This window comes from Bacillus rossius, chromosome 11 (genome assembly GCF_032445375.1).
Source record: "Bacillus rossius redtenbacheri isolate Brsri chromosome 11, Brsri_v3, whole genome shotgun sequence".
NCBI classification, from domain to species: domain Eukaryota; kingdom Metazoa; phylum Arthropoda; class Insecta; order Phasmatodea; family Bacillidae; genus Bacillus; species Bacillus rossius.
The window spans coordinates 21,964,890-22,109,068 of record NC_086338.1 but is presented as its reverse complement, the minus strand read 5'-3'; the positions used below and the strand labels follow the sequence as shown (position 1 = coordinate 22,109,068).

Here is a 144,179-nt window from a genome sequence, read left to right as displayed (position 1 = left end):
AACGAATAGCGGAGTCCCTGTGATTAGGGTGGTTTGCAGTCTATCCTGCGACAAAACTAAAGACTCGAAAAGTTATGCAATCACGTCAGTGAGCGACGTACGCGTAAAGTCTCAATGCGTGGCAAGATAGTCACTTAAAACACACGTTACCAATTACACTTAAGCATGAAGAAAGTTACAATATGAAAGTTATTCAATCTTTCACAAGATTCTCGACGATAACAATTAATTGGCTACTGGAGCCTAAAACTGCGTGCCAATATTACGCGGTCCTTAAACTGGACATGGCCTTACGTATTACGTTAAAACAAAATCCCTAACGGGAATTAAATATTAAGTTAAGTGTCGCACGAAGTATCGTGCGACGTAAGTGGGGTCGGCGCCGAGCTAAATGAAAGGTTTGTAGAAACTTACACTATTGCTGAAATGTTGAAGAGAAACTAGAAGTGCTGGCCCGACGTTCGCGGAGCGTCCGACCCCTGGGAGCCCGAGTTCGAGACTGAGCGCGAGACCGCCCGGCGGCCTCGCGCCTAAACGCGTGGAACGCGGGAAAACCGACCCGACCAGTTTTGGACTTAGAAACAAATTACACAACATATGCTTATAAGACAATTAGACATAATTACCCTTACATGAACCCTTCTTTTAAATTGTTATTAATTTGGTTGTTTTAATTACAAAATAATCAAGTGTTTAATTAGGCGCATTGCCACACCCGGCCGGGCGCTGTCGTCGTCGCGGCGTTCGTTGCGGTGCACTTTCTTACACTTTGTGAAGATCGCGCTCGGGCGTGTTCGTCGCACTTCGGAGCCAGTGTTGCTGTGGCATAACGACCTTTGCGGACCAGAGGGAGCACCGGCGGTTGGCGTCAGGCGTTCCCAGGACGAAGACGATCAACGATAGGCATTCCCAGGACGAAGATGGTCATCTAGAGGCGTTTCCAGGACTAAGTTTGAAACAACGAAAGGCGTTCCCAGGACGAAGACTACTCGTTAATACTAGGCGTTCCCAGGACGAAGGTACAAGACAGCGAATGGTCGTGCCAAGGATGAAGATGCAGAAGATTCATTGCTGAGGTCCTGGCCGAAAGAAGGCAAACCTAGTAACGCATAGTTCGTTACCACGGAACTATAATAACAGGTCTGTTATAAAATGATGAATGAATGTCACCACATTTATTAGCTTGCAAAACTGACAATCGGGAATAATTAATATCACTTGAAATCCCTTACTAAATCTTTTCACATTACCAGGTTGTTAAAGTTAGAGACAACTTGAGTTAAAATTCACAAAATCGTTGTATACCAGCTAATCCAAGGTTTTACGAACTTGTCCACGACATACCCAACTCTACCCCTGAATTAGTCCGGACAATAATAAATATATTTTAATTAATGGTGTGTATTACAAATTAATTAAAATAGAAGTAATTGCAATGATTATTCATTATTTCAACTTCTTAGAAGTTGTGGCGCCCACAAATTAAAATAAATGATTCGTTCTTTTGTTCTTATCATATAAATACACCAGAACGAGTCTAAGTACTTTCGAGTCTTATCAAATTAAATATATTTATTATAAATAATAAAGAATTTGATAGTTAAGGCCCGTTTAGTACGTAAGGTATTAAAAAAATTACAAGGTGCTGGTTTCATGGTGAACCCCGAGAAAGTTGTTTGGGCCCGTAAACAGGTTAAGTTCCTGGGGTTACTGGTATCGGAAGGAAGTGTCATGATGGACCCTGAAAAGATTGGTCCCATTGAAAATTTCCCAAGGCCAAAAAATATAAAGGGCGTCATGCGTTTCATTGGTATGCTCGGTTACTTCTCAATGTTCATCCCGGATTATACTACTAAATGTGCTCTGCTAAATGCCTTGAAGAAGAAGGACGTGCCTTTTAAGTGGGGTGTGGATCAGGAGCATGCATTGAGAGAATTGAAGTACACCATATCTCATCCTCCAGTGTTGAATCTCCGAGATTTCAATAAATGGTTTGTGCTTCACGTTGATGCCAGTAGTTTGACGGTCGGTGCTGTTCTTTTACAAGGGGACGAAGGGGAAAAAAGACATGTGGCTTTCGCCAGTCGTACCCTCAGTCGACAAGAACAGATGTATGGAGTTTATGAGAAAAAAGCATTGGCTTGTGTGTTTGGAGTAGAGCATTTTGCCAGTTACCTAGAAAATTCTGAATTTGATCTTATGACGGACAACCAGGCATTCACGTGGCTTTTCTCGCATCCCAGACAACTAGGGAAGCTGGGAAGATGGATCATGCGCTTAACACGCTTTCGATTCAATATTGTGCATGTAAAGGGAAAAGATAATTGCGTTGCCGACGCTTTGTCACGGATGTTTGATTCCGAGGAGTTTGCACAGGAAGTCAACAAAGTTGAAGGTACTGAAGGTCAAGAAGTGGGCGAAGTTGGGGAGCAGGAAGGCGAGGAAGGATGTGCGATTATCCATCTTATCCCGGAAGCTTTCACTGACATTAGAGAATGGCAGAGTAAGGATGTATAAGCGAAGGAGATCATAGACCGAATTCAGGCTGGAAATTGCAAGGATATTGTCATGGTCAAGGATGTCGTAAATCATGTCAATTGGAAGGGAAACAAGCGAGTATGGGTGCCCGAGACCAGGAACATGATTCTATGTTATTTTCACAATTCAGCTGTAGGTGGACACATGGGTTGTGCCAAAACAGAAGCGAAGATTCATAAAGAATTTTTCTGGGACAGTTTATGTGAGGACGTCAAAGAGTATATGAGGAAGTGCATGGAGTGTCAGCTCACGAAACAGCCATTAAATTCTAAAGTAGGGATGTATGCGGTGCAGACGCCGAAAAGAATATGGGAGAGTATATGTAGACATATTTGGTCCTTTACCACGATCCAGTAAAGGCAATAGTTGTATTCTCATTTTGGTTGATAGGTTTTCCAGATTTGTGGTGTTGTTGCCATTGCGTGACATGAAGGCAATTTCCATCAGTAATAAACTTGAGAATGAGATGTGCAAATTGTTCGGGAGTCCTGAACTAATTATTTCAGACAATGTCACTTATTTTACGTCTTGTATGATTAAGAACATGGCTTTCCGGTGGGGCATTAAGCAAAATTATACTAGCCCATATTATCCATGCCCAAATCTCGTGGAGCGAGTCAATAAGTCGGTGAAGGTCGCTATGACTATTTTTCATCGTGGAAATCAGAGGAGCTGGGACTCTGAGATTCCGTCCTTGAATGTTGAATTAAATTCTGTTCCGCATAGTGTGACTGGGAAATCCCCAAGTGTGGTCATGTTTGGAAGGGAATTACCCCACCCCCTTCTTAGTTTGTGAGGAATCCCTCCTGGTTGTTTGGAAGTTCAGGAAAAGAACTCGAAGAAATTTGGAGTGAAACACGACAATCTTTGGAAAAGGCGCACTGCATTGTGGCTCGTAAATATAACAGAGGTAGGTCTGAAACTGACATTGTCCCAGGTGATTTGGTAGTTTGCAGGAAGGTTAGTCTAAGCAAGAAAGTTGATTACATTTCCAGCAAATTGTGTGCGGCTTATGATGGACCTTATCGAGTACTCCTATCTCACTCCTGTGATTGTAAATCTGAGAGATCCTGAGACGGGACGAGTTATCAAGAAGGCACACTTGTCAACAGTAAAGAAGTTTGTTGCTCCTTAGTAGATTTTCGTTGTTCTTGGTGTTTATCTTTGTGAGTCTTTTTTCTTTGGGGGTTTGCGGGTGCTCCTTGTTTCTTCCTTTGATACTCCTTTGTTTCTGCCGGGGGCAGGTTTAGGGGGGGTGGCTGTGACACACTTTCAAAGTGTCCCTCCTCTCTTTCCTTTTTTTCTCTCTGTGTTTTTGTTTGTTGACGTGTGGGTGTGCACGGTTCATAAACGCGTTGCCTTTTCTGTGTGCGAACGTCGGTGTTTGTTGTGGTTCCTTCCTGGTAGCGCAGCATGGCGGGGACTTTGGAAGTTCCTGAGTAGTTGCGGTTTTTTCTCGCGCTGCTGTTGGGTTGGCAACTGTGTGGTCAGCTGTGCGAGAAGTGGTTTCTCTGGTGACTTTGGGAAGAAGTGGTAAGTCTTGTCGCTTCGGCCGCTGTGGTGTTACGGGGGAGAGGTGTTTGTGGGATAGTCGGACGAGGTGGGTGAGCGAGATGAGACTGGCCGGTGGAAAAATTTGGGTAGCGGCAGCGAAGTCCACGAAGCCAGGGAAAAAATGGGTTTGCTGTAGAACATTTGTTGTAGAGGACTGATCTACGAGAATCTACATGGAAATTTGTTTATGGAGTCCGAGATTATGTAGTTTTTTTTTAAATACTATAACATGGATCTACGTAGTACGTTTAGCTAACGTTAAGTGTTGGTAATGCAAGAAAATAGGTCTGAGTTGCAGTGTGCCAGTTAATGGGTCTACAAGTTGACGCCTTCTGCCTTCTGCCAAGGTGATGTTGAGGGTGTGGAGTTGCTTCTGGGCGCCAACTAGCAATAATAGCTACGTGCTAGTGCGTAGCCGAGACTCTTGACTCAGGGCGTGATGTCGCCACGTGGCCGGCAGGCAGTAAGGGTCGTTCCGTCAGAGTTACCCCCGGCTGTTTTAGCCACCAGGGACGCTATACTAAGGGCGTGGTAACAAATACGCGGGGCTCGATTCAAAGTGGTTTATTGTCAGGCACGCTATACATGCGCTGCGTCGTGCATGACCCGCTTACTGGGAGCCGCGCTCTACAGGACACGTTTCTGATGTGCTGAAAACTCACCCAATTCCGGGAGAGATGGCAAGTGTGGAGGTCAAGAAGCTCCGCGGGCGACTCGCGACTAGTCTCCTTGGAGGGCGGTGATTAACTGGCGATGGCTGTGACGTCCGCACGACTCCCCAGCCTCGCTCCCGCGAAAACGTGTCGTGTGCAAAAGTAATCCCGGGCCATGCAGGCCGCCTGATCGTGCTAAAGTCCAGAATTACAATTAATATTTAAGCATAGTCATTACTTAATTAATATTGTTTTTTAGAGTGCTGAATGTTAATTTCAAAGTCCAGGTAATCAGGTCACCTAACAGTACCCCCTTGGTCGACTTTCGCGCGGGCGACAGTCGATTAGGCAGGGCAGCTTACGTTCGAGGCATTGCACCACCCTGCACCCAGGTGCGTTCACGTCGCACACGCTCGGGGCGAGGCGGCGATGCGCCATAGCGGTCTGTGCGGATTCGAGGAGCACTAATGTTTGGCGTCAAATGCCCCCCTTTTCCTGAGGCCGCTATGGTCATCGACGCCCCGATCACACGCATTGCCTCGTTGCACTGAGGCCAACACTGTCTTGGGGGATTGGTCCCGGGGCTGCTGTGTTTTGGGCGAACGGGGGAAGCAGAGACATGACACTGAGGCGGGGTACGTCGGGGTGTGGTTTCCGGTCTACTGGTGGTCGTAGTGGGCGCCAAATGAACTCCCTGAGGTGCCCTGGATTTTGGCGGACCCGGGTGGACTGTCGTGGTCCCTCGGCACTAATGTTCCCCCCTCCCACTCCGGGAGCTGTCTGGTCACCACCCTCCCCCTTGCCGGGGGGAGCAATGGGTACCTCTTGGCTGCTGCCCTCGCAGCATCCTCTCGTCGGCGCCCTGCGCGCTCGGTGGGACTGCCTGACCTCAGGCTGGTCGGGGGGGGGGGGGTAAAATACCTCGGGGCATGGCTGAGGGGTCATGGTAGTTGGCCTGCTGGGGCATTCGCCCCCTGGGTCCAACCGGTCAATTAGACGCCCAAGTCTCCTTAGCTCGCTCCTCGCACTTCGGCTAAGATGGCGGGAAGTCGTGACAGGTGACATGGTCGGTGATGTGGGGCGTGTGACTGGTGATGCGAACGGTGACATCGGTGATGGTGCGTCAGCTCTGATGGTGGGTCGGCACACGTCCTGCGTGTCGGCGGGTGAGGTGATGGGTGGTGGTGTGGCTGGTGGCATGGCTGGTGGCGTAGGATGGAGAGCTGGTGATGGGGGTGGTGATGTCGGTGATGTGGCGTCCATGGTGGTGGGTTGGTGGTAGGGTGATTGGCCGACTGGTGACGTGGCATGTGAGGCTGGTGCGCTTGGGGTGGGGGCCCTTGGGCACTCCCTACCCTCAGAGGGATCCTCGGCAGTGGAAACGAGGCGCAGGTCGTCCCTGTGGATTTTTGTGGCCCTACCATTTGGGAGTCTGATGAGGTATGTGGTGGGGCCTAGGCGTCGCAAGACCTCCCGGGGGGCTGCCCACTTGGGGCTCAGCCCCGCGCAGCAGTTCTTTCTGCCGGACGACAGATGGTGACACCGGGCATAGACCATCTGCCCTGGCTCCAGTGGTGTTGGGAGAGTGGCTGACTGCGGGGTTCGGGTGGCCAGGAACTGGGCTTGGTGCCGTCGTGCTACTTCCCTTAGGTCAATGGCTGGTGGGCGGGTGACTGCCCCTGCTGCCTCAGCGACCCGCAGCTCGCCCGGTAGGGCGAGGTTCTGACCGTGGATCAGTTCCGCGGGGGAATGGCCGGTAACGGCATTGACTCGCCAGCGCAGGCAGTAGAGCAACTTGGGCAGGTGTACATCCCATTTCGAGTGATCATCCCCCAGGCGGAGGCGCAACTGAACTTTGATGTCCTGGTTGCGTCGCTCCGTCGGGTTCGCCCTCGGGTGATACGTCGGGGTAGTGTGATGCTCAACTCCCCAGCGTCGGCAGTCTGCCGCCCAACGTCTCCCTGTGAACTGGGTACCATTGTCTGTTAGTAGCGTCTTTGGGTACCCATAGCGAGGGAACACCTCGCTGTCCAGGAGGGCCACTATAGTCCCTGCGCGTGCGTTGGACACGGCGAACGCCTCTGACCATCGCGTGAACACGTCGGTGGTCACAACGAGGAAGCGCTTTCCCCGGGTTGTGCGGGGGTAGGGCCCCATGACGTCGAGGGCCACAGTATGGAAGGGCTCCTCTGGTCGTCGGGGGCGCTGCTGTTCTACCCCGTCCGCACGGCGCGCCTTGCGTTGCTGACACTGTTGGCAGCTGCGCACATGCACGCGGACATCCCGCGCTACCCCTGACCTGTGGAACAGCTTTCGGAGTGCATGTTGGGTCTGTTCAGCCCCTGGGTGGCCGGCCAGATCATGGTCGTGAAAAAATTGAAGGACCCCTTGCCTCGCCGCAGGGGGCACATGGATCTGCCAGCTGTCCATATCACCTGGGGCCCGATTTTGCAAAACCCCGTCCAGACTACGCTGATGGGGCTGAACCCCTTCCCCACACGCGGCCAGGTCGCGCTGCGTGTCGGGGTCGTTGACCTGGGCCTGCCTCACATGCTCCATTAGGGCGAGTAGGGTGGCTGGTGTGTCTGCCTGGGTGGTAGGGTTCGCCCGCTGGATGGCGTAGAGGGCCGCTGGTGCGGGTGCCGTGGTGCTGCTGGCTGGTGGGTGAGGAGGTGGCAGGAGTTTCTCCCAGCCCTGGGGGTCCTGGAAGACAGTAGTGGGGTCAGGGTGACGGGACAGCTCGTCTGCCAGCTGGTTCTCCCGCCCAGGGATATGTTCGACGCGGAATGCAAAGCCCTAGAGCAGTGGTTCCCAACCAGTGGTCCGCGGACCATCAGTGGTCCGCGAGAGCTAAAATATGGTCCGTGAAAGATTTCATACTTTGAATGAACGCGCGTCGGTGAACAAAAGCAAGCGCGGCGCGCAGGCGACCGGGGGAAGGACAAGCAACTGACTAAACATTATGGCGCAAGCCGGTCAGGCAATTGTACGTTTTCTTTTGTTTTGCTCAGCAGTGTTGTGTTAGTGATTCTGTTTAGATGTTTAGTGGGTCAACATCTGTAACTCCTCAAAATTCTTATGGATATTTTGATAAAATATGAACAGGGTAAGTAGGCTTTTTTCTCTGTTAAACGTTTTTAATAAAAACATGCAATTACAAAACAGAATGTGGACGTTAGTTTACGTATGATTCTTGTGTTTGTGTATTACAAATGTTCAAAACAGTTGGGTACAGTTATTTGAAAACCTAATTATATATAAAATAAAGCGATATGAAATTAAAAATTAAGATAGTAAAAGAACACTGGCCTCCCAAATTAAAAAGTGGAGCCAGCCACAAAAATCCTTTAAAAAATGCTATCATAAAATTTTTGAATTGTTATTATGCTGTTTTAGGTTTTTCATAATGAAATAAAAACACCGTTAACTCTTTTAATGCCAAAGTCGGATAAATCGCCTTTTCTGTGTCGTGCGAAAAATTGGAGGATCGAAAAATCGGCCTGAATATTTTTTTCTTTCAACGACGCACGCTAATCCATTAAAAATAATATAACTTTTTCACGAGAACTTTAAAATAAAAGAAATAAAAATGCATTAGGAATATGTTTTATTTAATCTTAAAAAATGACAAAGAATAATTTATTTATAAGATGTAAAAAATTTATACTTTCATACTTAGGTAAAGGTAAAAAAATTATTAAAGGTAGAAAGTAAGTAAAGGTAAAAAGTTACTAAAGGTAAAAAGTTATTAATATTTAACTCCAGATATGTAATTAATTTAAAAATGACTTGGCACTTATAGTATAACCATCATAGAATTAGACAATTTGAGGCTGTCACCAAGAGGGTTAAGGGAAATTTAAGGTTCCTACCAAGACCCTTGTTTTTAACGATTATACATTATTTTTTAAATTGTGTAGTAAAGATTTAAGTTTGTAAAAATTTTTTAGCGAGGTTAGAATTTTTTGGAAGCCAGTTTATATTTATTTATTTATTTAATGATATATTTTATGAATTATGAAAAAAATTTAGCTATATTATTTTTTATTCTTTTACTTGGCATAAAACATAATATAAGCATAACAGTGTACGTAAATTCTATTGCATTTTGGTTTTGTTTTCAGAAAATGCCGCCTAAGAAAAAATATGATAATAGTTAGGCCTACATTAAATTTGGATTTACATCAATAGAAAGTAATGGAGGAATAAAACCACAATGTGTTATATGCGCAACTGTTCTCGCGAACGAAGCCTTGAAGCCAGCGAAATTAAAACGTCACCTAGAAACGATTCAACAAATTTTTCTGACTGACCACCAGAGTTCTTTCAAGGAAAATTGGAGAATTTAAAAAAAAAAAAAAGAAAGAAACCTGAGCCTAGTGGTAAAAGATATGCATCATCTGAAAAAAACATTAATAGCATCGTTTGAGATATCGAAATTAATAAAGCACAATCAAAAAAGCCTCACACATAGGAGACACTCTTGTGAAACCTTGTTTGATCAAAGCCGTCGAAGAAGTTTTAGGGTTAGAAGAAAAAAAAGAAGAAAAATATATATACCTTTGTCGAACAACACGGTGAAATCTAGAATTGAACTCATGTCAAATGATATCGAAGAGCAACTTGTTTCGAGAATTAATATGTTGCCATGCTTCGCTTTGCAGTGCGATGGATCCACTGACATTTCTAGTTGTGTTCAGTTACTTGTTTTTGTCCGCTTTTTGGACGACAACGTAATCAAAGAAGAACTGTTGTTTTCTCAGGAACTGGAAATGACATCAAGAGGTATCGACGTCGTGAATATAACTAGTCGGTTTCTGTACGGATGGTGCTCCTGCGATGTTAGGATCACATTCCGGTCTAAAAAAGTTAATCAAACAGAGGAATCCGTCAACATTAACATCGCATTGTATCCTTCATTGCCAGGCGTTAGCTTTCCAAGACTCTTCCTAAATGCCTTAATGATACAATGAAATTGGCCATAAAAGTAGAAAATGTCATTAAAAGCAGTGCCTTAATGAAACGCCTTTTTTAAAAAAACTGTGCACTGAAATGGACTCCAACCATGAGAACCTCCTCTTTCACACAGAGGTTCGTTGGTTGTCGAAAGGCAATATGCTGCAAAGATTATACGAGCTGAGAGGAGAGATTGAGTTGTTTCTAGGTGAGAATAAAATGGAAGACTTACTAGTACAGTTTTCTGATTTGTCATCCCAGATGCATTTGGCATATCTTGTGGATATTTTTACACACTTAAATAAGTTTAACTTGCAAATGCAAGGTTCAGGAAACAGACAATTAGAAGGTGTTGCAAATATTTTTAATTTTGAAGATAAACTTTGTGCTTTTATTTGCAAACATAAGTTATGGATTAGTCAAGTTGGCGAGAGCAATTAGATTGCGTTTGCAACATTGAAGGCACTCCTTGACGACAAAAAGTATGTCATGTTTAGGGAAAGCATACAAAAAAACAGCAAATGTCATTTGCAAATGTTAGTTGATGAATTCAACAGTTACTTCCCAGAATATAACAATACAGAAGCTAATGTGGACCAAAAACTGATACGCAACCCTTTTGGCACTAACGCTAGAGAAGTTGCAGAAGAAATCCAAGAATAACTTATTGAATTACAAAATGACAGGAACTGTGAGGACGCTTTTGAATCTGATTCTTTGGAGACGTTTTGGTATAAGAAAGAAATTTCATATACTAAAATTCGATAAATTGCTTTGCGCTCTCTTATGCTTTTCTCAACAACTTATTAATGCGAACAAGCATTTTCTGCATACTGATCATTAAATAAAAATCCAGGAATCGACTGAAAGTAAGTGATGATATGCGTGTAGCTTTGAGCAAAAATATTACCCCAAAAATTCAAGATCTTGTTCAGAAGATGCGAGCTCAAAAATCTCATTGATACAAATTGAATTGTGTACTAAAAATATATTTTTTCAATCATAACACTGTTAATAAATGTTTATTTTGGTTTTTTAGATTGCTTATGTTAAACGTTTGGATTAACATTGAACGATTAGACTTAAAATTTATTTTTAGATTGATACAGATTATTTTTTAACCTTGTGGTCCCTGCTAATAATAATGAAATTAAAGTGGTCCCTGATCAAAAAAAGGTTGGGAACCATTGCCCTAGAGCATGAGCGCCCAGCGGGTAAATTTGGACTTCCGCCCCTGGGCGGAGTCCAGCCACCGCAGACACTGGCTATCAGTGCGCAGGGTGAACGGCCTCCCCTCGAGGTGGTGCCGATAGCGCCCTAGGGCCCACACCACCGCAAGGCACTCCTGCTCGTTTGCATGATAGCGGCGTTCTGCAGGGCCAAACTTGGCGCTGGCATACTCGGCCACTCGCCGCTCCCCGTCCCCCCCTTCCTGGTAGAGCACCGCCCCCATGCCCTCTTGGCTGGCGTCCATCTGGACGAAGATGGGTTCGTCTGGGTCCAGGCGTGATAGGGTGTGGCACTCTCTGAATCGCTGCTTCACCGCGGTCAGGGCCTGCTCGGCGGCGGTCGTCCACCGGAACTTTGACATGGGCGATAGGAGGTCGGTCATGGGTGCGGTGATAGTGGCGAAATGGGGTATGAACGACCGCAACCAGTTGAGCAGCCCCATCAGTTTCTGGAGCTGCTTCCTGGTGCGGGGTGCCTGTTTGCTGTCGATGAGGTCGAGCTGGGCGGGAATGGGCCGGCATCCCTCGGCGCTGACAATATGCCCCAAGAATTCCAGCTCCGCGGCACCGATGTGACACTTGGGCGGCGAGCACGTGAGTCCGTGTGTGGCGAGCCGTTTGAGGACCAGCGCGAGATGGTGGGCATGGTCCTCCCACGTCCGTGACCAGATGATCACGTCGTCCAGGTACGCGGTGGCAAACTCATCGATGTACCCGTCCAGGACGCGGACCATCATGGTCTGGAACGTCGCGGGGGCGTCCATCAGCCCGAACAGCATCGCACAGAACTGGAAGCGCCGCCCATCAGGGGCCGTGAACGCTGTCTTGGGGCGGTCCTCGGGACGTACTGGGACTTGCCAGTACCCCGACTTGAGGTCGAGAGACGAAAATATGTGGGCGTCCCCCAGCCCGGTGAGTGCCTCAGCGATGTTAATAAGGGGTGGTGGTGCTGGGATGGTGATGTCGTTGACGGGCTTGAAGTTAATGCAAAAACGGAGAGATCCGTCCTTTTTGCTAGCCATGACGATTCGGCAGTTGTATGGGGATTCTGTTGGCTCGATGACGCCATCCTCTAACATCTCTGTGATTTGATCCCTGATAGCAAGCCGCTCACGAGGTCCAAACCCAAAGGGCTTCTCGAAAGGGGGCCGGTGTGGTATGGTTGGTATGCAATGTTCTGTGATAGTGGTGCGGCGCAGTAGGTCCGCGGCGGCAAACACCTGGGGCTGCTGCCCCAAGACCGCATCAAACATGGGCACATGTACAGGGGGTACAGCATGGCGGAGGTCCACCAGGTGGAGGGGCTCGCCCCGCGGTGGTGGGGTCCTGTAGTTGAGTCCATATACCGTCCGTCGGCCCCTGGTCCCCACATGGACCCGCTTCCCCCGGACCTCGACTGTGGCGTCCTCTTGCTCCAACCAGGGCAGCCCCAGGATCAGGTCGTCGCGGAGGTCGTGCACCACTAGGGCACTGGTGCTACTAACAAAATCCCTTACGCCGACCCTTACCTGGGCATGCCCCGTCGTGAACGTGCTGGCCCCAGTGGTGGCCAGCTGGACGATGTCGACCTCCCGAACAAGGTCCGCCTCAGGGATGAGGTGGGCAGCGACGTAGGTATGCGTGGCCGCGGTGTCCACCAGCGCGGTGATGGGCTGGCCGTTCAGCTCCACCGGGATGCGGATCAGCGCCACAGCCTCGGGCCCCACTCGGCCCAGCCTGGGCCGACAACCCTGGGTGGCCCCCGCAGCAGCGTGCAGGGGCGGCGCCGATGCCAGGTGATCGGCGTCGCTCGCCGGCGACCTGGGGCAGGCCGCGAACGGGTGAGGCGGGCCGCCCCCACCCGCACCAGGTGGGTGAGACGGCAGCTGAGTGGCCCCCGCAGCAGCGTGTAGGGGCGGCGCCGACGCCAGGTGATCGGTGTCACTCGCCGGCGACCTGGGGCAGGCCGCGAACGGGTGGGGCGGGCCGCCCCCACCCGCGCCAGGTGGGTGAGACGGCAGCTGAGTGGCCCCCGCAGCTGCGTGCAGGGGCGGCGCCGACGCCAGGTGATCGGCGTCGCTCGCTGGCGACCTGGGGCAGGCCGCGAATGGGTGGGGCAGACTGCCCCCACCCGCGCCAGGTGGGTGAGACAGCAGCTTAGTGGCCCCCGCAGCTGCGTGTAAGAGCGACGCCGACGCCAGGTGATCGGCGTCGCTCGCCGGCGACCTGGGGCAGGCCGCGAACGGGTGAGGCGGGCCGCCCCCACCCACGCCAGGTGGGTGAGACGGCAGCTGAGTGGCCCCCGCAGCTGCGTGCGGGGGCGGCGCCGACGCCAGGTGGACGGCGTCGCTCGCCGGCGACCTGGGGCAGGCCGCGAACATCGCGAACAGTTGAGGCGGGCCGCCCCCACCCGCGCCAGGTGGGTGAGACGGCAGCTGAGTGGCCCCCGCAGCAGCGTGCAGGGGCGGCGCCGACGCCAGGTGGACGGCATCGCTCGCCGGCGACCTGGGGCCGGCCTTGAATGGGTGAGGCGAGCCGCCCCCACCCGCGCCAGGTGGGTGAGACGGCAGCTGAGTGGCTCCCGCAGCAGTGTGCGAGGGCGGCGCCGACGTAAGGTGGACGGCGTCGCTCACCGGCGACCTGGGGCGGGCCGCGAACTTCGCGGACAGGTGAGGCGGGCCCCCTCCAGCTGTGATAGGTGGGCGGGGTGGCGGCTGGGTGGTTCCGCGGCGCCGGGGTGCGTCTCTCGGTGGAGCTGGGCTGTTAATTGGGGGGTGGTGGCCAGCTGCGTCACCGCCCCCTAGACGGAGTTACCCGGGAGCTTCACCTCGCCCCCTCGCGTTCGCCATACTGCTTCGCGGGTCGGGCACACCGTGTGCCATTGGTACTGCTCTGTCGCGCAGTAGCGGCAGCGGGGTGGCCGGCTGTCCTGGGCGCCCTGTGTTCCCCCGCGGTGGTCGTCGCGACGCGTCTGTACCGCGCCATGGTGAGGAGGGCCCGGTAGGGGCATCCCCTCCCCCATCGGGGACGGGTCGGTGGGCCGGTAGTTGCCCTTCGGCGGAGGCGGGCCCGTGTACGGCACTACGGCACGTTCGTCCTCTGCGCGAGCCGCCACCTTGGTGGACGGGGCTGACCGGGGCGTCGCGACGCCCTTGGCGCTGCGAGGTGATTGGAGGTCATGCTCTACGGCTCGTGCTCGTGCGAGAAAAACATCCAGCCCGCGAGTCACCGCTTCGCGCAAGAATGGGCGAAGTTCGGGGGACACTAGCTCCACTATGAAGGGCAGTATGTCGCTAGTTTGACCCCCCGGTGTTAGGCGGCGGTATAGTCTGAGCTTGTTATAAACAAACGTCTCCACCGCCTCCCCGTCCCCTTGTCAACGGCTGAACATCTCACTCCGACATGTGTTCAGGGCTCGGGTGTCATTAAAGCGCGCCTCCAGCTGGCGGGCGAAGTCCTCCCAGTCTGCGTCGTAGCTGCCCACCTGGGCCCACCACTCGCGCGCCTCCCCGCGCAGCTGCGCGCTCACGCGTTCCGCCCTATCTTCCCGCGGTATCAGGTGCCGCACGAGCCTCGCCTCGCAGGCTCGCAAAAACATGCGCGGATCCTCGTGGTTGAGGCCCGCGAACTCTGGGAGGATAATAGGCCCAGTGAGGGGGCGGGACGTGGTGGCTAGCTGACCCCCTGGGTGCCCTCGTGCGCGTCGCTCGCACCCCCCACACAGAAAAAGTCCGTCCCGGAAATTTACGAATTCCAGCGCGTCTGCGCATGCGCGGTGTTTAATTGTTCCGCACTGCTGGCATCTCGCTATCTCGCCTCGGTAACCGGGACAGTCGACAGCGGCGCACTGGGAACCCGCTTGGGTTCTGGGTTGCCCCTCCATCTTGACGCGTACCGTTTCGCAGGTGCAGTACAGGTGGGGGTACTCACCGGTGCTGTGGCTGGTGGTGTGCAGCTTGCCGCACCCGGCGCAATAGCTCTCCATGGTGATGGCTATGTCCGGCCTCTTGTCCATGCGCGATCCGCGGCTGTCCGACCCGAGCGTCGGGATGAAGCGTCGGTGGCGGGCGCGGGCAGATCCGGGGGTGCGCCCCCTTGCGCTTACGACCGAGCGGTCTTCTTGCCCGCACGCACGCGCCTCGCGGTTGTTAACGCGGCCGCGGCTGGTGACGTACTCTGGCGTCTCGGTGATTTTCGGGCGCGCTCGTTTGTCCTCGGCGCGCGATCGGTCGGGGCAGTCCACTCTCTCGCGAGGGGTTTGAGTGAACGATCTCTACGGAGGGGCGGGGAGGGGGGGGAACCGAGGGATGCCGGGGGGAGTGAGCGAACGATCTTAGAGCGGGGGGGGGGGGGGGGGGGTGGTGTGGCCTGAATCACCCGGCGCGTCCCGTTCCGCGGCGCCTGCACGTCTGCGCACGCTTTCTCTCCCCTTTGTGCTGTCCCTACGCGTAACTCTGCCGGTTTTTCTGCGATTCGGATGTCGTTTGCGGCGTTGTTATGTTGCCACACTAGTTGGGCGCCATTTGACGCCTTCTGCCTTCTGCCAAGATGATGTTGAGGGTGTGGAGTTGCTTCTGGGCGCCAACTAGCAATAATAGCTACGTGCTAGTGCGTAGCCGAGACTCTTGACTCAGGGCGTGACGTCGCCACGTGGCCGGCAGGCAGTAAGGGTCGTTCCGTCAGAGTTACCCCCGGCTGTTTTAGCCACCAGGGACGCTATACTAAGGGCGTGGTAACAAATACGCGGGGCTCGATTCAAAGTGGTTTATTGTCAGGCACGCTATACATGCGCTGCGTCGTGCATGACCCACTTACTGGGAGCCGCGCTCTACAGGACACGTTTCTGATGTGCTGAAAACTCACGCAATTCCGGGAGAGATGGCAAGTGCGGAGGTCAAGAAGCTCCGCGGGCGACTCGCGACTAGTCTCCTTGGAGGGCGGTGATTAACTGGCGATGGCTGTGATGTCCGCACGACTCCCCAGCCTCGCTCCCGCGAAAACGTGTCGTGTGCAAAAGTAATCCCGGGCCATGCAGGCCGCCTGATCGCGCTAAAGTCCAGAATTACAATTAATATTTAAGCATAGTCATTACTTAAGTAATATTGTTTTTTAGAGTGCTGAATGTTAATTTCAAAGTCCAGGTAATCAGGTCACCTAACAGTACCCCCTTGGTCGACTTTCGCATGGGCGACAGTCGATTAGGCAGGGCAGCTTACGTTCGAGGCGTTGCACCACCCTGCACCCAGGTGCGTTCACGTCGCACACGCTCGGGGCGAGGCGGCGATGCGCCATAGCGGTCTGTGCGGATTCGAGGAGCACTAATGTTTGGCGTCAAAGTGTACATTCCGTTTTTCTATTACAAGATTACAAGTCCAGTTTCCAGTGAAATTTTTCCAAGAACAGTTTGGTTTATGCTAGGGGCACGGAGAAATCTAATGCACTGATTGAAGAAAAGAAGGGATGTTCTACGTTTGTCTGCAGTCTTCTGACAACAGGACTGTGGCACGCGTAAGGCGAAATCTACAGAGGCATATTTTGTTTTGTTTGTGAGCGGCGGAACGGTAGTGATTTCCGTGCCTGGAGTTGCAAGATAATTCAGTCTTCGAGATGGTGCACATAGTTTATTGTGCAAACAGCAGTAAATTGCGGGTTGCAATTTTAAGGCTGTTCGTCGTTGTAGAGGCTTCTAGAAAACTGTAAAGTGTTGGGCGTCAGATTTTTCTTTTTGCTTGATATGTTCTGAATGTTCAACGTAATTTTTTTGATATTTTTTTTCTAGTTCTGTTAATTAACTTCAGTTTTATGCAGTTGTTAATTGGACGAGATATTCGTTGTTTTTCCCTGTTGGGGAGGTTTCGCTGGGGCGTCAGATAAATATATATTTAATATTATATATATTTAATATTATATATATATATATATTTAATATTATATATATATTTAATATTATATATATTTGTGTAATTTTTTGCCTGATTTTTTTTATTGGAAAATCCTGAGGCTTTTAGGGTACACCACTGTAAATAAGTATCTTATTTAAGCACTTATTAATGTTCTGTCCATTTCATATCACTACATTGCCTGGAAAATTACATCTTGCCATTAATGATGGAAAAACAATTGGAAATCAAGAATCTTTTAGAATGAAAGTTCTTTGGTAGGTTATGGATTTGTAATACAGCTTGTACAAATTTAATAAAATATATTGTGGCCGCCAGGGCCACATTTAACCTTGTAATTTAATTTTGCTTTATTGAGGTTAATGGCTTTTAGTTTTATATAGTTTTATTTTTACGTTTTCATTTTTTATTTGATGTTAATTCATCTCTTTAAATAATGGTTGTGGTAGTTACGTGATATCGATTGTGTTTCGCATGAGTTCCACTTGGTGCGCTCCCGGCAGTTTGGCGATGACGTCACCGATGCGGCCGGCCGGGAGTGGGAGGTATCAGCTGGAAGCGAGGACGATTGGCGGGTCTCGTGGGGAGAACGCAGCATGTGCCGGCGCGGACTGAAGAGCCGGGCGGCAGCGGGCGGTTATGGGCAGGGTCAGCATGGAGACACCACGCAGGACGACAGGGCAAGGGATTGCCCGACGATGCACACTTTGAACAAGGTAAAAAGAAGCGGCCGCATTGAATTTTTCCCTCGTGGTGATAAACTAACTGTTGTGAAGATCGTAATTTGATTTTATGCCCATGCTGAACTTTTCTAGTTTGGACGGAACTTTTGCCCCCTTTTTGTGAGAAGAGGCCCATGTTTTTAATGTCACACATTGGTGAAGTGATGACGTGTTTTTGTTAACGGTCGCCCGTTTGCCCGTTTTGTGGGACACGAAAGTTTATTTTTAAAATAATTCGGCGTTTTGGAAAATTGTAGCAACGTTTTGAGACATTGGCATAATCAGCATATTTTCAATTGGACTTTACTAATTCTAATGACTTTCTGCAGTATTATAGAGTGTATGCGAGGGAGTTTTTCCGCAAGCACGGACTGATGTTAGTGCGTAATTTATTCATTTTTATGGAACAGTATTTCGGCGAGGCATTAGACTCTCTAGTTTATTGAAGGAGGTCAGCGAGCCGGCGGACGTCTAGAATGTTAACATAATGGCAAGCTTGTAGTGACAAATTATTTCAAGGAAGAGAACAATTAATTAGAACTGAGAAATACATTTAATTCATGATTTGTATTAGAACATTTTATGTACAATTTTATATAGAATTTTATATAGATATTTTTTTTATAATTGGTATTAAGGTAGGCCATCTTGCATTTAACTTTTTTTGTGGCCACACCTCACGACCTTCGTTGCGATAATTTAATTATTAGTAAGGCCGTTGTTAATATTTATATAAATATATATATATATATGTTGTCATCATTATTTATATTTTTATAAAATATAATCTGTAATAATTATTTTTGAGAATGGGTTAAGAGACTGCCATTATTATCACTTTTTTTTTGTAACCAAACGTATATTGTTATATATAGTAAATGCTAATTTTTGAAAATTATCTTTTTTTAATAGTAATTACCCAAAGTCTTGCCTTTGACGTCGTCTGGCCGACGACCACCCCAGAGCCCGACCTGCACCCGCCAGTATACGCTCCCGCTAACGGAACACACCCCTGGCCATGGCCCACCCGAGTCAGGCGACCCGAACAGCAATTAAAGACAAAGCCGCGGAAACCTGAGTAGACAAGAGAAGAACCGTACCCATTCCTCCTAAAACATTAAATTGGGATTTTAGCGACAATAAAATCTCTTCCAGACACACCCGTTTGGAGTCTAGCGTAATGAGGTCACGCCTGGCGCGAGAGAGGCCGAGCCTCCCTCGGACGCCATGCCAGTTCGGCAGTTCAGCGCAGCTCACGGGCCGGGGCGGACCTACGTCCCACGGAGAGGCAACATCCTTTGTCTGCATCGAAAGTAACGTCCGGTAAATATAGTCACTAATTAACCAAACCCCTTTTATTGCTTAACCTCTCCGTGAGTACCCGGCCCCTTTTTTCGGTCCAGGACCTAATCCGGCCGCATCAACTTAAGGACACCCCGCACCACACTTGGTCAACGGGGCTGCTCTTCAGCATACGGCACGGGCCGTCTCCCGCAACGTACAGAACTTTATTTAAGGTCACGCGCACGGCGCTGACCACAAACCCGCAAGGGAACTTGGACAAACTTAATTGCGGTGCGTGTTTCACCACAGTGAGCACAACCCCCGCGCCGAGACATTTGCATACGGGATTGGCCGTCTCCAATCGCGCACCCCCTTAATTCAGTGTACTTTGTATCCCGTATTGTGTATTTCTAACTTGCGTTACCCGAGTAACAAGTGCCACGGAACTTGTGCGCACCCCCTTAATTCAGTATATTTTTGTATCCCGTATTGTGTATTTCTAACTTGCGTTACCCGAGTAACGAGTGCCACGGAACTTGTGCGCACCCCCTTAATTCAGTGTATTTTTGTATCCCGTATTGTGTATTTCTAACTTACGTTACCCGAGTAACGAGTGCCACATAACCTGCACGCACCCCTTAATTCAGTGTATTTTGTGTCCCGCCTTTGTGTTACGAAATTACGTTACCTGCGTACCCAGTGAGACGTCTGAGACATAACAGCATCCGAGGCCACGTAACGCGGAACACAGACAATACGGCGCCACGAAATAACAAGTAAAACCCCCCCCGGGGACCTCTGTAGAGTGTTGTATTGTGTACGACCCTCTGAATAAAAGGTACGACACCGCCACCTCAACTCCACGTCTCTTATTTAAAATCATCTCACGCAACACCGCCGCCGGCCCTAGTGGGCCACGCAGGGGCACATACATCCACGACCCCAAATTCACGACTAGAAACGAGCTAGTCTGGCGCCCACCCGGACAACACAGATCAAGAACCGCCTTTTCCCACTAGGAGCCACACCGGGACTCGAGCCCGAGACCCCGGACGACGGCATTTGGCGCCCACTGCATGGGGCAGAAAATAACGTGAAAATTTTTTTTTCTCACTTCTGGACATTTTCGAAATAAATTCACCAACAGGCGACAGCGGAGACACGAAACGGCCATTTTGGACACAGGAAGGGTCGAAGGCCAGACAGACCGGCGCGACGAGGCGAGCGGACAAAGGACACTCCAACCACCCCACCCCCGCACGTCATCACGGCGAGGCAAGCAACGGAGCGACGTCACCACCCCCACTCCGCACGGACCGTTTTCGCTTCCTCTTTGTGCGGCTGTCCGGGCCCGTACCCCCACCTCGTCACCCCGCTTCACGCTCTCCGCTTCGGGCAACCATCCTGATACCCCCACTCCGCGCGGACCGTTTTCGCCTCCTCTTTGTGCGGCTGTCCGGGCACCTGCCCGCCGCCGATCTCAAACCCGCGCGCTACAACACGCGCCCAGACTACAAACAGCCCGTCACAGACGGCGAACTTGGACGTACAACATACAACTCAACAAGCAGGCACCACCTACAGACCTCGTGAGCACGCGTTGCCTATTACCAAGGGAAATAGACCTATTGACGGGATCACTGCCGTGGTACAGGACATGCCAATGCGCGAACACCCTGGACAACGTCACTGAGCAGACCTGGGCAAGCCCTGGAGCGAGACGTTACTCGGCGAGCCGCACACCCAATTACCGTGGTCATGGGCACCGCTTAAGACGGAGGCACAAGCTAACGTCACACTGGGAGGCATACTACCGACTATGGGCCTCACGAGTGCGCGGACCAATCCGGCACCCAAATACATCCCACCACCAAGCGCAATCACCGGACCAAACACGGGGATGCATACACGCAACCCGTGTTACACAGGGAAGTTAGCACTACCCGAGTTCAGCGGAATAGGGCACGAAGTACCCAGAGACTTCCTAACACACTGCGAGGTCAGACTGGCACAGTCCGGAATACCGACCGATGAGTGGTCGGGGCGAGCGAGCGAACAGCTGAAGGGGACCGCCCGCCAATGGTGGAACACCTGGGGACGCTTCGGCATGCCCTGGGAGGAGTTTGCCATGTCGTTCAACCGCCGATTTGACTCGGAACACGCATTGGTCCAATGCACGACACAGTTCTATGGCGAACGCCAACGCGACGGCGAACCCGTCGAGCAGTTTCTGGCCAAGAAAATGCAGCTGTTCAATCGAGTAGCACCCGGCGCCGCGCCAGCCACCGCGCTCGCAACCATTACCACCCTCCTACACAATGAACTGCAACCGTTCATGCGGTGTTACCGCGCAGAGGAAGTGGAGGACTACGTCCGACAAGCCATAGACACGGAATGGAACATCCGGGGACTGCGACACTACGACCCCCCGAACACCGACCTGGCCAGACGCCCAATGGGTCAGAGAATAGCCAGCGTCCAGAACCGGGAAGCAGGGGGCTACCCACCCGACCGCCCGCGACGAGCCATCGAGGACGCACCACCACCTGGTAGGCCCGATGGGTCATCGACACAGCAGGAACCCCCACTACCGCGATGCCAGTTGGGCTGCCATGCAGGTACCCGCCACTGGCATGTCGACTGCCCACGCCGGCAAACACCACACGTCACCAACACGTCGGGAAACGCCCACCCGGGGGCACGGCGGTAAAACCCGCGCCTCCGAGCAAACCGAGCCAACCCACACCCGCCGCGGAAATAGCCACACCGCAACTAAACCAGCTAGTCCGTCCCCGCGACGGCCTACTCCGCATCCCCGTGGAAGTCAACGGACAACCCACGGCGGCCCTGGTAGACACGGGCGCGAGCCACGTGTTTGTGGCCCCCCACCTGGTACCCCCCGGCGCGCTGCAGCCCCACCAAGCCGAGTTACGGTTAGCAACCAGCACGCAACCGGGAAGGACAGTGGGGCAAGCCGAACTCGAGGTACGCATTCGGGACGACGTCACCACGGTAACCGCCCTAGTGGTAGAGGACTTACACGAAGGGATAGTACTAGGCCAACCATGGTTAGCGAGACAAGATGCGGTGATCGAAATGAAACCCAGACGAGTTTACATTGGCACCCGCGAGCGGCTCACGGTGTACGCCATAGGCACTACCCCCGAGAGTCAGGGGGAGAAGGTAACCTTAGACCAGTTCCGCCACAACGTCCCCCACGAGTACCGAGCAGCAGTGGAACGCGTGTTGGCAGAAAGGCAGGACGTCTTCGCGGTAGCCGACCCACTGAAGCGCACCACCATCACCGAACACCACATCCCGACCACCCACGACAACCCAGTACACGAGGCCCCGAGAGGCTACGGGTTCCGGGAGCAGAGGGCCATCCGGGAGCAAGTGGCGGACATGCTTCGCGACGGGGTAGTCGAACCGTCCAACAGTCATTACAATGCTTGCATCGTATTAGCCCCAAAGAAAGACGGTTCGCTACGCTTCTGCGTCGATTTTCGGCCGCTAAACGCGATCACGATTAGCTCACCCCCACCTCAAATCAGCGTCGACGCCGCCGTAGCCGGACTCGGCCGCGCGAAAGTCTTCAGTACGCTCGACCTGAAGGCTGGGTACTGGCAAGTGCCCATACGGGCGGAAGACAGGGGGAAAACCGCGTTCACGATACCAGACGGGCGGAAGTTTCAATTTCGCGCCATGCCTTTTGGGCTAAAGTGCGCACCGGCCACGTTCCAGGGAATGATGACCCGAGTGTTGGAGGGGTACCTGGGCCGGTTTGCGATCGCGTACCTCGACGACGTGATCGTCTTCTCCGAGACGTGGGAGGACCACGCCAGACACCTGGCGCTGGTCCTAGAACGCTTGGCCACACACCATCTCACGGCCGCACACCACAAGTGTCATATCGGGACCCAGGAGGTCGAATTCCTGGGCCACCTAGTAAGCGCGGCTGGCAACCGACCCAAACCCGTTCACTTGCGCAAGATCGCTGAAGCGGCACCACCGCGGACGAGGAAGCAACTCCAACGGTTTATCGGCCTGGTGAACTGGCTCAGGGGGTACATCCCCGACTTCTCCCGTACCATCGCACCACTGACCGACCTCCTGTCACCACGGGCACGGTACCATTGGGGCGAACCCGCGCAACGCGCCTTCGAAGAAATAAAAGCCGCCTTCACTCGCTGTCACACCCTCACACGAGTAGACCCCGGACGCCGCCTCTACCTTCAGACCGACGCCAGCGCACTCGGTGTGGGCGCGGTGCTTTTTCACACGGACCCGAACGGGGTCCGCGAGGTCATCGACTACGCTAGCGCGAAGCTCGGACCGGCCGAACGCCGGTATCACAGCAACGAGCAAGAGTGCCTAGCCGTAGTCTGGGCCATGAAAAAGTACCGGCCCCACCTGGAGGGGAAGTGCTTCACACTGAGGACGGACAACAGCTGCCTCACCTGGCTGCGTACGATGCAGGGGCGGAAAGGCAAACTCATACGATGGGCGCTATTCCTCCAGTCGTTCGACTTCGACGTCGAGCACGTTCCCGGCACGGAGAACCAGCTCCCCGACTTACTGTCGCGGGAACCCGACGACCGAACAGAGCTGACGGACGAGGACGACTGGGAGGAGATTCTACCCCCGGACACACCACACGGACTTGCATCGCACGACTCGGCATGCGCGCGAATCACGGCCGACGCGGACGGGGACGAAGACCCACCCAACACCGTGGCCGACGTCCAGGACCGGGTACGTCGAGCACAGGAAACGTCAATAGACGCGGCAAGACGCCGCCAGCAAGCGACCGCCGGACACGAGGCGTGGCGCGTGCAAGACGGCCTGATTCAGACTCACACACCCGGACACCAGGAAGACTGGAGGACCTACGTCCCGACGAAAGCCCGAGAAGCGGTCCTTCGGTTCTTCCACGACCACGACCTCGCTGGACACCCGGGGACCGATCAGACACGACGAGAAGTCACCCGGCACTACCACTGGCCCCGCGTCACGTACGACGTACGTACGTACGTGCGCGAATGCGAGGTCTGTCAGGCGAGGAAAGCGAGGCGGCGTGACGGCGAGGAGCAACAGCGACCCAGGGAACCCACCACCGCCTTCCAAACGATAGCCTTAGACGTAATGGGCCCCTACCCCCGCACGCCGCGCTGCAAACGCTTCCTCCTCGTCGTGACGGACCTCTTCACGCGGTGGACGGAGGCGTATCCATGCAGGAACGTGCGCACACCTACCATCATCAGCCTGCTGACCAGGGAATTCCTGTCCCGTTGGGGATACCCCCAGTCGGTGTTGACGGACAACGCCAGTCAGTTCCTGGGGCGACATTGGAAGGGCTGGTGCGACGAACACCAGATCGAGCACCACACGACGCCCGCCTACCACCCGAGAGCGAAACCGACAGAGCGCCGGAACCAGGAACTGAAGGCACAGCTCCGGATCCGGCTGGGGGCAGACCACACGCAGTGGGACCTGCACGTGGCTGACGCCCTCTTCTGTGTACGACGCCGCACCAACGCCGCAACCGGCCGCACACCGGCCGAAATGATACAGGGCCACAACCTGCCCTTACCGGGAGAATGGGCCACACACGGCACTCCACACCCCGACGAGACGACGGAGGAACGCGACCAACGACGGGTGACTCTGCACGACGAGGCAAGACGTAGGCAGGAGAGGTACGCCAACCGGATCACCCCAATCACAGATCATCCTCCACCCGCCGTGCAGGTCGGCGATCAGGTGTTCGCGCGACTACACCCACTTTCAGCCGCACCCCGCAACTATTGCGCGGGCCTGGCCCCGCGCTGGGGCGGGCCATACACGGTACGGCGACGACTAGGCAGGACGACGTACTTAGTCCGCACGGAGGGACGGCGCCTGAAAAAGGTGCACAGGGACGACATCCGGCTCACCGCCCTACCTGGGGAGAGGAACCCAGACGGAGACGCAGGACCCCCCACCCCGGACGAAAACGGACGCCGTACACCGGAGAGCGACGCAGTCCAGGAAGAGGACGACTCGCCAGAAGCGACCCCCGCTAGGAGCCGACCCGAACCGCGCCCATACCGCACCCTGGTGTTCACGAACACCACGTCCAACAGGCCCCGCGACGAATCCGCGGACACGCCCGGGACATCACCCGCAGAGGCCGCGTCAGACGACGAGGCGAGGCCACAAACACGGCGGTGGCGGCGCCCGCCCACGTACCTCGACGATTACGCACTTAGCACGGCCACGGGGGACACAGGGGGCGACCCCGCCCACGACGTGCCAGACGAGCCGGAAGAGGTCCACGAGGACGCACCAGAGACGGCAGTGGTACCCTGGGAGGGGAGCGGGGTGTACGAGAGCCCCCCAACGCAACACTACCCACGGGGCGATGACGAAGAGGCCGTGGAGATCGCCGAGCTGTCGCACAGCATAGGTCAATCCGATGCGTGCAACGACGACGGGCCAACGCCGATCGTCACGCAACCCGGAGAGACCGACCCGGAGATCGCCGCCTCAGCATCAGCTGCCATACCTGAACGGGAACGGACTCCGTACCAGTCCACGAACTGTCAACCGCCGCCGAAGGAGGACCTCCGCGGACCGGGACATCGACTGGGGACAAGCGAACCCGCCAGCGAGCCCGCAGAACGACCCCGACGGGCCCACAGACCCCCAGTTCGCCTGGCCGACTACGACCTGGGAACGAGGCGCAGAGCCTGTCAGCCGCAAGGCCACCTCGACGAGTCGACCCCCGGATGTTCGGCGTGGGACGACCCGGGACAGGTGCTCGGGCCCTACCAACTGCGGCCACCGAGAGCGCCACCCGGGTGGAGCTGTTGCCGGAGCTAGGAGGCGCCACGACGCCGCCCCCGGCACGCCTGCCACGACGGCAACCGGGGCGGCGCGCACGTTGGCCCAGTCGGCCACGTTCACCAGGTCCAGTGCGCTGACCCTATCAGCCGCTGACCCCGCACAGGCGCCGCGACGCCGCCCCCGGCACGCCTGCCACGACGGCAACCGGGGCGGCGCGCACGCTGGCCCTGTCGGCCACGATCACCAGGTCCAGTGCGCTGACCCTATCAGCCGCTGACCCCGCCCAGGCGCCACGACGCCGCCCCCGGCACGCCTGCCACGACGGCAACCGGGGCGGCGCGCACGTTGGCCCAGTCGGCCACGATCACCAGGTCCAGTGCGCTGACCCTATCAGCCGCTGACCCCGCACAGGCGCCGCGACGCCGCCCCCGGCACGCCTGCCACGACGGCAACCGGGGCGGCGCGCACGCTGGCCCTGTCGGCCACGATCACCAGGTCCAGTGCGCTGACCCCGCACAGGCGCCGCGACGCCGCCCCCGGCACGCCTGCCACGACGGCAACCGGGGCGGCGCGCACGCTGGCCCAGTCGGCTACGATCACCAGGTCCAGTACGCGGAGCCAACCAGCTGCTGAGCCGCGAACCACGCCGGGATGGAGCGGCCGGAGCTAGGGGTGGCCCAATGTTAGCGGGACCATAAGCGGCGCAAGGTCGGGCTTCACAGGGGGGGGGGGGGGGGGGCGTTTGACGTCGTCTGGCCGACGACCACCCCAGAGCCCGACCTGCACCCGCCAGTATACGCTCCCGCTAACGGAACACACCCCTGGCCATGGCCCACCCGAGTCAGGCGACCCGAACAGCAATTAAAGACAAAGCCGCGGAAACCTGAGTAGACAAGAGAAGAACCGTACCCATTCCTCCTAAAACATTAAATTGGGATTTTAGCGACAATAAAATCTCTTCCAGACACACCCGTTTGGAGTCTAGCGTAATGAGGTCACGCCTGGCACGAGAGAGGCCGAGCCTCCCTCGGACGCCATGCCAGTTCGGCAGTTCAGCGCAGCTCACGGGCCGGGGCGGACCTACGTCCCACGGAGAGGCAACATCCTTTGTCTGCATCGAAAGTAACGTCCGGTAAATATAGTCACTAATTAACCGAACCCCTTTTATTGCTTAACCTCTCCGTGAGTACCCGGCCCCTTTTTTCGGTCCAGGACCTAATCCGGCCGCATCAACTTAAGGACACCCCGCACCACACTTGGTCAACGGGGCTGCTCTTCAGCATACGGCACGGGCCGTCTCCCGCAACGTACAGAACTTTATTTAAGGTCACGCGCACGGCGCTGACCACAAACCCGCAAGGGAACTTGGACAAACTTAATTGCGGTGCGTGTTTCACCACAGTGAGCACAACCCCCGCGCCGAGACATTTGCATACGGGATTGGCCGTCTCCAATCGCGCACCCCCTTAATTCAGTGTACTTTGTATCCTGTATTGTGTATTTCTAACTTGCGTTACCCGAGTAACGAGTGCCACGGAACTTGTGCGCACCCCCTTAATTCAGTATATTTTTGTATCCCGTATTGTGTATTTCTAACTTACGTCACCCGAGTAACGAGTGTCATGTAACCTGCACGCACCCCTTAATTCAGTGTATTTTGTGTCCCGCCTTTGTGTTACGAAATTACGTTACCTGCGTACCCAGTGAGACGTCTGAGACATAACAGCATCCGAGGCCACGTAACGCGGAACACAGACAATACGGCGCCACGAAATAACAAGTAAAAACCCCCCCGGGGACCTCTGTAGAGTGTTGTATTGTGTACGACCCTCTGAATAAAAGGTACGACACCGCCACCTCAACTCCACGTCTCTTATTTAAAATCATCTCACGCAACACCGCCGCCGGCCCTAGTGGGCCACATACATCCACGACCCCAAATTCACGACTAGAAACGAGCTAGTCTGGCGCCCACCCGGACAACACAGATCAAGAACCGCCTTTTCCCACTAGGAGCCACACCGGGACTCGAGCCCGAGACCCCGGACGACGGCACCTTTATTTGGAATGTTGTTTGCTCTGCTTTGTCTGCTTTAAAGTTTTTTGGCCTGACCCCTGGGCATTGGTATGGGGAATTTTTTATTGTGTAGCCTTTCATACCTTTTCATAAATTTTGGAATTTCCCTTCGCGCCCAGAGTGAGTCGGGGACGCAACCCCTCTTCCAAGTTAGGAGGAAGAAGGGTTTCAATATATAAAATTTGATTCTGAGTTGTGTAGCAACAGGGTGTCTACCGACTCTGGAAAACCTGGAAAAATCAGGGAATATTGTAATCAGGGAAAAATTAGGGAATTTTTTTAAAAAGTCAGGGTATTTTTGTTTGGTAGGTTGCAGTTGGCAATACGTTTTTTGTTTATTGATCAGCTCGCATTGACATAGCATCAAGTGTATCCTCTCCCATTTTTATTTTTGAATGGCAAATAACGAACAGTTCCCACGTTCATTTTCTTTTGTTTACCATTGGATTCGGATGTGGTTAGGTTAGGTTAGGTTAGGTTAGGTTAGGTTAGCTTAGCTCACTTTACAAACTAACCACTGTCAGAAAAATCCTGAAGGGCTGCCCATCCAAGGGGCAACAATTCAGACAACCTTTCAAAAACACCATTGTCAGAAAAATTCTAAGGGCTGCTCTTCAAAGGGGCAACAATTCAGACAACCTTTGAAAAACAACACTGTTAAAGATATCCTGATGGGCTGCCCTTCCAAGGGGCAACAATTCAGGATTATAAAATTACGAAAATAGACACATATTAAGATACTGGAAGGGCTGCCCTTCCAGTCGCTTTACAAACTAACCACTGTCAGAAAAATCCTGAAGGGCTGCCCATCCAAGGGGCAACAATTCAAACTTTCAAAAACACTACTATCAGAAAAATCCTGATGGGTTGCCCTTCCAAGGGACAAGTTTTCAGAATTATTTAAACACTAAAAGAAACTCGTTTTCAGAAATTGGATGGGCTGCCCTTCCAGTCGCTGTACAAACAAACCATTTCCAGAAAAATCCTGAAGGGCTGCCCTTCCAAGGGGCAGCATTTCAGTTGCCCCTTCCTCGCAAGATTCTGAAGCACTGTTCTCGTCTTTTTCTCGAGAAGAAGGGCGCCTTGATCACTTGTGGATGCTCATTCTTAAGGCACATATAGTAGCTGCTAAAACAGGCCTTCTAAAGTTTGTGAGGATGATGTTGGTACTTTCCCATGGAAATGCCTCATGGGAAAGAGGATTTTCAGTGAATTCTAATCTGCTGACTGAAATCTTGCAGGAAGAAACACTGATTGCACAAAGACAAGTGTACGACTTTGTTCAACGTTCTGGAGGTGTAGAGCATGTTGATATCACCAAGTCCATGTTACAGTATGTAAGAAATGCTAGTTGTAGGCATAAGGAAGCCCTGCAAACAAAACAAAAAGAAAAGGAAGCTACAGACATGAAGAAGGCAGAAAAAAGAAGAGTTTAAGAGGAGATCAAGGCATTGCAGTTGAAGAAGGCTCGAGTGTTGGATTTGGCTCATTCTGAAGCAAGTGCAATAGACAAAAAAGTTGAGTCACTGCGAAATTGATGGGAGCTTCCTTTTACCAAAAGTAAGTGTGTGAAATATTTGTAGCAGCATGTTTTATTTGCCATCAATTGAGTCACTTTGGCCACATCTGGAAGAAGGTTAATTTTTTTTTTTACTAATTTAAGTGAGTTGAAATACTTTGAAATCCGTCAATGTAATGTTATGCAGTTTTTTCAGTTACGTGGAATGTCGTAATTTTGTTAAAGAAAACCTGGAAAAATGCAGTTTTAGACCTGGAAAACCTGGAAAAATCAGGGAATTTCATTTACTAGGTCTGGTAGACACACTGTAGCAAATTTTGTAACCAGATTCTGTACTTCGGAAGTAAAGAACACCATGTCTGTTTTTGTTTTATGAAAGTTAGTTGGCACCATGTGTTAAATGTACATTTTTTGATCTATGTGTTGGTATTAGAGCACTCAAGCCATTATGTCTGAATTTCCAAAATATTAAAAAATTTAAAACTTTAAACTACATGTTATCTTGAAATTATTTTTGTTTGATAAAGAAGTTTAAAAATAATGTGTTAAAATTTCATAAAAAAAATTCTGACTACTAGCGAAGAAACCTTAAATATAGTTGGAACAAATTGAAAACTACCTCTCCTGAAAAATTACAATTTTGTGACATTGTGACCTTTACCTCCTTACCTCCTGGGTACAGATTTAAGTTATCTTCTGCTTGAAGAAAGTCAGGAAAATATTCCCAACTACAATTTTTGTCATACAAATTGCCATATGATCACTCACTAGGAGTTTACTATCTGGTTTTCCGCAGCTGGGTGGTGGCATGGATTTAATTGCTTCCATAATCTCATTTTCAAAGTATTTATTTATAAAAACCTATGAGTCAGATTCCTTTTTTGGCCAGATATCATCACCTGCAATTAAATAGTCACTAGCACGACCGATTTAGCATAAATTTTAACACAAAAGAGTAATGGCAACTAAACAATATTTGTTATACACACACATATTTATAAATAAGCAATCACATTCAACTCAACTTAATTTTTTCATCTCAAATGTCTTATTAAAATAAGTATAAGGTTGGAACATTAGTACAAACAACCTTTTTGCACAGTTAAAAAATGTTATTTTTATATTAAAAAAAAGACAGTGATAGTGGAGGAACGGAGTACGATTACAGATTTCAAACACATATTTCATTGTTTCACTAATATTGCAGTAAAAATAAATTTATATCAAAAAGACAGTGATATATTTTGGAAAGCACAGTTATTCTCAAATTAACTTAGTTCCAATTTAAATTCAGATACACACACATTTGGCATAACCAAGTTCTTATGAACTGTAACAGCACTGCAATTCGGCAGCTGACTACATTTCAATTACGAAACTGTACAGAACCTGCACATTAAATACTGTGAGTCTGGATTTATAATCTATTAAAACATTCTAATGTTTGTATCACAAACTCCACAAGTGGTCAGACTGACCTTTCAAAGTTTAAGAAAAAAATAAAAGTTTAAGAAATTTCTTGTGCATGTGCTCTGAGTTGAACATAATATTTTCTCCACATGCCATCTACCATTCCCATTTTTCCTCTTAACTTTATGTACCAATACAAATCTATCTTTGGCATGGTTATGTTACAACTAAAACCAGTGGCCTATTTGCAAACTGCAAGTGTAAGATTTACCAGCAAAATAGTAAGAAACTTGATATCCAATAACATCACTAGAATACTCTATCACATCAAAATTAAGCAAGAATATTTTATGATACATAAAATACATACAAAACAAATAATTTATTAATTAACAAATAAATATGAAGGTTACATCACTATGACAAATGTAAATAAGAAATAGCAAAAGTTACCAAAAATAGTTCATCTATTTATGTATGTCTCAATATAAACATCTGTACCTACAACAGCAAAACAGGATTTTCTATAGGAATATATCAGTGAACAATTATTATATTAAGAACCATTATGATTATTACCATCATTGGTAATAGCCTCACACACAAGTTCACCTGCATAGCTCGTAAACTGAACACTACCTTACAATGGGTGCCTTAGTAGGGCATCATTACAGAACATTTCACAACATATGACTGTAGTGAGAATACATTCATAAAATAAACTAAACATTGTCGACTGTTCGAAACTAAGCACTGGCATGGAATCTACACAAATGCTACATACTTAAAGGGCCCAACCACAACTATATCAATTTCAATGTCGCCATTGGCCCAGTGTTGCTCATTCCTGCCAAACAAGTTAAAGATCTCCTGACACAAAAATATTTGTTTAATTGGACAACATTTTGGCCTCAGAACCTTTGGTCTATCCTACAATGTTGCCTTTTAACATGGTTAGAGCATATCTAAATTAATGTTTTCAAATAAATAATAATTCTACAATATGTTGTCATACAATCATAGACAACAATATTAGGTTATAATTTAAAATTTAATGCATTACTTTTTATACATGTTCTTGGGTCTATAAAAAGTTTTAAAATATGCACATTGGGATGATATTTGTATATGTAACACTATCATAAAAAGGAAAGTGTTAAAATTAAAAAAATATTTACAAATACGTATCTGATATTTTATGAGGATTCTCGCTGCCTTAGGTTGGAAGACATGCAAGCCTAATGAGTTATAACCTTAACACTGAACATGTCCAGAAATAATTGCAAAACATTTTATGAGTTGAAGAAACATAATAGTTAAGCATCTGGATTAGACCAGATTTTACCTATGTGGACAACAAAGAATCACACAAAAATAAACAAATCGCACGGAAATAAAAATCCCAAGAACCCAATAACTTGAATAATTTTTAACTATATTTGCAAACTCTGCAAAAGTATATATTATATGCAAATTAATGCATTAAATAGCTTTATTACTTTCAACAAAATGTATAAGTGCTCAAAATTAATTTTTATTATTTATAAAATTTAATAAATACAGTTTATGAAATAGTATTTCCTCCACAAGTGACAACATAAATGTTCTTTTTTAAAAAGTATCATAACCACACATTTGAATGATTACAAGGTATGATAAACATCCATTAGCAGAATGCAAACCTCATGAACTCGTAGCTAACGATTCTTCAGCGCCCTTGTCAACCTTAACTTCTGAAGGAATAGTGACTTCCAGCGAAGACAGTGTTCCACACAATGAGACTCCAGACAACAAGACTTGCTACAGAAATCTAAGCATCTGTCTCGCCGGAGCCTTCGTCTTCCAGGATTGGCACGATGAGATTGTCCTTGGACATCAAGTTGTACTTGGTGACAAACGAAGTGAACCGCCGACACAGATAAGTTTCATTCTGGTAATGACATAAAGAAAACACGTTAAAAACAGGATCAAATGTATTCCTAAGATGTCATAGTTGTGTGAATAAATATTTAATTTTAATTTTATAAACTTATATTTGCTACAACTTAGAATTTTAATTCTTTGATAAAGTTGCAAGGCTACTATCATTTAACGTACTAATCCATTACTTGTAATTGTTTACACACCCAAGAGAATTCTACTATTGACAGGGCTACAAGGAGGAACAACAGATCAACTACAGACAGCAGTACATATAGACAATTAATAATTAAGTGTTTAAAAATATACAAATTCTGTATGTGTTTATAAAGGTAATTTGTTCAAGCTTTACTATAGTTCAAACCAGGGCTGCCTCTGGTTTCTAACTTAAATCCTGGTCTCAGGCCTAAGAAATCCTAAAAACTTAAAGTCGAAATCCAGTAAAAATTCTAGAAACTTAAACTGAAATCCTGTAAAATCCTTTCAATCTAAATAATATAATCATACACCAAAATTTTAACCAGGAAACTTACCAAAAAAGTATTCGCCTTTGTTACTAAAAGACTGGTAAACTAAAAATAACCGAATTAAAATAGACACATATTTTTAAAGCAAACTCTTGAAACAATATAAAAATATCCATAAAGTTATTTCTACCCAATGAATTGTTTGTGGTCAAGAAGCTGACTTTTTTATGTAATATACGGCAGTTGTGGACTGCTATACTTAGTTGAAATAAATGCTGTCTTTTTACAAAACCAACTCAATCACTTTTTGAGAATTCTTGCTTTCTTTCTCATCTGAATAGTGGGCTTGAATTCACTCCTTTTCTTCCTAGAAGATACTTGCATCAAAGCATTTAGCATTGGTGACTGCAGAGATGGCCGATGTGCTGTTTTGATGAGTTTCAATTGGCTGAGTGCTCTCTCTACAGTCGCATTACTGTGACGGAGAATCAACATTGCCCGTGCCACAACTTGCAGTGTGTTGGAAAATGTGGTTTGCCATTTCTCTCATAATTGGAGACTTTTTGCCCAAAAACATCAACAGGATCTGTAGGCTGAATGTCAAATGCAGATAAATCCACAAGTAAAAAAAAAAAAAAAAAGCAATATACTCAGCATTCAAGGAATCGTGATCATCATTAGAAATAACATTTGAGAATGCTTTGGCCAGATTTTCCACCTTCACCCATTCTCCACACTCTTTCTTGGCTGGGTCGAAAACGTCTATGTTTTGAAGAACATGATCATGTAGTGGCAGAAGGCGATACAGCTCTTTGTTCTCAGTTTCATAAAACTTCTTCCTTATGTTGTTGAAAAATTCCACTTGTTCAGATAAGGACATTTTGTTCTCTGCTAGGAATGTATGAGCTGAATGACCAATGAATAGAGCAGCATCAGGCAGTTGGTTTTATCATTCAAAATTGAGGTCAGATTACTTTTCTGTACAACACCAAAATGAACGAAGCTGGCAATTGTTTGCCGCAGCAGTACACTTATCTCACTGCATATGGTTTTATTGCTGGAACAGTACATTAAACTTGGCAAATTGTGGCAGAACTGCTTGAAGGAAAATAAAGTACAATTTGGCCAAATTTGAATGCAGTGTTGTTCTGATTCGTTGAACACATTCCAAACTGCCATCTTTTGATTCAAAAGAATCAAAATATTCGGTCAAAGCTGGCCACTGCTCAAGTAGACGATTCACACACTGAAGCATAGCCAGCCAACTGGTAAACATGGGTGCCAAATCTTATGTTGGTTTAACTCCAAAATCTGTTGTACATGTCTGTGTTCATCTTGGCATTTTCCAGATGTTTTGAAGAAAGAATAAATATCTCGTGATAAGTGCTTGCATGTATTAGGTAGTTAAGCACATGCATGTGATGCAGCCAGATGTGCAACATGACAGGTGCAATGTAGAAACCATATGTTATATTGCTGTCCTTTTACTCTGGACAGCAATAAATTGAACTCCCCAACAATTGCCTTTGCACCATCTCAAGACATGCTTAGACAGTTCTTCCAAGGCATTCTCTTCTCGAAATGAGCTGCTCACTATATTAAACAGATTTTCACCAGTTGCTTTGCCTTCTATAGCCACCACTTTATAGAACTGTGTTTCTACTTGCTGATCCGTGAAAAATCTTGCCAAGATAATCATGAACTGTTATGTCAGTAGACTCATCAATTAGAAAAGTAAAGAGTGAAGTTCTCATTGTATTCACAATGTCTTCTAATGCCTGCTGAATAATCATACCTGTTTTTGTGTGACCACAATGAAAGTTTTTTGCAATGTCACTGTCTGGGAACATATTTGGCACAAGTTTAGCAAAATTATCACTTAATCTTATTGGCAGGTTGTTTTCACAAAAAAAAATTTGCCGTTGTAATTCAGCATCAATCACACCATTATTTTCTTACAATACAAAACTGGACAGCGAGGAACTCTGTTCTATGCCCCTTTGATTTCTTTTATGACATTCAGTATTTCCGTGACGTCGCAGATCCTTAAGCCCTCCACTGACAATGTTGAGCATAGAATTACACACTGTGCACTTAGCTTGGTAATCGCTGCTCCCTGGCTTTATCCATTCTAGTTGGTTCTAGTTTATATCGCCAAGCCCTATAAATTTTACAAAAGCAATAATCATACATAAATGGATAGTCAACAATAGAACCTCATTTTTACGTACCCAGGATTTACGAATTGCAGTGTTTAACATATCTTTTTTTTTACTTTCACTGTCATTTACCCTATATTACCTTTAAGCGAAAGCATTTCCACAATTTATGTTACAACAGCACTGCATTCAATAGCAAAACATAAGAAAAGTTTAGTCAGAATATTAAAAGTTGAAAGTAAATATTACTGCGTGTGGTTACAGCAGCTTTGCTTGGCATTGTAAACAAACTACTTTTTTTACGTGCCACGGTAATCCATTCTGCCATGAACCATAACGTTGGTGATGTGAACGCAAAAATTAAATTCAGTTTTATATCTCTCCCTTTTAAACAGTTACGTATTATGTATGAAATGAGTTTTAAATGCAGTTTTTACAAAAATAAACAGTGAGTTACTGTGCCCATGTTAAAATAATTTTTCCTGAAAATATGGCATCTTCATGCATGTTCGGCATATTTTGGAAAAGCAGTTGGCAGCACTAAATTTCCAAACATTGCTGTTTTTCTCCACCATTTACAAAAATTTTTTTACGAACAACGAAGTATGTACAGCTATGACAGGAATCCCATCAGAGAAAATCCGGGAATCCATTTGAGGTCCTGAAATCCGTGAAAATGGATAAAATCAGTGAAATCGGCAGACCTGGTTGAAACTTGACTTGAGCACAAATGCCAAGTTATGTCTGCATACCTGCCAACTTGTTAGGAATGCAAGCAGTAAGATTTCCAAACTAACAAATCTATAGCATGAATCAGGAGCGATGTTTAAAATAAGTGATCCGGAAAACACGTGTTTATTTTGCATTGATAACACCAAGTCTCTACCCAAAATACGAATTTTAAATAAAAAATTACTGTAATTTATTAAAACTTCATCATCATGGAGACCTTGAAAGTCACGCAACCTTTCCTTTCTTTTGGAGCTTTTTTCCAAAAAGTACTAAATGTCTACAAGTATTTCTTCCACCCTCACTGGCAAACTTGCAGAAGCCTTTTCTGCAGCCAAATTAATTAAGTGGCACAGATAACCTATGACTACTAAATTTGACTGCTTTTCTTTTAATACAGAAATAACACCATTTTTAACTCCAACCATAACTGCTGCATTATCACAACTAAAACCTACACAATTATGAATTGGCACATTCATACTTTCAAGTTCTGATAGCAATAACTGCCCAATATTTTACCAGTATAAGCACCTTCCAATGAAGGTATGGCCAAAACACAACTAGTTACTAACCTGCAGTCAGGGTTGTAATAAGTTACCACGAGAGGATATAACTTATTACTTGTGTCATTGCTTCCATCAGTAGCTAGTGTATATGGGCCACTTTGCAAGCACTTTACTACTGAAGTACTGTAGTAGTATTGGAAGCCATTTCTTTTACTATTGCTGCAGTTTTAGTGCACCCACAGCTGTACATTTTTGTGATATCAGACCCTGGGAACATTTTTCGAAACAAATGCCCGGCGTGGTCGGCGACGCTGAATGGAAGGTTATGTTCCTCTAAAAAGCTTGTAGAATAACATTCCGCCCTAATCACATCACCATCACTCTTACGGTTCACGGAAAAGAAACTACTGATTTTTTTGTTTTCTTCTGCAAGTTTCACGTTATTTGCATGTTTCAAGCTCCTGACGTGATAGGAAATATCGTGCTTGCCGCCATGGGAAACAATCTCGCAACGACAAACACTACAAAACGCAAAATTAGAGCCTTTTTCACTCTTAGTAATGAAAGAAATAATTCTGAGTAAGATGACCGAAACACCTGTCCATATTGTTTTTTACTACTCATAGCCATTACGAAATCATATTATCTTACTTTTCGTACAAGCGGTAACTTATAAAATATTTACCGCACTCGTACATAAACGGTTAAGTCGTTATCACTCGTCTCCAGCCAACCTGCTGTGTACCAACAAAACTCACAAAAATTACTTTCATGACTCTTCCACACAAAAGATTAGCAAGATCAGTTGCCATCCAGCCTGCTGTGTACCAACGAAACTTACAAAAATTGCTTTCTTTTCGGAACGATTTTTCTCTGACTCCATTATTCTCATATCGCGGACGCCCTGTTGTTAAACAATAACAAATGCTGCTCAAACTGTACATTTATATGGGCACTAAAATATTATACTGCATTTTTTTACAGACAAAAATCGTAAGATGTTACGAATTTCCGTACAATCGTAATATGAATTATTTTCCGTACAAATTACGGGAAAATCGTACAAGTTGGCAGGTATGTGTCTGCCTTCAAAGTCAAAGTTCTGTGCTTTGATTAAACTACCCCCCCCCCCCCCCCCCTTTTTTTTCCCCAAACACACACACATATATAATACATGTATAAAAAACTATTTAATAAACCTAGCAAATTAAAATAGAATTGTCTCTCACCAGAATTTCTTAAAATTTTCAAAAACCTGTAAACTATTTGTAAAGAAATTAATATTGTTGAGGTTCAGAATTTGCCAGGGTTTTTAAAATCAAATTTCGGAACTTTACTGATGGGACTCTGGGCTGGCTTCTCTGTTCACTTGTCGGTGCAAGTGGCGTGAACAAGTAATTGGGGCACGGGGCCGGCGCGGCGCGCTGCTGCCTTGTAGTTTACACATTTAGTTGTAGTTTGTTTGTCCGGCTTCATACCGGTGCAACTACTGGTCGCGGTTACTGGAACACGCTGTCACAAGAGGTCGCAGTCTGGGTAAGAGGTGTAGCCTTCTCAGCTGTCCTGGTTAGTTGTTTGTAAATTTGGCTCCAATAACCAGCATTTGTTATGTTAGGCGTGACGGTCCGCAGGAATTTAAATGCAAGTGAGTGTAATCTCGAAGATCACTCTCGTCAGTGGTCACGAGTTGTTTCGTTCGGGATGTAATCATCTTTAAGCTCACTCAGGGGAAGCAATGCCTCTCGCCTGTGGAAACGAGTCCCCTAGTTTGTGATTTAGTCAGTTTAGGCCCACTGGTCGTGATGATGCCCGACTTGGTAGCGAGTCGGTAGAGTCATAGATTGAAAATGTAAAGTTTATTCGGGTTTTCAAGGGCAGGAAAGGCCCCTATGTTAGTTTTAAAGTGAGGGATTAAGAAATGTTCAGCTTATTTGAAAATGTGAGTACAGAACTATCTTTTCATAGCTGTAATATTAAATTCTGGTTTTTGATATTCTTAAGTTAACGCATTATAAAGGAATAGGTAAGAATTTGGTGAAGCTATCCCTCTCTCTATTTCTTGTATGGTCATTTATTAGTTATTATGTGAGTCACAAATGAGAGATAGTTGTGAATATTAATTGTGATTTTAATCATTACCTGTATAGACTACCTGTTGCTAGATACTGGTTTTGAAAATAAGAAATTTGATAGTAAATGTAAGTTGGTTTTGAATTTAGTGTTAATTTATTTTTAAAAATCTCCTTTACTTCATCTCACACTAGACATCCCGTACGGGATGACAGATCTATTCGTTTCGATCTTAGAATGAAACCTTTTTTATCAAGTTGTACTGTAGGAATAAACCTCTTGTTTGTCTAAGCGAGTATGTCGTCCAAGTTTCAATTGTCCCCCTCCCCCCACCACGAAGTTAAAGAAAAGTCATTACAATTTTCGATTGATTTTGGATTGCTTTCTTTTATTTATTTAATTTTGAACCACCACGTTACAATATTTCTTTAGATCCAAGACTATCCCATATTTGTATGTATAAATATAGTTTTAGGGGATCTCAAACTTAACACGTTAGAGACGACGCCCGAGTATAACTCGGGCAAGGGCAACTGCACTACGGGACGAAGCCCGAGTATAACTCGGGCGAGGCGTAAAAAATCCCTACACATCGCTACACGAGTCAGACCCGGTCGCCGTCTCACCCGACTCGTTTAGGTACCTAATCTGATGAGCTGCTATCTCTTGAGTGTTTTTACAACTGAATGATGTTGGTTGAAAACATGTCACAAGAGCGCACACACATCTCGGAATCGGGTCTGTGTAGCAGTTTTCGTCCCGCGTTTTTCTACCAACTATCTGCCTACATTGTCAAGCGTAAAAAAACCAGGACGTAATTGTTTTTATTACTTATTTATAGAGGTGGGACGATACCACACTTTCGATTCTCGATTTTGTATTGTTTTTTCAGTTCGATACTTTTGATACTTTCAATACTTTCGAAACTCCAAGGAAAAATATTTTCCCATTAAGTAACAATTTTTACAAATAACATAAATTAGTTTTAAACTATATATATTCCCTCTTTATTACAAAAATACAAACTGCAAACCACTTAAAGACTTGAGTATAAAAATCAATATAAAAATGGAAGTGAAATACAAACTATCTTCAAGAGAGTTAGCCCTTCATTTTCCAGTACACTTTTTTTAACCGCAAACAAATGTAAATAAAGATAGCGCTCTCTTAAATAAAATTGCCGCAAACAGTTATAGTTCACGCTGGTGGCGCCAATTTACGTCACTATACGACTGCGGCAATTGAAAACATTCATAATATCGATACAAATCTCTGGTACTTACTATACACGAGAGACGAGACACGTACTTACTCTATGATGTTGACTTTTATTACTAGGCGTGTTATTGTTACTATTGCGATGGATTGCGAGTGGAGTCAATTAATGTGAATTTTAAGTGCTTGATATTTCTACAATTTTTTTTCTTCTTCAAATTTCCTGTGAATTCAATGTCAGAAGTGTTACGTACGAAAAACGTAACTTTTTGAACACGAAACAAAAACAACTTAAACTTACTTCATTGTTTGTTTACTATTGGCAAATTGCAGAAAAGACTTATATAATTATAATTTATTCTGATTTAAGCATATTATCATAATTACGGCTAATAAGCTGTTCTAGTACAGTAGAACCCCTGTCATTAACTTTTCAACGAAGGGCACAATAATGGCATAGGATGCGGGAAAGTGTATGAAAAGGGAATGCCAATAATAATGTTTTTTTCAATCTAGTATACCAGCACAATGTCAGATTAAACTTAAATACATGATGTGTAAATAATTGCATTATATTAATGAAAGATATGAATTCATCTTTATATATACATATAATAAAACCACCAGAAATGTAAAATACAGTTCATAATCACATAAAGCTGACATGAGAAACAGTGGCCTTACATAATGTTATTAAAACGTTTCTTGGAGAGGGGAAAAGTCACCAAGCCTAAATTAGAAATAAAAGAAATTAGGCTATTGTAAAAAGAAAATTAGAAATTTTTTCCTGTTTGTTTACTTTTACAAACAACTTTATGCAACAGAACAATTTTCAAAAAAATTTTGACTTGAGAAAAGTAAAATACAAAACAATCCAATCGTAAGAAAACAATAACAAACAGGTATATTCAGTACAAAGATTAATGAATGCACAAAATATGAGATCCGTGCCTTGGTAAAGCGAGTGCACCATTTTCATAATCATTGCTAGTTTGCGCCACTAGTCTCGCTTGGTGCAGGCCATAGATGCTACTAGCGAAGTGCACAGTCTTTCTGATACTATCCATAATATCTATGGTGCGTAAAGTTATTTTTTTACGTTTGCAAAGGTAAACAATGAACGTTTTTCAAAATAAAAGCATTAAAACGTAGTTTATCAGGAGTAATATAACAAAAAAAAATTGTGAATTTTAGGACTTTTCCGCTTTGTAAAAACGTATGAAACGGGAAATTAATGATTTTATAAGTGTATGTTCCGGGAAAGTAAACCATTGTAAATATAGTACTTTCGGCGGAACCAAAATTAATTGGCGTATGACACGGAAAAATGTATGAAATGGGAACGTATCATCGAGGTTCTACTGTAGTTGTATTTTGTACGATTGCGACTCAAAACTTAATTAATTCAATACAAATGAACAAGCATTCCGGTATCGAAAAAATGTATCGAACTTACTGTTTCGATACTCGATACTTTGCGATACCGTCAAGTATCGAAGGTATCGAGGTATCGAAAATCCCATCACTACTTATTTTTTAAATCGGCGTATATATATTATGTAGCGGAAACTACGTAATATAAATAATAAAAAGAGTGCTGTGAATTTCAATACGTAAATTTCTCTATTTCATCCTACAAATTTAGACATGCGTATGAAGTTTTGAAATGTTTATATAATATTTTTTATAAATTCTGATTGTATGGTATAGGTAGACTATTACCATATACATTGGTTCTATGCAGTTTTATGTGATAATATCCTTATTATTAGTCAATGTGCGGTTTTTATGTAATAATGATTTCATATCTATTATCGTTTTACTAAAACAATGGATACTTCAGATAATAGTGTAAATCAAGACATTGTTGATGAACCTGTCATTGACTCAGAATCAGATGGAGAAGTTGATGATTCTGACCTGGACCCAGACTTTGAAACATCTGATGCAGGTATCTGATTATTATTGCAAGGCTTTTTTGTTTTTTATTTTATAAAAATAGAGCACTTATAAACCGGAATTGTCGAGAAACCTTTTCTGTAAAGCACAAATTTCGGGTGAAAATTGTATTGTTGGCTCGTAGTTGAATGTCATATTTTTAGTAGAAGCTTCCAAAATGTTGTATATAAGGGCAATCAATGCAATTGTGGTCACCGATACGAAACTTTATAAATAAAATACTTTTTGTGCTAATCCCGGCACAAGTACTGTCTGAATGACCTTCATTTACAGGCGACTGACTACGTTTCTTATCACTTCGACCACTGCTGGCTAAGTGTTCTGTATTACTGATAAACCTTTCTACATACACAACTATCACAGTTGAGGACAGTCGTTACCATAACACACAGTACATCGGCACTGTGCACTCGCAACACAAGAGCGACACACACGCACACACTCTGTACTTGAACTATGAGCATTGTTTTCGATGTTGCAGTATGGCTGTCTATAGTGTGTATATTACAATAGGTGGTTTTATGCTCTGTTTTCAGATAATTACCAATGATATTCAGACAAGAAGTTATAATTGGTTCAAATTCATTTGTAAATAAATGTAACATACCACAATTTCTATATTGTACAGCACTGTACTTTATTTTGCTAATCACTGTTGTATACGGTTGAAGATACACAATAGAAGCTGGTATAATTCATTCAGTCGACAAACCAGACAGAAAATTAATAAAATAAATATTTTTGGTAATTTTGTGTGAAGATCATCATTGTACTGTACACAAACACATCGCAAATCTCTTGGACAAGTACAGTTTTGTACAAACAAACTGACACTGGCATCTGTTGTAAAGTAATCGTGCAGTTTATGGCATTATTGAGAACTCGATTTGTGGAAATTCCGGTCTATGGGTGATCTACAGAAAAAAAAAGTCACTTGTACTACCTATATATTTTTTTATTTACTTTCAGCTGATGAAGATGACTCAGATTAACAGATGGCATCTACACCCACACCTAAAAGGCGTAAAAAAGACGAACATTCCAGCCAGCTATACAATACAGTTATTGGTTGGAATACCGAAGACATTATGCCTGATTCGCCTGTCTTTCAAGAAACGACAGGTGTAACAGCACCATTAGATGAATCATCAACACCATTTGATTGTTTTGCTGTTTTCATGCCACTAAAAGTCATGAAGTTGATAAAAACTGAAACAAATCACTATGCTGGGTCAATCATAACTAAATTGAGAAGGCAAAACAAACTGAAACCAAAGTCTCTAGGGAAAGTGGCAGACAGCTAAATTGCAGGATATTTACATGTTCTTTGCCATAATCATACACATGTGTATAGTCAAAAAATCAAAACTTAGCGACTACTGGTCAAAATCTTCCATTCTTCACAACCCCTTTCCGGCATCCATAATGAGCAGAGATCGATTTAAAGCCCTCCTGTCAAACCTGCACATCAGCAACAACGAACAATATATTCCACGCAACCAACCAAATTACGACCCTCTTTTCAAAATACGTCCCTTCTTTGACCATATAAATTCTGCATTTTCAGCTTCTTTTGCACCTTATGGCAATTTGACAGTTTGTGAAGGCATGTGTGGCTTTCGAGGGCGAATACATTTTTGAGTCTACATGAAAAATAAACCTGACAAATATGGCATAAAACTCTTTGTAGTATGTGATGCTTATTCCGGATACGTGTTGAAAATAGAGGTATACTCAGGGAAGGGAGCAGAAGATCCGGGTGTTATGGCGTTACTAAAGAGACTTTTGGAAAACTATGTTGATAAGGGCTTCACTGTGTACATGGACCGCTATTATTCATCACCAGCTGTGTTTGGCAGTAGGGACATGCATGGCAAACAGAAAGGGACTTCCGCAAAGTGCTGTTGTAAAAAGAACAATAAAAAAAGGAGCAGTCATTGCAAGTCGGAGAAATCATTTGCTCTGCCTGAAATGGAGAGACACGAGAGATGTCTTGATGCTGTCAACTTACCATACAGCCTCTACAAGTGATGTTGTTGTTCGTTCTCGGAACGGGCCAGTTACAAAAACAAAACCAGATGTCCTTGATTACAACGTCCACAAAACTGGAGTTGATAGATACGACCAAATGATTGCATATTATCCATTCAAACGGAAGCAGTTGAAATGGTGTTTGTCATGAGTGCAACAAATGCTTTTGTATTGTATCGGGAGACAAGGAATCCTGAACAGCGGAAAAAATGCAGCCTGGTGCAGTTTCTGATGCAGCTGGGAAACGCCTTTGTGAAAGAAGGAAACAAGGAACAACAAATCAGCTGTCAGCCAGGTCCCAGCAAAAACAGACTGAACGGAAGACACTTTCCAGGAAAGATTCCTGCTACAGAAAAAAAGGCAAATCCTACACGTGTTTGCAATGTCTGCACAGATAGAAGCAAGTACCAGACAGGGAAACTTCTTGGTGGTGTCCTGACTGCAGTGTTGCATTGTGTGTGCCAGACTGTTTCAAAGTATACCATACAAATGCTAATTATGTGCAGCTTAGTTTCAGTGAAACATCACAATGGTTTTTGATAATATTTTATCATATTATGTCATCTGTGTTTTACATAAATATTTTTATAAAAGTGTCTGCTACTGCCAAAATGTTTCATTACACACAACATAAAAGCCAATCTTGTGTAAAATGTGACTGCACTTTCTTTTGAACGAAAATTGGACTATTTCAATTTTGATCATTTTACAATTTTCAAAAATGACATTCCATTTTGTAATATTATTAGTGAATATCAAACAATATGACTATGACTGCCAAACTTTAGGTGTATAGTGTAAAGGGATAATTTGTATAGTACGTGTCTAAACATTTATGTACAGAAATAGGTTTATTTGATAGTCATACAAGGCCATTTTAGTAGAAAAATTTCTACGGATTATTGTATAGAACTAGATTTTTTATAGGTTTTTGGTTTTAATTTTGTAAATGTGTCTCATAATTTTAGTGTGACATGATCTAGAGACACATGCAGTCTAAAGGCTAACTTATTGTAAAATGTGTGTATATGTTTCTCGTACAGTCTTGTACAGAAATAATGTTTGTAATATGTTTGGTGTATTTTAGTATTTACAATAGTTCTGCTGTTTGGTTATCAATAGGGACCTCTTATGAAATTATCTAAAGATTATTGCAGTGAAAAGGTCAACTATTGTAAAATGTGACTAACATTTTTAGTGTACAGAAATAAGTTTATTTATATTTTTGGCATGTTTTATCATTTAGGTTACCCACTTCACTTTAGACTACTTTGTGTTACAGTGAGAACATCTCACAACATGAACTAAAGACACAAGTGCACAACATATGTTATATGTGTAATATTAAACAATTTGTATGGTATGTTACACATGTCTACAAATGCTATGGTGTTCCGACAATAGTCTGGTATACATGAGCATGAAGTAAGATAATGTCGTAAATTTTTTTTTTATTTCTAAAAACATGGTTTCTTTCAAATTGTAACATTTTTATTATTTAGAGTAACCAAAAAATGTTTTAATGTATCTAAGTAGAAAAAACTATGAATTTTAATTACGTATATTATAATATCAATTTACTAGAAAAATAAAGATACCAAATATTTTTGAAAATCGTGAAAAATGTGCAGTCCACCTAGTCCAAGTAGGTAATGCCAACCAGTCTCCAATGTGTTAATAACGTATGTTAACAGAGTAATGAATGTCACATAATTTTCATTATAAAATTTTTTTTTCTTAGTATTATTAATTTTTTGAAAACCAGCAGAACCCACGGACCATGAGCAGCGACACAACACGTCTTACCTCGAACTCGTCAAATATTGCTCTGTGGTGATAGTACGCATGCGAGAAGATTCTGTACACTCGCCGGCACACTGACCCCAGCTTGGCCACCGATGATTCCTTGATGCTCACTCTGCATTCAAGCAAACCACTAGGTGAGGACACACTTGGACAGAATAAAGCATCACTACAATTATACAACACCTGCGGTGGCACATCTGCACTCAACAATCCTCACATGCAAGTAACAAATCCACATTACAGTTGGTTGACACTGCAATCAAGCCAAGATGGCCTAAGGCTATGGAAAAACTGCCCAAAAAAATTACAAGAATGTAAGATACAATATCTTTTACGAAACCAGAGATTTACATTAAGCATTTTCATGCCAGGAAATTAAGAACCCCTTCCCCCTGAAACAAGGCTCTTTTTCAGAATTACCCATTGTTTTAATTTCATAAAAATGGTTTTGGGTTTCAGAAACTGTCCCAAAATATATAGTTACATAAGATCATATTTACAACTTCAATAAATTAAAAAAAACTAAATAACTTACTGTTGAATCATTAAGACACGTGGTAGGTACTAAATAAAGCAATACATCAAATCTTTTATCATTTGACATAAACAGGGCAGAAACAACATAATGTGAACAATTCTAGATGTTGTAATAACTAAAGTAAATGAAATCATAGGGAAAGGGCTAAACATACATTAACCTCACTGTAACATGTCTTCACATACCATTAACAATTATTTCTTAGCCTAACTTATAAAATGTTTTAAATGTTGGCCAGATCCGAATACTAGCCTTATTAATCCCTTGGCTAAAGAATCCACTAAAAGTGCATTGCAGTGGACACAGCCTTCTTTGCATTGCTTTCAAATTCTCACAAAATATGCTAATGAATCCCTGTATGAGTCCACTAAACTCGAGATTTCTAGTGACGCGACAATAGCTTCCACTAATGCATCCCTATGTCCATTAACTTCGGAATAGTGTTGTCGCTTCAGAGTTTTGGCATAAGATTTATTAAAAACATAAATATTTCATTTTATATCTCAAATAGATACACAGAAAAAAATTAATATAAGTATTAAAAGAATATTGATTGGTGAATTTAAACTTCGGAATATTTAATGCTCATTCTAAGTATTTTTAATATTTTGGGATTTATTACAAAATTTTGTAATTGAGTTTACCAATGTTCATTGTTTTTTTATGTTTTGCTGAATCCTCGTAGATATCACAACTCAAAATGGCTGCATGCTCATTAGTACGACCAACTGCTTGCTGTAAGATACCATCCATCTTATAAATGCATCCTTTACACTATGGCTGCATTTGCTAAGGGATGTGTGCGCTATGGATGCACCCCTATGTATTCATAAACAGGTTTTAAATGGAAACAAATGAGACAATTGATTAACACACCATTATTTATCACTAGGGACATGCAAATTTCTCATTTGCAATAAAACAAATTTTTACACGAAATTCGTAAGTTTAAGAGAAGTCCTTTAGCTCAGAGCGCATACTCAAACAAGCATTCGAATGTGTTCTATTTTCTCGGAATAAGATCAATGAACTTGAACCAAATTTTTACAGGGAATGTAAAAATATGTATATATGAGATTCTATTTTTGTACTTTTTGATTAGAGATCAATAAATAATAATTAAAACATATTGAATTCACCAAAAAAACAGACGATTTCGTATACATTTTGTGTGCAATTCCTAAAGAGAATTGTAAAATAAAAACCTTGAGTCAAAGCTACATATGTTAGCTACAATTTGATGTAATAATATAATTGTGTCACAGCTTTGGATTTTGTGTAACTAGAACACAACTAAATGCATGTGACGTGTTTTTGCTGGCAAGCTGGCTGCCTTGGGCCGGCCTGTCCGTGTCGCTGGTGTGCGTCATTCTCTCTCGGCTGGAGGGGCGGTAAGGCAGCGTGCCCAGCCACCCGCGTGGAGGGGGAACCGGGAGAAACTAGGGGAAGGGTGAAGGGGGAAACAACCAACCAGTTCTCGTCTTCTCGCACGCAGTTGAGACTTGAGGACACAATTTCTAGATCTGTACCCAAGGCAGAAACATTTATCAGTGATATAAATCGTGAATATGGGGCGACGTAAAGAGTGGAGGAAGGGAAAGAAGACTCGGCTGTTTCTCACATCTAAACGAAGAAAGAGAACAGGTGCTGCACTTCTGAAATACCACAAAAAAAGGTAAATTCTCGTTTATCAATATTGTTCGCTCACGCTTACCGAGTCCTGTAATAATTAAAAACACAAAAAAATTAAACAAATACTCTCATTGGATACTGTTATGACATAGCAACAGTCGCGGGAAATAGATACTTGTTAGCTATAATCGTGTGTAAGTAAAGTTACTAGATTGTTTACTACCATTGATATGTTCTATTTAAACGTGTTGTATTTAGCAAGTTATAAATACGTTTTAAATACAGGTTGTTCCAAGCTTATTACAATAATTACATCAACAGACGACATGTGTACAGTCTCAGCCACCGGTAACTGCTTGGCTTACGCTTGTGTTGGTGTTTTATCTAGTGGCAGGCGTCAGCACGTCCTCCAGCATCTAGCCTGAGTCGTCAGTTATTTCGATACCGCGCGTGAAAATAATATTACACTGTGACAAAATTATTTTGGCAAAGTACATTACTGCCTGCTGAAACGTGTGTCTGGAAGATAGTGATTAAGCGTGTACTGTAACATTGTCTTTTTTTAGATAATCTTCTTTGTATTTTCACTTATGAACATAGTTTTTAGGCGGTAATTCTGAATCACTTGTGCTTCTTTTTTTTGTGACACTCTAGTACGTCGGCGCGCGATAAACCTTGCATGACATCGCCGCCATCATACAACAGCATCTGTTTAGTTTCGGACTCGGGCAAGAATGAACGAATGAGAGTAGAAAATGTATTGGCCTTCACCTTATATAAGTCACAGTATGTGTCTATAACTACAATACCAGTAGGCCTACATAATAAAATAATAAAAAACATTTCTCTTTTGGTAAAAAATTAACGAAGATTCGCAATACAATAGAAGGTTATTCAGAGGAGCCTGAGCCAAGTTGTTTGCAAATTATCTACAGTGAAACCGCATTGCAAACTGGACGGTAAGTTGGAGTTTCTAATATTTATTTATTTATTTGTTTATTTATTTATTTATTTAACAACAAATTTTTTTTCCCCATTTTACAAGAATCCGATATGCATTCTACCTTGTCACTTGTGATATAACAGACAACTAAATGATCTTACCTCTAGTTAGCTTCTGTGTGTCAAACAATACGGCATTAGGAAAGAGTATGTCACTAATGGGAAGTACCGTAGCAATTTTTAGTGGAAGGCCGCAGTAAACGAATATTGTCACGGGATAATCAGAGCCTGGCGTTTCCAGTAGCATGAGGCAGAGACGCTACTTTTTTCCCATGGTTTTTCCACCTCTTGTAAAGGGAATTTCAAGGCCAAACACTTGCGTAGTGTTTACGGACGCGAAATCAACCATAAAGACAGTAAGTAGCCTTATAGAAGTGCGCAGTGCTTCAAAATATCAAACAATTCTTATCAGCTAACAAAACCGTACGCGAGCTATTTAAAAATACAGAATGCCAATCTTGTTAATATTTTTTGATGACAATATCCGCAGTATAGGTTGTAATGTATGTTTGTCTGTAGGTTAGACCCAGTGACTTACACAGTGCTTCAGCCTGTTCCATTACATGGCTTAAAAGTTATTGATAACGTCACACAATTGGATGGCAATTGTGGTGGAGATACTGCTCTGTCAAATGAATCTGCAAATAATCTAACTATACCGACCCAGAAATGGCTTCATAATGAACGTAAGTAAGTATCTCGTCTTTAAGAAAAGTTCAATATTAGTTTCTATATTTGTTGTGGTTTTGCATGATGAAATTGTAGAAAATGCAATAAACTATAGGTACATTTTTAATTAGTATGTCGGCACAAGCATTCAAATAGCTTATCAATGGTGTACCGAGGCGTACATTTGTTGTTATGCACTGCAAACATTTCTGGAAACATTGCAACATAACTTTCTCTTAGTACGTGTAGCAAATCGATCTTTATAAGTAAATTTTAGGTAGATTTCAAAGAAATACTACCTATTGTAGCCGTTCCCATGGTGCGAATTGCGGGATATTTTTATATAGTTTTTCGTTTCATGGTCCATTGACCTCAAATCCATCGTCAACTGAAAAGTATATATATATATATATATATATATAATTACTTAGTAGGTACCATGGGCGTCTCTGACGGGGGGGGGGGGGGGGGGGGGGGACGCGGGGGACAAGTCCCTTCCCTCCAATATTTTCAAGTACAACCAGTAGTTTTATAGTATTTTAAAAATACGTGTGATTACATTATGAAATAATTTAGTAGATCATGTGTCAGCTAATATCTACACACAAAGCATATGATTGAAAAAGTAAGTCATTTTTCCTTCTCTTCTTAGAAATGCGTTCTTCGAAAAAACCCTAACACGTAGGAGAATAACTGCGTATCTCAGGAGTATTATGTTCGACGGGCGGCACTTTGCTATCGTTATCGGTACGTTCCAGTAACATGATCCGACGTCCTTCAATCCTCTCATACACATACACCTACTATGCCCGGCAGATATCTTGGCGTCTGAGCTCCCTAGTCCTGTCTGGCGGGGAGGGGAGGGCGAAGAGGAAGCGATACCCTATTGTCAAGGTCAGCAGCCAGGTTTATACTAACAGAACAGAATACATTCGGCGCGTGACTTCCTACACTACGTAAGTCTGTATCCACGCCCGTGGGGGCCCCAGGGCGGTAAGGCCTTTTGGCTAAGAGTGGTGGGTTACCAAACCAAAAGTGAGAAATCCTATGAATTGTACTTGTATTACATAAGTGTAACTTTGTGTAAATTGCAGTGGTTGTGCTCAAATATTTGTACTCATCTGTCAGGAAAATTAACAGCGAAAACCAGACACAATTTATTTTGGAAAACTAGGTCACTTAGTATGTAAAATAAATTTTTAACTATGCTTCTCAATTCATTGTGTTCTCAAAGTTAATTAAAACAAAAGTCTTACCTGAAAAAGCAAACCTATCTCACAGTAAATGACGCAGGAGCCAGTCTAGCCCTTATCGTTCTCCGGTTTCCGTACCTAAAACGTTCAATTTAGCGCTGGATGTACATTTAAGTAAACATGGAGCTTGTTATGTTATATTTGCTGCTTTAACTTCATGTCAGTCGTTTAGGAAACACCTGACTACCAAAGTTAATGGCATTTAAAAAATGCTGGTGTATGTGTGGCTTTATATTTTAATGCACCTATAATCGATTATTTATTATAAATGTAAATACAATTTGCATTGTACTTCCACTTTAGAATGGATATTATAACCTTCAAAACCTCATATATATTATATGATTTGTTTAATGTAAGTATGAAGTTCTCTTTCCATGATAATTGATTGTATTAGGTGACGAAAAACAAAATTAAGTTAAAATTAGTTACTATTATTACTATTCTTATTACTTTCTCTAGGTACTCCCGTTTTCCCCGTTCTGTCATTTCGTCAACACTTCATACTCATCATTTCTCCACAATAGGCTATCAAGACCTTACTTGTTAATAGCCGCCCAACTCGCACACACCCTAACTGCCCAAATATTTTACTCCACTATACACTACATAACAGTAATGTAGTACAGATATATTTCCATTGTTTATTAAATACTTAAAATATCTGTTTTTTACTGGCGTAGTCTGTGGGTCATGTGGTTGTTCTTTGCTGACTTTACGAATCCTGACTATGGACCGTTCACTCACACCCGTGTACTTCGCTGCTCTTGCCGTCTGTCTCTGTAAAGGCTCGAGCAGACATTTATTTTTCGCTTCATCATCACAAAACTGCATCACGGTTTTTATTATTTCCCGCTCTCCGCTACGTATCACTTTACCGCGCCTCTGCGAGCTTCCACCTTCGCCTTCCATTTTCGGGTATACACTGAAGGGCGATATTTTCCTAACAGCCACTACACGGCTCTCGGCTACGTGTCGCCTGCTTGCTTCTATCTCCGGTCCCGCTGTCCCCACACCCCCGCGCTGAGAGACGCCAAGATAACTGCCAGGCATAGTACACACACATCAATTTACCAGTTCCGAAGCTTCCAACTGTAGGAGTGGTTGTGGTTTTAGTTACTTGCGAATTTAGGCGTTATATATATTAATGAAAACATGGATAAGTTCGTTATTAAAATTAAGAAGCGTAAATGTGAGGAAGAATCAACAAGTACACAATCAAATGAATATGAAAGTAATGTTGAAGTACGAACTTCAGTGCGTGTTCCTGAAAGTGCTGGCTCTAGTGTTACTTTAAATGATGCAGATAAGAATTTGTTTCCAAATCAACCACTTGAACTGCCAGAGAACTTTCCTGTTCAAAACCAGGACGAACCCTGCAGTTTCAGATTTCGTGGTTTAAAGACTTCAAATGGCTAAGTATTGAACAAAACGTAAATAGTATTATTTGTTTCTACTGCAATCGATATTGCCATTTAAAGCCAGACAAAATACTTGTGAAGAAAATGGAGAATTCATTCACAATGGACGGTTTCAAGAATTGGAAGAAAGCTGTGGAAAGATTTCGAGCTCACGAAAAATCTGATTCTCAAAACAAGCTGTTTTAAGTTATCGTCAGTTTAAGTCAGCCTATCAAAATGCAACTGAGTTCTGTTAAACAACAAGAACAGAAAATATCTAAGAATGCCTTCAAAAAATATTGAGCTCTATTATATTTTTTAGGGAGGCAAGGTTTGGCAATAAGGGGCCATGTGTCAGACAGTGGAAACCCACAGTGCTTATTAAATCTGCGATCAGAGGATGTCCCTGATCTGAATGGGCGGATTAACAAACAGAGAGAGAAGTTTACTTCTGGAGAAATTCAGAATGAGATGCTTAGTATGATGGCAAATGAAATTGTTAGGTGTATTTGTAACAGTGTTCGTTCACAAGAACTTACAATATTTTCCGTAATCTGCGACGGTACCCGCGATATAAGTGGTATTGAGCAATTAAGTATTTGCATTCATTGGGTAGACGCGGATCTTGAACCACATGATAGTTTTCTGGGACTTTACAGCACAACAGACACAACAGGTAGAGCTATAGCATCTGCTATATTGGACATATTGACTAGACTAAATCTACCTGTCAGTATGCTCCGGGGACAGACGTATGATGGGGCTGCCAATATGAGCGGTATATATAATGGAGTGCAATCGGTGAGGCGTTTGCCACGCCTTCATTAACTTCACTTTTATTATTTGTTTGTTTGAACGTCCTTTTGATTTGGTATTAATTATATCATATGTTATGATAGATTGTTTGGCACTTGGTTCGTTCTTGCCCTGAAGCTTGTTTAAAACAAAAGCATTACGGACATTCGCGGCGCTGCGCGTGTGTGTGTTTCCGCGAGCCAACACCGCGCTGCGCGCTGAGCCTTATGACGTCATGGTGAGGCGTTAACCTGCGACGGTCTGCGGCTGGCGAGCGGGAGAGACGGTGGTGGCGGCTGGTGGAGTCGACTTCGCCTCGCGGGTGCAGGCGTGTTGCGCCGCTGCAAAAATGGAAAGGCTGTTCCATTCACCTACGCATCGACCAGTGCCCAGCTCGGGTTATCGTCCACCATGCTGCGAGACAAGTAAGCCTCGACGCAACCGTTATTAACAACCAGAGACCGGGTTGGTTTTTCAAGGAAACAATAAGCAGAGAGACTTGAGTGATCATAAACTCAAATTCATATGTTGCTAGCATCTTGAATCGTAATGTGGCGAATTAAACTCTACTCCTTTTTTCTTTTACGCTACGTGAGAAATTACGTAAACGGCAAGCCAGACTTAACACGTTGCTGTGGTGCGGGATGTTAGACTCGCATAATTACGTCATAACTAGAGACCGGTTGGACCAAAATATTGGGAATGTGCCTAAACAACATTTATAGACAATTACGTCATCCAGGATTGTAATCAACGGACCTGTTAGGGAAAACTAATGCTTTCTTAATTTTTGTAAAATTACCTGTAATATGGTGATTGTAATGAGTGATTACATTAGATGTCTTTTTCTTTAATGCGAGATCTAGATCTGCAGATTTGTGTAAATGGTTCTGTATTCAATGTACCAAGCCAATGCCAAGCGGGAAAATTAAATAGTAAACAGGCAGTGATGCTTTCAATTATTATCCAGGTCATTTTTTTTTGCCTAGGGATAGTACTTCTCACTGTATTTAGTTGGTACTCCCTTCTGCGATCTCCGACTTCAAACTCGAGCGCCTTAAGTAAGGCCTCATCGGTAATCAATACAATGCAGCCATTAGCACTATTTGTACATTGTGGTGCTCATTGTGTGAATATGGTGATAAGGGAAAGTTGCGAAGTCTCTGCCTGTTCTAAAAATGCAATGCAATGGGCTCATGAGTTAGTTCTCTTGTTTTCTCACTCATTTAAAGCACAAGGAAGGTTTGTTTCTGTAGTTGAATCTAAATCTGAAGGTCCAATAGGTAATATCAGTAAATTAAAACCGCTCTGCCCTACAAGATGGTTGTATAGAGGTAACCAAATTCGAGAAATTTTAGAAACATTACATGGAATTTCTGAAACCGAAAAGCAGCTTACAAGTGCTCCTGGTCTATTGGCTCACTTCGAATGCGGCACAACCCTATTGGGTCTATTATTAGGGAAGAAAATAATTGACATGTTGGAGTTTCTGAATAAGTCATTTCAAAGTCGGCAATAAACTGTATCAGGATTGATTAAGGCTGTTTAAATTGTTTCAGAAAGTATTCAAAACCTTCGCAACGAAGCAAGGTTTGAGGAAATAATGCAAGGAGCGAATGAAAACAATAGAACAATGTAATTTGATTCCCATTTCAATGCCAAGAATGAAGAGAATACCAAGAAAGTACATAGGTTCGGGAGAATATTGGGTTCCTGAAGATACCAATGTTTATTACAGGAAAGAATATTTTGCCATAATTGATGCAGCTCTGAAAGGTATAGAATCGACATTTGCTCAGGTCGATCTCTTGCGCCTTCGGAAATTAGAAGATACTACATTGTTATCAAGTATGGACGAACAAAACCTTACCAGTCTACTTCGAAATTATTCAGAAATAGATGTCGCATCATTTTCAGTGGAGGTGAAAATGTTTCTACAGAAGTATGGTGTTTCGTGTGTCAGTATTGTTCGTAATATATTACGAAAAATGTCGCCAGAAGTTAGGGCTATGTTTAATAATGTTGAAAACCTAGTGCGCCTCTTGATTGTGGTACCTACTTCTTCATGCGAAGATGAACGGAGTTTTAGCTCCCTACTAAGACTAAAAACATATTTAAGAAACAGCATGACTCAAAAAAAGTTTAAATAATGTTATAATCTGCCACACACACCAAGATTTTCTAGACCTTCTCAACCTGGAAGAGTTAGCAGCAAGATTTATTGCAGCCAGTGACAGTCGCAGGACAATCTTTGGTCCAATCAGCATTTCAAAATAGGTAGTATGTGAAGTGATATACCTATGTTAACACAATTCAGTAGTGCCTGTCAGTACATGTGATACATTTTTGAGTTGATTATTCCTCTAAGTTTGTTATCTGAGTACAGAATTCAATTTATAAAAAGCTACGACATGACTTTACCACAGATAGTCGCATGAACAAAAATATGGTTCAAACTGAAACTTGACAGAAGTAGCATTAAAAAAAATGTTCATGTCCCCATGAAAATTTATTTGTCAGAGACGCCCATGGTAGGTACATTATTAAATTCGTTTAGAAATTCAATGCTGAATGCACTGAGTTGAGGAAAAACATTAAGAATATGATTTCTGTCTGGATTAAAAAAAATAAAATAAAAAATTGATCGGTCATTTTTGAATATTGGTGAACATATAATAGGGTGTTACGTACATAAAGTTTTTAATATGTTCCAGGAGTTATAAAAATTTCCAAATCATTTCCACTTTGAAATCTACCTACGCCTTTAGGCTGTGCCGAAAGGGATTTTTTGACCATATGATGTGATCAGTCTTACTAGTGAGTTTTTGGGCTTACCTTTCATACAGCTACAATTCTATACTTGCTACTAACAATTATGTAAATTTCGTGTCTTCATTTTAAATAATGAATTAAAAATTTTATTTTCACCAATACATTATAAATATAATGGTGGTTTGAAATAAGTATAGGATATATTTTTATTTTATGGGCAGAAACCTATGCAAGCAATACATTTAATTGTGCAAATTTCATTTGTATGGCTACAGTTGCTTTGTGCGAGATATACTACACAGGGTTTCGTATTGTGTTGCCTGTACTTGTTTCAGACTTTTTGGTTGTTCTGAATTGCATACCGCTGCTGCTGAGATGCCATCTACATCAATCAGTCATGATATTGAGGACATGCCTTCAGCATCGATTTATGTTAGAAGTAATAAGATGCCTAAAAATTGTGGCGGAATAATCACACAACAAGATTTGTGCAGTAGTAATGAGATGCCAGCAGCATCAGTTCATTGTAGTAGCAGGATTATTACTGAGAGGACTTCTAATTTACCTTACAATAGCGGTGAGATGCCTGCACTAGTAAGATCTAGCAGGTATGTAATTAGTAGGACTTAACCTGCCTTACATTGATTAGGCTATCATCTCTGGTACAAAGGGAGTAAGTAGTCAGTGATTTTTTTTTCCCCTTTAGCAACAGCGTTACTGAAGGTGAACTGAGTGGAAGAAGAATTGTCGAAATTCGTCATTTGTTTAACTGCATACAAGCTACAGAACATATACCTGCATTTGGCTGTACTTTTAAGGAAATGGAGCTGTTATCAGAACGTAGAAATGGGTTTTACTCAACGTGGATATTTAAGTGTAGAATGTGTTCCACCACTTCAAATATAACTTCGGAAGCTCTGCATGGAGAAGACACCATTCATGTTAACAAAGCAGCTATTCACGGCATTATTGCTATTGGAGGTGGATACACACACTTTGCAGAATTTTCGGCTGCACTTAATATGCCATGCATGGCAAGTAGCACATTCTCTAAACATCAAAGTGAAGTTTCAGAAGGTATTACTAATGCAGCGAAGCAGTGTATGAAAGAAGATGGTCAGAAAGAAAAAGAACTGGCTTTTCAACAAGGAAGAGTCGACAGCGATGGTTACCTAAGTGTACAGTGGTTGCGGATTGCCAGTGGGGAAAGAGATCATATGGAAAGGGATATCAGTCTCTTTCAGGAGGGGTAAGTACTATTTATATTGAAAGTTTAATAATGGAATTTAATTAGTAAAATGTGAAATTGTGAATATTTAAATGTCGTAATATGTTTCCAGGCTACAATTATAGGATTTAACACCAAGGAGGTGTTATTTAGTGCTTCATGTCACAAATTTTGTGTTGTGTGTACAAAGGCCAAGAACAGAAACCAAGAACCGCCAAAACATGACTGTTTCAAAAACTGGAACAAGGCATCAAGCGCCATGGAAGCAGAAATCATTGCTGAAGGGTTCATGCAAAGTGTAGAAATGCATGGCTTGAAATATGATAAATTAATAGGTAATATAATAACTTAAAATGTATTTTAAAATATGTAAAAACCTCAGTGTCAACTGTTATTGTCAATTATAATTACGTTTACAGGTGATGGGGATAGCAGTGTTCACAGAAGGTTACTGGATTTAATGCCTTATGGACCTAACTGCCCAGTAGAGAAAGTCGAATGCAGGAATCACCTCTTGCGGAACTTCTGTACTAAGTTCAACGCAATTACAAAGAACACAACATACCCACCAGGACTTCGTAAAGAACTGAATGCCAGGATAGTTCGTTTGCGAATCGCTGTAACAAAAGCAATCGCATATATCGTAAAAGCCAAGATGTAGAGTATACTCAGAAGTTGAATGGTCTGAAGAATGACATCGAAAATGGACCTTACCACATTTTTGGTGAACACAGGAACTGCGGGGTCAATAGTTATTTTTGTAAACATTCTGAGTTGCATATTGGGGAAGAAAACTGTGTACCAGCTCTTAAAGGGAGTGGCATGTTGATGGACATAAATTTAGCAGTTAAGAGACTGATTACACATGCAGATAGTTTACTACATGATGTGGATAATAATGTTTGTGAACAATTTAACAGTGTGGTTAATAAGTACATAAGTGGTAAACGTGTTTGCTATTCAATGAGGGGTTCATATAAGACAAGGTGTGAAGCTGCTGTGGTGAGTTTCAATTCTAATAAATACCTTCGTACTGTTCACAAAGCATTAACGACAAAAGTCCAGGTAAGTAAATATATAATATTCATACTGCAATTAAATTGCTATATAAAAACATTTTTTTACAGGTGTGTACACAAATAAATTTTTGTCAGGTAACAGTAAAAAAGCTGAAAGAACAGCTAAGCGCAAACTGGACATGAGTAACGAGGCTCCAAGAAAGAAGAGACATGTTGATGAGCCAGATGAACACTAAGGACTGGCAGAAGTTCTGGAGGAAATTGTGACTGATGAAGAAATGACATCAAGAAAAAAAAAATTCACGAATTCTTTGGTGCTCAGTGAACATGATCGCTTAGAGCTTGAAAAGAACACAAGGGACCAATCACAATCGCAGCTATGGCGAAACGAAAGACGAAAACGGCTTACTGCATCAAATTTTGGCTCTGTATGTTTAATGCACGATACAACATCATGCAGATCTAATGTTTTCAACATATTATATAGTCGCATCAATACAGTCCCAATGCAGCATGGCAAAAAAAATGAAAAAGTTGCAAAAACAAAGTTATTTCGGAAAGGTATTTCAGTACAAAATTGTGGCATGTTTGTGGAAAAAAACATTTCGTAATTAGCGGCAAGTCCAGGTAGCGATTACTTAATAGTTAATATTTAATATAAACAATAATGTTATCAGGCTTTTAAACGTTAATTTTAAAACCTTACAATCTTTTATCTTTTCCAGATGGTGTTGATGATTCGACTATTGTTGAGATAAAGTGTCCTATTTCTGCAGAAAGCAGTTTATCTCCAGAAGATGCAATAAAAAATGGAAAGGTAATGAAAATATACATACATTTCCTCTTAACAGTTACCAACAAATATTTATATTTAGGTTTCATGAGATGTGGCTGTTTTAACCTGTTCTCTATTGCAGATAAAATATCTGAAAAAACAAAATGATGAAGTAGTGCTGAAAGAAAACAGTCACTATTACTACCAAGTACAAGGCCAACTACATATCACTGGAAGAAAGAAGTGCATATTCTCCGTCTATACTTCCAATTGGATGACACTTATACCAGTGTACAAGGACGATGCATTCTGGTTAAATAAAATGGAAGTGAAGCTTAAAAGGTGAGTAGATTTTGCTACATATCGGGTATATAATGGTTGCAAAATGCTGACGCCTTATGAAGTAATCATTGCTCTCTGTTTGCTTTATTTTATAGTGGATATCTTAATAAAACGCCCGAATTTCACTAAATTAACTCTAAGTCGTCAAAGGTGGTATATTAATCGATATTCGAATGGAACATAATAAATTAAACTTTAGAAAACTAATGGTGCGCTTGTTCGTAAGCATTTTTTAAACCTCAACGTAATCAGAGGGGTGGTATAAGTGTATCTGTCTGTGGCATGATTCAAGAAAATCTGTTCAGCCGTTTGAAGATAATCAGCTCTTTTCTAGTTGATGAGGGGATGTGAGCAACTTCCACAGGTCTGATCGATTAGGAATTTGGTATCCTGTTACTTCAATGATATTGAAAGAACATGGTAACCTTGACCTGACTCTACAGTATCACCTGGAAATACAACTATTGCCAGAATACGCAGATTTCGACGAGGCAAGGTCTCATGTCGCAATTTCGTGTTTCGTCCTGGATAGTATTAGTGTGAATGTGGGGATAGAGTGTCGATCGTAGCATGTCTACTAGTAATATATAAACTTTAAAAAGCATGAAATAAAAATTATAATGTAATATTGGAAAAACACTCAACACAAGAAAACCCTCTAAAAATTAAATAAAACTTAAATTCAAAATAAAAAAAACCGACAAAAAACACTCTACAAAGTAATAAAATAATATGTATTGACCTATTTATGTTTAAAATAAGTAGTAATAGGTATTTTGATTACAGAGTCGTTGCGTTGGGGAACCGTTAAGAAATTTATTATTTAATTAAGACTTTATTCGATATTATTATTCTTTTGATATTTACCTAAGTTTCATAAGTAGCTTACTTGTACCTATGTAAATTTCATACTTTATAATTTTTAGTTGTATTAAGTTTTGTTTTTATTTTTTTGTTTCATTAGCGGTGCCGAAATACAAATCCCCCCTCAGGCCTACTTCTGCATTCGGAACTTGTATTAAGTTTCATGTAAAGTTTACTGTCGCCTTTATACATATTATTTAATGAATGTAATAAAATATTTTAATGTTCTTTATTAATTACCTTCTGTCGTGCTGGGAACGCATGGTGTAATTAATGTCTGAACCTATTAGTATGCTAAAACATGTAGTGGTATGGTAACAATGTGCTTCAATGTTATTATTAGCTGTGTATATTAATATTATGTAAGAGGGAAAATATATTTCAAAACATAATTAAAGTTGAAATCCTTTTTATACCTGTATATTTTCAGGTTCTATGAGGAATGTTTACTACCCGAAATAGTTGCACCAATGTATGGACGACGTATGCTGAAAACCGACATAAGAGACCCAACATACATCCAGGAAGCAATTGCTTCCAAACAAAAAATTGAAACCTTGAATGAACCCAGCACTTCCACTGGGGCCTAAGCAACTGAATATATATTATTTTGCGCATATTACAGTATTTCTTAGTTAAATTTTGCAATGTATTGCCAACATAATTATGTTTAACTAGCTTAATTTAACTATACATTTAACATTTTGCAACCAAGTGTCTGAAATTAGGAAGGCTAAAGTTATGTATCATAAAGTAATTTATAAAAATGCTATTTCTTATTATTTGTGTGTTTTATTTATATTGTGCAAATATTGATGTGTTTATGTACAAACCTCTGGCTTCCTACATGATCGATGTTATAACTTAATTCCTATTTCAAAAAATTAAATTGGCATATACAGACCAGTGGTTTACAGCTAAGCCATCTCGCATCAGTGGCCGATATACTAGTTTCGCACCATCACAGGTGGTTAAATCTCAAATTACGGAAATGTTAACTTACTTGTAAATAATGAAACACACAGTGTTTAAAATTTTCTTAGAAATCTTTTTTTATGAACAATGTCTATATTATTTACCATTAGTGTATCTATATATGTATTATTGTACTTGTCACTTTTACGATAATTCAGCCAATTTAGTCTCTAAGCTACAATGTCATGTAAGTGATATTCTGCTCACGGCCGAATGCTGCATTGGCTTCATAAACGCTGACCTTGTAGGCGGTCTCCAGGTAAGAACGTTCCTCCACGAGCAGCGCAGCGGAGGGGAAGGACATGGCCAACCCCCTCCCATGTAGCGAGCGCTTGGTCACTGCTACGAGTCCCACCCCCAGCCCAAAGACACGCCCCCTGGATGGCACAAACGCGTGGCGAGGAGCGCTCAACCGCATTCCTGTCCAGCCAAGGACTTCTCTTAACACGAATAACCTGACTTTTACATATTTTCCGATACAGCAAATTTTTTTTACGAAATACAGCTGTTTACCACGAATAACTACACTTTCCCGCTGTTTGGTAACTTAAAAAAAAGTAAATAAACAGCCGTTGTCACCATTGACAACACCATCAACGTAAAGACTACACTCGCCAATGTTTACGTTTTATTATTTATTTGATACGACACGTTCTTGGCGAACTGCACTCGTGCATTAATACGCTCATGTTTCGAAGGCACGTTTACAGAGTCAAAGAGTAATGTACGGCCATTTTGATATTTAATGCGTTACAGCTCTTGTGTCGCAAAACAATTATAAAATTACGCACAACTGTTCATCTTGCATCTACTATGGACTGTGCAAACTGTTTTAATATGTTCTCGTACTGTAAACAAACTTAACAATTACGTTTTCTGTTTAAGAATTATAATTTTCGTTTAAAAATGTTGTATTCAGTGCGGCTATTATATAAAAACTGTAGTTTGTGATATAAAACATCTTCATATTACTTAGCAGAAGTGTGAAAGTGTAAAATATGCCGAAACCTCAAGCAACCACCAATCTTCGTGAGCGCGAATTTTGTGATCGTGGGTTATATGTGAGTGATGAAAGAACATCAATGTGTCGACACTGCAATGTTACTGTCTCGTGGGATAGAAAGGACACCTGCACGAAACATGTGGAAAGTGATAAACACAAGAGGATGGCTGCTAACAATATTGAAAAGAAAAGACAAATGTCTCTCTCACCTGTGTTGCAAACTGCAAAAAAAGAAAACAGATTCAGCAAACGAAATGGGGAAAGACACGGTGGAAGCTTTTGTTAAAGCAAATATACCACTGGAAAAACTTGATGATCCCAACATTCGCAGTCGGATGGACACATGTATTGAAGGAGCGGGCAATTTACCACACTCAAGAACCCTTAGAGAAAAATATGTTCCTGAGCTTGCTAGTTCACTTCTTGAAGAGGTCAAGGCAAAGTTACTAGAAAAGAAGATTGACATTCTTTGCGATGAGACAACAGACAAAATGGGGAGGTGCGTGTTTGTTGTGCTTTTTAGGATTTCGACAGATTCTAGTCCTGAACTTCTTGTTAGTGGTGTTCACTTTCTCTAAACATGGTGGCCACTCACAGTCACCAAAAATATTCCCTGATTTTTCCCTGATTTCCCTGATTAAAAATTCAAAATTTCCCTGATATTTACAATTACAAAAAAACATACTTTTGATGAAATAATATAATATTATATAAAGAGATTACTCACATTTTAGCACCCTGCTGTATTATCTTCATTATATACATACGGAAGTTCGTTAAATAACATAATACATTTTAAATATGTCATTTTACATTATAGCATTCCTTTCAATGACCTGCAGTCTGTGTTTTGTTTTATGTCTCTTCACAAATAACAAATAAAAATTAATTAAAAACACACTAGCATATCTTGTTACAAATTGCAGCAATTTCAAATGCACACTACAGTTTTCATTTATGATAATGATAATGATAAAGCAAACAAGCAAATTGTCAATAAACCAAAATGTTTTCTCCGCAATACATGTATCTCAGGAGCATCCTGTTGGATAAATAAATTTACTTGGTTGAAAACAGGAAGTAAACTGCTAAGAAAATAACAGTAAAGTTTCGTAAGTGGATTCTGCATTAGAGATTTTACATTTTCATACTGTGAAGTTGAAGGCTCTTTCTTTTCAGGATCACGACAAAATAATAGCTTTAGTGCCTCCCATTGTTTCAGCACTCTGTCAACTGAATCTAAGAGAGAGAGCCAACGTGTGCTAACATTTTTCAAGATCTTGTGTGACTTTGCCCCACATACCTCTTGATACACTTTCAGATTATTCTGGCGTTTTGAACTTTTTTCCAAGTAATAGAAAATATTAACCAAAAACGTCTCAATGCTAATTGTTAAATGTGCACTGGCTTTTTTTAGCGGCTAGATAAATGAGGTGACATGAACAGCCTTGCACAACAATAGCGGGATGTTTTTCTTTAACAAATGCTACCACACCTTTGTTTGTGCCAATCATAGTATTGGCATTGTCACATGCAAACGCTACACAATTTTTCCAAGAAATTCCAAAACGTTCAAATTACTTATTCAGCACAGAGAAAATACCATATCATGTGTTGTCTGTACTCTCAACAAGGGATAACAGTACCGTGCAAATTTTACCTTGTGTTTGATTTAAAAATGAAACAACTAATGGATAAATCTTCATTGCATTACAATAGGTACTCCCATCGGTAACTAAAGCAAATGGTCCACTTACTAAAGATTCAAAAATTTCACTTTTAGTTTCACCAGCCATATACTCCACTAAGGCAGATGTTTTTGTTCTCGCACAGCTGTATTTCTGTGCAATTTTTGAGTCCGGAAACATAGCTCTATACAAATTACCCGAATGATCGGCTACTGCTATCGGTAAATTGTGTTCTACCAGAAAACTTGTAAACAATAACTCTGCGTTTGTTACTTTCGTTTCTACAGATGTAGCGAAAAACGACGATATAGATTTATTGCTCGTCACGGCTTTAAAATGTTCTGCATGTTTCTTTGATTAAATATGCCGTCTACAGTCATCCCTTCCACCATGTGCAATCGAAAAGTCACACGTGCATACATTACAAAACGCGTGGCGTTCCAAAACATTTGAAGATGAAAAGCATGGCCATTCTTTTGAATAGTTTGGTCGAACGTTCTGAATAATAACGTTATTTTTTTTTGGCCCCAGATACACATTGTTCTGTCACACGCTTCATTTCTACAACCGGCACTGAAGAACACAATACTATCGAACAACATAAAATGGTTTCACGTCTGTAGACACAACAAAAACACTTTGATGAAAAAAATGGCTTTCAAGAATGTAATTAACACAACACAGGTTAGCCAAAGTACCGTAAAAAAATTATCGTGATGTAAGTAGCTAACAAACGAAAAGTCCGAGAATATGTACTAGTTGTATCGTACAACGGACGTAATACCGTACCATTTCTATTACAAAACACAAGAATTAATCTACTTATTTCGACAGAACATGCGCACATTTATTAGTTCCGTTATCTGCGCAACCACGTGATGTATTCAAACTGCGTTCACGAAACACGCACACCAGAAACGGAATTTTTTTCTGTTACCTAGCAGCACAAAGCCTCGTTTCCGTAATAAACCAGCGATGTTCCGTAATTCTGTGTTAAATCCGTAATAATTACAAAAAATCCGTAATGGTTAGCAGCTCTGCGAAAATATACATGACACAAAAAATTCCCGGTTATTAAAAAAATTCCCTGATAATTCCCGATCAACGTGATTTCCCTGATAAATCCCGGTTTTCCCGGTTTTCCCGGTGAGTGGCCACCCTGTCTAAAGCACCAATGTCACACATTGCATTCGAGCAATTCTGGGTTCACTCAAAACATATGAAGTGAAATATGAAGATGTGAAAAGTATAGCTACTGATTCAGCTAGATATATGACAAAGTGTGTTGAAGGCTTAAAATTGGTAGTTGGGGAAGACCTTCAACATGTGCAATGTTGGGCACACAAGCTAAGTCTTGTTGGCAACATTTGGACTCAGGAGTTGAAAGATCTCAATGAAGTAGTTGTCAAAACAAAGAATGTGTTTCTGAACACGAGGAAGAGGAAAAAATTGTATTCTCAGTTCCTCAGAGAGAATAAAGGTGAAAACTGCCAGTTGTTTCCAATGCCTGTAGTCACAAGGTGGAATTCCTGGTTTGAAAGTGTTTTCTACTTTGCTGACTACTTTCATTTGGTTGTGGAGTTTTGCAAGTTTGCGGTTCCTGTCCTCTTTAAGTAACAGTGAAATAAGTGTAATTCAGTGCCTGGCGGTTGTTGTGAAAGATCATGGAAAGTGTCTTGTTGATTTAATAACGAGGCTAGAAGGCTGGAGCTACCCAAACCCTAATATTTTGCATGGTGAGCTTACCAAGGTGCAGCACAACTTTGAAAACATGAAGCAGTGCATTTTTTTTGACGAAACAAACAAGTTTTGAACTACAATACCACGAAAGCAGCTGCTGTGAAAATAAGTGTAGAGCAAGTGGCTACAAAATCTCTGGTGAAGCTTACCAGCTTGATGGCTACAGATCCAAGCAGACTTGACTTTGAAACACTGACTGTCTTTGATCCAAAAAAATATTTTGATTAGACATGAGCCCTATTTTGCTTGCTAAGATGTGTAATGTTTCTAATCTGAAAGAAATGGACCGCCAGGAGCTGATCACCGGTTTTGGAGAGTTAAAACAGATAGTTGAGAAGCAAATGAAGGAAAGCAGTGTAGATGTAGTGAAGGCACTTCAAGTTGTAAAACTTTCACAACCTGATTTTTCTGACAAGTGCCTGGAAGCAGTGTGGATGTTGTGTGCAAACATTGATTCGGAACGCTTCTTGTCACTATACAATAATGTTCTCACTGATAAGAGAACTAATTTGAAACAAGAAAATTTAGCTACAATGGCCAATTTTTTTCATTTGCAAGTTAAATGTTGTATCAAAGTACAGTAAAACACCATTTTAACGAACTTCATTAGAGCGAACAATTCATTACTACGAACTATGCCTTTGGTCCCGTCAGACATCCATATAACATAACTTAAAAAATTTCACTAGTACGAATTTTCTCGCTCAAATTTTTAAAATATTCTATAAATATTCATTTGAACGAACACTTTTCTGCCCGGCACGGTAAACGACAAACGGATTAAATTGTCACCATTCACCCACAAACTGACATCTTATTTATTTTGATACGCGCCATAGATGACTGCAATGGACTAGTGTTGAAATTAATGCACAAAACTGGTGTAGCGACTAAAGCGCTGCATTGCGATGTTCGCTGACATTACTCTTTGTTCTATGCTCGCACGACGTGTTTAACCGATGCGAAGTTCTACATCATAAAGTATTGCTACACACACATCTCTGGTCGTTTCCTTGTTTATTGTTTGAGAAACGTGGCTATACTACGAGTATAACTTATTTTTACATGTGTCGGGTCCATTTGTTTTTATAGTTTAAAAAACTGTACTACTGAACATGTCTTCTAGGAAATTAACGGCGATTGATGTGAAACTTGAAATGTTAAAAGCAGTAGATAAAGGAAATAAAAAGACTGATGTGTAGGGATGGTGATTTTTCGTTTTCCCAAAATAAATGCGAAATCAAGGTAAAAAATGTAGATTCGTCTTCACTCTACACAATTTATTAACCGATTGTATTTCGTTTCAGTTCAGTATCAAAAGGAACCATTATTTTATGGCGTATTCAGCACAAGTATCTTATTGTCACGTCATTCACAACACTATTGTTCGTAAATATTGAATGAAGAATGGCCATCCGTGCCTCGCGAATGTAAACAAAGCAAAGAAAAACTAGCTGGAAGAATGTCCGTCATCTTGCAGAGTACAAGTTTTTAGGCCACCATATTGCGACATCTCTGCTTTGCTGCGCTAACAATTGTAAGTCCCATTTTCTGGCTGTGTTTCACGTGAAAGCCGCGTTCTTGTGTAGTCTGTGGAAGGTGTGTTTACAAATACGTGCATACTCGTGAATGTGTTGTATACTGTTATTTCTCGTGGTAAAAATGGGACGAAACGTCATTTCCATTCGCGTGATACAAATATTTTAATGTGCAATTTATGTAATCGCCATCTGGAGTGGACAAAAAAAAAAGTACTTGAAAAGCACATTAAATCTGGGGGACATCAGGCTACAAAAAAAAAAGATTCACCGAGAAATCGGATGAAGAAAAAAAGTCGGTAAAACTGCAAACAACGGTTTGTGGCATGATTGAAAACCAAAAGATGGCAAAAATTAAAAAAAAAATTTGAAAAAATTAATTTCAATAACATTATTTGTGCACTCTACATCAACTATGGTCATAAACACGGCTAAAAAATATTTATTGCAATTTTAAGTATTCAATTTATTGCACTCATAAGTGCTAAAAAGTTGTTTGGAAACCTGCCAAGATAGGCTATCTGTGGTTTTGTGCTAGATCTTTATTTCTGTGCTTGTTAATAATTAATATGTGTATTATTTAATGCTTTTTAAAAATATACTTTTCTTCAGTAATGTAAAATGAGAGAATTCGCTAAATCTTGTTTTTAATAATACTACAAAATGCTAAATTTCAAATTTAAAATGCTAAATGTTATTATTTTAAATGCTATAAATCACCATCTCTACTGATGTGGCTAAAACGTTCGGTATCTCCAAATCAACATTATCCACAATTCTCACCCAGCGATCCAGTCTGGAAGACAATAATATCTAAAAAATTTTTCCTAAAATTTAAATTTTATATTTTTGATTTATTACAGCATTTTTGCAAACAGCTTGTCTTGATTCCAAAGGTAGGCTTACTGTTCTGGCAAACAACTTACCTACGTATTTCTGTATTGTACATATACATACTAGTATGTATGTAGTATGTATCTTGATCCCAAAGTATAGCTGTTAAAGTAATTGATGCTTGTACCACTCATATTGGTATTAGATTTTCTACTTTGTTTTTTAACAAGATCGAGTTATGTTAAAAACCCCAAATCTGGCAATCACTGTGATTTCGGTATAAAGAACTTCATTATAACAAACTGCCATAATTTTGGTCCCTTCGTGTTCTTTATAATGAAGCTCTACTGTACTTTGGTTCTGAAATTATTGGATTGACTTAATTTAGAATCTGAGTTCTTAAACTTGTGTCTTTTTAAACTATATTTGTATAATTTTAATTTATAATGTTTCAATTGATGGTGCAATTATAATACAATGTTCTCTTCATATTTCTTACACTTGCAATCTTAAAAATTAAAATAATAAACCCACTTTTAGGTAAAAATAACACCACTTTTCATCACAAAATAAACACACCTTTTGCATGTCTTTATTTATCACATTTGATTGGACATTAACAGAAAACAAAGTTTTTCTCCACTTGAAAAACAAAATGTTTGTGTCTCGTCCCGTATTAAAGAAAAAAATCACATAAATGAATACGTATATGTAAAATGTGTAGCAGCTTCTCCTGTTATCAACAAAGCAAACCTACTTTTACACTACATAACCAAAGATATGAAGATAGAAGATGTATAACTTTGTATCACACATACTGCACGAGCAAGGTATCCTGTTTGTGGCGTCCATAAATAAAAAAAAATATGAAGTTCGAGATAAATTAATTTTCTTTGTTATTGAAATTTGTTTCTTGTGTTTCAGATCTATGATCTTCGGCGTGGCATTTTCAGAAATGGAATCGATCAACTTGCAGAAACCTGTGTTCTCCGCCAAACTTCATATCACCACAAAAATCTCAAAAAATTTAGTAAAAAATTAAAACCAGCCAAATTTTCTTGTTTACTGCAAATTTCGTGCTATATCATATTTTGGGGTCCCTTAATATGGCAAATATACATCTACATTAGTTTCATGAACTAAGTTTTTCAGAAAAGTCTGTACATGATATGTATTGTAATTTTATTTGCCTAATACAGTAAAACCACAGTATAACAAACTTGAAGGGACTGATTTCGGGTGTGTTTGTTATAGTGAGATTTCTTTATAACGAGGTGAATTCAAAACTACAAATGATATGTATACAAAAAAGAAATTAAAAAGAATTGAATGCACGACGCTAAGGGCTGCTTGCAGAGTAAGGTAAGTAAATCCAGGCAAAAACTTTGACCGTTAAATGAAATGGAGAAATACTTTATTTTGCATCAAATTGACAACTGTGCAAGCCTGTATAATTTTTTTTTACTAAGACAAAAATTTTTGCCTCCCTAACCAACACCATAGGCTACAGAATTTTTAATTTTGTGGTAAAATATATTGCATTCTTTTATTTTTTATCGATTATTGTAAAAAAAAAAAATTAATTATAGCACCGAAAAAAGTTAAAATGTGTCCTAATCATCGCACATGGTTTTGTGCATCCATAACCTAATTTGTATGTAAACAAAAGTAATTCATCAAAGCTAACCTCCAAACAATAAAATACTCTAAGTAGAATTTATTTTACCACAATTAGAAAACAACTCTTAAGACTCCTGCGAATTTTAGATAAGTAAAACTTTCACAGAATCTAAAATAAATATCGGCATTCATGACAACAAACGAACAAACGAACGAATGCGTATTTCCACAGAAACAGATGTAACTTCCGTAGGTGGGATTTGTGACAAATTTTCTTGGCAAAGTTCGGAACATTGATTAAACGAAGTAAATTTTTTTTCCCGCTAGTGGTGGTGCAATGTGTTAGCTTTGAAGTGCGTTTCAGTACGTCAATAGTTCTATGGCCAAAGTCAGCCAATATTATAAGATGCGGAAATATTTGTGTTTGTTTACCGAAACGTAATATTAACTAAGCAAATTGCATAAATATGAAAATTGTAAGGAAATTTTTTGAAAATTTTTAATTGTGCTTTCGATGTAGTGGGGGTTTTTGGTGGAAATATGAAAAAATACTTCGTTATTTTGAGGTACAAATACATAGGGTTATATGGTGTTTTGGTGGGACCAAACAACTGATTCGTTATAATGAGGATTTCGTTATAAAGGAGTTTGTTGTAAGAGGTTTTACTGTACATATATATTTAAAGTAAAATATTTTGAGGAACAGTAATAGAATAGTACAGTAAAAGCTCCATTAACGAATATTCTATTTAACGAAAAACCCCATGCAACGAAATAAAATTTTGGTCCCGCTGAACCGCCATAAGATCAATGCTGTTTTAACCTCTAAATACCGAATTTTATTTGTTCCGAAATAGTGAAATTCCCTTTACAACGAACTGCCGCTTTTGAAAAACACGAAAAAATAAACATTTCCTACAAGACATCCACTAATTATTTTGCATTCACTGCTTAAAAATACGTGCGTATAACCTTAAAATAATATGCACCATCGCGGAAGAAAATAAATAAACAAAGCATCATGGATAACAGACGTCGTGTATACATGCCACACTTTGTTCAAAATGGCGGGAACATTTAGCGCTAGTGGCGGAAACCTCTCGTACCATCGCTCTGGCAAAACGAACTAGTATATTTTGCATTTCTATGGTTAAAGATGCGCACACGCAAATATTTTTAACTATGGTGTAGTTAAATTTCCGTTTTTTCAGCTTTCACTGTTGTTTATTTATTTCTACACGTAGTTACGGATATCAATACATTACTACTGTAAAATGAATTCTAATCCTAAAAAGCGGCGACAGATTGACGTTAAAATAAAATTAGAAATGTTAAATGCAGTTGATGAAGTTGGAAAAAAAAGTGATATAGCTAAACGTTTCGACATCCCGGCGTCTACACTTTCGACCATATTATCCAACCGGGAACAGATCGAAAACAACGCTTCTCTGGTAGGGACAAATCGAAAACGTGTGAAAGTATGTAAAAATGATGATTTGGACAAGATACTTTTTGACTGGTTAATAGAGGCTAGGGCATCTAACATCAACGTCTCTGGGTCAATTTTACAAGAAAAGGCATGCCAGGAAGCACTGGGGATGGGAATTGATAATTTCCAAGCATCAAATGGTTGGCCATTAAACAAGTGTATTCTATGTACTTTTTCATGTTTAATTCCTCATATCGTATTAAACAGTCAGAAAGACAGTTCTAGCCATTTATGTGAACCTTTATGATGACTAGAAATATATTGTGCGAAACCTCCATTTAACAAACCCCTTTACAACAAACACAACAAATTTTGGTCCCTTGAGATTTGTTAAATAGAGGTTTCACTGTACAAAGATAAACATAAATAAGCCTAGTAAACTTAAAAGTTACCAGTATTGTATTTTTCAATTTACTACATTTACTCCAATATTTTTCCTCACGTATACAATCTTTCAAATCCTAGATATTTAGTGGGATTCTAGGAGTTGGCCGGCCCATACCTAGCTTTATTATGTATGAAACTTGTCCCCTGATTATCTGATTTTGTAAAGTGTATTTAAAGCGTGTGTCTGATTGGTTGTTATGAATGTCACATGACTGAGTCTTTCTCGGTGACGAAGGACCAGCCATTTTACTAAAGAGAGAGGGGAAAGTGCCAAGAAAGGCTGAAGAAAAGCAGAGAAATAATGAACATGAGTCAAGAAAAGATGGGGAAATGCAGAGGAGACGAAGAAAGACCAAGAAGAGGTGAAGAAAGACCAATAAAAGGTGAAGAAAGAAAGAAAAGAGATGATGAGAACACAAGGAGGCATGAAGATGGTACAAGGAGAAACTAACGGCAGTCCAGACCAGATTCAGAAGAACCAAGAGAGAATGAGGAACAAAGAAGAGATGAAGAAGAGCTGTATGAACAAGTAGCAGCAAGAGAAGAAATAGAGAGGAAAAGGGAAAGAAAAAGCAAACCAATGGAAGGTAATTAGCAATACTCTGGAGCCTGGCCAGATTACAAGGGTCGTATCTACCCCCCCCCCTCCACCCAGCAAAACACGCGTCGTCCTGCCTCTGCACCATTATCTGTCGCTGAGTGACCTTCAGAATTCCGTAGGCCGCCGCGTGAAGTGATGTAAGTGAGTGATGCCTTCTCGATTGATCGGGCTTTGGGTCGGCCCGGGATGACGCGACTCGTCATCAGCCCCTCTCGTCGGTTCGAGAAAGGCACCCCTAGTTCTTCAGCCGCGACGCTGGCCTCTGATGGAGCTCTTGGGGCAGCGAGGGTACCGCGACACAGAGTGGCGAGAGTGCCATGGGTGCGGCGGGAGTTCCGAGCGGATTCTGAGCGAAGGGAAGTGCGACAGTGGCGAAGAGGATGAGAGTGGCGTGATGCAGTGTTTGACTGGGCGACGGAGTTTGGCGACAGAGCTTGACGACGGAGTTCAGCGGCAGGTGACGCATGAGTCCCGCAAAGAGTCCCACAACGTTGAGTGCCGTAAGTGGGGCAAGAGTTCGGTGACGGAGTTTTGGTGACCAAGTCCCGCGACAGTGAGTGCCATGAGGAGTGCGAACTGTGGAACTTGCAAACTTTGAGTAACTTGATAAACATATTTAAGTGTCAGTGATTTGTGTTTAGTGTAAATATTAGTAATCAATAAAGCTGTGTAGTAAAACTTAATTGGGCTATCCCTTACGAACCCCATAGTTTTCCCCTACATCATTAGATCGTAACAATATATAAAGTGCATCTGTGCTATCTAATGATAATTTTAGCAGCAAGAAATTAAGTGGCCACAAAAGATGAATATGCATAATATAAATTCCAAAAGGGCATAACTACAAAAAAGCAAATCTACTCAAAAGACAAAAATATCAACAGTTTTTTGATAAAATTATGAACTTCAACTATATATGCATATTTGAAAAAAAAAAATAAAAAATTGAAAGGGCACAAGTACAAAATTCAAAATATCATTAAAAGATTACCAGTGATGCAAACTTAGATTTCCATAAAAAAGGAAAAATTTTGCAGTTTTTTTTTCCAAAGCTAAACTTTCTGAGATATCAAAAAATTTTTTAGAAATTATGAGCATAGTTATTTGTAAGGTACCACTTTAATGATCCACGTATGTAGCTGTATTTCAAACATTACTATATTGTTACACTTATCCACCTGTCTGTAGAGCTTGGCGATACGCATGTAACTACATGCAGGACAGTGAAGCATGGCCGAGAAGCGGAAGCCAGTCACCTGCTGGGGAAGTACTTGTTGCTGTTGAGCAGGCAGGCAGCTCCGTCCAGGGTGTGGCGTGTGTAGTCGATGGCGGGGCACTCCTTCGGGGTCTTGTGGGCAGCGCACAGGAAGATCCACTGCTCGGTGGCCGTCATCTGGGTGCAAGTCTCCGGGTGGCACTCCCCTTGCAGCCGCACCGCCAGCCCGTTCAGCTCCATGCAGAACTGCCTGCGGGCCGCATCTCCCCTCAACACTTCCCTTCTTTATTGCAATACAACAAGACAAAGTTTCTTTTTCAAAAATCATTACGTTACAACTATGGATGGACCAATTAAATCCTAAAAACCATCAAATCCTTAGTATTTGATGGATTCAATGTTCAAGGAAAAAGATTCTGAAAAAAAAATATTATAGGAAATAAATTAAATTAAAAAATTCAACCCTGATGACATCTGAAGTTTGCTGGGTCAATATTTTATTTTGTGTATACCTATCCTGTTACCATTCCCCAAGATATTGTAATTTTAATATTTTAATTACATATGTAAATAAAATTGCAATATGTATTGATTCTGGAAACTTAGCTTGTGAAATAACCATTTGTTGGGTATATGAGTTGGTCAATAAGTACTGATTGTCTTTTACTACACATGATAAAACATCACACAAACGGCAATGGCTGCGACACATACACAAACTTACTGGATACAGGAAACAAACAATCCCCCTTAAATTGCTTAACAGTAGGTACAAAAAAACTTTCTAATCATAACATTAAAAAAGAAACACACTCAATATAGGAACAAGCAAGCAATAAACAAACTTTGATAATAAACACAAGACATTCATTTAAGGCCTAACACATTCATATACATCATTTAAGACCTTATCACATTGATGAAGTGGTTATGTTTTTTCCTGGTTAGGGAATTTGTCAAGATCTCTGATATCTTGTCATCTGTTGATAAAAATTTAACATCAATAGTTTTGTCTTGGACATGCTCTCTAACAAAATGATGCCTGATATCTAAATGTTTGGATCTTTGGTTGGTTACATTGCTTTTAGCTAGATGTATTGCCCCTTTGCTGTCACAATACACAACGGATGGCTTGCGTTCATGTTCAAGTTGCAGTTAAACGCTGTGCACATGAACATTCTACACCACAAGACTTGCTAAACAGTGAAGCTGAGAGCCACGTATTCAGCTTCGACTGTGCTCAAGTCAACCATTCTTTGCTTCTGACTAGCCCATGAAACCAGTCCGCCCATGAATCTTCACGCTGCAACCAGTAATTGAGTGTCTTTTATTATTGTCACTCACCCCATTCTGCATCGCTGAATCTAAGTAACTCATGGATCCCTTTTTTATCAAAACTAATTTCAAGTCTCTAGTTTATTTTAGGTATTTGAGCACCGTCTTGACAGAGAGCCAATGTAATTTTTGTGGGTGGTTGTTAAATTTACTTAAGCAAATAAAAGCACAAGATATGTATGGGTGAGAAACTTGGGACAGATACAAAAGACTGCTAATAGCTTGCTGATGTGGTACTGAAATACCATAATTCACATTGTCACTATCACGTTCCGTTCAGTTTTACAAAGGGTTCCTAAGGGTGGTCCCGACCTCTATTGGGGTTGAGACGGGGTTGCAGTCCATCATACCAAACTTATCAAGAATGCTGTCTATATAGTTCCTGTGGTCAATGAAGAGTTGTCCATTTTTTTCCCTCCCTGTTAATTTTCATACCTAGACAATTTTCTACCGGACCCAGGTTTTTTATGTCGAATTCTGATTCTTATTTCCTCTATACTTGCCCCTGAATTTGCAGTTCATTCGTGAAGATCATAAGGTCGTCATCATATATGGCACATATGAAGACACCTTTGTTAGTATATTTTCAAAGTAGACACAAGGATATACTTAAGTCCATATAATAGCCTTTTTGAAACGCCCAACCTTGCCAGGTGGCCTTCCCTTGAGCTCTTCTGGAGGTTGCATGTATATGACTTCATCTAACTGGCCATGTAAATAAGCAGTTTTCACATCCATATGAACTATCTCAAGGTCTACCTTTGCTGCCAGTGCAAAGCGGTATCTCAGTGAAGTGTGTTTAAACACCGGTGAGAAGGTTTTCTTATAGTATATACCTAGCTTCAGTCCGCAACCCTTGACACTAGTCTAGCCTTGTATTTAGGTCCCTTAGAGTCCAGATTTTTAATTTTGAACACCCATTTTGATTTCAGACTTTGCACACTTTGCACCATCGTGAAAGTACCTCCCTCATAAGATTCATTACAAACAAATGAAGTTCTTCAATAATTTATTTCCTGCACATTGCAGCATGAGGATTTGTCGAACTTCTCCTGGTGTGAGGGGCTCATTGTTTTCTGCAATGAAGTAAGTCACAAAATCTGGATCGGCAGCTTTAGGCCTTCTTTAACAGTTGAGGACTGGCGGTTTCTTCAAGATCATCATTTCTCGTGAACCACTTGATCATCGTAATCTGCAGCGAAGTCATTGATTTCCCTGTACTGCTTAGATTATGGTGTTTGAGAGATAAGTTGTTCATTATACATCAAGTTTGTGAGGTGGGCTCACCTTCTTTTTAACATTGCTGGCATTTCGTTGAGCATATTTTCCTTTAATAACACAATGTCTCTGCTGATAGTCACTTGTTTAGTAATTGGATTGATGAGGCAATAACCTTTAGTGTTGTGAAAATAACCAATAAACATCAGTTTCTCGGATTTAGGGTCCAATTTTTTTCTCATCTCTCTTGGAATTTTGGCCATGGCTTCACTGAGGTAACTGAGCTTGGGCTTCCTTGAATACCAAGCTTAAAACTGTGTCTTTCCTTCAATGGCTTTCGTCGGGCTCCTGTTGTTGAGGACATAAGTCGCTACTGCTTTGGCCCAATACATTTTTGGCAGTCCTGCATACTGTAATAAGGACCATGCCCTTCCAACAATTTTCCGATTAGCGCGCTCCGCAACCCCGTTCCGCGGTGGTGAAGCTCCGACAGTGCATTGGTGTATAATGCCCTTCATTTTCAGGAAACTGCAGAACTTACTGTTTACCAACTCTATCTCACTATCTGAGTGTAAGATTTTTGTTTTGTGTCCCTTTTGGTTTTTAACAAGTGCACAGTATTCTTTGAACACATCACAGACCTGATCCTTTGACCTCTGGAAACACACATTTGTGTACCGAGAAACACCATCTATGAGGACAAATACCCATACAAACCACAGAGTAAATTAAAACACTGTAGCTGTCAAACATTTGACGTCAATCCAAACAAAATGAAGGTGCGTTAAGATTATCTTTGGTATGCCTTCAAGATGATTAGGCTATATTGCAAATATAAAGTCTTTGGAGGCATTAGACAGAACTATGAAATACCTGCGAAACAATCAAATCCGATTTGGTGGAACAATGATTTTGTTAGCAGGAGATCTTCGTCAAACATTACCAGTGATTCCACGGTCAATGCCAGCGGATGAACACAATTAATATTTAAAGTCTTCCATTTTGTGAAAAAACTTTAAGATACTAAATTTAAGGAAGAGTATGCGTGTTGAATTGCAAAATGATCGCTGTGGAGAAATATTTTCAAAGCAACTCATTGACATTGGTAAAATCCCTGTAGACATATCCTGTCAATTCTTGTCAGTTTACTGAATCAAAAACCAAGCTCATTCATAAGATATTCCCAAACGTCGCTCAAAATTACAGAGATAATTTTATGGTTGAACGAACGAGCTATAGTAGTTGCCAAAAACACGGATGTAAATTAAATAAATTTCAAAATTCAAAATTAAATTGCCGGTGAATTAAGGACATACAAAAGAATTCCTTGTGCAAATAACCAAGATTATGTTGTTAACTGTACCTACATCACGAATTTTTGAACTCGCTGGATTTTCCAGGATTACCGCCTCATAATCTTAGAGTTAAAAGTAGGATCGGTGGTCATAATGTGGCAAAATATTAACAAACCACGTCTTTGAAACGGCACATGGCTAGCAGTGAAAAAATTGCTTAACAAAATGATCGAAGCAACCATTCTAAAGGAAAAATAAAAGCGAGAATGTTTTGTTGATATCTCGTATCCCAATGGTACCAACTGACGTACCATTTTAATTTAAATGACTGCAATTTCAAGTGCTGCTTGCTTTCGCTATGACCATAAATAAATCCCAGGGTCAGTCGTTGAGTGTTTGCGGCGTTAATCCTGAAAACCCATGCTTCTCTCATGGACAGTTGTGTGTTGCCTGCTCCCGCGTTGGAAAACCTTCAGCTTTATTTTTTTACGCGCTAGGTAATCATACAAAAAATATTGTGTACCATAATGCATTAAAATGAAAATATCATCACATTATTACTAAAGTATACAAAACAGAAAACTTATTTTTGTAAATAATCTTTTTTTATGATTGAGACATTAAAAAATAAAGTAAAAACTCTGAAATATGTTATATTTTCTATTGGACTGCAACACGCCAATAACTTTTGACGGAACGAAGTCTGTCGGGACAGCTAGTAATGAATACAATTTTGTTTGTTTGGCCTAAATCTATAAATCATAGCAGATCAGAAATATTTTTTACATGCAAAGGCAAGCATTTGAACTACAGCAAAGCACTGTTAAGTGAATGAGTCACTTTTCAGGTCATAATTATAGATTTACGTTAAAATTTCTCAAACTTCAGAATTTTCAGTGTGTTTATATTCACAAATTGAAAAATCACTGTATTAAGTAATTTTTTTGCATAATTGTCTCCCAAAAGTACATTTTTAACAATTTTGGTCATTAAAAATTAGTAAAATTTAAATTGATTACTGACCTAACACTTTAAAGTTTTAATGCAATTATACTGGCAATTTCATGATATGGTTTTAATTTAGTTGTGAAATTATTTTATAAATAACTATTGTCAGCCTGTCAAAATTCTTTAATTTTTGAGGATTTTGACAGCTAAATGAAATAAATTATCTTGTTATGAAATAAATTAAAACCATACAGCTCCAATGATCAATGAAGTAACCAGTAGCGTTGCCTTTATGCATACATAAAAAGTCTCAGATCAATTATACGTTTCTTTCTTCTTATTTCTACTGCCCAAAATCGTAAATCATGTTACTTTGGCAGTTAACAATGCAAACATTATGCAATATACTTACTTTTCAGTTTGTGAAAGTTAAGCCATTAAAAATTTACACGTTTAAAAGCTTTATTAACGTTACTTTAAAATTATGACTTGAAATGGGATGCACCATTTTAATACTTATTTTTTTTATAGATAATAAATAACTCTGTTAGGTATTGTACTGTTTCCTTATTTTAAATTGTCTTTCTTTTCATGCTGTCGCATACCTTAAAGGTACAAGGTCTTACCACTGACCAGTTTTATTCTTAAAAAACCAAACAACCTGTTTTTATTTTTGGGTTGGGCTAGGTTTTCTTTAAGGTTCAAACCAGGTTTTTACAGGTTTACAACATATTTTTTTATTACATTAGTTATTTTGGTTCTTCACCACATTCAAATGAAAGCCATACATCATTCTGCTTTCTGGCACTCATGTTGAACCAGAAAACTTGTAACATCAAAGAATTGAAGTTCAGTAAATCTGCACATCTGACTGGAACTTGACCACCTAAGGGGGCTGCTCGCAAAATTTTTTTTTCTGTTTTTCTTTATGACATTTATTCATCCTACGGAAAGCATCTAGTGTACCAAATTTGTGATTATTTGGGCATATAATTTTTAGATAATGGCTATCAAAGATTGATTTATTTCTTGGATCCTACAAAACATGAAAACGAAACAATATATTTCGATAAAATTTGGTATTGATAAAATTTGGTAATCTATTGGATAAATTAGTTGAAATTGCTCATAAATTGATACAAAAAAGTGTGCAGGCATGTAATTACATCATTTTTTATTAGACTGTAAAAACTCCATGGTTAAATCTATATCAAAATGGAAATATGCACGAAGTGTGTTCGGATTTCATTTTATTATTTATGTTTCAAATTGTTGGATTGTAATAAAATTACAGCAGATTTGTAGTATCCAAGCAGTGCATGTATTTTTTGCGCCTGACATTCTGAGAATATATCTGACGCAGCCCGCATCACTGCAGGTGCCACAGTGTGTGGTGTTATCGCGTCTGCAGCCCCGGGGGACCGGGCCGTGTCGAGCCGTGCTGTTGCCGCGCTGCCGGCAGGTATGCGAGCCCAGCTTGTTGCCCCCACATTCCAGGGTAGTTTCGCTGACCCACGTATTCCGTGGTTTACAGGTTCGTCAACCACTGTACATAGTCAAAGCACATATGCGACAGCTTGAAAAGAAAGACAATTCAAAATAAGGAAACAGTACAATACTTAACAAAGTTATTTATTTTCTATAAAAAAAATATTAAAAATGTGCATCCCATTTCAAGTCTTAATTTTAAAGTAACGATAATAAATATTTTAAACGTGTAGATTTTTAATGGCTTAACTTTCACAAACTGAAAAGTAAATATATTGCATAATGGTTGCATTGTTAACTGCCAAAGTATCATGATTTACGATTTTGGGCAGTAGAAATAAGAAGGATGAAACGTATAACTGAAATGAAACTTTTTATGTATGCATAACGGCAATGCTACTGGTTACTTCATTGATCATTGGAGCTGTATGGTTTTAATTTATTTTATAACAAGATAATTTATTTCATTTAGCGGTCAAAATCCTCAAAAATTGAAGAATTTTAACAGGCTGACAATAGTTATCTATAAAATAATTTCACAACTAAATTAAAACCATATCATGAAATAGCCAGTATAATTGCATTAAAACTTTAAAGTTTCAGTTCAGTAATCAATTTAAATTCTACTAACGTTTACTGACCAAAATCATTAAAAATGTACTTTTGGGAGACAATTATGCAAAAAAATTACTTAATACAGTGATTTTTCAATTTATGAATATAAACACACTGAAAATTCTGAAGTTTGAGAAATTTTAACGTAAATCTATAATTATGACCTGAAAAGTGACTCATTCACTTAACAGTGCTTCGCTGTATTTCAAATGCTTGCCTTTGCATGTAAAAAATATTTCTGATCTGCTATGATTTATAGATTTAGGCCAAACAAACAAAATTTTATTCATTACTAGCTGTCCCGACAGACTTTGTTCTGTCAAAAGTTATTGGCGTGTTGCAGTCCAATAGAAAATATAACATATATCAGAGTTTTTACTTTATTTTTTAATGTCTCAATCATAAACACCGTTTACTTACAATAATAAGTTTCCTGTATTGTACACTGCTAGACTTTAGTAATAATGTGATAATATTTTCATTTTAATGCTTTATGGTACACAATATTTTTTGTATGATTACCTGGCACATAAACAAATAAAGCTGAAGGTTTTCCAACGCGGGAGCAGGCAACACACAACTGTCCATGAGAGAAGCATGGGTTTTCAAGATTAACGCCGCAAACACTCAACGACTGACCCTGGGATTTATTTATGGCCATAGCGCAAGCCGCACTAGAAATTGCAGTCATTTAAATTTAAATAGTACGTCGTTGGTACCATTGGGATGCGAGGTATCAACACAACATAATCCCTTATATTTTTCCTTTAGAATGGTTGCTTCGATCATTTTGTTAAGCAATTTTTTCACTGCTAGCCATGTGCCGTTTCAAAGACGTGGTTTGTTAATATTTTGCCACATTATGACCACCGATCCTACTTTTAACTCTAAGATTATGAGGCGGTAATCCTGGACAATCCAGCGAGTTCAAAAATTCGTGGTGTAGGTACAGTTAACAACATAATCTTGGTTATTTGCGCAATCAATTGTTTTGTATGTCCTTAATTCACCGGCAATTTCATTTTGAATTTTGAAATTTATTTAATTTACATTAGTGTTTTTGGCAACTACTATAGCTCGTTCATCAACCAAAAATTATCTCTGTAATTTTGAGCGACATTTGGGAACATCTTATCAATGAGCTCGGTTTTTGATTCAGTAAACTGACAAGAATTGACAGGAAATGTAATGCAGCCAGTCAAAACGACTACAGGGATTTTGCCAATGTCAATGAGTTGCTTTGAAAATATTTCTCCACATTGATCATTTTGCAATTTGACACGCATATTCTTCCTTAAATTTAGTATCTTAACATTTTTTCACAAAAATGGAAGACTTGAAATATTGTTCATCCGCTGGCGTTGACCATGGAATCACTGGTAATGTTTGACGAAAATCTCCTGCTAACAAAATCAATGTTCCACTAAATCGGAAATCGGTTTTGATTGTTTCACAGGTAAAAAAAAAAAATGAAAGATTTGCTGTTGGAATTGTTTTTATTCTATTAATGATTTTATGGAAGCAAAACTATGCTAAAAAAGTATTATTATTATGATATGATGTACATTATTTTTTTTACTATTATTTTTGTTTATGTGTATATGATTGTACTTAAATATGTATTCATAATGTTTAATATTCTTGACGAGTCCTATACTACATGTACAATATAATTGTATATTGTTGTGGTCGACTTGGACAATAAACCTACTATACTATACTGTATTTCATAGTTCTGTCTAATGCTTCCAAAGACTTTTTATGTGCAATACAGCTTAATCAACTTGAAGGCATACCAAAGATAATCCTAACGCACCTTTGTTTTGTTTTGATTGACGTCAAATGTTTGTCAGCTACAGTGTTTTAATTTACTCTGTGGTTTGTATGGGAAAACAAAAGTGTTTTTACTATTTTCCTCGCAATTTTACGTTTTTTTTCTCTCTATAAGAACCTTCCTTGTGCCTTAACGAACATACTAAAAAAAACATTAGCCAAATCGTTCGAGCCGTTCTTGAGTTTTACGCTTAGCAACACATTTTCCAATTCATTTTTTATTTATATCGATGTAAACAGTGTAGCAAAATATTTTATAAACATCTGCCAAGTCATTCTGTATGTTAATATTTTTTTGCAATAAAAAGTTTATAGGCAGCCAATACAAAATACTTTTATCATAAAAAATTATTTTTAAGCTCAAAATAATCACTACATATTGTAAATGCCAAAAACCATATTGGGTGTGTCCATGGTAACTCATGTTACCGTTTGACAATTAATTTGAGGTATATTGTGTTATTATTCTCATTCTAACACAAGGAAAATGTTTAAAACTGTAAGAAAACATCCATTTTGTATTTATGAAGAATAGCCTCAATTTTCATGTACTTCTGATTAATATTGCGCTTAATAATAAACCAAATTGTCTAGTAACTCACGTAACATAAAAGGGACATCACATTCTCAAATTATATCTCCGATCTTAATTTTCTGCTAATATAGTCAGTTTAAAAATTAAATGCTATTTATCCTGCCAAATATACAGTTACAAATTTCAATCAGTAAAGTTACAGAATCATATACAACAGCTCAATTGTCAAAATTAAAATGTAAGCATTAACATGTTGGTAACCCACGTTACATTTTGTATACATATCAATTTTGGACTTAAAACTTTAAAGCACAAATAAAACAAACGAAACACTAATTAAAGGTGCTTGTCAATGCATTAGGCCTACTGTATAAATGAGTTAGTAGTGTGTTACTACAACTTATGTAATAAAAATGTCTATTTTTTATTATATCTGTATGTACAGTCTAATCATAAGAAAGAACTACTTTTCTTTAATGTTAATATTATTCTTGAATTTGTAATGCATCCGCTTTCCTCGCATGACAATTTCTGTACAATGTAAAACTTTGACAATTTGATTTTCTTTAACAAAAGTGATGTCTTCTTCATCAATTTTAAAAACTTGCTTGCTGTTGTTGACACTCTTAAGAGACATTATCTTGACATCATACTGCTCATTGATTTCGCTTTGACATATTGCCACATATCGAAACTTAATATGCGAGTTTTTCTCTTCACTGAATTCAACAAGAACAAAAATTCCATTTGTTATTGCAACTTTTGAGATGGAACCCACTGGTTCCACATCATCATCATCATCATCATCAGATGAGTTATCTTCACTGTCATATATAAGGTTATAAACCGGAAAACTCTGTGATTTTTTTTCAGAGTTTGAAGGAAAACTAGAAATTGACTGTGAAATTTTGTTTGTGAGGGCATAGGTCTTCAAGCATTTCTTTTCCCAAATGATGCAACGTGCTTTCGTAATTCCTGGAACAGTGTCAGCCTCCTCAAATATGCTTTTCACGTCCAGTTGCTTATTCAGCGAATCAATTTCATCAACAGACATGTGCAATACAGTGACATTACTAACTTGCTTCGCTAAGCTGCAAAAATCAGAAGCATTATAAATAACACCTTTTCCACTCAACAGTGCCTGTCGAACTTGCCTCTTAACAGATCCTCCAATACCGTCTACCGGTCCCTTACCATGTGATGTTGCAAAATAATTCCACATGATTTTCTTCTTGTGTCTCTTTTCAAGAGGCTTCAAGCTGGCAGCAATAAATTTATTCTTGAATTGAGAACTTGGTCCATCTGACCATTCTCTGATTTCGCTTACTTCTGTGGGAATCTCATCAAATATTCTCGACATGTAGGCAACAATGGTATCTTTTGAATGATTTAAATTATCAGAAACAATAACAATAGGGTGCTGCTTTCCTTCATAGCACAGACTACAAGTGAACAAAGATACTGGTTCCAATGATAACTTTGTATTTCCTGTTGGGCAATACAAGTGTAATTTTCCGAGAAGTCTACCTGTACCAGTGCAATTTTCTTGTCGTGGTGTGGACAGGCAGTCTTAGATCGGTCAATTCGATAACTATTAGTTTGTTCCCTTTTTGTGTATGAATGTTTTAGAAATTCAATACAAATACTGTTGATATATGCTACGAGTGTTTCTGCGCTGTCATCCTCTACAACCTTGCGTAGACCTTCTGGGAGCTCTTTCCAAACATGCCACTTGAATTCTCCTCTAACAGTTTTGCCATACACTTACGGAGCTTATTTTTACAGTCTTCACAATTACTTAGCCAGCAATCTTCTCTGTGAGGTTGACAGAGATATTTATCCCAGAAATTTTGAGTGTACTTGCGAAAGCAAGGAAAAGTAGAATGCAAGGCATTTATAGCCAAAATGAAATTTTCATGGTATTTGCATAAACAAACGTTGTGTGGCAACCTACTGGAATATTTTACATGTTTAGATCGCAGTTCACTAAATTTGCTTTTTTTACCAATTATAGTCTCTCTATTCTCTTTGCAAAACAAAGCATGAGTTTCACGAATTGATGAGAAAAGGTGTCGAGTTTGGAGCTTTTGTTTAGAACCATCACTATGCTTTACTGTTGTTACATCTTTCAGACCAGGGGCTAGTCTACTAATGTCATCACGTTCATAAAACTCAATGACTTTACTAATTGTCTCTGAACTTAAAGCCAATGAATTGGTGTGCTTAGTTTGATTAATATCGTTGATGCCTGGGATGGATACAAAAAATTTTTTTACTACATATGCTTTCTTACGTGGTGATTTTGGTAGTGCCATTTTAGCATGTTTAATGGCTTTTCCCGATGAACATGCACTCTTATACATGACACATGGAGAAGCTTGACTTCTCTGTCTTTCTTTCTTTAAGCATCTATGTCTAGCTACTCTCTCTCTCTTGTTTTCCTTCTTTCTTCCAATCTTATAGCCTCTTGTCTTCTTTTTTTAAGCTTTGAAAGCTGTTGTTTTTCCTTGTCTCTGACTTTCTTCATTTGTTGTCTCTGCTTCTCTTTGTTTTCTTCATACTTCCCCTCTTCTTTTAATTTATGTCGCCGCCTTCTCATCTTTTCTGCCGTACTTAATGCCATGTCTCTGTAAAAAATAATTCTGTAACATAAAATTATGTTTTCAGAACAAATTTGCAACCTACATTAAGCCTACCACAAACCTATATACTTTATTAACGAACAAGACCCATATTAACCTTTATTAATGAATCTAAGATGCCCGTCTTGGCTTTGACATACATATGCTTCTACCGGTCCTGTAATAAAATATTGGAAGGAAACTCTATAGCCAGCAAAAGCGTCATGATATTAAAAACATCATTCTAGGCCTAGGTAAATGGTAACTCACGTTACACAAATGTAAGACTGAAATATTAATTTTGAGGTTATGTAAAAAAATTATTTCAGTCTTGGGGTTACTTGGAACAAATATCTTGCAGTAATTCTGAAAGTTCTTTTATGTCATATAAATATTTATCATTTTAAAATTAAAAATGTTTGTTTCTGGTAACTCACGTTACATTGCATGACCTGATATTGATCAAGCATTAAGAATATATACTAAATTCAAATAAATCAAAATGAAATATTTATTTACACTTACATTTTATCCTAGTTATTTTCTTGTCACATCCAGTTATCTTCCGTCTTTCATAAAAGTAAAGATAAATTCAATTACAGATAAGGTTAATGTATGTTAGTATCACTTCAACAGTACTGTGTACTCACAATCAGCTGTTAATAATACAAGTAAACATTTTTCCCGCCGAAAATATCAAGGCAGCCAACATACTCCCATATATTAGCTCTCTGAAAAACATTAAATTGTATGCATAAAAAATATTTTTGAAAAAATGTTTTATGTCCACTTTCTTGTGGACAGACCCTATTATATTTATAAGTATTTTTACTATTGGCATTATATTTTTGTACAGGTATTGAATTTTAACTATTAAGGCATCTACCATTTTGTTGTTAATATGTTTTTGTATTTAATAGTTTCGTTGGTAGCTAATAAAAACTATTTACTAATTAACTATTTTGAAAAGTCACTTCTTTAAAAACATTTTATCTTTCTAATTATTTCAGTTGATATTCGGGTGGTCTTGTGTGCATTGTATTGAATTTTAACTTCTTAGCAATTAATAATTCGTTTTGTGGGTTATTTCTTTTCTAATTGTTTGGTTTTTGTTGTAGACAATATAAAATAATGTCCAAATTTGATTTCAGAAACCTTTTATTTTTCACTAGTTTTTTTTTGTTGGAAATATGTTTTGTAATACGCTCATTTACTTATTTTTATTTTATGTTTAGTTATAATTATATAATATATCAATTTATTAATGCTATGTTTTAAGTATGATTTAAGACGTTAAATGTAACAATTCAATCTATGCACTATGTGTGGCCTAACGGAACTCCTTTGTCGAGGGATTTCCTGCTGACCTGCGCTCGGGGGCTGTGGAACCACCCCGCTTAACGGTCAGACTGACCGTCTCTTTCTTTGGTACTGGCCAATAAGGAACAGTATTCAAGGCCAAACAAATATTAATTTTAAAACTATTTCTAAATAATTCACCAATTTTTAATCGAATAAGATAAAATATGTTACAGTGCACCAATGTAAATTATACAAAAATTCAAACATATCGCAATAAAACTCTGACCACAAACACGTAATTTGGCTTGGGGGGGGGGGGGGGGGGGCTATGATAGTCGAGGAGCGCTGGTTGGTGGACCGCGAGAGCTCCGGGGGCACCGAACAGGCCTCCTCGAGGGACAATGTGCGAAGAGAGAAAAACGGTAGTCTTGAACTAGCCTCGCAGACAGATTAACGTATCGACCTTCGAAAGGTCCCGGCACAGTTCGATAGTTAAGAAATCTGGGGCCTGTAGCATAAATGCCGGTCCCATGATATTTAATCTGCTAAGGGCACAGTATAGTTGATGATTAAAATATAAGCAAGCCAGATATTGAGATAGAATATCAAACGTATGTAAAACTGAGCCATACAGCCAAGTTACATGAAAGACCATTTAAAATAAAAATTTTTTATTGCACTTGACTTCGCAACCAATCTCGTGTTTTTACCCAGTACTAGCCGGAGCAAAGGCCAGATGGAGTTCGCCATAGGGCAGGTTACAGTTTAGAATGGTACAAGACAGTTAAAGTATTCTAATAGTATTTGCCTAAATAGTTCTTTAAAATGATATATTATACTGTGTGTTTTCTTTTGTACATAAAAGTTTAAAAAAAATTAATTAAACAGTTGACCAGATATGGTAATTTACATTGTGCGTGCTAGTATAGCGGCTGTTAAAAATTTATACCTAAATGAAAATAAATATCTCCCATTGCTTTGTGTGCAGCAGTCGACAAACAGTTTTACAAATTCCTTGTTACATTAATACTTGATTGAGGAAGAACCTTGCTGTTAGTGATCGCCATTTGTAAGAAATTTTCAATTGAGATAATATCAGTGATTTCTGAACAAAAGCATCTGGCAAAATATACAGAATAAAATAAAATATAAACAGCTGTTTGAAGACTTCCATATACTGTATTCTCAATATTAGGGATTTAATATCAAAATGCTTGTTGACATATGTATATTATGAGAATGTATAATGGCCTAATTTAAATAACTCAGATTTGCATTTAGATATGTTTGGCAATTTCCACAAATAATACATGTAATATAACTACAAAACTTTGTACAAATAGGCAACGTAAATAGACACTAAAAACATCTGTAAGAAAAATATACAAATGTTTGGAAATTCCAAAGAAAAACTGGGATTCCAAACAAGTTGGTGATCAACAACATATTTCGAAGATAGGCTTATTTTTTATATTGGTTTTGAACTCCATATATGATAAATAACTGTGTGTTCCCTTCCACATAGTTTTTTTAATGTTAAAGATACTTTATCATAAAAAATTAGTACACATTTCGTACTAAAGGTGACAAGATAAAAAGTTTGAGCCATGCACCATTCCTTATTTAGTAAGTAAACTGTTACGAATGCAATTTAGATCACGTACAATTTCACAGAGAACAGTTTGCGATATCTCTTGAAAATCACCAGTTTTATTGTACATAACAGTGTTATGGTAACAACCCAGTGCTCATAAATTGAGTAAAAAAGAGGTTTGGGATAGAATACACGACCCATGTCGCATGAGAGTGACATCTAAGCGAAATCATTTATTTAGAATATAATTTTGATTGAACACTATGTTTGTATAAGTGTTTATTTTAAAAATACATTACCTAAATCATTGTTTTCTATATAGTCATTTTTAGATTTCCAATTTAATTCATACTATCTGCGTACAAAACAACGGAACACAAAATACATTATCAATTCTATGTACGTATATAAGTATAGGAATATACGTGATAAAACAAAATTACCATACAAATTTTTTGATTTTAACTGTGGTAGGCTATAGGCTGAGATACGGCCACCACAATCGCCGCAGGAAGCCGAGTATACATTCTTGGCAAGGGACGTGCGTTCCTTAGTTCAGGGTTCGCTGACGTCACCTCTCGGCTGTGACACGTCACCCGAGGCTAGCCCGTGGGGTTGACAACACTGTTCGTCGCCCAGCTCGGCTCGGTACGGCCCGGGTGCGACAGAGAGGGCAACTACAGATTGTAACTGCGATAAGACACTGTCCCAGCCACCAGCACCTGTAGAGCAGCCTCCGCTACCTAGCGGTATTCGGGCGACTGCATTAGCCTTCCAGCGCACTTGAAGGGTATTATTCCACAGGAGGAGGATTCCCCATAGAATGGGTACTTCACACAGAATGGGGATTTACAATACAGTCAGTGGCGGCTGGTGCCTTTTGAAAATGGGGGTTCACAGCATTGGGCTCTTTATATAAAGAATCACCGACCCCCCTCCCTTTTAAAGCGGCGGGTCCGGGGGCCTACCCCTGGAAAAAATAGGATTTTAAGGTGTAAAATGATGCCTTTTGGGCATTTTAAATCACATAAACACCAACAATTTTTTCCAAGTTACTGTGGGGAGTGAAGTTTTTACCTACAAAATAGCCTACGGATATGCCGCTCACACTGATAATATAGCAAATGTTAAATTATGCAGTGTGAAGTCTTTTTAAAATAAATACAAATTATTACCATAAAATATAAAGTACACAAAATTCAGATACAGTTTGCTAGCAAGAGTGTTATTCATGTAACCAGTTTTAAATAAGGTCTATAATTTTATCCATTGTTTTGTTGGTAATTATATATAAATAAATATATTGTATTTACAACATCATTACATTTACAATATTTAAGTTAAATACAGCATTGACTTACAAAATTTGAATTACCGATAGTTTATACTTTTCCCTTGAACTTACTTTCCTTAAGCACTAAAATATAATTACAGTAGTACAATAGTAATATAAACATATGGTATTCACAAATTTAATTTAGTTTTTAATGTTTTCCTTTGAGAGAACATCTTTGAGCATCACTATATACATCTTAACTTGAAACGAATCTGAACAATTCACTGTAAAATTAGCTGAACAATTCATTTCGCCTAAAAATGAAGTTGAACAATTTACGAACTCTGGTTTTAACAACATAGGAAAACATTATGTGAGGATATCATTTAGTATATTATTGAAATTGAAATGCTTAAGTGCAGTTATTATAAACTAAATCTATCCTTCTATGTTTTTTAGAAGAAAATAATCCAATGACCATGACAATAAAATTTGGTATTTTGTTTATCATGTTTTTTTCTATTGAAAGCATGGCTAACGCACTGAGTCTGTCTTCACACATTGTACTTCTTAAAAATGTTTTTATCCTCTTCAGGGTTGAGAAACATCGTTCATCAGCTTCAGCTGTAGTCATCGGAACAGTTGAAATAATAAGTAACAATTTGTGTGTTTCCGTAAACGTGGTCTGTAAGTTGTTTTCAAGGACAAACTGCAGAAGACTAGCTGATCTATCCATATCTCGGAAGTCGTGTCGCTTGTAAATTACTGCTAGCTCAGTTTTCAAACAAGCCTTATCTAAGAAAGGATACGTTTTGGTTGTTTGTTCAAGGAGATGAACAGGAAATTTCTTATCATATTCCTGGAAGTTTTCGGAATCAAAAAGGCATACCGCAGAATAATATGTTGTGAAAGAAAACCTCTCCTTTACTTGATTAGTAATCACATCACATACTTCCTTGGCTGCAAAAGTTCTATTTACATGAACATCTTCCACTTTCCTTTTTTTAGAATGCTGCTCTGGCACCGACATTTCAGTTCGCATTCTCACTTTATCCATATTCTCTCTTTCTTTCTCAAATGAAAGTCGAAAACTGTCAACATGTTTCCTGACTTTATCGGCATCGATGCTCCTTTTTGTAGCTGATTAAACAAAATGTCTACGTGTGGCATTATATTGTGAAAAACTTTCAGCAAAAATACAAACACTGGATCATTCAACATGCGCCGAATAGCTCCCGACGACTGGTTGATTGTTGTTGACTGCTTGCATGATGACTCAATTTCGTTCATGCATTCAATCAGTTGTTTTCTGTACTCGTACACCGTGTTAACAGTACGACTCTTAAAATTCCATCTTGTAGAAGAAACACGAGGAATTCTCCTGCCAACAACGCCATCAAGAACAGCAATTCTCTGTGGTGAGTGGCTAAAGAAGTAAGTTATATCACTCAAATTGGAAAAGAATACACGGACTTGTTGGTTTTGGCTTGTAGGTTGTGCCACAATTAAATTCAACTGATGCGCATAACAATGCACGTAATGTGCATATATATAATTTACTTCAATAATGGCCTGAACACCATTGTAATGCCCACTCATTACACTAGCCCCATCATAACTCTGAGATATCAATTTCTCGGGTTTGTCAACAATACTTTCCAAAACAATGCGAATACATTCTGCGATTGACGCAGCATCATGTCCTGGAGGATTTACAAACTGCCAGAATTGTTCTACTGCTTGTCCGTTAGGTAACACATTGCGAAAAACTATAAAATTGAAATAAAGATGATATGTCTGTCGTTTCGTCTGCAATCACTGAAACAAAACTTGCACATGAAATTTCTTTTTTGATGTATTTTCCTTTCCAATGACAAATTAAAAACACCAGTGTTTTTATGTTCGAGACTGTTAACTTACTCAAGGCCATAACAAATAACTTAACTTAGTAGTTAAAACAAACATTTTAAACGTCGCACTAAACGCACTAAAATAAAACAATAACACATGACAAACAGCCGCCGTCATCATCCTCGAAGAGCGAGCAAAAATGGGAGAACAGGACAAGAAAGGTCGCGCCGCGCACAGGATAGCGTTGCGCACGCCTAGACTGTGCTGCTAGGCTGGCTTATGGGGAGCTACCCCCACCACGTCGCTCCGAGCCGAGCGGCGCGCCGTCGCCCGCCTAGCCTCCATCGCACGTGCGATCCCAGCAAGCTGCGCTTACTCTATAGCGGCGGGTTTGGAAAATATTGCTAATGGTTATAAGACCAAATGGGATGCATTTATTTATTATTCGATGTGTATGATATTTAAGTATTACAGTAGGTGCCTATTTAAATGAGGCAAGGGGGTTCACGTGCGAGTGTGCTCTAATGCAATAACCGCCACTGACTACAGTTGTAGATTTTCTACAAAATAGGAATTAACTATTTATTATTTTCATTTATAGAGGAGTAAGTTTCTTAGCTGTGTATGATTTACGTACAACTTATTCAGATAATTTAAATAAGATCTTGATTAATATACAATTTTTTGTACCTGTTAATCACAAGATGCATTCATGACTAAGTTTTATTAGAGTGGAATTAGACCTTAAATTAAGAAAATAAATAATATATACTATTTACAAATACGTTATTTAAAAAAAAACTATGTTTTATTCATAAAAACCAACTGGTTTAAACAAGAGTTTGAAATTAGTGAATCGTGCTTGTGAACACGACCGAGGCGCGGGAGCGCGTGTACGCACCGCAAGTGCTCGTACTTCCAGACGCCCTCGTCCTGGGCGTCGGGCGGAGTCAGGATCAGCTCGATGTTGGCGGGCTCGCGCCGGATCTGCTGCTGGATGTACTGCTGCACGGCCAGCGTGCTGTCCATCTCCTCGAACGGCTCCTCCGGCCAGCGGCTGAAGTCCTGCGCACGCCACGCCCCGCCCACTGGCACCCACCACCCACCATGCTCTCACCGGTCAAAGGGGAGGAAAAAAGTTTTCAATCAATTTCCAAACAAATCGTTGGTATCTAAAAAAATACGGACAAAATAGAAAATTTTCTCGATTTCAGACAAAACTGTTATATTTGTTTGCTCACCTAAAATAGGATTTTATTTCACTCAACACCAAAACTAAATTATTTCATAAACTTTCACAGCCACCTTTTATGTTCCTGATTAGAGAATTTTTAACTTTAATTCAGGAAACGGTTTAGCCGAGACAGTATTCAGATTTACATTAACATTTAACTAATCATTTTTTTCTGGTTTTCCCATGGTTTCCAGACATGTTGCGAAATGGGTGTGACGCCCAATACAAAAACACTATTGAATATTTCAGGGGACACCACACAATATGCTTGTGGTGGCCTGCCGTTCAGCTCCTCCAATATAAATGCTCCGTATCCCTCAACCGCACTGTGACGTTACCACTGTTACGGCCTCGTCCCGGTAGCTTGTATCACGTGAAACTGAGAGAAAGGTACAATCATTAAGTTGATTAATAGTGTAATAATTATTTCTTCAGTACAAAACTAAGAAAGATAATCTAAATTCTCTGAAAATGATCAGGTGAAAGGTCACCAGATTTTAAAAATTACTTAGGTTATCAGTAAATGTTTTCTTGTCCTTGAAAGTTAGCAAAGGACACAAATGTTTCATGTTGACAGTGTTTAACGAAAAAATGCTCTGTGTTCATAAAACTATACACATACATGAACAAGAATTTTAAAAAATTATTAAAGCAAGGAAAATATCGGCAGTAGTCTTACTTACGATTCTATAACTATATTGTTGACGTCTCCAGGATGGCATTGCTAACGTCATTACCACCCGACATTCTTACAGGAGGAAGCATGGGAATATGGGGGTTTTGGCCAGGGAACAATAAACACACTATTTTTCACACATTTCATTGTTTTTTCAGTATCGTAAACTAGACTTTAATCCTTCCCGCTATAGTCTATTTTGTGATACAAATATTTTATTATCAACAAAATGATTTCTGTAGATGTTTAAGGTGGTATCGTGAAATTTAACTCCGCGCTCTATTTATTACAAAAATTCATGATTTTAAAAAATAAAAGTTGCGGAGAAGTCGTAAATATTGAGCAATAAATTACCGGTATCACAAAATAGTCTAGACTACTACTACTAGTCTACTTCCCATTCCAAGAAAATATTCTTTCCAAACGTCTCACTTCCACAAAATGAAATACTGGTACCACAAAATAGACTACACCGGATTGGACTGTAGTCTATATCTCGATACAGAGAAACATTTATCCAAAATTTCTATATATGAAATTCCAGAATCTAAAACCAAACTACACTGGGTGGCTTTTCTTTTTTCATTACAACACCCTTAATCAATAATATACAATGAAATACACAACAAATATTGCATCAACAGTTCTTTCGACGTGACCCACATTTTCCCCCGCTTATCCCATTAGAATGTAACATAACCTACTTACCAAAAGTGTAACTGACTTCAAATGTTACACTATTCCATCATTAGAATTACCTCATTTCTGGATGTATTTAAGTCTCCACTTTTTTACCTTCAAACCACATCCAACATTGTTTAATAACAATTTTCTGGCACTTGTTGCCAACTTCTCTTATAAACTTAGAAATCTTCCATTAATCCTACAATGATTTTTACTCACCTCACGATCACACACATTTAAACCACCACTAACGTCACAAACAAACGACCCTGCTAAAAAACAGTAACCTCCAGTTACACTAACTCAGTAACTTCCGTTACCTACACACTACAATCAAAACATTGCATTCCAGTTCTACCAATTTTTTATTACCTCCAAACACTTTTTCCTATCTCTATGCCCTACTAATATGATATTAATATCCTCTCTGTTTTTCTCAACCAATCAGTAATCTGGTATCATAAACAAGACTTGACCGAAAATATCAAAACCTGAAAAATTGTAATGTTTAGCACCTTGACCAGTCATGGGAAGGGTAAATATGTAGTTTAGCGGTATTTGCGAAAAAAAAATGTTAAAAATCTGAAAATACTTTTATTATATGCTCTTTAAATTCCTATTTTCATCAAAGCCGGTAAAGTACTATAATATTTGTTTTCTTTCATTATTTTGTGGTTTAATCTTATTATATACGTAAATCCCGACATATTACGCTATTGTAACTCAAATTTTGTTTTCAGTTAATTTAATTCTTCGCAACCATGAAATTTAATCTCACTAAACTGACATGTTACATTTCGGTGCATTGTGAAAGCGGCAGACAGATAGTCATTGCGGAACAAGCCTTAAGCCCGGGCTACATTCGCAATAGCACGCAAACAGCACAGACGCACAGAAGTTCAACATACACTGTTAGATATGAGCTGCCACATTGGCAAATAGCACATACACAGAAAAATAGCACAGGATCGGCGCACAGAAAGTTCATTAACTTTTAACTTTTAGGTTATTTTCTGTGCGCGACCCTGGTGGTAGCCTATCAGCAAACAGTTTAAGTACTACTCTAGTGGGCTTATAAAAGAACAATTGTCACGAAAGTATTGGTGCTGTTGACTGAGTAGTTTATTGTTTTCAAACACACGACAATATAAAAATGGAAGGCACATTTGATAGCTTTTTGATAGCTGTAATAGAAAGTAAAAATATTTTGTATAACAGGGGATCTGCAGGATACAAAAATGAAGAAGCTAAATTAAATGCCTGGAAGTCCGTGTATGAATGTGTTAAAGAAGCCGGATTTGAAATAAACAGAGATATATATTTTTGAACGCTTTGTGTTTTGTATGTAAACTTTGAAGTATTTAAAATGTTTGTGGGTTTAACAAAAACGTACCACAATAACAACACACGAATCTAAACAAACATAACATATACAAACGCGGTAAATATGTAGGGTACGGTAACGGTATATGCGAAAAAAAATGCTAAAAATCCGAAAATACTTTTATTCTATGCTCTTTCACTTCCTCTTTTCAAATCAACCGCGGATAAGAAATTCCAAATACTTTAGGAGATATGGAATTTTTTAATTTTGAACATGTAGAGTAACGGTATTTGCGAAAAATAATTCTAAAAATCTGAAATTACTTTTATTATATGCTCTTTCACTTCCTCTTTACATTAAAACCGGCGGAGATAAGAAATTCCAAATACTTTAGGAGATATTGAATTTTTAAATTTTCATCACAATACCTGTGAATTTAGGCGGCCACCATTGTTTCTTTTTTACGAGACGAGTATGATTTTTTTTTTCCGCGACGTAGGTAAACGACTACATTGTTGCTTGTTTAGGAGTATCTATTAAAATCTGAAAATACTTTTATTATAGTTATGTTATGTTAGGTTAGCTACATTAAAACACTTTAAAACACTATGGACGGTTAGTTAGGTTAGTATAGCTACATTAAAATAAACAGAGAAATATAAATATTAATAAATAAACCCGAGGTTGGCCGAAGGTAAATGGTTCGGGTGTAATCGGGAATGGCAGAACTTTATGTGTGTCTTGATTTACCGTTCGTGAATGCCTATTTAATTAAAATGGTCGATTAGGTCAGGTCAGTTACATTATTAATACATTCAAACTAAGCAGACATTAAAAATAATATAAATTAATTTTAATGGTTGTTTAGTTTTAAAGTATTTATAATGTAGCTGACCTGACCTAACAAACCGGGACAAAGGATGAACGGTAGGAACTCACGTAATTTTTTTTTTACTTATTACTTGCGCAACAAATAAAACATTAAAATTTGAAACGTTAAAAACTCACATACGTTAGAGGCGGGTACAATTCCTTTGCCATTAGTAGAAAATGATGTAGTCGTTCTACCTACGTCGCGAAAATAAAAAAATCATAAACGTAAACAAGCAACAATGGTCGGTATTGTGATGGAAAATAAAAATTCGATATCTCCTAAAGTATTTGGAATTTCTTATCTCCGCCGGGTTTATTGAAAAGAGGAAGTGAAAGAGCATAGAATAATAGTATTTTAGCATTTTTAGCATTTTTTTTCACATATACCGCGACTCTACATATTTACCACAAACGCCACTTATGCCGACTTCAATGACCAAAATTGTTAACGGAAGTTATACATTCAAAAAGGTTTTTGAATGCTTCCGGTATTCTTTTGTGTTGTGTTGTGCGTGAATGTAGCATCAAGCTGTGCTATATCTGTGCGTGTGTGCTACCTGTGTGCTGTTTGCGTGCTATTGCGAATGTAGCCCGGCCTTTACTGAGTATCAGATAAATTAGTACACGGCCCGAGACCCCAAGTGTTTTTTAACAGGAATACAGGCAGTCTTCGTGAACACTGCCGTTTAAGATTTTATGGGCATAAGATAGGCGAAGAAAAAATGTGATGTACACTATATTTAATCAAGAAAGAAGCAGTCGTAGTGCTAGATGTAAACAAAACTCACGAGAAAAACTAAACATTCAATGACGCAACCACTCGAGAGACCTACGTTCTCTAAGAATCGCAAACGCCAAAATTATAAAAGAAACCTTTTCCCACTAAACATTATAAAACTTTAAAAAATCTGTATTTAAAATTCATAAACCTGCCTTCGCTTTAGTTCCCGGCCGATTTCTTCTCAAAATAGTAGCACCATCGGCCATCTTCATGTTTGCGAATATTGAGGTTAAGTAATTTGTGACTTAAGTTGCCAGGGCAGGAAACTTGAATGTAAAACAGTGGAGGACTACAACATAAATCATTGGAACAGTTTACAACAAGAATATAGGAGTTTAAATTAAAGTTATAAGTTGTCTTAATCCTGAAATGGTAATTTTACAAGATTAATTCTTTATTTCAATTCAGAGTTAACAAGTGAAACAAAAAAAGATTTATTATTTTTACAAGTTTTTTATAGGTGGCCTGTTTCAAAACAAACGAGAAAAAATAAGCTGAATATATGAAATCTTTGGTCAATAGTCTACAAAAAAAGTTTATATGTCGAAAATGCTACACCTGTACCCTAATCAAATTTCTAGTGCATGATAGGACACTACAAGTATATTATTTATATGGAACCGATTTTGGTATCCTATCTACTGTCGTTCTGTTGCTAAAATTACACACAAGCTCAGAGTTCATTTTTTTCGTTTATTTCGTCTAGTTGGCTGAATTACATTGGTGCCTTTAACTCATATATATTGAATTGTATGATCATAGGGGGACATACCAAGCATGTTTGTGTGCCAAATGAAACATTAAGTTAGTGAAACTATCATGGCATGTCGTAGTCCCGGATATCACCCCCGTGATGCTGGTTGCATCTTATTCTCAGGAGGGGTTCAGGCCTTGTGGCGGGGGAAATTATCACTATCCGTACTACAATAATGGTTCGACAGTTTGAATGCAAGTATTTATTGGGCCCTTCACACAATCAATTTACATGGGCGATCCACGGCACAACACCCGCCCCTCCGCGGAGTGAGGCTCGGCTGCACGTGTTTGGGGTGGCAGGTGTTAGATTTATTATATTTACTGTCGGATACAAAGAATTTCCACATACACTTCCTAACACAACACACCAGCATAACCAACTGTTCCATAAAAAAACGTCAACAGTATATACAGCTTTACCAAAGATAATTCCACATCTTAACACTCCCTCTCAATTACAAGTCTTATCTATTCAGTAGTGAATGACTATAAAACGGACTTGTAATTGGATTATGTATTATTTATCTTCAAGCACAGTTTGTTCCTAACCTCACAGAACTTGGTTGGTCTCAGTGGCTTGGTAAACATATCTGCAATATTTGAATTCGAAACTACATACACAACATTCAAAACCTTCTTAGCAACAATGTACTTAATGAAATGAAATTTGATGTCAATATGTTGACGTCGACCCAAGTGTCTCCTCGGCTCCCTCAGGCCGTTATGCCTCGTCAACGTCCTCCCTGTGTGTCCCCAGTGGAGTGCGACGGCCAGGGACGCACCCGCGTGCGCCCTAGCATGCCAGTGAGGGTTATGTCTGTGTATATATATTTGCAAACGATCAAGGGTCTTAAATGTAAATAACTTATTTATTCATTAATGTCTCGTGTATGTCTTTGTAAATAATTCAATAACTTTCTGAAGGGTTTCGCCGTAGTATGTAATCGCAGCCTGGCGCGCCGCGGGACGGAGCTCTCTCCCACGCCGGCCGATTTTCCCCTCCCTCCCCGCCACCCGCGGGCGCCGGCCCGCGGGCGAGCGGGGAGAGGCAGTCGCGTCCTGGTCTCGAGCGGAGACAGACGTGTTCGTTGCTCCGCGAGCCGCGCACGTTGCGCTCGGGATTGAACGTTCGCTCAGTCCGCAGTCGGTCACGGCAGCTGAGCTGCCACCGCGAATCAGCTTAGCATTGTTAACTTACGAGTCATCGGGAGACGTGTCTAGCGGGCAGTTTCTACAACGCGAACGTGGTGCTACGAGTCTCTGAACTTTTCGCCGTCCACGGAACATTACGTAACGGGCCGCGTATGTACAGCGTTCCGTCTTCGGGCCCTTTCTCACTGGGTCAGCCTAGCATTAATAAACTTTACGATTCGCGCCGAAACGTATTTGAGAACCGCCCCGTCATCAGGGAGTCCGTGTCGCCGTGGTAGGGCACTTGTTCCGCGACGGTTCCGCCAGGCTGCGGCAGGACTTTATAAGCGTTAATAAAAGACGGCTCGTGAAATTCGTTAATGCCGTGTTCTGCTTGCGACAACCTACCAACATTCCTCGCAATCACTTCACTCTCCCTCCAGGTCCCGCCTTTCCCGGTCCCGGCCACGTTGGCCTGGACCCACACCTCTCCGACGAGGGCAGTACGGGCATAACAGGACATTTATTTCAACGGGAAAACGGGGACCTGAAGCCGAGGGACGTCAATGTTTTGACCTTTTAGTGTTTTCATAGTTTCGCATCATATGTATTGCCCCTTGGTTATCTACAAGCAAATGATCTTTTATGTCGTTTTCATGACCGACAAACTCGGACAAGAGTCCCTTTAAGTAGAGGAGTTCAGCAGCTGCTGTACTTCCTGCTGCATATTCTGCTTCAGCCGAGCTCAACGATACTGCCTGCTGTTTTTTTGCACTCCAGGACACTAGATTTCCGCAGTGAAACGAAGCCATCCCACTCATGCTCTTTCGATCCATCCTGTCACCTCCCCAATCTGCATCTGCATAGACTATAACCTAGTTATGCTCTTCTGGATGTTTTCCGTACACCAAGCTGATGTCCATTGTTCCTTTTAAGTAGCGAAGCACCCTCTTTGCAGCATTCCATACAGGTCTTGTTGGACAGTCCAAAAACCGGCTTAGATATTGACTTGTCCCAGGCAGAGAGGAGAGGAGCGGGAGCGGTCCCCAAGCAGGGGTCGCTGCCCAAGAGCAGGGAGAGAGCAGGAGCGGTCCCCGAGATGGGTTCGCTGCCCAGGAGCAGGGGGGGGGGGAGAGCGGGAGCGGTCCCCGAGTAGGGTTCGCTGCCCAAGAGCAGGGAGAGGGAGGAAGGAGGAGCGGTCCTCCAGAGAGGTCGCTGCCTAAATAATACTGCTCAAGTATTTTTGCCACTTTTATTTACCCAGAATTACTGGGAAGAGCTTTCCGCCTGGCTTAGCTCAGCCAGGGTAAATATACAATGTATGTACATATTCATTAGGGAGGGCACATCTGTACCCTTCCTGTGCATACATATTCGAATTACAATACTCTTTACATTCACGTGTATAATTAACAGGTTTCTTGTCACAACACTGGATATTTACATAATTGTCCTGAATTAGGCTGGGCAGGTAGACAAAGTTTCCTTAATTTACATTCCCCTTTGTCTGCCTTCTAGGGGCGGGTTGCGAACTAACTTTCATCCCCATAGATTATGTAGGATGGGTGGCGCACTTGGGGCTTGTGCTATCATACCAGCCGAGGCCAAACTGGTGGACATGACAATTCGCCCCCCTCCCTCTGTGGCCTTGACTGGGATCGTTGCACATGCCAGGAGTCAGCACGCTGGGCTTCAGTCCCAGGGCTGGCTCCTCTACACTGGCCACTACACTATGTGGAGGATAGACGGTAGCGGGCTGGTCTGCCCAGCCGTTCCCATGGTCGTAGGGTCCTGGAGGTAGTTGTCCTGGTGAAGAGGGGCTAGTAGGTTCCTGGGGTTCGGGGTTTTTGGACAGATCTGTTTTCCGTCTCCATGGCTGCAGGTGAATCCTGTTCTGGGGAAACCATATCCCTCGGTCTGGAAAAGGCTCTTTCTTCCAGTGGCATCTTGCCTTTGAGAGGGCGCCGCTCAGCGGCTGTCTCCATGACTGCATGGTCGATTTCCCCTTTGGGGTTCCTCCTTTCTGGCACCACTGAAAACCACTGCCCGAGTTATTTTGGCTTAGCTTGGTTGTGGCAGAGCGAAGGGAAGGAGTTTCTTGAGGTCTCTGGTCCCCTTGCGTCAACACAACCATAGGTTGGTCCAAGGGCGCCCATACCCGGGGGCAGGGGGGGGCCGTGGCCCCCCCTAGCTTTCAGGGAAGGAAAAAAAAATAGTGTAGTCAGGTGCTTTACTTTAAAGAAAATTATTTAAATTCGGTATTATGTAGAAGTGGTTCAACACGAAGATATTATTGTATATCGTTTTTTACATGTCTGCTTCATTTTTTATGTTAGTTCAAGCATTAGTTTCTGCCGCTGCGATATAAGGTGTTATGTACAGGGAGAAAACGCTGTTCAATCGCAACGCCCGTGGCGAGTCATTCCCCTTCGTAATGCTACCCAAGCTCACGCGATAACACAACAAAACAGATTTAGAACAGTCAGAGTTTAGACGACGCGACAGTTGACACGTGCTTGTAGACGGCGAAATGTTTTGCTACTTTTTCGTCATAATGTGTATGTTCACAAATAACATCTCAAAACAGAGATTTTTCAATAGTCTTTAGGTCTACAGTCTTATGCATCTGGTCTAGATTTAGTTTAGTGTATTCAGTCAGTATGAATAACTTAAGTGTAAATAAATCAGTGAAAGTGTAAAGATAAAAACCTTTGTTATTATGTAGTGTTTCATAGATTTCCTCATTCGTCACATCCATTCAGATTATTCACAATTTTTAAGATAAGCTAACACCTTTAAAGTTACTCAAATAAGAATTATTGTCCAGAAAAGTCTACAACGTAAAATTTATGTTGGAATTTAGAATTTGAGGAAAACCACTTTTTCCCTTCAAAAGTGTTTAAAGGGATAAGGATTCCGCTACCTTCAGTAGACTCGTAAGCAATTTACACTAGAATCTCGATTTTACGTACGCTCACGGTCGCTTGGATTGCATTCGTAAAATCGTTATCTTCATAAAATTTTAAACACCCCACCACGTGAAGATACATGTTTGACGTCGTCTGGCCGACGACCACCCCAGAGCCCGACCTGCACCCGCCAGTATACGCTCCCGCTAACGGAACACACCCCTGGCCATGGCCCACCCGAGTCAGGCGAGCCGAACAGCAATTAAACGCAAAGCCGCGGAAACCTGAGTAGACAAGAGAAGAACCGTACCCATTCCTCCTGAAACATTAAATTAGGATTTTAGCGACAATAAAATCTCTTCCAGACACACCCGTTTGGAGTCTAGCGTAATGAGGTCACGCCTGGCGTGAGAGAGGCCGAGCCTCCCTCGGACGCCATGCCAGTTCGGCAGTTCAGCGCAGCTCACGGACCGGGGCGGATTTACGTCCCACGGAGAGGCAACATCCTTTGTCTACATTGAAAGTAACGTCCGGTAAATATAGTCACTAATTAACAAAACCCCTTTTATTACTTAACCTCTCCGTGAGTACCCGGTCCCTTTTTTCGGTCCAGGACCTAATCCGGCCGCATCAACTTAAGGACACCCCGCACCACACTTGGTCAGCGGGGCTGCTCTTCAGCATACGGCACGGGCCGTCTCCCACAACGTACAGAACTTTATTTAAGGTCACGCGCACGGCGCTGACCACAAACCCGCAAGGGAACTTGGACAAACTTAATTGCGGTGCGTGTTTCACCACAGTGGGCACAACACCCGTGCCGAGACATTTGCATACAGGATTGGCCGTCTCCAATCGCCCGCCCCCTTAATCCAGTGTATTTTTGTATCCTGTGTTTTGTATTGCTAACTTACGTTACCCGAGTAACGAGTGCCACGTAACTTGTGCGCACCCCCTTAATTCAGTGTATTTTTGTATCCTGTATTTTGTATTGCTAACTTACGTTACCCGAGTAACGAGTGCCACGTAACCTGTGCGCGCCCCCTTAACTCAGTGTACTTTGTGTCCCGCCTTTGTGTTACGAAATTACGTTACCTGCGTACCCAGTGAGACGTCTGAGACATAACAGCATCCGAGGCCACGTAACGCGGAACACAAACGATACAGCGCCACGGAATAACAAGTAAAACGCCCCCCCCCCCCCGGGGACCTCTGTAGAGTGTTGTATTGTGTACGACTCGCTCCTCTGAATAAAAGATACGACACCGCCACCTCAACTCCACGTCTCTTATTTAAAATCATCTCACGCAACACCGCCGCCGGCCCTAGTGGGCCACGCAGGGGCACATACATCCACGACCCCAAATTCACGACTAGAAACGAGCTAGTCTGGCGCCCACCTGGACAACACAGATCAAGAACCGCCTTTTCCCACTAGGAGCCACACCGGGACTCGAGCCCGAGACCCCGGATGACGGCATTTGGCGCCCGCTGCGTGGGGCAGAAAATATCGTGAAAATTTTTTTTTTCCCCCTTCTAGACATTTTCGAAATAAATTCACCAACAGGCGACAGCGGAGACACGAAACGGCCATTTTGGACACAGGAAGGGTCGAAGGCCAGACAGACCGGCGCGACGAGGCGAGCGGACAAAGGACACTCCAACCACCCCCACCCCCGCACGTCATCACGGCGAGGCGAGGAACGGAGCGACGTCACCACCCCCACTCCGCGCGGACCGTTTTCGCCTCCTCTTTGTGCGGCTGTCCGGGCACCTACCCCCACCTCGTCACCCCGCTTCACGCTCTCCGCTTCGGGCAACCATCCTGATACCCACACTCCGCGCGGACCGTTTTCGCCTCCTCTTTGTGCGGCTGTCCGGGCACCTGCCCGCCGCCGATCTCAAACCCGCGCGCTACAACACGCGCCCAGACTACAAACAGCCCGTCACAGACGGCGAACTTGAACGTACAACATACAGCTCAACATGCAGGCACCACCTACTGACCTCGTGTGCACGCGTTGCCTATTACCAAGGGAAATAGACCTATTGACGGGATCACTGCCGTGGTACAGGACATGCCAATGCGCTAACACCCGGGACAACGTCACCGAGCAGACCTGGGGCAAGCCCTGGAGCGAGACGTTACTCGGCGAGCCGCGCACCCAATTACCATGGTCATGGGCACCGCTCAAGACGGAGGCACAAGCTAACGTCACACTGGGAGGCATACTACCGACTATGGGCCTCACGAGTGCCCGGACCAATCTGGCACCCAAATACATCCCACCACCAAGCGCAATCACCGGACCAAACACGGGGATGCATACACGCACCCCGTGCTACACAGGGAAGTTAGCACTACCCGAGTTCAGCGGAATAGGGCACGAAGTACCCAGAGACTTCCTAACACACTGCGAGGTCAGACTGGCATGGTCCGGAATACCGACCGATGAATGGTCGGGGCGAGCGAGCGAACAGCTGAAGGGGACCGCCCGCCAATGGTGGAAGATCTGGGGACGCTTCGGCATGCCCTGGGAGGAGTTTGCCACGTCATTCAACCGCCGATTTGACACGGAACACGCACTGGTCCAATGCACGACACAGTTCTATGGCGAACGCCAACGCGACGGCGAATCCGTCGAGCAGTTTCTGGCCAAGAAAATGCAGCTGTTCAATCGAGTAGCACCCGGCGCCGCGCCAGCCACCGCGCTCGCAACCATTACCACCCTCCTACACAATGAACTACAACCGTTCATGCGGTGTTACCGCGCAGAGGAAGTCGAGGACTACGTCCGACAAGCCATAGATACGGAACGGAACATCCGGGGACTGCGGCACTACGACCCCCCGAACACCGACCGGGACCTGGCCAGACGCCCAATGGGTCAGAGAATAGCCAGCGTCCAGAACCGGGAAGCAGGGGGCTACCCACCCGACCGCCCGCGACGAGCCATTGAGGACGCACCACCACCTGGTAGGCCCGATGGGACATCGACGCAAGAGGAACCCCCACTACCGCGATGCCAGTTGGGCTGCCCCGCAGGTACCCGCCACTGGCATGTCGACTGCCCTTCACGCCGGCAAACACCACCCGTCACCAACACGTCGGGAAATGCCTACCCGGGGGCACGGCGGTAAAACCCGCGCCTCCGAGCAACCCGAGCCAACCCACACCCGCCGCGGAAACAGCCACACCGCAGCTAAACCAGCTAGTCCGTCCCCGCGACGGCCTACTCCGCATCCCCGTGGAAGTCAACGGGCGACCCACGGCGGCCCTGGTAGACACGGGCGCGAGCCACGTGTTCGTGGCCCCCCACCTGGTACCCCCCGGCGTGCTGCAGCCCCACCAAGCCGAGTTACGGTTAGCAACCAGTACGCAACCGGGAAGGACAGTGGGGCAAGCCGAACTCGAGGTACGCATTCGGGACGACGTCACCACGGTAACCGCCCTAGTGGTAGAGGACTTACACGAAGGGATAGTACTAGGCCAACCATGGTTAGCGAGACAAGATGCGGTGATCGAAATGAAACCCAGACGAGTTTACATTGGCACCCGCGAGCAGCTCACGGTGTACGCCATAGGCACTACCCCCGAGAGTCAGGGGGAGAAAGTAACCTTAGACCAGTTCCGCCACAACGTCCCCCACGAGTACCGAGCAGCAGTGGAACGCGTGTTGGCAGAAAGGCAGGACGTCTTCGCGGTAGCCGACCCACTGAAGCACACCACCATCACCGAACACCACATCCCGACCACCCACGACAACCCAGTACACGAGGCCCCGAGAGGCTACGGGTTCCGGGAGCAGAGGGCCATCCGGGAGCAAGTGGCGGACATGCTTCGCGACGGGGTAGTCGAACCGTCCAACAGTCATTACAATGCTTGCGTCGTATTAGCCCTAAAGAAAGACGGTTCGCTACGCTTCTGCGTCGACTTTCGGCCGCTAAACGCGATCACGATTAGCTCACCCCCACCTCAATTCAGCGTCGACGCCGCCGTAGCCGGACTCGGCCGCGCGAAAGTCTTCAGTACGCTCGACCTGAAGGCTGGGTATTGGCAAGTGCCCATACGGGCGGAAGACAGGGGGAAAACCGCGTTCACGATACCAGATGGGCGGAAGTTTCAATTTCGCGCCATGCCTTTTGGGCTAAAGTGCGCACCGGCCACATTCCAGGGAATGATGACCCGAGTGTTGGGGGGGTACCTGGGCCGGTTTGCGATCGCGTACCTCGACGACGTGATCGTCTTCTCCGAGACGTGGGAGGACCACGCCAGACACGTGGCGCTGGTCCTAGAACGCTTGGCCACACACCATCTCACGGCCGCACACCACAAGTGTCATATCGGGACCCAGGAGGTCGAATTCCTGGGCCACCTAGTAAGCGCGGCTGGCAACCGACCCCAACCCGTTCACTTGCGCAAGATCGCTGATGCGGCACCACCGCGGACGAGGAAGCAACTCCAACGGTTTATCGGCCTGGTGAACTGGCTCAGGGGGTACATCCCCGACTTCTCCCGTACCATCGCACCACTGACCGACCTCCTGTCACCACGGGCGCGGTACCATTGGGGCGAACCCCTTCGCAACGCGCCTTTGAAGAAATAAAAGCCGCCTTCACTCGCTGTCACACCCTCACACGAGTAGACCCCGGACGCCGCCTCTACCTTCAGACCGACGCCAGCGCACTCGGTGTGGGCGCGGTGCTTTTCCACACGGACCCGAACGGGGTCCGCGAGGTCATCGCCTACGCTAGCGCAAAGCTCGGACCGGCCGAACGCCGGTATCACAGCAACGAGCAAGAGTGCCTAGCCGTAGTCTGGGCCATGAAAAAGTACCGGCCCCACCTGGAGGGGAAGTGCTTCACACTGAGGACGGACAACAGCTGCCTCACCTGGCTGCGTACGATGCAGGGACGGAAAGGCAAACTCATACGATGGGCGCTATTCCTCCAGTCGTTCGACTTCGACGTCGAGCACGTTCCTGGCACGGAGAACCAGCTCCCCGACTTACTGTCGCGGGAACCCGACGACCGAACAGAGCTGACGGACGAGGACGACTGGGAGGAGATCCTACCCCCGGACACACCACACGGACACGCATCGCACGACTCGGAATGCGCGCGCATCACGGCCGACGCGGACGGGGACGAAGACCCACCCAACACCATGGCCGACGTCCAGGACCGGGTACGTCGAGCACAGGAAACGTCAATAGACGCGGCAAGACGCCGCCAGCAAGCGACCGCCGGACACGAGGCGTGGCGCGTGCAAGACGGCCTGATTCAGACTCACACACCCGGACACCAGGAAGACTGGAGGACCTACGTCCCGACGAAAGCCCGAGAAGCGGTCCTTCGGTTCTTCCACGACCACGACCTCGCTGGACACCCGGGGACCGATCAGACACGACGAGAAGTCACCCGGCACTACCACTGGCCCCGCGTCACGTACGACGTACGTACGTACGTGCGCGAATGCGAGGTCTGTCAGGCGAGGAAAACGAGGCGGCGTGACGGCGAGGAGCAACAACGACCCAGGGAACCCACCACCGCCTTCCAAACGAATGCCTTAGACGTAATGGGCCCCTACCCCCGCACGCCGCGCGGCAAACGCTTCCTCCTCGTCGTGACGGACCTCTTCACGCGGTGGACGGAGGCGTATCCATGCGGGAATGTGCGCACACCTACCATCATCAGCCTGCTGACCAGGGAGTTCCTGTCACGTTGGGGATACCCCCAGTCGGTGTTGACGGACAACGCCAGTCAGTTCCTGGGGCGACATTGGAAGGGCTGGTGCGACGAACACCAGATCGAGCACCACACGATGCCCGCCTACCACCCGAGAGCGAACCCGACAGAGCGCCGGAACCAGGAACTGAAGGCACAGCTCCGGATCCGGCTGGGGGCGGACCACACGCAGTGGGACCTGCACGTGGCTGACGCCCTCTTCTGTGTACGACGCCGCACCAACGCCGCAACCAGCCGCACACCGGCCGAAATGATACAGGGCCACAACCTGCCCTTACCGGGAGAATGGGCCACACACGGCACTCCACACCCCGACGAGACAACGGAGGAACGTGACCAACGACGGGTGACTCTGCACGACGAGGCAAGACGTAGGCAGGAGAGGTACGCCAACCGGATCACCCCGACCACAGATCATCCTCCACCCGGCGTGCAGGTCGGCGATCAGGTGTTCGCGCGACTACACCCACTTTCAGCCGCACCCCGCAACTATTGCGCGGGACTGGCCCCGCGCTGGGGCGGGCCATACACGGTACGGCGACGACTAGGCAGGACGACGTACTTAGTCCGCACGGAGGGACGGCGCCTGAAGAAGGTGCACAGGGACGACATCCGGCTCACCGCCCTACCTGGGGAGAGGAACCCAGACGGAGACGCAGGACCCCCCACTCCGGACGAAAACGGACGCCGTACGCCGGAGAGCGACGCAGTCCAGGAAGAGGACGACTCGCCAGAAGCGACCCCCGCTAGGAGCCGACCCGAACCGCGCCCATACAGCACCCTGGTGTTCACGAACACCACGTCCAACAGGCCCCGCGACGAACCCGCGGACACGCCCGGGACAGCACCCGCAGAGGCCGCGTCAGACGACGAGGCGAGGCCACAACCACGGCGGTGGCGGCGCCCGCCCACGTACCTCGACGATTACGCACTTAGCACGGCCACGGGGGACACCGGGGGCGACCCCGCCCACGACGTGCCAGACGAGCCAGAAGAGGTCCACGAGGACGCACCGGAGACGGCAGTGGTACCCTGGGAGGAGAGCGGGGTGTACGAGAGCCCCCCACCGCAATATTACCCACGGGGCGAGGACGAAGAGGCCGTGGAGATCGCCGAGCTGTCGCACAGCATAGGTCAATCCGATGCATGCAACGACGACGGGCCAACGACGATCGTCACGTAACCCGGGGAGACCGACCCGGAGATCGCCGCCTCAGCATCAGCCGCCATACCCGAACGGGAACGGACTCCGTACCAGTCCACGAACTGTCAACCGCCGCCGAAGGAGGACCTCCGCGGACCGGGACATCGACTGGGGACAAGCGAACCCGCCAGCGAGCCCGCGGAACGACCCCGACGGGCCCACAGACCTCCAGTTCGCCTGGCAGACTACGACCTGGGAACAGGGCGCAGAGCCTGTCAGCCGCAAGGCCACTTTGACGAGTCGACCCCCGGATGTTCAGCGTGGGACGACCCGGGACAGGTGCTCGGGCCCTACCAACTGCGGCCACCGCGAGCGCCACCCGGGTGGAGCTGTTGCCGGAGCTAGGAGGCGCCACGACGCCGCCCCCGGCACGCCTGCCACGACGGCAACCGGGGCGGCGCGCACGTTGGCCCAGTCGGCCACGTTCACCAGGACCAGTGCGCTGACCCTATCAGCCACTGACCCCGCACAGAGGCCACGACGCCGCCCCCGGCACGCCTGCCACGACGGCAACCGGGGCAGCGTGCACGTTGGCCCAGTCGGCCACGTTCACCAGGTCCAGTGCGCTGACCCTATCAGCCGCTGACCCCGCACAGACGCCGCGACGCCGCCCCCGGCACACCTGCCACGACGGCAACCGGGGCGGCGCGCACGCTGGCCCAGTCGGCCACGATCACCAGGTCCAGTGCGCTGACCCTATCAGCTGCTGACCACGCCCAGGCGCCACGACGCCGCCCCCGGCACGCCTGCCACGATGGCAACCGGGGCGGCGCGCACGCTGGCCCAGTCGGCTACGATCACCAGGTCCAGTACGCGGAGCCAACCAGCTGCTGAGCCGCTAACCACGCCGGGATGGAGCAGCCGGAGCTAGGGGTGGCCCCATGTTAGCGGGACCATAAGCGGCGCAAGGTCGGGCTTCACAGGGGGGGGGGGGGCGTTTGACGTCGTCTGGCCGACGACCACCCCAGAGCCCGACCTGCACCCGCCAGTATACGCTCCCGCTAACGGAACACACCCCTGGCCATGGCCCACCCGAGTCAGGCGAGCCGAACAGCAATTAAACGCAAAGCCGCGGAAACCTGAGTAGACAAGAGAAGAACCGTACCCATTCCTCCTGAAACATTAAATTAGGATTTTAGCGACAATAAAATCTCTTCCAGACACACCCGTTTGGAGTCTAGCTTAATGAGGTCACGCCCGGCGCGAGAGAGGCCGAGCCTCCCTCGGACGCCATGCCAGTTCGGCAGTTCAGCGCAGCTGACGGACCGGGGTGGACCTACGTCCCACGGAGAGGCAACATCCTTTGTCTACATTGAAAGTAACATCCGGTAAATATAGTCACTAATTAACAAAACCCCTTTTATTACTTAACCTCTCCGTGAGTACCCGGTCCCTTTTTTCGGTCCAGGACCTATTCCGGCCGCATCAACTTAAGGACACCCCGCACCACACTTGGTCAGCGGGACTGCTCTTCAGCATACGGCACGGGCCGTCTCCCGCAACGTACAGAACTTTATTTAAGGTCACGCGCACGGCGCTGACCACAAACCCGCAAGGGAACTTGGACAAACTTAATTGCGGTGCATGTTTCACCACAGTGGGCACAACACCCGCGCCGAGACATTTGCATACGGGATTGGCCGTCTCCAATCGCCCGCCCCCTTAATCCAGTGTATTTTTGTATCCCGTATTTTGTACTGCTAACTTACGTTACCCGAGTAACGAGTGCCACGTAACGTGTGCGCGCCCCCTTAATTCAGTGTATTTTTGTATCCCGTATTTTGTATTGCTAACTTACGTTACCCGAGTAACGAGTGCCATGTAACCTGTGCGCGCCCCCTTAACTCAGTGTACTTTGTGTCCCGCCTTTGTGTTACGAAATTACGTTACTTGCGTACCCAGTGAGACGTCTGAGACATAACAGCATCCGAGGCCACGTAACGCGGAACACAAACGATACGGCGCCACGGAATAACTAGTAAAAACCCCCCCCGGGGACCTCTGTAGAGTGTTGTATTGTGTACGACTCGCTCCTCTGAATAAAAGGTACGACACCGCCACCTCAACTCCACGTCTCTTATTTAAAATCATCTCACGCAACACTGCCGCCGGCCCTAGTGGGCCACGCAGGGGCACATACATCCACGACCCCAAATTCACGACTAGAAACGAGCTAGTCTGGCGCCCACCTGGACAACACAGATCAAGAACCGCCTTTTCCCACTAGGAGCCACACCGGGACTCGAGCCCGAGACCCCGGACGACGGCATGTTATAATTTATTGAACGGAATATATATAATATTAAATAGTAAATACAAGACTGCCATCTGCCCTCTGCCCTCCCTTGCGTTCCCCTTATTTTTTTTTTTAACATTTCACAACTTGCCTCATTGCACGAGTGATATAAAAGTGACATCACAGCGACTAAACACAGTTGCACCACGCATTGCATCATGTTAACTTTTGTGTGGTGACAGTAGGTTGTCCGACATGCCTTTCTTGGATATCTTTCCTTTTCGTAAGACGCGTGCTACTAAAATAAATTTATATTTGAGTTTGCAAACTTGTTCACTCCTTGCCAGAGACAACTGAAAACAGACGAGACTTTCTAGGGTTGGGTTGATGAGCTGGAAGAATTCCCTGCCTTGGATTTTTATGGACTTCACCTTATCATATTTATCAGTTAATCTTTAACAGATAGGCTTGAAAAATATGAATGAACGCACTTTTAGTAACATAATCGAGGAGATCAAGCACACAGTTCAGTGTACACCTGTACTGTTTCATAAAAGTGATCATAGGTAGGGACTGAAAAAATTCGCGGTTTCAATGACCACTCGGATAGACTCCACGATTCTCTATGTACTCGGGCAACTATCACCTCGTCATTGGCTACCGACTCGGGACACCTGTTTATTGCGATTCTTATGATTCGATACTTCTTTAGTTGAGTCTTTGCCATTGGCCTAGAGTCCTTCAGGTAAATTGCGGTCCAATCACTGACGCAGCATTAAGCTAAATGAGTTTGGATTCCAGCCTGTCTCGAAAGGAATCCGCGAATTTTTACTGTCTCTAATCATAGGCTTATTTGGTGAAGAAAAACGCTGCTCTGTAACGAAAGACATTCATTAAAAACACAGTACATTTTAGTGCGAGAAGCCCTTGAATTTGTGATAGCCACAGGGAATTATTTGTTTGTATAGTAAGTTAAAAAAAACTTAGTTGAAAATCCGCTCGTCACGTCTACTTGCTGTCACTTATACCATTTTTGAGCGTTTTTTACTGGGAAACCGATGCAGCGAAGGTAATTAATGCGACACATGTCAAGATAATGCCTAATGGCATGGGTTGTTGGATATTAGCGGAAAGGAGAGGAAGTAGCTACTCAATATCGTTTCTTTCTCTCACGCTTCACAAGGTTTCAAGCTCAGTTGCTATGCTCACGAGCTGGAAATGTTGGAATGAGTAAGTAATGTTGAGTATAGTTCATTTGCGGTAAAATATATATTTTTACGGCCTTGACATAATTTTTCAATCGAAGAAATTTCAAACTTTGCGACAAATAAAGTGTACCTAGTCCATTTTTTCTTTTCGATTTTGAGTTTGATGCCGCAATAACTTATACAATTTTCACTAACGGTAAATGGCTGTTGTATTAGCTTTAAAATATGAATACGCTGTGCATAAAAAATTAATATTTTTATATGTTTTCATAGTGTTTTTTTAAATTTTTATTAAATATATTTTGGTGTCAAAATTTCCGAATTTTAGTTGGTTCCTGAAAAATGTATTCGTAAAAACGCGGCTTCGTTGAGTCCGGGCTCCGTAAAATCGAGGTTCTAATGTACTCTTAATTCTGAAGTTAAGTACTGAACATGTTATTTAAGGGTTTATCAGGGCCGTATTTACGCGCAGGCTATCTAGGCTGTAGCCTATGGGCCCGCACCACAAATGGGGGCCCGCACCACACGACACGAAAAAAAAATTATACTGCGATGTGGATCTTCTTATATTCTTAAAATACGCGTCGACATATTGTCCAGTTGTTTTGTGTGGATTAATTGCGCTGAACTAAACTCTTCTGTGTAAAGCTGATTATGAGTTATGTCAGCATTTAGAAATTTTCGATTATTTTCATTGGTTTTGGTGTCACTTAATTCCTTAACCTCTAAATAAATACTGTTTGGTTAAATTGTCTTGTTTAATAATAAACTAATTTTTTCTGCGCTTTACTATCACTAAATAAACTTATAGTCCTCGACTACTGAATCCATCTGTGCTAATTCTAAATGATAAGCAATTATGATTCATATCGAAACATAGTAATATTCATTTAATTGTGAAACAATTTTTGACTATAATTATAAGCGTATTTCAGGTGTTACATTTAAAAACAACTGTTTTCTGACTGTAATAACATATTTAAATCGTTTCTCTCCCAAAGTTGAATCTTTTGACCAACATGTTTTCAACTTTATAATTATTTTAATTTAATTTGTACGCGACATTTATTTAGGGGTAAAGAGAGCAATTAGTTGAAGGACTTTATTCTTGATATCCGTGTACCCGAGACGCTGTAAAAGTATAAGGACTGTATTCCTGCATTTTTGTTGCTAAAAATTCATTTGTTTCAATAAAATAGTTAATATTTAATTAATAAAGTAGTCAATAAAGATTTTTTTATGGCGAATGAGTACTGTGGTCTAGTATTTTAGTAACAGGACAAAAAATTTTAACAGGGTCAGAACTGGAACTATTTTATGGCTAGTAACAAGCCACAGTTAAGTCTTCCAAAAGATTAAAAATACTTCATACCCCTAAGTCTGGCCCCCCCCTACAAATTATCATATGGGCGCCCTTGGGTTGGTCTCTGTGTTGTTCAGTGCAGATTCCAGGATTAGGGTTACCACCACTTTGATTAGGGGCATTCAGGTCACCCATTCCTTTGGTGCCCCAGTCAAGAGTCCGGCGGGACGTTCGTCCGAAGTGTATAGTTTGATCTTCAAAGTCCAATATCGCCTGCTGCTGCGTGAGCCAATCTTGGCCCAGCACAAGTTCTTCTCGAAGGTCCTTTGCGACTAGACATGGGATCTCCATCTCCACATCGGCTATGCAGCATTGTACCACAGCATTGCCCAGTAAGGTCATGGTGGATCCCTGGGTGGCAAGCTGTGCCATTTGGGGTTGGGAATTAATAGGGGTCCCTATTATCTGCACAACACTCTCGCGCACATAATTAGTGGTGGCGGCTGAGTCGATAAGAGCCTGAATGGGCTGTGAGTCCAGTTGCACCTTGACTCTTGGCAGTTCTTGTTGTGGGTGGTGCTGTACGCACATAAGGCTCGGGGTCGGTCTACCTTCGAGCCGAGCTTGGGAGTTGAGGTCTTCTACCTTCGGTGTAGGGGTAGGGCTCGTTGGCACCACTCTTTCCCTCCAGGGGTCTACTGTGTTGAGGCTGTTCCTTTCAGACTGTTTGCAGCGGAGCACTGGGCAGTCTTTGTGAAAGTGTTGTTCAGGGCAGTGCCAACACTTCGGCAACCTTTTGTTGGGGGTAGAATATTCTTGTACCAGGGTTGGTGGTGAACAAGGTTTACTTGATACAGTGCCCCTAGTTTCGAGACAGTCTCGCTGCACGGCAGTGGCTCGAACCATAAGTTCGGATAAATTCTCGGGAGGCGGATGCCGTAGAAATGGCCGTAGGTTGGGCCGCACCAGCTCCAACAAGGTAGGAAGAAATTCATTTGGGTCTCTCCCTGGGTGTAGCCTCTTATAAAGTTTCCTTTTCTGTAGTAAGAAGTTGGTGGTGAACAAGGTTTACTTGATACAGTGCCCCTAGTTTCGAGACAGTCTCGCTGCACGGCAGTGGCTCGAACCATAAGTTCGGATAAATTCTCGGGAGGCGGATGCCGTAGAAATGGCCGTAGGTTGGGCCGCACCAGCTCCAACAAGGTAGGAAGAAATTCATTTGGGTCTCTCCCTGGGTGTAGCCTCTTATAAAGTTTCCTTTTCTGTAGTAAGAAACTTTCGACATCCTCTCCTTCCTTTTGTTTGGTACCATATAATTGGGCAGTAAGCTTTGCCAGTCTTGATTGGCTTCCAAAATGGTTCAGGAAGCCCCCTGTGAACTCTTACCAGGTGTCATACAGCCCTTCATGGTTATTCCACCATCTAGAGGCTTCCCCAAGTAGTAACGGGCCTATCTGGTCCACCCATTCGGTGGGGTGGATTGCATGTGCCCGTAGGGCTTGCTCCCATTGGTGGACAGATTGCACAGGGTCCTCATGATCCTGCCCTCTAAAGGGCCGAGGTACACTTGCAGATCCTGTACTTGAAGGTAAACTGGGATTCACTCTACACTGGGCGCAGGTAAACGACATCCCAGCAAGGTCCAGTGGTGTATCTTCCCAGCCTAGACAGGCGAGATGGTAGTCGCGATGGCAGGCCTGGCAGGTGACGATGACTAGGGCTGTCTCCGGGCAGTTCGGCGCGAAGCAGCGCCGGGGAGCTGGAACTGTTGGCTTCTTCTCTACCAGAAGTTGTCTGCAGGGCTGGCATATGTGGATATATGCCTGTTCACTGACTTGTTCCACGATACCAAGGCATTGTAGGTGAAACTGGGCATTGCAGCATACACAGGGAATGCTGGGTCCATCCGGTGCACTGCAGCGAGGTGCGGCACAGGATCCAGAAGACATCCTTCAGTTGGGTTGGGCACCACCAGGTGTTTTCTGCACTCCTGGAAGTGGATGTGGCTCCGGCTGTGCTGATAGCTCTCGTAGAGGCAGGGCGTGGTCCTCAGGTTATCCAAGCTGACTGACCCCACGTTGGGCGCCAAATTGACTTGTCCCAGGCAGAGAGGAGAGGAGCGGGAGCAGTCCCCAAGCAGGGGTCGCTGCCCAAGAGCAGGGAGAGAGCAGGAGCGGTCCCCGAGATGGGGTCGCTGCCCAGGAGCAGGGGGGGGGGGGAGAGAGCGGGAGCGGTCCCCGAGTAGGGGTCGCTGCCCAAGAGCAGAGAGAGGGAGGAAGGAGGAGCGGTCCTCCAGAGAGGTCACTGCCTAAATAATACTGCTCAAGTATTTTTGCCACTTTTATTTACCCAGAATTACTGGGAAGAGCTTTCCGCCTGGCTTAGCTCAGCCAGGGTAAATATACAATGTATGTACATATTCATTAGGGAGGGCACATCTGTACCCTTCCTGTGCATACATATTCGAATTACAATACTCTTTACATTCACGTGTATAATTAACAGGTTTCTTGTCACAACACTGGATATTTACATAATTGTCCTGAATTAGGCTGGGCAGGTAGACAAAGTTTCCTTAATTTACATTCCCCTTTGTCTGCCATCTAGGGGCGGGTTGCGAACTAACTTTCATCCCCATAGATTATGTAGGATGGGTGGCGCACTTGGGGCTTGTGCTATCATACCAGCCGAGGCCAAACTGGTGGACATGACAATATGATGTTGCGAATGTTATGTCTGGTCTGGTGGTTTGGGAGAGGTATTGTCGTCCCCAGGCCGCGTCTCCTTCCCGATCCCCGACGTGCGACTATGAATTTAGGTTGGAATTATTGTTGCCGACTAACTCAGTGAGAGGTGGGGGTTCGTGCCTACTGTGGCCGGGACCGGGAGCTGGGGAGAGGGGGAGGTGATGAACAGGGCAGGAGTATGGGAGTGGAGATCGAACCAGGAAACGTCCGCTGTTAGTCTACAAGATGTTTTATTTAGTCCTTTTCCCTGAGCACGCCTGACCCTCAATGATGTTACGGGACACGTCCCCCGCCGCGCCGAGAGCGAACGCAAATTGCAGGTCAACCACGAAGGTGCAAAACTCCGCGACTGATGATGTCGAACGTGGGAGCTAACCGAAATGACGGTAGCGACGCTAGCAACGCGCATGGCAGAGGGCCTACGGACTCGCGGAGCGCAGCGATACAGGACCTTCCTCGATGGCAGCCAAGCGGCGACTCGCGACTCCCCGCCCCGCGCGGCCGCTGCGCCGCGCGACAGGAGGAGGGGGGAAGGGGGGAAAGCGGCACGGAGGGTCGCGTGTCCGCTGCGGGCCAGGCGCGGCCCCTGTACAAAGCTACACGATTCAAACAAAACACATAACTACCCTATTTGCATACATAATTACAAGTTCAGTTATTACAAATAATTATACAAAGATATCCGTCCTTGAGCGGTCCAGAAGCGAAGTTAGGGCGCACGCGGGTGCGTCCCTAGCACGGAGCACTCACTGCACTGCACAGAGGGGTTAGGGGGAAATAGCCCCCCTCAGGTACCCGGCGGTGGGCAGAAACGGCCTCTAAGTCTATGAGGGCACGACGACTGTCGTCATATGCCCCCCCTCTCCCCGAGGCCGCTCTGCCCACCGACATCGGCTCAGGCCGGCAGGCGCTGTCGAGTCTGGTTGTTAGTTCGGTCAGGTGTGTGCTCATCGCTCGTCTGAGGTCGAGCGAACCGCGGCAGCAGCTGCATGACGCTGCAGCGCAGTCCACCCCTGTCCGTCCGTCGTAGGTCACGGTACTTGTACTGCCCCTCCCACTCATAGTCGTGGAGATAGCGAGGGGCCGTCACGCAGTGCGTGGACCGGCGTACCTCGGGCCCGTCTCCCGCGTGCACCACCATTGTCGTCTCCTCAGGGGGCATGTCAAGCACCACGGGCTGCGCCCGGTCCACATCACTCTCCCCGCTGAGGAGTCGCACCGTCACTTCGTCGGCCGTCGTGTCGCTCGTAGTCACCGGCCCGCCCCCCGGCCGGCGCTCCCACGGGCGGGTGCACCCCCGTCGGCGTCTCGTACCATGGTCAGGGGGGGTCACTGTCGGGTTGTTCAGGTCGACCGGGTCCCCGGGGACGGTGTCTTCGGCGGACACCTCCTCGATGGTGACGTCTGACCTGCGCGTTCCATCATCGTCGTCGTCCCGGAATATCGTGTCCACGAGGCGCTCCAGCTCGTCCAGGCTCGCACCCCGTGGTCTCCCTCCGTCTGACGCGTCAGATGTCATCGCTCCCCCCTTTGGCTCCTGAATTAGGCCGACGCCCCCCACCTGGTCACCCTCAGGGATCGCCTGGTACTGCAAGGCCCGGTCAGGCTCTTCCGCTGAGTCGTCGGCAGGTACGGGGGTCGGTAGGTCGTCATCGTCGGTCGAGTCCGCCAGTCGGAGTTTGTCCCTGTGAACCTTCGTCGTGCGCCCATCAGCGCGACGGACGAGGTACGTCGTGCTCCCCAAACGAGCGACCACCTCCTGCGGCCCCGTCCACTTGGGCGCGAGTCCAGCGCAGAACCCCCTGTCGCCCGACGACAGATGGTGGCACCGGACGTAAACCCAATGTCCTGTCTCGAGCCGACCAGGGGGCCGGGTCGTCTGGGGTGTTCGTCGTGCCAGGAAGAGCTCCTGGTGTCGTCGGGCATCGTCACGTAGCTCGTCAACAGGTGTCACGTCGGTGTCGGCGAGTGCTTGCGCCTCCCCGGGCAGGGCGAGGTTGCGCCCCTGCACCAGTTCAGCGGGGGAATGGCCCGTGACCACGTTCGTCCGTCGGCGCAGGCAGTACAGCAACGTCGTCAGGTGCAGGTCCCACTTGGTGTGGTCCTCGTCCAACCGTATGCGAAGCTGAGTCTTTATGTCCTGGTTCCGCCTCTCGGTCGGATTCGCGCGCGGGTGGTAGGTGGGCGTCGTGCGATGCTCCACCCCCCACCGCTCACAGGACATTCGCCAGTGTCTCCCCACGAACTGCGCCCCGTTGTCCGTCAGCAGGACCGCGGGGTACCCATATCGTGGGAAGAACTCACGCTCAAGCAGGGCAATCACGGTGCCGGCCTTCACGTTTGGCACTGCGAACGCCTCCGCCCAGCGGGTGAAGACGTCCGTGACCACCACGATAAAGCGCCGGCCGCGGGACGTGCGAGGATACGGCCCCATAATATCCACCGCCACAGTGTGGAAGGGATCCCGGGGCCGTCGTGGGACCTGCTGCTCCTCGCCGTCGGGTCTCCGGGACTTCCGCTCCTGGCAACGCTGGCAGGCCCTGACATAACGACGTACCTCCGCCGCGTCCCCCGGCCAGCAGAATGTCCGTCGGATCTCCCGCAGTGTCTGCTCCGCGCCGGGATGTCCAGCCAGGGGGTGGTCGTGCAGGTACCACAGGGCCCACCGCCTGGCCTCTGGCGGCACGTGGGTCCGCCACCTGCCCGACTTGTGCGGCCCCCTGGTCTGGAGCACGCCGTCAAGACCCCGGTGGCCCGGTACCTCTTTCTCCCCGCACTCGGCCAGCCGGGACTGGGTGTCTGGGTCCCGGAGCTGCTCCGCCCGCACCCGCGAAAGCAGGTCGGCTAGCATCTCCGGTGGCGTGTCTGGTTCGGGGACAGCGGGGCCGGGCAGCGCATACAACTCGCACGGCCGCGGCCCCGGGTTCTCGACCACGGGCTCGTGAATCGGGGGAAGCACCTCCTACCAGCCCTGGTCGTCGCGGAACACACTTGTGGGATCCAGATTCCTGGACAGCTCGTCGGCCAGCTGATTTTCCCGTCCCGGGACGTGTTCCACCGAGAACGAGAACTCCTGAATCAGCATGGACCAGCGAGTGAACTTGGACTTCCGGCCCTGAGCGGAGTCCAACCAGCGAAGGCACTGGCTGTCGGTCCTAAGCGTGAACGAGCGGCCTTCGAGGTGGTGCCGATAGCGCTGAAGAGCCCAGACGACTGCCAGGCACTCCTGCTCGTTCACGTGGTACCTCCTCTCAGCCGGCCCAAACTTCGCACTGGCGTACTCAATCACACGCCGGACACCGTCGCCGTCCACCTGGTACAGCACCGCACCCATCCCCTCCTGACTGGCGTCCGTCTGGACGAAGATGGGTTGGTCAGGTTTCAGTCGCGACAGCGTGTGACAGTTCCGGAAACGGTCTTTGACCTGGCGCAGGGCCTTGTCCGCGGCGGGCGTCCACCGGAACTTGGCCTTCGGCGACAATAGGTCAGTCATCGGGGCCGTGATCGTCGCGAAGTCAGGCACAAAAGACCGCAGCCAGTTCAGCAGTCCCATAAGCTTTTGGAGCTGCTTCCTGGTCTTCGGCGCCTGCTTCTCCTCGATGAGTTCCAGCTGGGCAGGACGCGGACGGCACCACTCCGCCGTCACCAGGTGCCCCAGGAACACGATCTCCTCAGCCCCGATGTGACACTTGTTCGGGGCACAAGTCAGTCCATGTCTGGCCAGCCTTTCCAGGAGCAGCGCCAGGTGGTGCGCATGGTCCTCCCACGTCCCAGAATAGACGATGACATCGTCCAGATAGGCACTGGCGAAGACGCCGATGTACCCGTCCAGGACGCGCACCATCATAGACTGGAACGTGGCCGGGGCGTCCATGAGCCCGAACGGCATGGCACAGAACAGGTACCGCCGACCGTCTGGCGCAGTGAACGCCGTCTTCGGACGATCGGCGGGGCATACCGGCACCTGCCAGTAGCCCGACTTCAGGTCCAGCGTCGTGAAAATTTTTGCGTCCCCCAGCCCGGCCAAGGCGTCAGTGATGTTGATCTGCAGGGGGGGAGCGGGGATCGTCAGTCTGTTGACGGCCTTAAAGTTTACGCAGAAGCGTAAACTCCCGTCCTTCTTAGTGGCCAGCACCACCCTCGAGTTGTATGGGGAGGTGCTGGGCTCGATGACCCCGTCGCGCAGCATCTCGTCCACCTGGGACTGGATCGCCTCGCGCTCCCGGGGCCCGAACCCATGCACCCTCTCAAACGGCGGGCGGTGCGGTACCATAGGGATACTTTGCTCTGTCATCGTCGTGCGCCTTAACCGGTCCGCCGCCGCAAATACCTGAGGTCGAGACTCAAGGGCCCGACTGATGGCGTCAGCATACTCTGCCGGGACGTTGTGCCGGAGGTCCTCCAGGCGGGTGACTGACTGAGGAGGGGGAGGGGGGCTCTGGTGGATGCCGTACACCGTCCAGCGCCCGCGGGTGCCGAAGTGCATCCGTCCGGCCCGCACCTCCACAGCGGCGTCGACCTTGTGCAGCCATGGTGCTCCCAAGATCAGCCCCTCGCGCAGGTCGGGGACCACCCAGGCCTCGATGCGACTGACATGACCAACGATGTTCAGTGTTACCTGGGTTGTGCCCCTCGCCGTCGTGCTGGTGTCCCTGATGGCCAGCTGCACCTGATCCAAGCGCGGTACCACCGCCTCCTCGGCGACCAGGTGAGCCGCGACGAAGGATCGGCTGGCTGCGGTGTCCACCAAGGCCAGCATCTCCCGGTCGTCGGCACGAACTGGTATCCGCAGCAGCTCTGGTTCCTCGGGTCCAACTCGCCCCAAGTGGACCGGCACCTGGTCCACCTCGCTCGCGAGTCTCATGTCATCCGGACGTGGGGAACCTAGGAGGGGCTCCGCTGGCAGCTCCGGCTCTAGCGCGTCGTCTCCTCGGTGAGCTCCTCCGCCGGCGGCAGGCCGCCGGAGAGACACGTCCGGCTCCTGGACGGCTGGTGACGAGGCCGCGGGAGTCGGGGTGGCACTCCTCTGTCCCGATGGCGACCCCGGCACGGGGGCGTTTGGCTCAGGCCGCGCCCGATCCCCGCGGTCGTCCGACGGCGCTCGGTCCTGCTCCGCAGGCGGCGTCCGAGTCTCCGACGGATGCCATAATCGGTGGATTAGTTCTGTCGCTGGTTCCGCTGGTGGTTGACGCCCCGGGGCGCGGCGCCCAGCCGTCTGTCCGCCCCCGGCTCCGCGTTTACCGCCGACGGCGCGCCTCCCTCGCGCGCTCCCTCCAGCGCGGCCTTTGTGGGGCACAAGTGGTGCCAGTGTCGCTCCTCTGTCGGGCAGTAACAGCAGCGTGGTGGCCGCTCATCGCTCTCCTCCCGACCCGTCTGGCGCCACGACAGGTCTGAGGGGGCCGACTGTGATGAGCCCCCTCCTCGTGATCGTCCTGCTGCGTCTCTCTGCTGCGGGGGTGGGCGGACGTAAGGCACGACAGCACGTGCGTCCTCTAGTGGCAAGGGTGCGGGAGGCGGTGCTGCATGCCGGGAGTGTACCGGGCCGCGCGTGTACTGCGCGGCCTTGAGGTCCTCTTCTATGTCCCGTGCTAGTGCGAGGAAACTGTCCAGGCTTCCCCCGGCTGCCCCCCGCAGAAACGGGCGTAACTCCGGTGTTAGCAGCTCGACAATACTGGACAGCATGTCCCCAAACCGGCTGCCCGTCGCGAGGCGTCTTTGGAGGCGGAGCTTTTCGTGCACGAAGGCTTCCACACTCTCGCCGCGGGTCTGAGCACGACAAAACAGTTCGCGCTGGCATTGCGCGCGCGCGCGAGAGTCGTTGAACCGCGACTCGAGGCGGTGAGTGAAGTCGCTCCAGTCGATGTCGTATTCGCCCGTCTGCTGCCACCAGGCGTGGGCTTCGCCTCGCAATTGGCCGCTGACGCGCTCCGTCCACTCGTCAGCCGCGACGCTGTAGCGCGTCAGTTTGTCCTGACACACACGTGTGAATAAACACGGGTCCTCGTGTGTCTGCCCAGCGAACTCTGGAAGAGTGATTGGTCCTCTTGCGATGCGGGAGATCGGCAACACTTGTCCGTGAACCGCCTTGCTTGTGCGTTCCTCGCATCCTCCGCACATAAACAGGCCGTCGCGAAAGTTCAAAAACTCTCGTGCGTCAGTGCATGCACGATGTTTCATGACGCCGCATTGGTGACAGCACGCGGTCTCGTCGGGGCGCCCGTGACACTGTACTGCTGCGCATCGCGCACTAGCTCTGCCCTCTACACTGTCCGCCTGGTGTTCGGCTTTGAAGCGTTGCTGGCACATGCAGTATAGGTAACAATATTCCTCGGCCGGGCAGATGGCCGCGCGCGGTTTCCGGCAGTCCCGGCATAGGTCCTCCATGTTAATAGTTATGTGCGCGCCGTCTTGCATTACGCGATTCGTGGTTCCGACCCGGGCGGCGGGCCGTAGAGTCGGCGGCGGGCGGGACAAGTCGTGAGGGAGGGTGAAAAAACTGCCCCTTGTTTGGAGAGCACTACCCGAAAAAAAAAGAAAAGGGGGGGAAGAGCGTGCGGCCAAGTCACTGGAATGCCGCACTTTCACCTCGCAAACAAAGGGTGCGGGTTCCGCCGCCCCCTTCCGTTAGGCCGCCCCCTTCCGTTAGGCCGCCCCTATCGCTTTCCCTAGCGAAGCCGGGCGCGAGTCCTGCCGTACCTACTCACTATTCCAGCCTCCACCGAGCTACTCAACGAATTTGGCGAATTTTATTTACACCTTGGCCACTCTAGTTGGGCGCCATATGTCGTCCCCAGGCCGCGTCTCCTTCCCGATCCCCGACGTGCGACTATGAATTTAGGTTGGAATTATTGTTGCCGACTAACTCAGTGAGAGGTGGGGGTTCGTGCCTACTGTGGCCGGGACCGGGAGCTGGGGAGAGGGGGAGGTGATGAACAGGGCAGGAGTATGGGAGTGGAGATCGAACCAGGAAACGTCCGCTGTTAGTCTACAAGATGTTTTATTTAGTCCTTTTCCCTGAGCACGCCTGACCCACAACGATGTTACGGGACACGTCCCCCGCCGCGCCGGTGGCGAACGCAAATTGCAGGTCAACCACGAAGGTGCACTACTCCGCGACTGAAGATGTCGAACGTGGGAGCTAACCGAAACGACGGTAGCGACGCTAGCAACGCGCGTGGCAGAGGGCCTACGGACTCGCGGAGCGCAGCCATACAGGACCTCCCTCGACGGCAGCCAAGCGGCGACTCGCGACTCCCCGCCCCGCGCGGCCACTGCGCCGCGCGACAGGAGGAGGGGGGAAGGGGGGAAAGCGGCACGGAGGGTCGCGTGTCCACTGCGGGCCAGGCGCGGCCCCTGTACAAAGCTACACGATTCAAACAAAACACATAACTACCCTATTTGCATACATAATTACAAGTTCAGTTATTACAAATAATTATACAAAGATATCCGTCCTTGAGCGGTCCAGAAGCGAAGTTAGGGCGCACGCGGGTGCGTCCCTAGCACGGAGCACTCACTGCACTGCACAGAGGGGTTAGGGGGAAATAGCCCCCCTCAGGTACCCGGCGGTGGGCAGAAACGGCCTCTAAGTCTATGAGGGCACGACGACTGTCGTCAGTATGTTAAGCTACCTACCAGTTCTCTGAATGGAACATTTACAACTACAGTTGTGTAGCTGACTTCAATTCTTTCTTCTATTGGCGTAGGACAGGTCTTGCATTCTTCAATATTAAATCTCTCTAGCATCTTCTTGATAAGTTTACGCTGACACAATTCAACTCTGGTACCGACCCACTTTACTTCTGTTCCTACAAAACATTGCATACTCCCCACGTCTTTTGCACCAAACTCGTCTATGAGCCGTTTTGCCAGTCCTTCTGTTGTTGATCCCTCACCTATGAGTAGAATGTCGTCTACCCATATTACTAACCATACACTCTTTCCAATATATAAACACACATCTACTTTGGATCTCTTTAAACTATTCTCTTCTGTAAACTGATTAAATCTCTGGTTCCAACAACGCGGTGCTTCTTTAAGTCCGTATAGGGCGCGTTGGAGTTTCAGTACCTTACTTTCTCCTTCTACTCCCTCTGGTTGTACCATATACACATCTTCATCGAGCGTACCATTTAGGAATGCAGTTGGTATATCCATTTGTTTAACTGTCCAATCCTTCTGTAGAGCGTACGAAATTGCAAGTCTAATTTTTTGCATTTTTGCAACTGGTGCATACGAAAGTCCTTTGCTGTCTCCCTGTAAGTCCCTTTGGAAACCTTTTGCCACTAGTCGAGCCTTCTTTGTTCCATCTGGTTTTGTAGTGAAAACCCATCTTGTCTCGATTGGATTAACGTTTACTGGTAGCTCTGCTTCGACCCAAGTCTGGAACTTTTTATGTGCATCCAATTCTTTCTCTATTGCCTTTCTCCACTCATCACTCCTGTGCACTGCTTCATCATAACTCTGAGGATCACTGTCTGACATCAAGCAGTATGCCACATATAGTTCATATTATTCTAGATGTTTAGGTTTCCTCACTTTCCTCTTCAATTCCAATGTTGGTTCTTCTTTCTCTTCAAACCCTCGGAACATTTCGTTTTCTACTTCATCTGATGTTGTCTCTTGGTTACTGCACATATTCTTCTTTTTTACGTTCTCTTCATCTAATCTCAAATGTTGGGTATCTGCTTTTTACTCATCTTTGAATACTATGTCGGTTTCATCAAAGGTCACATCTCTTGATATGTGTATCTTATTTACTTCCTGGTCCCACACTCTGTACCCATTAGGTGCATATCCTACCATTCTGCTTGGAGTAGCCTTGGTATCCAATTTGTCTCTTTTTGGCAATTTGATCATCCAGGCTTTGGCTCCGAAGACCTCCAGTTTTGACAGATCATTTTTACCCAAGTATATGTCTGCTGGAATATTTCCTCCTAGAGCAGCTGTGGGTGACCGATTCAGCTGATACGCAGCTGTGCGAATCGCTTCACCACACAAGAGCTTTGGCAATCCTGTTTCAGCAAACATGGTCCTTACCTTATCCATCAAGGTCCTGTTCATTCTTTCACTAGTGCCGTTCATCTGTGGTGAGTACGGTGCAGTATATTCTAATGTAACACCCTTCTCAGCACAGAATGCCTTCAGTTTCCCAGACATAAATTCTCCTCCATTGTCACATCTCACTCTATCAGTGCAGTTTGTTCCAAAGCGAGATTCTAGGTGTCTAACGTAACTTATCACATTTCTGCAGCTTCTGCCTTTGTCTTGAGTAAATAAACTACACAAAAATGTGAGAAATCGTCAGTTATGGTCTGATAATACTGTTCACCGTTTATAGTTTGTGTGGACATTGGCCCTCCAATATCTGTGTGCAGAAGCTCTCCAAATTGGGAGGATTTTTGTGTAAAGCTCTTATGGAAAGGTTGTCTATTAGCTTTTCCTTGCCTACATGCATCACAAACCTTACTTGATGTGGGTAATCCCATTTGTTTCAAACCCTTATGGTTTAAATGTCCAAGTCTCTTATGCCACAAATCACCTTCCTCTGCTACTGAGCACACACCCTCTATGGGCCTACACGGTGAGAACTTAGCAACATATAGTTTTCCCAGTGTACCACACTCCAATATCAGCCCATTGTTGTCCATTATCTCTGCCCTATTAGCCTTGAAAATTACTTGCTTACCAGAACATACCACCTTCTTGACAAACAATAGATTTAGCTTAAGGTTGGGTACAATGAGTGCTTCTATTTTTATTTTCTGTTCATCATTCCGGAGCCTAACTATCCCTTTCTGTTTTGCTATTAACTCTTCACCATTTGCCACCCTTATTCTGACAGGTATCTCCAGGTCTTCCACATCTGTCATAAAGTCTTTTATATCACAAGTGACCAAATGGTCTGTGCACCCAGAGTCAAGAACAAACCTTATATCTTGTAGCTCACCTCCTTGACCAACACACACTGACTCTTCTGTTCCTGCAGTTGCGATAAATGTAACCTCACTTTGGTCATTGCAGGTGTAACTTGAGTTATATCCATATCCAGAAGCACGAAAGTTTTTTTTGCCTTGCCCTCTCGAGCTCCTACCAGACCAGTCATTGTTCCCTTCTCTACCTGAGCGATTATTTCTTACCTTAGGACAGTCTGCAATCATATGCCTAGGGTCACCACACCCATAACATTTTCATGTTGGTCTGTTTCCTGCAACAAATGAAGTGTTTTCCACACGCTCCACATCTGTTTGTATGTGATTTTGTTTCAATTCTGCATCCAAAAGTCTTGACTTGACAAAGTCCAAGGTTAGATCTATGTCTAATGTTTCTAACACTGTGATTATGTTGTCATAGCGTTCAGGTAGGGTTAGGAGCAAATGGCAAACTTTATCATCCTGTTCCATTTTCGATCCCATTGCCTCGAGATTGTATACCAGGTCATCAAACTTATAGAAGTGTTCCTGTAAAGTTGTTGTGCACTTCAGAGTCAGTAGTTTCTTTCGCACTAGTAACTTCGAAATCGCACTCTTCCTTTCAAAAACACTGCTCAAAGCTTTGAGCATATCCCTAGACGACACTGCTTCCCGCACATATTCTATGTGGCGATCTGTAATACAATTGATAATAATGTTTCTTGCTTTCCTATCTTCTAATTTCGCCTGTTTCAACTCTTCTCCTGTCAAATCTTCTATCTTCTCTCTTCCATCCACGACCCGTCGAACCTCTTTTTCGTCTAGTAGCAGCAACACACGAAATTTCCAATTTTTAAAGTTTGTATCTGATAATTGTGGATACTGTGTCGACAAACTCGTAGCCATGATTGCACAAATCAAACTTGCCAAGATTATCTTGCTACCATGGTACACTATTTCATTCCTGTATGTTACTATCTCGTTATTTCAGTGTACACATATTTGCCTGAACACAGTGGCACTTCTTCTGGGCCCATAACCTGTTAGATTTATTATATTCATTGTCGGATACAAAGAATTTCCACATACACTTCCTAACACAACACACCAGCATAACCAACTGTTCCATAAAAAAACGTCAACAGTATATACAACTTTACCAAAGATAATTCCACATCTTAACAGCAGGCGCCGAGTGTGGGCTGCACAACCTGGTCTCGTGTGCGTTTGAAGAACTCTCTATGCCCCTTCTAGATGATAGCGAAAAACCAATTCAGTTTGAATGCCGTCGCCGGAAACGTAGAGTCCGTCTCGCTGCGGTACGCACTTGTCCGCCGATACACACAATGTACAGTCTCAAGGAAACAAGAAAACACTTATGTACAATTAAATTATTTACAATGGTGAATGACAGCGTAACACGCGTGGTCGCGAGACCCCAATCCCCGGACTCGATCTCACCCGTCGTTTCTCTCGTCTCTGCGATGCTCGTCTCGCCGTGCGACCACCTCGTTTAGCCACCAGATGCCTACTGCCCCCTCTCCTGCCGCACGTCGCGCCTCTCCGCCCATCCTACCCCCACTCCGCAACACGTGCAGCGCTCGGAGTGATTCTGGGTGTTGGCCTTGGCTTCGTCGCCCGGTGAACAGTCACATAAATACTTCACACAATATTTTAAAAAAATATATAATATTAATACTACACAATATTATGTAAAAAATTATACACAAAAATTACATGTCTGGCCATTCGCTCTAAGACCAGAGACAAATGTTTCGCGTGCTCCTCCCACGTGTCAGACCAGATAATCACATCGTCCAGGTAGGCTGTGACGAAGTCGCCAACAAACCCGTCCAGGACGTGGACCATCGTGGCCTGAACATATAAATATGTTCCTAATAACATATTGTCACACTGTAAGGGGCAGGGGTGGATCAGGGGTTGGCGCAGCATAACTGACTTTATGAGCAGGGGAGATACTTGGGTCAACGCCAGGCCAACATTTTGTACACTTTTATGGTCATAACAAGAAATAATCGAAAATGTAAAAGTAAGTACTTAAGAAAATAATTTTTTTAAAATATAATTCGCACAGTAGTGCTGCTATAGGTAAAATATTTGGCATAGCAATGTGTTGTCGCAGCATCGTCTCGGATGAAGATGTGGAGACGGGGTGTACGTCGCTCGGTCGTTCGGTTGTCGTGTTGTTTGCCCGGCGCCAGCTCTTGGATAGAGCAGCCTCACACACTGAGGCGGGAGTGGACCGTTCGGCCCAGTGCAGCTGACCAAGGACGTGCTTGCGCGGAACGAGCCTTCGGGGACGGGAGGTAGAAGGAGGAAGTTGCCCGCGGTCTCACGAAGAGTCGCTAGCAGAGGATTGCCCGCAGTCTCACGAAGAGTTGCTTGCAGATGGGTTAGAAGTAAGAGAGAGGGATGCCTGCATTCTCACGAAGAGTCGCTAGCAGATGGGTATTAGAGAGAGGGAGAGAGAGAAGGGAAGCCCACGGTCTCACTAGGAATCGCTATTAGAGGAGGAGAGGAATAAGTCAATAATACAACTGTTTACTGTGTTTGTATTTATTCTCCCAGATTGGCTAGGAGAGAGGAGAGCTGTTTAGACTTGTTAGCCTGCACGATTTATACAGTTTCCTTCTACAATCGTTTGTGTTAAAACTTTAACACATTGCTATCCCTTTCAATGTTTTGCATTTACAAAGTTATTTACAAGGCTACGAAACATACTTACACTACACACGTAATAATCTTCATAAATATTTACTATCATAACATGTCTTAACACAACTATAATACATTGTCTGTTCATATTTACAACTGTCATCTGGTGACGAGTGGTGGCACTACAATGGCCATGGCCGGAATGTTGTGCTGCAGACAGGACTGTTACCCGTTTTTTTTGTTTAAATAAAGAAGAGGTATAATGTCTGACACCCCCTCCCGGAAAAGCCCGGGTATAGGCCGTCCGCGTGCCCTCCAGCAAAAACATGATGCCTTCTCTCCTAGTATTTGCGAGCGTCAGGGCCGGCCTGCTGATTCCGGACTCCCTGGGTCGCCATTCACCAGTGTGTCCAGTTCGTGGCCGGTGACGTAATCTGTCAGGTACAGTAGGGGCCGGCGTCGTCGTCGGCGGTGTCTCCGGTTGTCCTCAGCCAGTTCCTCCACCTTGACCCAGAATTCGGCATCAGCGAGGGAGGCCCCATGCCCCCATCCGCCTCAGGTAGGGGAGGGTGGTTCTGATGTCTCAATGTCATCCGGTTCTGTCACCAGGGGCTGCTCCTCTGTGGTGCTTATGCCTGCCTCTGGTGTCCCAGGGACATTATGAATCTGCATTTATGCCGGGTGCCTCTGGTGCTGTCGCCTCGGGGTCGTGGAAGGGGCTTCTGCTGGCATCTCCATTCTTGTCCTTGGGCTCGGTGTTCTCTCGAACAGGTGCTGCATTCCTTGGGGTGTGACAGATTGGGGGTTGTCCGGCATCGGTCCTGTCAAATCTGGGGTAGGGTCCTCCACGGCACTACCCCCTTCCAGGAGTGCTGTTTTCTGGATGTGGTCCCGGTGTACTTTTCTCATTTGTCTACCCCAGCGTACCAAATAAGTGGTTTGACTTAGCTGCTTCAGGATGTGGTGTGGTCCCGACCACCTGGGGCTCAGTCCAGTACAGTATTTCCTAATTGTGTTGTACAGGGGATGTGTGCGGACATACACGTGGTCACCTGGCTGTATCTTCGATGGTTGTCATGTGGTCTGCGGGGTTATCTGCTGAGTGTAGGCCCTCTGGTGTTCTCGTGCTGTTGTCAGCTCAATCTCTTGCCGCCGACGGCGATCCTCGGAATCTTCCCCTTCATCTGTCACTCCGTGGGCCGTCCATTCACCGGGCATGGGCAGATTGTAGCCTTGGACCATTTGTGCCGGGGACATCTCTGTGGCTACATTGGTCCTGCGGCGGATGCAGAACAAGGCCTCCAGTATGTGTTCGTCCCATGTGGTATGGTCATCCCCCAGACGTATGCGCATTTGGACTTTTAGCTCCTGGTTACGTCTCTCCATTGGGTTGGCTCGTGGATGGTAAGCCTGCATAGTCCGGTCTTCCACTTGCCATGCCCAACATAATTCTTGCCACTGCCTTCCGATGAACTGGCTGGCATTGTCCATCAGGAGGTCCCTGGGGTATCCCCATCGTGGAAAGAATTCCGTTTGCCGGATTCTTGCAATGGTTTTGGCTCGGATGTTACTGGTAGGATATGGTTATACCCATCGTGTGAAGAGGTCCCTGACCACCACCAGGAACCTCTTCCCTCGGGCAGTATGGGGATACGTCCCCATAACATCGAGCGCGATGGACTGGATGGGGTAATGGGGAGGCGCGGCTTATGCTGCTGGGTCCCATCACTCCGCCGTGCCTTTCGCTCCTGTAACTTCTCGCAGGTCCTTACATACTTCTGTATGTCCAAGGCTATTCCGGGCCAGTGGTAGTGCTGGCTGGTTGCCCGTCGGGTTTGGTCTGCTCCTGGATGTCCTGGAAGATCATGATTGTGCATGAAGCGCAGAACGGCTTCCCGTGCTTCCAGTGATACATAGGTGTGCCACTCCTGGTTGGTTCCTATCCCCTTCGTACACAACATGCCCTCTCTCATGGTCCATATCTCATCCAGTTCTTCTGCTTGCTTTGCTCATCGACGCTCAGCATCTGGGGAGGTGCGTTGGGCATCGAGAACCCGTTGTTTGAGTTCGATAAGGTCCGCTGGAGGTGGATCATCATCTTCTCCCACTGTGAGCAGGCGACAGGTCGTGTCTCTTGGCCTGTGGTCGTGTGCCCTGTGGAAAGGTGGCAGTATTTCCTCCCATGACACGTCATCTTCCAGGTGGGAGCCCTCATCGGGGTCTCGTGACAGCATGTCTGGCAGCTGATTTTCTACCTCAGGGATGTGTTCGACAAGGAAGTCGAATGATTGTAGGAAAACGGCCCACCTTACGAGCTTTTTCTTACATCCCTGAAGCGTTTGTAACCACGTTAAAACGGTTAAACGGCCGCGCCGCTGTGACCGGTGTAACCGGTCGACAAGGAAGCCTGCAAAGGGGTGATCGGCTCTTCAGTGACCTGGCTATGAATATTGTAGCAGAACGAGTTGCTGCCGATTGGTCTACGCTGATGCCGTCCATCCATGGTGGTGGTAAGTTTGGGGTGACCAAGAGGATGACGTCTCCATCAGCTGCAACCGCTGCAATGTTCCGCAACACTTCGCGGGAAAACTAAATGGACGCATCGGACAATAAGGTGGGAGAAAACTATGTAATAAATATTTAGGACGGATCATTTCCCAGAGGTTTTTCAAAAGAGTAACATATTGTTAACTTGTTGTACCTGTGTAATCGCGTATTATCAGTTCCATCAGCGTAACTATAATAAAATTCTGGAGGATAAAAAAATTATTTTTTTTATTAAGTCGTTACGTAAGACATTGGTTATATGTGCATAGTACAAATGGCCTCCTTTCCAGGTGGGGCCGGTACTTCTTAAGTGCCCATACCACAGTTAGGCACTCCTGATCATTGCTGTGGTAGTTCCTTTCTGCCTGTCCAAACTTGGCACTAGCATAATCAATGATGCACCTGTCTCTCTTTTGGTCCAATTGGTATACCACTGCCCCCACACCGTCAGTGCTTGCATCTGTCTGGACATACAACACACTCTCGGGGTTTACTCGGGACAGTGTGTGACATCTGGAGAAGTCTGTTTTCAGATTGTCCATTGCTTCTTGAGCAGCTGGGATCAATTTGTAGCGCTGTCGAGGTGACAACATGTCTGTCAGTGGGGTTGCGAGTGTGGCGAAGTCTGCGATATTGTTCGGTAGCCAGTTGGCGAGGCCCAGGAACCGTTTCAACTGTTTGCGTGTTCTGGGGGTTCTGCCCCTGCAATCTTCGCTAGGTGTACCGGGTGTGGTCAGTTGCCCTCAGCGTCCACCATTTGCCCTAAGAATTCCACCTTTCTTAGTCCAATGTGGCACTTCTGGGTGGCGCAGGTCATGTAGTGCATTTCTAGCCGCTCCAGGACCAGCGACACATGGTGTGCATGGTGCTCCCAGGATTCGGAGTACACTATCACGTCGTTGAGGTAGGCCACCACGAACTGGCCGATGTATCCCTTTAGTACACGGACCATCATAGTTTGGAATGTGGCCGGTGCGCACTTGAGGCCAAATGGCATGGCACAGAACTGGAAGCGTCTACCATCCGGTACAGTAAATGCTGTCTTTTCTCTGTGGCTTGGGGTGCCAGTAGTCAGAGCGTAAGTCAAGAGTTGTAAATACCCGTGCATTGCCTAGACTTGCCAAGGCTTCTTCTACGCTGATCTGTGGTGGAGGGGATATGATCGTAACCCTGTTCAGCGGGTGAAAATCCATACAGAAACGCATGGTTCCATCCTTCTTGGCCGCTAAGACAATGCGTGAATTATATGCACTGTTTGATAGCTCGATAACCCCATCTCGCAACATTTCTTGCACCTGCTCTCGTATCAGCCGTTGCTCCCGGAACCCATATCCTCTGGTGGCTTCATATATGGGTTCGTCATTTGTGGTAGGAATTTTGTGCTCAGTCACTGTGGTGCGCTTTAGTGGATTTGCGGTGGCAAAGATGCTTCATCTTTCCCACATGAGTCACCTAACCTCATCCTGATATTCAGAGGGAACCTGATTGTCCAAGTCTTCCAACCCTCTGGGCTCCCCCTGGATTTGTGGTATGCTTCCTAATGTATATACTGCCAGGCGCTCATGTTTACCTAAATTTACCAGGCCTGATGCTGGCGAAATCAAGGCATCCTGCTCTACCAACCATGACTGCCTGAGTACCAAATCTTCTCGGAGTCCTTCTACCACAACTGCTGGAGTTTGGGTCACCATTTCCCATATTCCCAATGTGATGATGGCATCTCCAATGGCTATCCCAGTTCAAGTGTTAGTAGCAAGGCACAGGGCACAGTGTCTGGGTGTGATATCTGCAGGTGGTACACAGTGCTGGGCGACGAACACATCGCTCGCCCCTGTGTCTATAAGTGTGGCAGTCGGTCTCCCACTCAGGGTGATGGGGATCCGCATCAGTCGGTTTTCTAGCGTGGTGAGCTGCCCCAGTTGTTCTAGGTTGTTCTCCGTGGCTTGTGGCAAGGGATTGGCTGGCGCGGGGGGTAGGACTGTAGGTCCTTCACCCCCTAATCCTCGTTTACCGCTGGATGTTGTCGCTATTGGTGTCTCTGGCAGTCCTGATGCCAGTGATACGTGCCCTGTGGGCATCCAAGATGGCACTTTGGTGGTTGGCCTCCATCGCGCCGATTGCCTGCATTCCACCATTCTGGAGATGTGTTCTGGTCTGTCCCACCAGGTGGGCCTCGATCGCCCGTGTTGCTGTCCACCATGGACGTTCCTGCTGTGTGTCCCTGCTTTTCCCTGCAGGTGCTCTGACCTGCTGTCTGGGCCCTCGTTCGGGGATAGTTGTACCAGTCCGACATCCCAGGAGGTGTCGTAGGTTGCCTTCTGTAGCTGTTGCCTGTCGTACATACTCCTCTACCATCCCATTGCAATATGGCCTGAGAAATGGTTGCAATTCTTCTCGCATTAATGCCATAACTTCTGGTAAAGCTTGCTCGGGGTCTTCACCCGGGGCTATGCGCCGGTACATCTGCAGCTTGTTTGTCACGAACTACTGACTCTGAGTCCTTTTGGGACTCGCTGTAGAAGCGAGCATTACAGCTCATGACTGCCATGCTGCCATCAAAGCACCGTGTTAAGTGGGTAGCGAACTCCTGCCACTGCATGTCATAGTGTCTCCACAGTTTCCACCACTCACGAGCTTGCCCGCGCAATTGCTCACGCATGCGTTGTGTCCATTCTTCTATCGGCACCCCGCATTGGGTCATGCGTCCCTTACACCACTGTGTTAACTCGCATGGGTCCTCATCCGCTAGCCCACTAAACTCTAGTAGCACTATGCGTCCTGTTGCGATAGCTGTCCGCCCCATATGCATGTTTGGATGCACTGCTGGGCTTGCAAGCACCTCCCAGTCTATGAGGTTTGCCCCTGCTTTCTGTGTCGGTGCCTGTGTGGGCCTTGGTGTTGCTATTGTGTCCCAAACCAATGTACCCATTGCTAACTCCAATCTCACTGGTTTGCTCTCAGATGTGTTGTGCCACTGTTCCACTCCTGTCATTAGGTCAAAGTCCCTTGGTGGCTGACCTGTCTCACGTGTGGTTGTCAGTCTGTGTGGTAGCATTGGTTATGAATTTCTACACTGTCTATCCTGCATACATTCTTCTACACTTGTTTAGTAAATAAACACTTCGGGCCGCCGAATGCTGCTGGCTGTTCGTGCTCTCTTGTAGTCTCGATGATGAAGTGGGCCACAAATTCGGGCGCCAAATGTCGTGGCTTCGTCTCTGATGAAGATTTGGAGACGGGGTGGACGTCGCTCGGTCGTTCGGTTGTCGTGTTGTTTGCCCGGTGCCAGCTCTTTGGTAGAGCAGCCTCACACTCTGAGGTGGGAGTGGACCGTTCGGCCTAGTGCAGCTGACCGAGGACATGCTTGCGCGGAACGGGCTTTTGGGGATGGGCGGTAGAAGGAGGAAGTTGCCCACGGTCTCGCAAGGAGTCGCTAGCGGAAAGGTTAGAGATAGGAGAGAGGGATGCCCGCGGTCTCACGAAGAGTCGCTAGCGGATGGGTACAAGAGAGAGAGAGAAGGGAAGCTTGCAGTCTCATTAGGAGTCGTTAGTAGAGAAGGAGAAGAGGAATAAGCCAATAATACAACTGTTTACTGTGTTTTTATTTATTCTCCCAGATTGGCTAGGAGAGAGGAGAGCTGTCAAGGCTTGTTAGCCTGCCAATTTATACAGTTTCCTTCTACAATCGTTTGTGATAAAACTTGCTATCCCTTTGGATGTTTTGCATTTACAAAGTTATTTACATGGCTACGAAACATACTTACACTACACACTTAATAATCTTCATAGATATTTACTATCATAACATGTCTTAACATAACTATAATACATTGTCTGTTCATAATTACAACTGCCATCTGGTGACGAGTGGTGGCACTACAATGGCCATGGCCGGAATGTTGTGCCGCGGACAGGACTATGACCCGGGTTTTTGTTTAAATAAAGAGGAGGTACTACATCAGTGTCGATGGTTGCCAAACATCTGCTAGAAGGCATTTAAACCAGTTTCTAGCCTTGTGCAGGGCACCATTTATTAAAACAGTTGCTTTTTCATTACCTAAGATGGATTATGTTTGGACACATTCTGGATTATGGTCTGCAGTTAGGTTACAGTTGTATCCCAAAAAGGCAGTGATTATTCGCTAACTGCCGTAAGAAAGTTTAATACGAATTGCATCACAACAATAAGTTACCAGTAGGTACTCGAGTTTAAAGCCCATATGGCAGACGTACAGGCTCAACTAACAGCTTTCAAGAAAACTGCTGCTTGAGCTTCCATTCCACAATACTTAATTCAAAAGGCATCTTCAACAGTGTCGCTAGTGTTGATTTATACTCGGGAAAGTCAAAGAGCCACTTTCACTGCACCTTGCTCTCATGGTTTTTATGAATGCCAATCCACCAATCTGGGGTTTCAATGATCTGTGGAGACTATGATGTGCGACTTGATCGAAAATGCACTATGAAATACCAAACACTTAAAGTGGCATACTGCGTTTGCACGAACACCCTCTAATTTACAAACTTACAAAATAGTAATGAAACAGAGTCATACCTATTCAACAAGTGTTAAATTATGTACGAAACAGAAATTATTTTAATTAGCTCTGGGCCAAAAATTGAACAATTGCCACATGTACGCTATGATCACCTATAGGAGTACTTTGTGCAAACCAACTTGAGGGGAACTTTCGAAAAAAGTACAATATGTGAGGTCTGGTTCGAATCCCACAGACAGGCAAAATCGAGAATTTCTTTGACGACATCTATCATGCCTTCCTCAGTCGCTAAGATCGCTGTTGCCCATCGCCATCCCTTTTGTAAAGAGCACCGGGAGTGAGCGAGTGCGAGTGTCAGTGCAGCGGCCCAGTGTCTTTGTGAAGACAAGTGAAAATCGTCCATTTACAAGATGCGACAACTAGGTTTCCTCGACTGCCGCACGGCGACAGCGGCGAATGTCTGTTGTGGTTCCACCCCTCCAGCAGTGGGGTGAGAGAAGGGTATACCCACCGGGTCTGAAGTCATGTCGAAGTGCAAGAGCAAGTGGTGAGCGCACTGACCGACAGTCCTGACGACCGCTATAACCACACCGAGTGAGACGTCGCCCCGCAGACCAGGGTGCTGAGGCCAGAGGTGCAGTAGCGAGAGGTGGAGCTGCGGGCAGCTGACTGCCTGGACGACTGCTGCTGCTGGCTCGCTCTGACTGAGAGAATCAGCTACAGGGTGAGAACAGCCACATCAGCCAAACCATCCCCTTACCACTGTCACTAAGGCTCAAACCTACCCCTGAGATAGAGCCGAGTCACAAACCACATTAATGACCACCAATGAACAGGCGGAACCTGCATTAACTTATAAAATATAAAATGTACTTCGGGTGGCACATATATTCAAGTTGACATAACTACTTCTCCTGCTCTCGTGAAGACTGATTTAGGGTGGTTTTGTTAGCTAGAGGTAGGTGCATGGAACATTTGGCCCACGCTGAACATGGGAGATGTCTTAATGCAGAGAATGCAGGTGACCAAAAATAGGAGGTTATTAAATGTGTTAATGTGATGGGAAATGTAATGAGACATGCCCACTAGAACAGTACATAGAGTAATTATTCAGAGAATTTATTCAAACTAAGATTTTTCTCTCAAGTTACAGTGATAAACAGAAACAAACAACATAGTGTTGTAGTTTTCACACTCTAACAATGGCTGGGTGCTGACAAAAAACTATAGTAATTTTATGTTAAGCAAATCAGTGACTGGGTGACTTGAGTTATCGGAGCAACAAAAAAGTTAATGAATCAGTCCAATCCTGACAATTTTTGGGGTTAAAGTAGATATTGTGAGTGTGGAATCGGTGATGCAACACATGGTCCGAAAATGTTGTTATAACTCGCTTAAGACAAAGAACCAATTTGTCATTGAAAGTATGTGCACTTGTCTTGCAGTGTTGGTACTCGGAGTTCAGTTATGCTACATTATTAATGGAGAAAATACTTTGGTACCAAAAACGTTGAAAGCCGAGAAGGAGTGATGTGAAGACATTGCACGAGTGAGCTGAAAACAGACTGGCGAGGGATAGCACTTACAAGGCTTTTAAGAAAATGCCACAAATGTGCACCCAATTATTATTCAGGATATCAATGTACGAATAAAACATACATTTAAAGTTTTGGTTATGTTTGCATTTTTTGATGAACTCTTCCATGGCATTAATCTCTGCACGAATAAAGATCTCTTACCACGTACACATGTCGTAAGAGGAAACACTTGATTATACTCTTAAATAACCGCTTGAGTCCGAAAATGAAGCACTGGCGTTGACGTCCCTCGGCTTCAGGTCCCCGTTTTCCCGTTGAAATAAATGTCCTGTTATGCCCGTACTGCCCTCGTCGGAGAGGTGTGGGTCCAGGCCAACGTGGCCGGGACCGGGAAAGGCGGGACCTGGAGGGAGAGTGAAGTGATTGCGAGGAATGTTGGTAGGTTGTCGCAAGCAGAACACGGCATTAACGAATTTCACGAGCCGTCTTTTATTAACGCTTATAAAGTCCTGCCGCAGCCTGGCGGAACCGTCGCGGAACAAGTGCCCTACCACGGCGACACGGACTCCCTGATGACGGGGCGGTTCTCAAATACGTTTCGGCGCGAATCGTAAAGTTTATTAATGCTAGGCTGACCCAGTGAGAAAGGGCCCGAAGACGGAACGCTGTACATACGCGGCCCGTTACGTAATGTTCCGTGGACGGCGAAAAGTTCAGAGACTCGTAGCACCACGTTCGCGTTGTAGAAACTGCCCGCTAGACACGTCTCCCGATGACTCGTAAATTAACAATGCTAAGCTGATTCGCGGTGGCAGCTCAGCTGCCGTGACCGACTGCGGACTGAGCGAACGTTCAATCCCGAGCGCAACGTGCGCGGCTCGCGGAGCAACGAACACGTCTGTCTCCGCTCGAGACCAGGACGCGACTGCCTCTCCCCGCTCGCCCGCGGGCCGGCGCCCGCGGGTGGCGGGGAGGGAGGGGAAAATCGGCCGGCGTGGGAGAGAGCTCCGTCCCGCGGCGCGCCAGGCTGCGATTACATACTACGGCGAAACCCTTCAGAAAGTTATTGAATTATTTACAAAGACATACACGAGACATTAATGAATAAATAAGTTATTTACATTTAAGACCCTTGATCGTTTGCAAATATATATACACAGACATAACCCTCACTGGCATGCTAGGGCGCACGCGGGTGCGTCCCTGGCCGTCGCACTCCACTGGGGACACACAGGGAGGACGTTGACGAGGCATAACGGCCTGAGGGAGCCGAGGAGACACTTGGGTCGACGTCAAATGCCCCCCCTCCGACGAGGCCGTTATGTCCGTCAACGCCTCTCATTTATTAAATGGACATGAAGCACCAGGCCGTGGCACTGGAGAACTGACCTGCTGAGTCCGGGACCCTCGTGACAGATGGAAGGGGCGTGGCACCTTTCGCGTCGCGTGCGGCAGTGGGCGGCGGCGTCGCGTCAAAGGTGCCCACGTGATGGTCCGAAGGGGCGTGGCACCTTTTGCGTCGCGCGCGGCAGCAAGCGGCGGCGTCGCGTCAAAGGCGGCCCGCATGACAGTCCGAAGGGGCGTGGCACCTTCCGCGTCGCACGCGGCAGCTGGCGGCGGCGTCGCGTCAAAGGTAGCCCCCGTGACAGTCCGAGGGGGTGTGGCACCTTTCGCGTCGCCCGCAGCAGCTGGCGGCGGCGTCGCGTCAAAGGCGGCCCACGTGACAGGTGGAAGGGGCGTGGCACCTTTCGCGTCGCCCGCAGCAACAGGCGGCGGCGTCGCGTCAAAGGTGGCCCACTTGACAGTCCGGGGGGGCGTGGCACCTTTCGCGTCGCACGCGGCAGCAGTCGGCGGCGTCGCGTCAACGGTGGCCCACGTGACAGTCCGAAGGGGCGTGGCACCTTTCGCGTCGCGCGCGGCAGTGGGCGGCGGCGTCGCGTCAAAGGTGGCACACTTGACAGTCCGAGGGGGCGTGGCACCTTTCTCGTCGTCTGCAGCAACAGGCGGCGGCGTCGCGTCAAAGGTGGCACACTTGACAGTCCGAGGGGCGTGGCACCTTTCGCGTCGCCCGCAGCATCAGGCGGCGGCGTCGCGTCAAAGGTGGCACACTTGACAGTCCGAGGGGACGTGGCACCTTTCGCGTCGCCCGCAGCAGCTGGCGGCGGCGTCGCGTCAAAGGTGGCCCACGTGACAGTCCGAGGGGGCGTGGCACCTTTCGCGTCGCCCGCAGCAACAGGCGGCGGCGTCGCGTCAAAGGTGGCACACTTGACACTCCGAGGGGGCGTGGCACCTTTCGCGTCGCCCGCAGCATCAGGCGGCGGCGTCGCGTCAAAGGTGGCACACTTGACAGTCCGAGGGGGCGTGGCACCTTTCGCGTCGTCCGCAGCAACAGGCGGCGGCGTCGCGTCAAAGGTGGCACACTTGACAGTCCGAGGGGGCGTGGCACCTTTCGCGTCGCCCGCAGCATCAGGCGGCAGCGTCGCGTCAAAGGTGGCACACTTGACAGTCCGAGGGGGCGTGGCACCTTTCGCGTCGCCCGCAGTAACAGGCGGCGGCGTCGCGTCAAAGGTGGCACACTTGACAGTCCGAGGATGCGTGGCACCTTCCGCGTCGCACGCGGCAGTTGGCGGCGTCGTCGCGTCAAAGGCGGCCCACGTGATAGTCCGAAAGGGGCGTGGCACCTTTCGCGTCGCCCGCAGCAACAGGCGGCGGCGTCGCGTCAAAGGTGGCACACTTGTAACTTCGAGGGGGCGTGGCACCTTTCGCGTCGCCCGCAGCATCAGGCGGCGGCGTCGCGTCAATGGTGGCACACTTGTAACTTCGAGGGGGCGTGGCACCTTTCGCGTCGCCCGCAGCATCAGGCGGCGGCGTCGCGTCAAAGGTGGCACACTTGACAGTCCGAGGATGCGTGGCACCTTCCGCGTCGCACGCGGCAGTTGGCGGCGGCGTCGCGTCAAAGGCGGCCCACGTGACAGTCCAGAGGGGCGTGGCACCATTCGCGTCGCGCGCAGCAGCTGGCGGCGGCGTCGCGTCAAAGGCGGCCCACGTGACAGGTGGTGGGGGCGTGGCACCTTTCGCGGCGCGCGCGGCAACAGGCGGCGTCGTCGCGTCAAAGGCGGCCCGCTTGACAGTCCGAGGGGGCGTGGCACCTTTCGCGTCGCCCGCAGCAACAGGCGGCGGCGTCGCGTCAAAGGTGGCACACTTGTAACTTCGAGGGGGCGTGGCACCTTTCGCGTCGCCCGCAGCATCAGGCGGCGGCGTCGCGTCAAAGGTGGCACACTTGTAACTTCGAGGGGGCGTGGCACCTTTCGCGTCGCCCGCAGCATCAGGCGGCGGCGTCGCGTCAAAGGTGGCACACTTGACAGTCCGAAGGGGCTTGGCACCTTTCGCGTCGCGCGCGGCAGATGGCGGCGGCGTCGCGTCAAAGGTGGCCCACGTGACAGTGGTCGCGGCACGCCCTTGTGTGTGCAGAGCGGTTGTGTCAGCACAGCCGGTTCGCACCGCGTAGGCTCCTCGTGAGCCCCTACGGCAGTTGGGGGCGGCGGCGTCAGGGGCGGCGTGTCTGAGTCGGCCTGCCGTATCCACCCGGACGTCGCGTGCCAGTCGTACCACAGGGGCTGGACGGGCGCGGCTTCCTCCGTCTTCAGCGATGTCCTGCTCGGCGTCTCCACCCCATAGGGCGGGGGCTGTGTTGGAGGCGGTGTCGGAGGCAGCGTCGGCGGCGGCGTCGGTTGCAGTGGCGTTGGGAGTATCGCCGACTCCTGCAGCGTGATGGCGCCCGCCCAGTGTGACCACTCGACCTTCGCGGTCGAGACACTTGCGGCACCACCCACGCCCAGTTTCGCTTGGCACTGGTCACACGTAAAGCAGGACGTCCATTCCTCTTCTCGCGCGACCAGTTGTGAACACTCCCTGTGCCACAGATTCCCGCACGTCCCGCAGATCCGCCCATCCGATGTCCCGCCGGGGCACGAGTCCGCACCGCACATTGTCCTACCATACGCCCGGTACTCAAAGCAGAAACCGCACTCGTAATCTGCGAAGTGCTCGCAGCACTCGCCGGGCTTCGGAAAGTCTGTTTCCGCCCATGTCTCGTACGCTTCCTGGAAGTCGTCCATGTTTATCGGGAGTGTCTCTGTTCGGTAATTCAGTCCGTGTCTTCCTCTCGCGGCGTTATCTTGAACCGAAGATCCCTGCTGCGTCGCGATCTCAGGTTCGTGGCGCTCCCACGACACGTTATCTGTCGCGCCACCGATCCCTGTCGCGTCGCCCGCCGTCTCCGGTTCACACCGCTCCCACGTCGCGTTATCTTACGCCGAACGTCTCGAGTTCGCGTCGCTCTCACGCCACGGTATCTCTCGCCGAAACGTCTCGTGTTCGCGCCGTTCCCGCGCTGCGTTATCTCCCGCCGGCGCGCCGGCGCGCCGTCTCGAGTTCGCGCCGCTCCCACGCCGCGCGGTCGCACCTGCTTCCGTCCTGTCCTGCATCTGCGCGCTTGCGTGCGCTTGCGTGCGCTTGCGTATGCTTACGGCCACACTAGTTGGGCGCCAAATGACGTCCCTCGGCTTCAGGTCCCCGTTTTCCCGTTGAAATAAATGTCCTGTTATGCCCGTACTGCCCTCGTCGGAGAGGTGTGGGTCCAGGCCAACGTGGCCGGGACCGGGAAAGGCGGGACCTGGAGGGAGAGTGAAGTGATTGCGAGGAATGTTGGTAGGTTGTCGCAAGCAGAACACGGCATTAACGAATTTCACGAGCCGTCTTTTATTAACGCTTATAAAGTCCTGCCGCAGCCTGGCGGAACCGTCGCGGAACAAGTGCCCTACCACGGCGACACGGACTCCCTGATGACGGGGCGGTTCTCAAATACGTTTCGGCGCGAATCGTAAAGTTTATTAATGCTAGGCTGACCCAGTGAGAAAGGGCCCGAAGACGGAACGCTGTACATACGCGGCCCGTTACGTAATGTTCCGTGGACGGCGAAAAGTTCAGAGACTCGTAGCACCACGTTCGCGTTGTAGAAACTGCCCGCTAGACACGTCTCCCGATGACTCGTAAATTAACAATGCTAAGCTGATTCGCGGTGGCAGCTCAGCTGCCGTGACCGACTGCGGACTGAGCGAACGTTCAATCCCGAGCGCAACGTGCGCGGCTCGCGGAGCAACGAACACGTCTGTCTCCGCTCGAGACCAGGACGCGACTGCCTCTCCCCGCTCGCCCGCGGGCCGGCGCCCGCGGGTGGCGGGGAGGGAGGGGAAAATCGGCCGGCGTGGGAGAGAGCTCCGTCCCGCGGCGCGCCAGGCTGCGATTACATACTACGGCGAAACCCTTCAGAAAGTTATTGAATTATTTACAAAGACATACACGAGACATTAATGAATAAATAAGTTATTTACATTTAAGACCCTTGATCGTTTGCAAATATATATACACAGACATAACCCTCACTGGCATGCTAGGGCGCACGCGGGTGCGTCCCTGGCCGTCGCACTCCACTGGGGACACACAGGGAGGACGTTGACGAGGCATAACGGCCTGAGGGAGCCGAGGAGACACTTGGGTCGACGTCAGCGTGCTTATCGCTATTTTAGTATAATTATGTTTTTATCAAAATGCCCAGTCAGTGCCACTGCACCTTGGCAGGAGTTTCAAACATCCTAAAGATCAAACATACCACCCAAATAAAATGTACATATTGTTATGAACACAGACAGGACCCCAACACTTACCATGTTTGGAGCTGGCTGGTGGTCTCGCATGGCCACTGACGTCATGCACTGTCCATTTATGTAAGATATGCCATGCATGCCTGGCCAGATTACATAGGTCGTAGCTACCTCCTCCTCCTCCGCTCCCCGCACATCGTCCTGCCTCGGTGCCATTATCTATCACTGAGTAGACTTAGGAATTCTGCGCGCTGCCACGTGAAGTGGTGTGAGCAAGCGATGCTATTCTCGATGCTTCGTGTGTCGGGTAGGCCCGGGATGACGCGACTCGTCACAGCTGCTCCCATCTATTCAAGAAGGCCGCTACAAATTACTTAAGCAGCGATGCCAGCCTCTGCGACAGTTTGGCGACAGAGTCGCGCGATGGTGAGTGCCACGTGTGCAGCGAAAGTTCGGAGATGGATTTTGATGACAGAGTCACGCGACGGTGAGTGCCGTGAGTGTGGCGAGAGTTCGGTGACAAGAGTTTTGCGTGACAGAGTCTCGTGATGGTAAGAACTGGTGAGTGTCGCGAGTGCTGCGAGAGTTCGGCGACAGAGTTTGGTGACAGAGTCCCACAATAATGAGTGCCACGAGTGCCTCGGGTTCGGCGAGAGCTTGGTGAAATAGTTTTGCGGGGTGTGCCGCGTGAATTCTGCGATGAGTTCTGCGAGGAGTGCGGTGAGAGTTCTGCTAGAGTGCAGCGATTGAGAGGTGCGAGACTGTGTGTGTGGACAGGTGCGAGGCAAGGGACGAACCACTGTCAAGTTTAGCTCCAGGTAGCAGTACGAACTTCAGGTCTTGACAGACATTGAGTGACGAGGATAAACATTTTTAACTGCTGGTGATAGTGGTCGAACATTTTTAAGTGCAAATATTTATTATTAATGTAAATACTAGTTATTAATAAAATTGTGATTGGAAAACTTGATTGGGCTATCCCTTATGAACCCAGTTCTCCCCCACATTATAAAATCGTAACAATATTGTTCAACAATGTTCTATTTACAATTCATATACTAGTGCTTAGTTGCATTTAGACAGAGAGCAAACCTTGACTTTTGGTTTCTTGAGCTGACCCATAGCTGCGTGAACTGACACAACGCTCACACACCATCTTTACCAGGGAACACCTCAATGTTATGTCCAAGCTAACACTACACAGGCTGTAGCCTGTCATCCTTTAGAAGGACCATGACACCTGGTTAAACCTTTGTCTCCGAGTCTTTCCATTTCTGCTGCTGCTGCAGTGTGTGGAGATACTCCATGTGCCAACATTTCCAAAAACTCTGAATTAACTGCCAACATTGGCAACAATTCAAAGACACATTAGTCAAACCACATTCTGGGAGAGCGACCAATGGTTCCATAGCCAGAAAATGTATTGGGGTTAAAGGGGCTAGGTCATTTGGATCGGAGATCTTTGGTGATATCGAATTTGAGTTGAGCACTACTTCAATCTGTACCAATGCTATGTTCAACTAAGATGGTCGCTGACTTCACATGCAAGATGAGTCTTCATAGATTTCACTCCTGCTACCCAAATACCCCTAATGTGGGCTGCACCAGGTGTATTTAAGTGGCATATGATGCCAATTGAAGTGACTACGTCCTGAACCTATTTCAGGTCTGAAGCTGAGGACATCAGCTTGTACAGCTTTTTCGGGTGACTCTGAGCAACAACGAA

General features: G+C 45.0%; 1 protein-coding gene across 2 annotated transcripts; it reads right to left on the bottom strand.

Moving 5' to 3' along the window:
* Positions 1–30,069: 30,069 nt before the first annotated feature.
* LOC134536689 (MOB kinase activator-like 4) lies at positions 30,070–96,630 on the bottom strand. Of its 2 annotated transcripts, none has more exons than XM_063376541.1 (5): positions 96,530–96,630; positions 91,707–91,870; positions 72,935–73,144; positions 45,515–45,659; positions 30,070–32,579 (listed from the first exon to the last, which is right to left on the bottom strand). In XM_063376541.1, the coding sequence occupies exons 1-5, from the start codon at positions 96,587–96,589 to the stop codon at positions 32,460–32,462; spliced, it is 699 nt and encodes a 232-aa protein (XP_063232611.1). In that variant the 5' UTR covers positions 96,590–96,630; the 3' UTR covers positions 30,070–32,459. The 2 variants fall into 2 exon arrangements, with proteins under 2 accessions (XP_063232611.1, XP_063232612.1); XM_063376542.1 differs by having other exon boundaries at positions 45,515–45,626; positions 96,530–96,629.
* Positions 96,631–144,179: the final 47,549 nt, after the last annotated feature.

What these genes read in the sequence shown, in the direction of transcription:
- LOC134536689 (XM_063376541.1), bottom strand. Translation starts at nt 96,589, where the DNA reads ATGAAGATGGCCGATGGTGCTACTATTTTGAGAAGAAATCGGCCGGGA. An exon ending in TGGAAGTACGAGCACTTGCG is followed by an intron (nt 73,145 to 91,706) that starts GTGCGTACACGC and finishes TGCGGCCCGCAG; the next exon opens with GCAGTTCTGCATGGAGCTGA. An exon ending in AACAAGTACTTCCCCAGCAG is followed by an intron (nt 45,660 to 72,934) that starts GTGACTGGCTTC and finishes ATTCTGTCCAAG; the next exon opens with TGTGTCCTCACCTAGTGGTT.